At 37.7% G+C, this 126081-nt stretch overlaps 2 protein-coding genes across 2 annotated transcripts; one reads left to right on the plus strand and one right to left on the minus strand.

Moving 5' to 3' along the window:
* The first annotated feature begins 12558 nt into the window (after positions 1 to 12558).
* Positions 12559 to 25766, plus strand: Eif3m (eukaryotic translation initiation factor 3 subunit M). Its single transcript, XM_051184046.1, has 11 exons — positions 12559 to 12714; positions 14504 to 14636; positions 15473 to 15611; positions 16058 to 16181; positions 16423 to 16517; positions 18403 to 18486; positions 19214 to 19313; positions 19945 to 20026; positions 23953 to 24096; positions 25080 to 25140; positions 25570 to 25766. Exons 1-11 carry the CDS (start codon positions 12673 to 12675, stop codon positions 25688 to 25690), a joined length of 1125 nt encoding a protein of 374 aa, XP_051040003.1. The 5' UTR covers positions 12559 to 12672; the 3' UTR covers positions 25691 to 25766.
* A 315-nt stretch (positions 25767 to 26081) lies between these two features.
* Ccdc73 (coiled-coil domain containing 73) lies at positions 26082 to 118991 on the minus strand. Its single transcript, XM_051184057.1, has 17 exons — positions 118854 to 118991; positions 108519 to 108590; positions 98512 to 98583; positions 96892 to 96927; positions 95683 to 95757; positions 79183 to 79221; positions 76061 to 76196; positions 75747 to 75826; positions 53987 to 54115; positions 53548 to 53607; positions 52179 to 52283; positions 40901 to 41011; positions 38512 to 38646; positions 32933 to 33122; positions 30362 to 31756; positions 28103 to 28239; positions 26082 to 26328 (listed from the first exon to the last, which is right to left on the minus strand). The coding sequence occupies exons 1-17, from the start codon at positions 118989 to 118991 to the stop codon at positions 26107 to 26109; spliced, it is 3132 nt and encodes a 1043-aa protein (XP_051040014.1). The 3' UTR covers positions 26082 to 26106.
* Positions 118992 to 126081: the final 7090 nt, after the last annotated feature.

Genomic DNA, 126081 nt, shown 5'->3' on the forward strand with positions numbered 1-126081 from the left:
ACAGGAAAATCATCAAGCGTTTTCAGGAAGCTAGCCTGGCATTCACAGCAGTGTTGTAGAACATTATTTTAAGGTGTGTTACTTTTGTTTATGCTATGGAACATTTGCTTAATGCTGCAAAGATGTGTTTGATTAAATAAATTCCACCTGAGGTCAGGAGGCTGGGTCAGGAAATTGTAGGGAGGAACCAGATGGAGAAGGGTTTATAAGGAAGGAGGATCAAGACCTAGCTCAAGGACTTCTTGGGAGACAGAGAGGGAGTGAGCTGCTTGCTGTTAGTCTCTCTGGGAAGCAATATTCTACCTCAACCTTTGAATCTTGATTTCTTTTGGTTTTTCAAGACAGGATTTTCTCTGTATCTTTGGAGCCTACCCTGAAACTTGTTCTGTAGACCAGGCTAGCCTCAAACTCGTATAGATCTGCCTGCCTCTGCCTCCCAGGAGCTGGGATTAAAGGCATGTGCCAGAATGAATCTTGAGTTCTTTGTCAGGACAGAGATTTAAATAAGTTTTCTTAGTAGCTTTGAAAGATTCGGTGCCTGAGGAAACAGCTTTGGTAGCTTCAGAGTGGTAGTTGCTCAGTAGGATAGCAGTAGCTTAAAATGCAACAACAATTAAAAAGAAAAACAACAGCAGTAAGCAGGAGGAGGAAACTGGTTTTCAAACAGGATAGAAGGCATGGATCTACACCTAAGATCATTCTCTGACTTCTGAATCCGAGACAGTGTACATACACACCTACACTCAACATACACATGCATACACACACATTTGCAAAAACAAATTCAGTAGAACACTTGCTTTATTAAATATTATAATAAAAGTTATATACATCCTTTATAAAAACATAAAGTAAAAGGATAATTAGTTAAATATGAAATTATATAATAAGTTAAATGCTTTTAAAGGCTCCCAATAAGCTATTCATTATGTCATCCTCTCAATAGTTTTCACCACTGAGGGTCCTACTTCTTTTACAGAAATGTATATTTTATTGTCTACAATAATTGTCTACAAAGAAATATACAAATGGACATATATAATTTACACAGTCTAGGGCCTGGGAAGATGACTCAGCAGTTAAGAGCACACACTCCTCTTGTAGAGGACCTATTTGGTTCTCAGCAGCCATGTCTAAAGGTTCACCAGCCTGTAATTTCAGCCCCAGGGGATCCAAAACCCTCTTCTGGCCTCCTCAGGCAACTGTAATCACATGCACATACCCATACAGAGACACACAAGCTACACGCAACTCACTATAAAATAATACTTCCAAACTCTATTTATGAAAGGACTTGAGACAGCAAGAGAGGAAATGGTATTATTTAAACTAAGTGAAAGAAATTTAAACTTGTTCGCTAAAAAGAGCATAAGGAAATATTCAGTCTACCTGGGATACATTGCCCAAGTATCAACTCAGGAAAAATGCTTAGCAGAATGACCCAAGGTACAAGATACTGTAAGACTTAACTCATTTTTCTTACCAAGGAAGTCATGCAAAATATGGTCATTTGTTTATAGAACATTACTTTTGGGAGGATGACTTGCACAATGCAACTAACTCTGAAATTAGTTTCTCTGCTTTTTCCTCTCCTCTTCTAGAGCAATAGGGGTGTTCTTTGGCCAAGTGAATTATTATGATGAATTAAATATTTTTCTATCTTTTTCTTTCTAATTATGGGGAGGGAAGGTTGTGCATGTGTGTGCAGGTGTCTGAAGAGGCTAAAGACATTAGATCCCCTGGAGTTGGAGTTAAAGGTTGTCATAAACTGCCTGTCGCGGATATTGGGAACTGAACTCAGGTCCTCTGAAAGAGCACTACCTGCTCTTAACCACTGAGCCATCTCTCCAGACAGTCTTTATTCTCTTATAGGGACTCTCAACTGCTCCCATATCCACTCCTTCTCAAACCTTACTTTTGTGTTATATTTTTACAACTTGGCTTTTTCCTGGGTTGAGAGTTTTTTATTTTTAATTTTATTTTTAGAGGGGTGAGGGTTATTTTCAGACAAGGTCTCAATGTATAGCACTGACTGTTCTGGGACTCAGTATGTAGACCAGGCTGGCCTGGAACTCACAGAGACCTACCTGCTCCCTGACCCGCAACACCACCAGTGCTGGGATCAAAGGCATGCACCACCACACCCACCACCACACCCAGCAGTGGGTACTCAGTTTTGTTACTTGCACGGATGATGCCCCTCCAGTTAGACCATAGCTGTCCATGGGCTGCTTCCCTCCGTACTCTGTAAGAACCCTTTAGCTCTTTGTGCTGCAGAGTGCCAAGATAGGGGTTCAATAAATTAAAGGGTTATTTGGTTTTCTTTTCTGAGAGAGACAGGACTAGGGCCTCTCCTCAGCGTCTCTCCTTGACTCTCCAGACCCCGCTTAAACCACATTCCCACACACAGCCCAGCTGAAATAACAACACAGCTGGCTTGCACTTTTATAGAACCATATACATTCAAAAGTGTTTTCACATCTCTTATCTCATTTCTTCCTCACCAGAAAGAATCCTATGAGGTAAGGAGAGCAGATACACTTGGTCTTACTTGATAGATGGTGAAACAGAGGAAGAGTGAGGTTAAGTGACTTGCCCAGTCTCTCACCACTCCACTACATCTGCCAGAGTTATCTTCCTCAAAATAAATATAAACATGTCATTCCCCTGCATAAAATCATCAACAGGACTCCGGCTGTCTACGGGGTAAAGTGCAAACTCCTTAGCAGGGCACGGTCCCTTCACATCCTGGTCCAGTTTTTTGCTTCTTCACTCCCCCAGCTCCCCGGAATCCCGCCAGTCCCCAGCCTCGTCTGCTTTCAAGACTGCAGGCCTCCAGACACATTGCTTCCTCTGCCTGGAATGTCCTTTGGATTTGAGATTCTTGCTGCTGCCTCCAAGCTAAGCAGATCTAGTGCCCCTGGCCTCCTCGGGCAACTGCACACACATGCATAATCTTTTCTTGGAGGAACATCCATCTTGTACTGCTCCACAGAGGTCAAATAAAACCTCTACCACCTCCCACCTGGCTCTCCATATGCAGGGTAAGTCATTCACTATTCATCCATTTTCTAGAGAATCTCGCTGTTACCTAGGCCTTGCCTCACACCCTTGCTTCTACAGCCTCAGCCTCCCAAGTGCTGGGATTACAGGGGCACACAACCATGTTAGGCAAGTCAGTCACATACTGGATACAACTTGCTTTATTTATATCGATGTTCCCTCTTTATTCCGCTCTAATTCTTCCCCCTTTCCCTTATTATTGCCTTCATATCACCTGCAGATGGCATTAGTCTCTGAGTCTGCCTCTGCTAGAATGGGAGACCCATAAGGGCAGGGACTTTGGCTGGGTTGGCATGTTGAACAGGGTCTGGCATGCAAATGTGAAGAGGCCTCCAAAGCATCCATTAGTGGGTGGCATTGTGATTCAGAGGCAGAACCCTTGTCTAGCAAATGGCTGGTCCTGGGTTAATGTTCGACTTCAAACTGACTGACTAAGGAATTTGTTTTAGTTACGGTTTCCATTACCACGTCTTAGTCAGTGTTCTATTGCTGTGAAGAGATGCCATGACCACGGCAGCCCTTATAAAGGGCTTGCTTACAGTTCAGAGGTTTAGTTCATTGTCAACATGGCAGCATGCAGGCAGACATGGTGCTAGAGAATAGTTGAGAGTTCTGTTTCTGAAGTCACAGGAGGGAGGAAGAGGGAGAGGAAGAGACTAGGACTGGCTTGAGCATTTGAAACACCAAAGCCCACCCCCAGTGACACACATACTTCCTCCAACCAGACCACACCTCTTAATCCCTGGCCAGCAGTGCCACTCCCTAATGACCAAGCAAACCTAACCCCCTATGGGGCCATTCTTATTCAAGCCACCAGTGTTTACTTCATGTACACTTGAATGTGTAGTCCATCACTGAAGGGAGTCAGGCCAGGACCTCAAACAGAGGAAGAACCTAGAGGCAGGAGCTGATGCAGAGGCCTTGGAGTGGTGCTGCTTACTGGCTTGTGCCTCGTGGCTTGCTCAGCCTGCCTTCTTATAGAACCCAGGACCACAAGTCTTCATCCACAATGAACTGCCCAAGCATCAATTACCAATTAAGAGAACACCCCACGGGCTTGCCGACAATCTAATCTTACCGAGGCATTTTCTCAATTGAGGTGCCCTCCTCTCAGATGACTCTAGCTCATGCCATGTTACATGAAACTGGCCAGGGCAGCATCAGTTAAGCCTCTTCTGTTCTAGAGTTATGGTTACCCACATAAAACACAGTCTCTATGGCATAAGACAGGAGAGAATGGATGGAACAATCACAACACAGAGTAGTTAGTGTAATGATGATGCTAGAGGTGGGCACTGTGTGAGCTGACGACACAGATGGGGGCAGCCAAGAAGACAGGAGCCAGGGGCAAGACGGGGAGCAAGGCAGCAGACAGGAAGGTTGAGAGTCCACACAGAGATCCACTGGAAGGAGCCTTGGCCATCACATACAAGTCAAACATGTTCAGAGGAATGTTAGGGGGTGGATCTTTGCATTTGGGAAGTTACAAGTGACAATTTCATAGTCTGTTTAGGATGAATGGGGTAGAGTAGAAACTCATAGGAGTCTGTTTATATCTTCACAGAAAAGCAAGCACAGGTTGGGATATCTTTACCTTGAAAACCTTCCCAGCTGCCTCTCTTTGTAATGAAAGCTGTTGGAAATGCTGACGCTGTTGTTGTGGTCTAGCAGGGACAGTCTGGAGTCAGTCCTGGGAAAGGTCAGCAGGAGACCCCCAGGGTACACATCCTGATATGTTAAACCTGCTTCATCCTGGAGCTTCTAGACCAGCAGAAATTTGAGACAACTTCTTTTATAAAAGCAAACACACACACACACACACACACACACACACACACACACACACACACTCACACAATTTTAACCCAACCTCTCCATTCAGTTTTTAGTTTGATTTTCCTAACTAGAGATAAATGAATTGTAGTGTTTGACTTAATTTTCAGAAACTTTTATTTTTAATTTATTTACATGTGTGAATGTTTTGCTTGGATGTGTGTATATTTATCATGCGCATGCCTGTTGCCCACAGTTGTTAGAAAGCATTAGATACCTTGATATTGGGGTTTTGAGTGATTCTTAGTCATCGTGTAGTAGTTCTGTGCACAGTCCTAAGCCCCTGTGCTTACCAAGTTAAGGTGTGTAATATAAGCCACTGGAGTAGGCAGTAGGAGTCATAACACAGAGCACTGTGAGAACTGTGTTAAACCAGAATCTAAATGTGACCCAGTACTATTCCTATTATCATATTCACTTTTCCAAAATGAATGGGTGGTGTCTGTACAACAAACAGCCTAGGAGGATGGGGACAACGTTTTCACACCAAGCCAAGTGCAGCCATGTTTACTGTGCGTTATAAATTAAGGTATCCTAAGCTTCAGCTCTGTTTCCGTAAAGTCACCTACAGCCCCCATGGGAAGGAGGGGTAAGAGACTGCTCATGCCACAAACCCTGGCTGTGCTGAGGTGGGGTAATTTTTAGGAGGTGGGACACAACACAAATTGTGTAATTAGGTTGTGAGGTCATAGGTCTTGGATAGGACTAAAGCTGGCGTCTCCAGCAGTTGAGTTGTTACACATCCTTGGCCTCTTCTGCTTGCCATCAGTTTCTTTTCTGTTTCTCCTCCATGGTAGGACACAGTAAGTTGAGAGTTCACGGGGAAAATAGTTCCCGGATCTTGGACCTCTGGAACTATTAGCTAAACCTCTTTTCTCATAAAACACAGCACCTCGGGCATTTTGTTGCATCAATGCACAGTGGAGTTAGATAGTGGTGCGCTCAACCTTACTTTCTTATCTGTCATCTCTACTTACAAAGTGACCAGCTCTAATTTGGATTTACCCCATCCTTTGGGACTTTGCTGACAGGAGCAAGAAGTAACCAGGCTCTGACAACATAAATTAAAATCTACTCTTTCCCCAACAACGACATAAAACATCATGGTTTATGTCCCAAGAAACAAAAGGAGACAGTTTTCCATGGGGAATGTTTTTACACTGTGTAACAAGAGTCCTCTGCACTTTGCAGCTTGCACAGCCGGATCCTCATTACCAAGGCTTTACCTCTCACTCACTAAGCCAAGGTGATTTTAGGGCCTGTTACTTGAAGCCCTCCAATTTTCACACATGTTTTCAGTAAGGCTGGCCGAAAGTAACAAAAGTAAATGGATATATTGTGGCTTGCACAGATAAGTGGTGTGTTCTTGGAAAATTCCTCCCCCCACCCCCCAAATAAGGCAGTTCCCCAAGGATCCAGGGCTGGGTGCTTTTTAGCTTTGGAGTGCTGTCCTTTGCCTTACAGAATCCATCCTCCATTTGTTACCTTGGGGTTGCAAAATGGATGCCTCACCTCCAGTTCCCATTTACACCCAATGTAAGAAGGAGATGGGGGGATGGTAAGGGTCCTGAAAATAAATCTGCTCCCATTTAATGAACTTTCTAGAGAGCTCCACATAGCAATTTTCCTGTCCATTTATTAACCAGATGTTATATCTACACCCTAGCTGCAAAAACAAAAATAAAAAGGCCAGGAAATGGCATCCTTCTGCTGGATCCATAGTTTGGCTCCTAAATGATGTCCACTCAAGGCCCACATATTCAGCATACTATCACCAAGGTTCATATCTGTTGTAGCACATATGTCATTTTTTTATTGATGAATAATATTCCATTGTGTAAATACATTGCATTTATGTGTCTACCAAATGATGGACATTGGCTACTATGAACACTTTGTCATTTTTTATGAACAATGCAGCTATAAATATGCATGAACATGCATGCCTGAACTTTGGGGTTTTTTATTCTAGTAACTGCACTCAGGGCTTTCTCTCTACCACAAGCTGCCACCTTAGCTGTCATGTTCCAGCTTTTGTGTGAATATATTCTTTTTAGTTCTTTTGGATATATGCCTTCGGGCAGAATCACCATTTCACTTTTTAAAAACTGCCAAACTGTTTTCCAAAACAGCATTCTGCATTTTATAGACTTATCATCAGTGTAGACACCATAGTGTGAGTTACACAGCTTGTGTGCTTTTCTGACCATACATTATACTTCAATACAATGATTTAGAAGTGCATGTTCTGTAACAGGTGAAGGGTTCACACATTCCTATTTTTATTATTATTATTATTATTGTTGTTATTATTATTATTATTATATATTTTGAGATAGGGTTTCTCTGCATAGCTTTGGCTGTCCTGGAACGTGATCTGTAGATCGGGCTGGCCTTGAACTAGCAGAGATTTGCCCACCTGCCTCTGCATTCTGATTAAAGGCATGATGCTGGGATTAAAGGTGTTTGGTGTGGCCCTGTCTAGTAGGCCTCAGGCTCAGATGAGTCAACAGAAGAAGTTGGATTCTGTGTGAGTGCTGGCCCCAGCTCAGGCCACAGCTACCTTAGCATTTATACAGATCTACTCAGCTCCCAGGTCTCCAGTCTGCACCCTTCACCCACCTTCCTCCGAAGTTTTCAGCTTCTTAGACTAAACAGTTCCTGGTTTTCTGAGTTCTCCAACCCGCAGACAGTCACCAGGAGCCTCCCCAGCCTCTGATGGTGCAGGCAGGTCTAATAAATCACCTCCTATAATGACACACGTTTCTTGGTGCTGTTCTGGAGAACCCTGACTAATACCAAGGTTATGGTTGGTGTGGCTCGTATAGGGGCTCAGAATAATAAGGGGTTTTCCTCAAAAAATTAAAAATGACTAGTGTATAAATCTCCTCTTATATTTGCACCATGTACTGCCACTAAGGCTCTTGACAAACAGTGAAGTCGTCCCACTGGGCTATGCATGCCTTTCTAAAATCACTTTAAAAACACAAATGATAAATATGTCTTCTTCAACAGACCCAACAGATTCATAAATGTTTCCAAAGCTGGCTGTGCCACATGAAGTGAACTTGAGGCATCTCCCCCTTGTACTGAGGCTGTTTGGGAGACTGTGCTTTCTGTGGTCAGTGGGTCTGAGATGTCAAGCTCTGAACCCATTCTGTTGTAGCTCACGAGTAATCTGTTTCAGGAAGTCGCCCATCAGCTGAACTCAACACCAGTTGTTTCCCTATAAAGTCGCTGTAATCATATGCTGCCTCACTAGTATAAAACTTAATTATTAGCTGTAAAACTCTGAGATCCCAAAAGGATAGTAGTGTTCTGAATTCAGCATTACATCACAACAGCCAGGGGAGTCCAAGATTCCCACCATAAATGCGCACAATAAAAACCAGCAACATGCACTTACATAAATAAGCCTTTCATTTACAAAATGATGACTTCAGACTTCAAACTTTCCCGAGTCGGTCAAAATTATGTTCCTTTGTGTAAGGCGGAGCCCATGTAATAGCACATGAAAACAAGGTGGAGGTTTATTTCCTCTTACATTCAAACATTACCAGAGAATGGCAGCTGTGGTTGGCACTACATCTTCCTGGTATCGGGACATGAGCTCCATTCCATCTCTCCCTGCTACTGTGACTTTTATCTTCAAGGCCACAGCTAGGTTTTAGTTTTAGTTGGATTGCTGCAGTTCCCACCATCAAATGTTTTATACATCAAAATAGGAAGAAAGACAAAAGCAAAAGAGTCAGCTCTAAAATGTAATATTAAAGATCCCTGGGCCTTCGAGATGACTCAGTGGGCACTGTGCAAGCCATTAAGGACCTGAGTTCAAGCTGTGCCCTAAACTCCACATCCACATGTGCCCACCACCCCCAGGCCCTCACCTAAACACAGACACATCCTCCAAACAGATGGAAGCAGATAGGCCAAAGCCAAGTTTTCCAGAATTTTTAATTAGAATTAAACACGGAAGTAGAGCTAGGGAGATGGTTCAGTGGACAAGAGCAATTTTTCTGCCATGATGAGTACCTGACTTACAGTCCCCAGCATTCGCATAAGCAGTATGCTTGTAATTCAGGAAGTAGAAACGAGAGTTCAGTTTTCAAGGTCAGTTGCAGCTACACAATGAATTTGAGGCCATCCTAGGCTACATGAGACACCCCCCACCTCCAACTCAAAAGCAGACCAACACCCATATTAGCTAGAGAAATGGCTTTGCCTTCCGGAATATTTAAGGTTTTGCTCAACATTCTGTTCCTTCTATTTCAGAGATATGTTTGAGAAAGTCTCAAGGATATGATATAGTAGTGACAGATTGTCATTGTAGTAGCAAATGGTAACTCTTTACTGTTTTGACACACCAGCGACCTCCATTTTATGTCAGGTATTGACTTGGAACCAGCTAATTCCAGTTTCAATGGCCTCTAAACTTTTTCTGAGACATTCAGAATGTCTCCTGCCATATAGTAGATAGCATTTCTTGCACCATTTGTCTAAGTTAAGGGAGATTTTTTTTTGGGGGGGAATCCCTACATGATCAGAAACATTAACTAAATTTCACTCAGTTAAAAACTAAATTTGATAAAAAGTATCATCAAAAATTGTAGAGGATTGAGCTGGCTAGTTTTAAGTCAACTTGACACAAATTAGAGAGAATCTGAGAGAAGGTATGTCGAGGGAATCAAGATTCAATGGACCCAGTATAAGTTAAGTGAGGTTTATTGAGGGAGAATTCACTTACACATGAAACAGATGACCACTATGGATTCCTGTTCCAGGGATGCCAAACTGCCACCCGGATGCTCTCTGAAACCCCACCAGGAAGCAAGAGAGCGAGCTGCGGTCTAGTATCCCAGACCTAGCCTCCCTCCCCTCATCACTTCTGTACTTGTGACTACACCCAAACGGGCATGGTCAGTGCTACAGGTTTGGGTGGGGTGGATATCTCACTACAAGGGAATCCTGATTATGAAAATGCCTCCAAGCCGGGTGTTGGTGGTGTACACCGTTAGTCCCAGCACGAGGGAGGCAGAGGCAGGCAGATCTCTGTGAGTTTGAGGACAGCCTGATCTACAGTGCTAGTTCTAGGACAGGATAGGCTCCAAAGCAATACAGAGAAACCCTGTCTCAAAAAAAAAAAAAAAAGAAAAAAAGAAAAAGAAAAGAAAAGAAAAGAAAAAAGTGCTTCCATAAGATCAGGCTGTTGGCAAGCCTGTGTAAAGCATTTTCTTAATTAGTGATTGATTTGGAAGAGCTCAACTCTGGTGTCACCCTGGGGCTAGTGGTCCTGGGTTCTATAAAAAGCAGGTTGTGCAAGCCAGTAAGCCACAACCCCTCCATGCCCTGTCTATCAGCTTCTGCCTCCAGGTCCCAGCCCTATATGAGCTCCTGTCCTGATTTCCTCCAATGATGGACTATGATCTAGAAGAATAAGCCAAATAAACCCTTTTCTCCCCAACTTACTTTTTTGGTCATGGTGTTTTGTCATAGCAACAGTGGCCCTGACAAGGCAAGGACTCAGTTTATTGATTGGTAAAAGAGCTTGCCTAACATAAATAAAGTCATGGGTTTGACTTCTTCACAGCAAGCATAAACAATAAATAAATTGCATACCTTAGTTTTGTTCTCTCTGGCAGCTCAAACACCTGCAATAGTGCCTGGGACCTAATTATGTTAGAGAGATCAAACATTTTTTAACAAACAAGTAGATATCTAAAGCCTCAAATAATTTTGTCTCTATTCTTTCACTATCTCGCTCTTGAGAAACCCCTGAAGTCACATCCTTTTACTTCCTAAAGTCACAGAATAAAGGTTAGTGGGGGAAAAAAAAGGGGGGGAGGGGAGTAAATTAAAAAGGGGGATTGTTAATACTAAAATATTCAATATGTATGTATTTTTAAAGAAAGATTTTTTTTGGTGAGTTAAAATGAAATATTGAAGAAAAAGGTGGCAACAGTAAAGTTGAAAACAATTAAATCAACAAATTTTCATCAAGAAAAGGGAAAGAAACTGCAAGTAGGATTGAAAAGTATCTCAACTGGCGTGGTAGCACAACCTTTAATCCCAGTACTCGGGAGGCAGAAGCAGGCAGATCTCTGTGAGTTCCAGGACAGTCAGAGCAGTTACACAGAGAAGCCCTGTCTTCAAAAAAAAAAAAAAAAAAAAAAAAAAAAAAAAAGAAAAAGAAAAGAAAGAAAGAAAAAGTATTAATCTCAGAGAAAACGTTACTTTCAAAATACAAAGCAAAGGCTATTGTGATGATGAGCATGAGCAAGGAATGTACTCCAGCTTCCATACCCTGTCTTTGAATTTAACTATTAACTGGTATATCAATATTTTTTACTGGACTGTTGGGAATCTCCCATCTACAATTTTGAGTATTCTAACATCCCGCCCCCACTTCCAACCTCCAACCTCTTCCTCTCCTTTTTCTTCTTCCCCTTCCCTCCCCCTCAGAAATCTGCTCCCCTTTCAACTAGCCTCCCTCCTTTTCTTCCTTGAGAAAGTATCTCCTGCTCATTCTACTTTGCAACCAAGTATTCCAGGAAGATTGCCTTAGTTTCCTTTTCATTGCTATGATAATGCATTGGCCAAAAACAACTTGGGAGAAGGTTTATTTCATCTTACAACTCTCAGGTCATGCCTCATCATTGAGGGAAGTCAGGACAGGAACCCAAGGAAAGGGGCCTGGAGGTAGGGACTAAAGGGGAGGTTTGCTTACTGACTTGTTCCTCATGGCTAGCTCAGTTTGCAGGGCCAGCTCCCCAGGGTGGCACCACCCATAGAAAGCTGGGCCCTCCCACATCAATCATTAATTAAGAAAATATCTGACCAGGCCATTTGATGGGGCATTTTCTCAACTGAGAATATCATGTGCATATTCTCTGATGAGGTCTGTTTTCACTTTTTCAGCCCATTTTTTAATTGCATTTCCCCCTCATTGCTGCATTTTCAACGTTCTTTATATAACTGGCCCTCCATAGCTCCAAGTTCTGCACCCAGATTCAATTAACTGCATAAAATATTCTAGGAAAATATTTGCACTAGTTTCGCAGACTTTCTTATCATTCCCTAGAAAGCACAGTACATAGAGCTTACATTGTATTAGATATTTTTAGTATTCTAGAGATTAACTATACAGAAGGAGATGCAGGGGGAATATTACACGCACTAAGCCATTTTTACATAAGGAGCTTGAGCACCCATAGATTTTGGCATCTTTGGAGGGGAGATCCTGGAGTAAATCTCTAACAGATACCTAATAGGTACTGTAATATTGTGTATTCTGGGAATTCTTATTTGTTAAGTTGGAGCATTCTTTGAAAACTAGTCACCCTCAAGTAACAAGAAACATTGCTTAGCAACTGGATCAGCAAACTGGGTTGAAGCATAAAACAGAGAAAAACAAAAGTTCCAAGGCTTTAAGGATAGGGGCCATCTGGAAGGTTGTCAGAATCAGCTAGAGTTGACTAGGTGTAGCCTCTGGGGCAGAGTTTGACCCGCAGCGGGCGGTCTGGGGACAAATTAGCTCAACCCACCTAAGTTTCCGGGGGTGGGGTGGGGAGGAGGATTTAGGGAGGAGTCCGATCTGAGGTGAGAAAGAGCGCAGAACCCAGAGGTCCGCGGGGAGGAAGTAACGCTACGGGCCCCGCCCACGAGACCGGCCCTATCTGGCTAACCCGGAAGTGGTTTGAGTAACACCGCGCGGCCCCTCTTCCTTTTCCGGTCGGCGTGGTTCTCGAGCGGAGAGCCTTCCGCAGCCGTGCCTTCACCATGAGTGTCCCGGCTTTCATCGACATCAGTGAAGAAGATCAGGTGCGAGCACGCTGCGGGGCCCCGGGGACGGCGCGTGTGGGGGAACCTTCGGGACCGAGGCCGTAAAGCGGGGCGCGCTCTCCTAGCCCGGGTCTCGGTCTCCGCGCGGCCAGTGAGCAGGACGCAGGCCTGGTGAGCGTCTGTACTCGGTCGAAATCCCGGATGGAGACCCAGACCTTGCCGCGCGCGTACTGGGAGCGGTGTCTGTGAAGTTCGCGGGTGGTCGGCAGAAGCAGCCCGCGAAAAGCGACTTTGAGCTTGCGTCTAAAGGCGTGTCTTAAGCGGCCTGTTTTTTATGCGTTGATCGTGTTTCCTGTTCCCACACTCCCAGTTGTCAGCCTCACTCAGTCTGTGCTGTGAGGTGTGTGCACCTGGCGTGCCATCCTGACACTTGAAGTTTACTAGTTGAGGACTACATTTTAGTGTACAGGACAGATTCTGCTCGTAACAGAAGTTTAGTTTCTCAGATGACATTCTTTTGGGTAACCTAAACTATTTTCTGAAGACGTTTGTCGTATTTGTGTTGCGATACCCACTGACACAAACTCGAGGTTTTATATATGAAATTTGAGAACTGAGAGGAAGTTATGCACACAGGGAAAGATGCAGAAGAAATAGGGTTTGATAGCCGTGGGAGTGTGTTACCAATAATTGGCTAATGTTCACTGAAAAGGGTACATACCCTAGGGTGTGAATATTGTCATTTTGTCGTTGGTCATATCTTTTCTTTCTTTTCTTTTTTTTCTTTTTTGGTTTTTTATTTACTTATTGGTTTTCGAGACAGGTTTCCTTTGTGTAGCTTTGGAGCTTTTCCTAGTCCTAGCTCTGTAGTTCTGGCTGTGCTTGAACTCACCGAGTTCCCCATGCCTCTGCCTCCTGAGTGTTGGGGATTAAGGCGGGAGCCACCACGACCAGCAACAATGCCATTTCTTAAGTTATTGATTGGTAATGCATGAATTTCACACTAGTCATTTCTTCCTGGCACACAGTTTGACTGCTTCACCATTATGTCTGATAAAATTCCGTTTGACTGGAAGTGTCTGTCTTTGTTTTCCTTAATTTCTATCCCATAATCCCATAACCACTTGTGGTCAGCAAGAATGATATTAAAAAACAAAACAAACTTGAGCCAGGCAGTGGTGTCTATGCCTTTAATCCCTGTACTTGGGGGACAGAGGCGGGAGGATCTCCCGAGTTCGAGGTCAGCCTGGTCTACAGAGCTAGTTCCAGGACAGGTGGGGCTGTTAACACAGAGAAGGGTTTCACTATGCAGCCTTGGCTGGCCTGGAACTGATGGAGATCCCCCTGCCTCAGTTGCTGACACCACAGTTCTGCTCCTTACCATCTGTGCATTTTTTTTAGTGAAATTCTTATCTCTGCTGCTTCAGTTTTTATTTTATTAGAGTTTTAAAAATCACTAGCAATCATATTTAAAGATCATAATTAGGGAGTAAACCAGAAATTATTTACTTTAGTAATTAGTTGTTTTGATAGGACCAAAAGCTCTGATGACCCTAATCAGATTGATTTCTCTGCAGTCCCTGTCCTTTTTGGTGGAAACCCCTTGGGTTATATAAGAAAGCTTTTGCTTTGAGCAAGATGCAGGTGACAGGAAACTGAAGGTTAATCTTTGTGAAGTGTGTCTGCATGGACTCTGTAGGGGAAGTGAGGGAACCAACACAACCTGAGGTGATTGATTAGCAGGCAGATGGGTTTGATATTTTGTGTTTTGCCCTGAGTCAGTTTTACAAATGAACATAGAGACTTAGCAACCCTATTTGATTCACAGGCAGCTGAACTTCGTGCTTATTTGAAATCAAAAGGAGCTGAGATCTCAGAAGAGAACTCAGAAGGTGGACTTCATGTAGATTTAGCTCAAATTATTGAAGCCTGTGATGTTTGCCTGAAGGAAGATGATAAAGGTTTGTTTTAAGTCTTTCTACAAAATATTTCTTACTAATCATAAGAACTTCTCTATCTTAAGATTTTTCTTGTCAGTTGTATGCTTTGGTTTGAGGTTTTTTAAGATTTCTAAGCAGTTTAAAGGGGAAGGATACAATGTAATCTTTTTTTATATAATTCAGTTTTTTCTGTTAGAACTGTAAATTATGCCATTTTGGGGACACCTTTTAAATATTTGTGTTTCTACAAACACTAGATATTAATGGTTTTAAAATGAACTGAAGAGGTTGGATAGACATCAGTCAAAGAAGGCATTTCAAATAATATATAATTGTTAGGCTGCTCCCCATTTATTGATATACAGCTAGAATTTCTATACTGTTGAGTTCTGAACTCCTTGTTAAAGTTGAGAGAGTAAACTTTGTGTGAAATTAGTATCTATATATAATACTTGAAAATGAATTAGCCAGTTAGAATTTAACAGACTTACATTTCTAAGTACTTCTCTACATAAGCTACAAAGTTTTCTTCAGTTGAGATATGCTGGCCTAAAATCCACCTGGTAATTTCAAGGTGACTGGATATTATGCCAGTCATAAAAATCATAAAATAAATGAACATGTAAATGATCACATACTTTCTGAATGTTGGCTTTGTAATGGTGTTGGTGCAGTGTGAAGTCATGGATGCTATATGCTTACTGTTCTCCCTGAAATCAAGTGTCTTCTTAAACTTTCACAGTACCCAAACTATGTATTTTTAGATTATCTTTGTAATTAAAACACTAGAAATTCGTACTGCACTAGATATCCTGAATGTTGTGTCTCTGCTGATTATGTTCTTGTTGCCTGTGTAGATGTTGAAAGTGTGATGAACAGTGTGGTATCCCTCCTCTTGATCCTGGAACCAGACAAGCAAGAAGCATTGATTGAAAGTCTTTGTGAAAAGTTGGTCAAGTTTCGGGAAGGTGAACGCCCGTCTCTGAGACTACAATTGTAAGTTTAAGAATGGAAGCTGGAGAGGTGGCTCTACAGAGGACCTGAGTTTGGTTCTTTCTCTCATGTCAGGCCGTTCAACTTCCAATAACTCCAACTCTTGGAGATCCAGCACTTCTGACCTCTGCTAGTATGTGTGTGGGCATGTATGCACATGTAAGTGCACATACACACTTTAGAGTAGTAAAAACAAATCTTTTAGAAATAAAACACTCAAAGGGCTGCTTGTATGGCATAAATTGTGATTGTTAAAAGTGGGAATTTTGACTGTCAGCAGCTTTTGTTAGCTTTGTCTTGGGCAGTTTCTTAACTTTACTGTGTCCCAATTCCCTCTTTTGTACTATGAAGTAGTCATTAGGGCCTTCTCAGGTTTGTTGTGAGAGCAGATAACCTCTTTTAATACTTTCCTTGCTTACTTCAGACATTGTTACTTGTTTGTTAACCAGGCTCAGCAACCTTTTCCATGGAATGGATAAGAACACTCCTGTAAGATACACAGTGTACTGCAGCCTCATCAAGGTGGCAGCTTCATGTGGGGCCATCCAGTACATCCCAACTGAGCTGGATCAAGTGAGTGTCTTGTGGAGTGCCTGTTCTGTTGGTAGGAAAATGGAGCTCACTTAGGTTGTAGCTTGTGGCTATAGTTCTTTTGGGACAGGATCTTTGTGTCCTAGGCTGGCCTCAGACTTGCTGTGTAGTTGTGGATGAGCTTGAAATCCTCTTGCCCACTCTGCCTTCTAAGGGTTTTAAACTGAACATGTGCTGCTCAGCTGTGTGAGTAAGTTCTTTCCTTTCCTAAATCTTGTTGTAGGTAAGAAAGTGGATTTCTGACTGGAAGCTCACCACTGAAAAGAAACACACCCTCCTGAGACTACTTTATGAGGCACTCGTGGATTGTAAGAAAAGGTATTCAGAAGTTCTATACTGGTCATCTCCCCAGTTGTTTACGTAGGTGGGGACATTTCTTCAAGACAAGCTGAACCAGTAGTTTTCCTTTGTTCTCCACAGTTATCAGCATTCTATTTCTTAAATTTTAGCTACTAAGTTAAAAGATAATTGCAAAGACTAACTGGGCCAGGGGCTGGAGATAATAGAGCATAATTAGTAAGTGTGTGCATGAGTGAAGCCCTGACTTGCATACCCAGAAATACTTTAAACTAGATGTGGTGGTGTGGGCCTGATCCTGGCAGCGGGTAGTACTCCATGCTGGCCTGCTTGTGACAACATTCTTTCCAGTTGTCAGTAAAGGGGTGAAAGAATGTATTTACTTCCAAGGCCATTTCAGATGGAGTGCCTGCAGACTTTAAGAGGACAGGTATGTATTTTAGTGATCAGGCTGTGGAGTCAGGCCTCTGGAGTTCAGATGTTGAATAGAATAGACTGCTTATTATATCTGTAGCACTTCAAAGTACAAACAGTATTACCACTCCTTACCTCAGATCATTAAGGACATTGCAGATGGGGTTTTAAAGGCTTCATTACTAAGCAAACACTGGTTAGTGTTGAATATGACTATCCTTTCCTGTTATACTTTTCATTTTTAAGTTCTCCTTTAGGAATTGAGTTGATTTTTTTTTTTTTTTTTTCCCCCAACACAGTGGTTTTAGGTGATGGGTGTTTGATTGGCTGTGAGTGTCAGATGCTTGCTGGGGTTGTTAATTCTTCCCTGGAGAATTTCTGTTCATCATTGCTTATTTGACTCTTAGTCTGTTATGCATAGAAAGGAAATAATTGAATTCCAGCACTTTTCTCAGAGAAATCCAGGTAGGTCAGTAACATCTTCTAGGGTTACTGAACATTTCCTGGTCTTAGCCACTGCTGAATACTTTCTCTTTTTAAAAAAAACAAACAAAAAAACCTATGTGTGTGTGTTTTATGTGTAGGAATGTTTTGCCTGCATGTATGTCTGTGTACCATATTCGTGTCTACATTTTAAAGACTGATCCTAGTTAGCTAAACTTTTATGTCCTGTCATTATGTGCATTTTAAATGGAATATTTGATTTTTAATAAAAAGACTTGTTTGGTTGAGTGCTAGATTAAGGTATACTCTAGTTGCTAAAGTTGAAAGAAGTGGCATGCCTGGGATGGAGAATAAGATAATTAACTATGAATAGTCATGGGGTTTCTTAATGCTTTCCTTTGGATTTTTATAATTAGAGCACTGTGTTTAAGATGTTAAGTGCCGCATAACTATGTCTATATTTATCTTTGCACTTAAGGCAAACATAGTTTCTACTGTGCTGCTTAGATTGAATGCAGATAGGAAGGAGGGGGAAATTCTAGAAAGAGAAAGAGGGGAAACCTAGTTTTTCTCTGCTTAACAATAATTTCTGAACTGGCTGAAGATTGACAAATGAAGTAAGAGAGGGCAAAGGTAAATGCTGGATTTGTTTGCTTGATTTTTGGAGGTTCTTGGGTATTCTACCACTGAGCCACATCCCCATTTTATAATAGTAAAAATCGACCATCCACATACTTTTAAGGAAATTTTAAATTGGAAAGCTATTTTAAGCAGTGATTTAAGTACCTGGTGTTGACTTAACAGCCATACTGTCCTAACAACTTACCTTGAGCCTTTATACTTACCTCTTTGCCTGGCAAGTCATCTTGCCCTGCCTTCCACATTAACTTCTTTCACAGTAAAGGGAAATTTTCTATTTTGGGATCTCCACTTACCTGTCATACCTTGAGCAGCCATCTTGGTCACTGTTTTATATATGCATAAGTAAGTATTTGTAGAGGATGAGTGACTAACAAAATTCAAACTATTGAAATGATGCTTTTTATAGTGATGCTGCATCAAAGGTCATGGTGGAATTGCTGGGGAGTTACACAGAAGACAATGCTTCCCAGGCTCGAGTTGATGCCCACAGGTAACTTTGATCTATAGAATTCAGTTCAGCAACTGACAAAGCAGGCCAGAGCTAGTCAGTAGCACATTGAGGAATGATAATGCATGCGAAATAGCCACTTGGTGTGTATTTATTATACAGGCTCATGCTGCTTGTGACTAATAAGCACAGCCAAATAATTAGAACTCATTCTGAGGTCAGTTTCTCTTAATAAAGTATGTAGACAGGGAAAACTTTGGTTACTTGTCAAAATTTAGCCAGTTGCTATGAGGATTTTCATAGCCCTAGATTTAACATAAGAGTGAGGCTGGAATTAAGATTTTTATGAAATTTCCATGTAGGGTCATTACTGTCCATGGACACAGCATGGGTTGGCACACAGATAATGGTGGTAAAGGTCCCTGCTTTGGAGTTAGATTGTCAGTATTTAAACTTTCACCCCAGACCTTAATTTGTATTTCAAGCTGAGTTCCTTGTTTTTCTGAGTATCTTTCATGATCTTTTACATGGTCATGAGAACAGTCTGTGAGGGTGAATGAGACATGACACTGGTGAGCTCTTGCTAACAAAGCAATCCTCAGTAAAAAGATACTGATCTGTTTTAATCCAAATTTGTATCCTCTGTCGTCATATATTGAATTCTTAGTTTACTGAATTAAAATATATCTTTTGATCTGTACAGTAATGAGAGATGAGCTAGGATTTCAAGGTCCAGCTTTCTTTTTTTTTTTTTTGTTCTCTTATCAAGGTGTATTGTTCGGGCACTGAAGGATCCAAATGCCTTTCTTTTTGACCATCTTCTTACGCTAAAGCCAGTCAAATTTTTGGAAGGCGAGCTTATCCATGATGTAAGTCATTTGTCCTTTGTTATGAATAGTGTTCTCTCTGGAGTATTAAATATTAAGGCAGCAGTCCCCTTTGTTTGGATTTCATACAGGATGTTACTGGAGAGATCTTACCCTCTGTTTCGAACAGACTGGTATTAGGATTAGGACTAGATTTATCTATCTACTGAACACTGTTCCTTTACCTTCTTTCTTAGTCTGGACATTTTGAACTCACTAATATACATTTCTTTTTATTACTTAATATTACTTTACTAACCCAAATTAAGATAAAATACATTAATAGCCAGTCTTGGTCCCAACATTTGGGAGGCTAGAGTAAGAGAACCAAAAGTTTAAGACTAGCATGAACTATATATAGCAAGGCATTCTCTTAGAAACAAAAGAGTCTATGTTTGTAGTTGTAAAGATAATTTTTTTGTATTGTTTTCCATTTGTGCTAGGTAGCTTAGAACTCAGTGTACTTCCTGATTGTTTTTGTTTTTTAATGATCTAGATGGGTGGTTGGGCAGTAACCTGGTAAAGGCTTCCACACTAAACATGGAGAATTATTGTTAGAAGTCAGTGCCATAAAGATCTCCTGTATGTATATCCAGCTTCTGTCTTGATACTATTTTGTCTCTTATCTCTATAGCTATTAACCATTTTTGTGAGTGCTAAATTGGCATCATATGTCAAGTTCTATCAGAATAATAAAGACTTCATTGATTCACTTGGTAAGTGTCGGGTTTTGATTGGGTTAGTTTTTGTTTGTTTTGAGGGAAATGAGCACGAGCCATTACATCTGGCATAGAACTACTTTAAAAGCTAGTAAGATTTGATGATGAAAGGCTAATGGTTAAGATTGGTTTTTCTTTTTTAAACAGTATTGTTTGGAATACACGGTGGTGTATAAAAAATAATGTAGTTGCAGAATTATATCAGGTTTCTTTACCCCTTTAATAAATAATATTCCATATATGATTGACTCTACTGCCAAAATGGATGTGTAGTGATATTTGCACACTAATAAAAGCTCAACTATATTTTTAAGACAATATAAGAAATCTGGTTTTATCTCTGGTGCTTTTGTTTTGTTTTGTGTTTTTTAATTAAAATTTTAGTTTCTAATGTATGTGTGCATATCCATAACATGTATAATGTCAGAAGATAACTTTAGGAGTCCATTGTCCTACTGTGTGGGTCCTGGGTGTCAAACTTGGGTTGTTAGCCAAGCCAGCCTTTGAACAGGTTTTAAATGTTCTAAAACTCACAGGTTTTGTTTTTGCTTAAATACTTAAGTTGGCTGAAATAAAGGAACTTTATTTTCCTGGTAGGTTGATTTGTGTTTAATATTAAAAATCAAATGGTTAACCTTATTGGCTATGTGAGATGTAGGTACTGAAGATGACTGTGGAATTTACTTGACTAAACTTATTATGTAGTTTTCTTAACCTTAATTCCAGTCACCTGTACATTCTGTACAGCTATTGGTTTGGGGGAAAGTTGACTTTATTTGAACATAAGGTGTTTGAAAGACACCAAGATTAAATAAATCTATGCGTGTCTGTGTAGAATGGTTTTCCAGGTGCACTAGACCCAGAAAACCACATTCTGTCCCAGTTAATTTGCTTTGTGGCATGAAGCCGTGTGATGGAATGTTAATGTCAGCAACCTCTTTATTTACACACTAAGGCAAAAGGAGTAGTAATTAACACTTTGACACTCCCCCATCGATGTGTAATTGACTGTTTCAAAGGAGCACTGGTTCATAAGCTATTGCATGCATTAAAACTGCGTTTTCTATATTGCAGCATTTTAAGACAAGGGTCAGTGACAATGCAGAAATTGCTCAATGATGCACATTTTTTTATTACTGCATTAAGGTTTTGACATATTAGTAATGAATAAATGTTTCCATAAAATTAGTTTTTTTATAACTTTAAAAATGAAATAAAATGGAGAGTCCTGAGCCTTCCTCTAGGAAGGGAGCCCAGTTCATAAGCCAAAGCACTGCTGCCTTCAGATCTGTAACTCAAGCTTCACTTGCATAATAGTTTACCTTTTCAGAACAGGAGTTCTAAAGGCTGTACGTTTGGTTCCTTGTTTAAAAGTAAGCTATTTAGACAGAAATGCAATTCGTTACAGGAATAATCTTTATTCCTTTGATATATTTGTTTTCATTTACAGTAGGGGCCCTGAACAAGAGCAGCAGTAAACTATTTAAAGGGTATATTTAGAAGCTAGAGAGATGTCTCAGTGAGTAAAGGTATGTGGTGTGCCAGCATGAGAAATAGGGTCAGATCCCAGTACCCATGTCAATGCTGGGTGAAGCATTCTGTCTTACCCCAGTGTTGATCATGCTCAGACAGGCAGATCTCAAAGTCTGCAGATGAGGCAGTCTAGCAGAATGGTCAGATCCAGGTTCAGTGAGAACCTTTTGTCAAAAAAGAAGATGGAGAAGGTATAGTGGAAGACACAGCTTCATTAGCCTGTTCCATAAGCACAGGTACAGGCATCTGTGCATGTAGTTTTCAATCAGACCTTCAGAATTTGAAGTTTTACTATTTTTTCATATTCAGAGGCCTGTGTTTATACACATAGAACTGAGAATATGAAGGGATTTTTGAGAATTTTCTAATACTTATTCTTTGATAGGAACAAATTCCTAACTGCTAATTTATTGTGCCAACTAGAAAACAAATTCCCTAATTTGCCTTTTGTTTTTGAACATCTTCAACTAAAAATTGGCTTTTTTAAAAAACAGATACTTAGGAGTAATGTTATTACATGTTTATGTTGGAAGTTTTATTTATATTATTAGGTATTTATTACAGTGAAAATCAAGTTATAAGTATTCATTCCACAGGTGGCATTAAATTGCCAAAACATTTTTTTTTTTTTTAGATTAACACTGACAACTTGGGCCAATCGTATCATTATCATGTGTCACCCAAATTGCCCTAACATGTCCACATGTAATCTGGTGTTGCCCAGTTGCTACCTTCTTGCTTCAGAAAATTAATCACCATCTTATTTGCATTTGTTAATTAGGGTTAATGTGCACTAATTAATTTTTTGATGCTTGTAGATTACCATTAAACTCAGCAATACTTACTTGTGTACCTCATTCATTTGAGTTATGATGATCATGTTTTTTTGTTGAATCTGTGCCAAATCAGAAGCCTGTATCGCAATTACAGCTAATTAACAGATGATCATGCCCTGTATTAACGAGCTTCCCTAGTCTTCCACTAAGACATGGATGTTTTAACTGACATTTTATCTGTGCGTGCTTAAATAACTTTAACAATAAACTTGAGATAGTTCTATTTTTAAAACTTGTTTTGATAATTCAGTACTGTCAAAACAAGTACATAACACTCTGCTATAGTTCGGCTCAGGACCCGGTTAAAGATTCAAAGAGCTAGCCAGGTGTAGTGGCACACACCTTTATTCTTAGCACTTGGGAGGCAGAGTCAGGCAGAACTCTGAGTTTGAGGCTAGCCTGCTCTGCATAGTGAGTTCCAAGACAGTTAGGGCTGTGTAGAGAGATCTTGTCTCTAAGGGGGCGGGAGTGAGGGGAATCCAAAGAGCTTTACAATTTGTAGATTATTTTGTATTTTTACACTGTTTTATAAATGGGCTGAAATTCTCTGCCTACAATTTTTACTTTGTAACTGTAAATCAGTTATTTGCTCTCTTTTGTTTTTAAAGGAAAAGGAGAAGATAATTCCTTACATTTACTTCTACTTCTTACAATTCTTTGTGATCTGAATAATTAATAGTGTGTATCATTAGAGATTATAGTGCAAATAAATTAATTGTATAATTTTATTCTTTGGCCTTAATAAACATTCGTGTCTGCTAGCGTTACAATTTTAATATTGAGTATATAGGTCTGTAAATGTCAAATGACAAACAAACCTTGATAGTACTGATTTGCAAATAATTAAATCCAGAGGGAAATGGCATATGAAAATATAACCTAATAAGACAGGCATGGTGGCATACACCTTTAATCTCAGCACTCAGGAGGCAGAGGCAGGCAGACCGTTGAGTTCAAGGCCAGCCTGGACTACAAAGTGAGTTCCAGGACAGCCAGGGCTACACAGAGAAACCCTGTCTGGAAAAAAAGGAAGGAAGGAAGAAAATATAAAATGTTTAAGAGTTGTATATGTGTGCACAGTACTCAATACCAAACTCAGTGCCTTATAGTTGTTAGGCAAGCACTACACCATCAAATATACAAAACATGCTCATTAATAGCTCTTTGTTTTAAATAACAGGATTCTTTACTTACTTTCTAGTACTAGTGATGCAGAACCTATTTAAATGAAGAGCTCTTGGTGTACATCAGCTTTAGGTATTTAACTATGAAATGTGCTATATATATATTTTCATCTCCTAAAAATTATAAAAATAAAACTTTTAGAGCCTAAAAAAAGTAGCCCATGCTTAACTTTAGACGTAATTACCTGTATTCTATTATTCATTACTATAAGATAATATAGTTTAGAAAAAAATCAGTACTCTAATGCCAAATATAACTTGTCAGATTTGCTCTCTGTGAGTGCTCACACATAGTGACAACTACATCTTAAGTATGATCATGCAAACCTTTGTGTGGGCACTCAACGGGGTTCACTGTTCTGTTATTCAGGCCTGTTACATGAGCAAAATATGGCAAAAATGAGGCTCCTTACTTTCATGGGAATGGCAGTGGAAAATAAAGAGATTTCTTTCGATACAATGCAACAAGAGCTACAGATTGGAGCTGATGATGTCGAAGCATTTGTTATTGATGGTAAGGCAATAGAACATTCTCATTGCTTTCTAGAATATCTAGATATGGTTCCTAAGATTTTTATCTTGAAAATGAGCATTATGCTAGCAAGGCTGTGTTGTTTGGTGGTAGATATGTTTGTTTAGCAGGTAAGAAATTTATTTGTAGAATGAAAACTCAGTGAATATATAAATTCTGTGGGTTTGGGCTCTTGTTCTGTTATTCAAAATCTCACAGTGTGCTTTGTATGGTGGTTAGAAGCAGGCATGTTTCCTTGGGGATGCTGATGATGCATACTTATAATCCTCTTTGGAGGCTGATGCAGAAGGACAACCACAAGTCAACCAGGGCTATATATAGCTAGACTGTCTCAATGAAAGAACAGAAATTTTAGCCCACACCTTCCTGTAGGACAGGTCTGTGCAAGTTATTTGTAATCATAAGGATTAAACATATTAATGCAATAGAATGACATAATTATTAACGAGGAATATTTTTCCAAGCTTTTTAATTTTGAAAGTTAGAAAGATTGTACAGTTAGTAAAATGTATACAACTGTTGGTTTGGTTTCTGATAATTAAGTTTCAAGTAGTCATCTAAAGAAGTGATATCTTATTTGAAGGCTAATCCTTCCTATAAGTAATTTGCAGAAGAAGAGAATTCTTTGTTTTGACAGGTCAAAACTGGCCCCAGCCGGCCTTAAACTCAAGACAAATTTCCTGTCTCAGCCTTCCAAGGGCTGAGATTATAAGTGTGAGCCACTGTACCTGCTTTTGAACTAGAGTTCCCAATGAAAAATTGTAACACTGTATAGTTTGCTTCAGCCATTTATCAGATATCATAACCTTCTTCCTGATTACATTTTTTGTATTAGATTCAAAGAGCTGATCTTTTAAAATAATGTTCTCTACAAATACATAGTTTTATTCTGGCCAGTTGGTCATACTTTAGCTGTTTTTCCTTAGAAATTGTTTGTATTACCAACATGTAAAAATCTCTTTCAGCTGTAAGAACTAAAATGGTCTACTGCAAAATCGATCAGACCCAGAGAAAGGTAGTTGTCAGGTAAGAACTGTAATTGTTTGCTTCTTTCTGTAGGACAATTTAGTTTGTTCTGATTATTTCACTTAAATGTTTAGAGAACCAAGGTAGTGTCCTTACCAGTTGGCTGTAGTTAAACAGTGGCTGTTTATCATAATTTTTATTAAGTTTCAGACCGAATGTGATTAGCTTATTTAATGAAAGAGTCCTATTTTCCAGCACATTTCATTTAATGGCTAAGCACTGGCTAGAATACTAATGACTGTGTCTGCTTTATAGTTGTTAAAGAGATCAGTATGGTAAAAGAGTGTCTAAAAATAAAATATCTAATTCTAAATTCTTTAACTCTAAAGTGATATTTAAGTTTGATTTGAGGAAGATTCAACTGTGTAATATTTTGAAAGAATACTCAACATTTAAAAGGTTGACTAATACTTTGTTCTTAATTTTTAGTCACAGCACACATCGGACATTTGGAAAACAGCAGTGGCAGCAGCTGTACGACACGCTAAATGCCTGGAAACAAAACTTGAACAAAGTGAAAAATAGCCTTTTGAGTCTTTCAGATACCTGAATTTTTAATGCAGATAATTTTGTTCTTTCCTTGAGGGAAAAAAGTTCTAAGTCAAAGTAAAATGTTATCAACTAAATCTGACTAGTCTGGCCATTTATTTTCTCAGTTTTAAGGAATTTCACAAACACTAGAAAACAAAGTAATGTTTAAGAAGGGCCAGTTTCTCTTATATTTTTGGTTGTGAGCCTAGCCTTTAGTGGCTGAGCCATCTCTCCAACCCTAAAAATAAGGGCCAGTTTGTCTTAATCATAATACTTGAGTTCTGTAAAGAAAAGAACTAACAATGTTTGAAGGAAATACACCAAGGGTTTTTCATCATACTAGAAAAAGGTGACGTGAATCAGCTAGCTGTGAAGCTTACGTGAACAGTTTTCACCGGAGTACGTCAGTTTCACTACTGAAAGATGTATCAACATTTAGTCCATTAGTTTTTCCAGCATTTCTTCTGCTTTTCTTTTTTGGGGCTGGTTGTCATTTTCTAAGCTTAGTAACCTTTCAATTTCAGTTAGTTGGTTTATCATAAGGCTCTGCCAGTCATTGTTACCAGGAGAAAAGGCGAGTAGATCAGGATTGTCTGTTACTTCCTTTACCTGGGAGTGGCTTTGTTGCACAGTTGGAATCAAAGGCTCTGCTTTCACCTAGGAAAGACCACGTTTATTTTACCACCAAAATTGTCATACAAATGACAGTAAGGAAAATCCAAAACACCAAACCAACAACTAGGAGTGTAGAATAAGCTATTTCATGGCAGATGAGTTACTGTAGTAGTTTGGTAGCAGCGGTCCCTAATGTGGATAGAAGGCTTATTATGTAGTATCCTCCAAGCACTTGTGCGTCTCAGGGATACCATAAATGTTTTCTGATAGGTCTTGTGCTTATGATGAAATAAATTTAAAAATGCAGATAACTGTTAGTGTCTTCCATACCCTCCCTTCCCAAAAATGTCTGTTTGGTAACTTCTGTCAAAGTGGGGGAAGATTAGAAATTCAAACATAAACCTACAGAGAAAAGGTCTTTTCTATCAGGCTTCTGACACTGTTGAGAAGGGAAGGAGCACTGAGGCAGAAGAGGCATACTTCCAAACACGATGCTAATGCAAATGCTGTATTCAAAAACACTCATTTTAAGAGATCTCCACACTAATCCAAATGTTGTATTCAAAGACACTGGGCGTTGGTGGCAAACGCCTTTAATCCCAGCACTTGGGAGGCAGAGGCAGGCACATCTCTGTGAGTTTGAGGCCAGCCTGGTCTACAGAGCTAGTTCCAGGACAGGCTCCAAAGCCACAGACAAACCCTACCTCAAAAAACTATAAAAGAAAAAGAGAATTGATTTTTTTTTTTTAATGAAATAGTAGAAGAATATGAAAAAACTAAATATTGTTTTTATAAACTTACCCAGGAAGACATGCCAACTGCTAGTCTTCTTTTTTAGGTGTTATTGATTATTCTATAGAATCTTTCTGGCCTTTTTCTGTGAGCACTTTCCTGGGTCTTGAGATTTTTTTTCATAAACAGTTGTGTAAAGGAGCTTCAAAAATGGTACCTTTTATGAATGTGTAATGTAACTATCATGAGTTAAATATTTTGTTTCCAATTTATCCCTATCAGATATATTTGAAGTGGTTTCATGAGGAAAAAAATTGGTTTTCAGATAAGATTTTAAATTTTTTTTTTTAAGAGAAAATGAGCTTTATAGTAGTGGTTACTGTGTTTGGTATTAGGGACTTAAATATGTATTTTATAAATACAAAATTTATATTAAAACCCTAAGATCCCAACCTAGTAGTGGAAACAGTTATTTCCTTCTGGCACATACCTTTAATCCCAGCAATCAGGAAGCAGAGGCAAATAGATCAGTGAGTTGGAGGCCAGCATGGTCTATAGAGAGAGTTCCAGGATAGCCAGGGCTACACAGAGAAATCCTGTCTTGAAAAACAACAATACAAAAAAAAGCATCATATTCCATACCCCATAGAGTAAGTCACTGAAATTGTAAGGAACTGACCATTTGTCACAGAAAGTGTAATGCATGTATCCTATCATTGCATTATGGAGATTTAATCCTTTCATACGCTTCCAAAATAATACAAATTAATTAGTCTGATAGCTTATTAATAAAAAGTTTTGGATGTTCAAATCAACTATTTCTAAGCTGAGGTGACAGAAAGGAGTACATGAACGATGCCTCAGTCCCATAAACAGGCTGGATTGTATCTACTTGATTTATACTCTGTGACTTTTTCCTGCTGTTTTCTATCAGCCTTAATTGTGAAAAATGGTGCCATGTTGCCCTCCTGATATTATTCTGGAGATCAGTTAGGGCTTATAGTATCCAGATGCATACAGTGCAACACATATCTGGAGAATTAGCTCACCGAGGTCTGCTCAGCAATATTTTTAATTGACTTACATGTTCTGTGGGAAAAGGAGAGTCATAAAACGTCTTTTCAGTTGTATTCCTCTCTTCACTGGTCGACTGTCCCTTGGGATCTGAATGGATACCCCAGTAACTCACAGTGTCAGCAACTCTGCTAATGCTGGAAGTATCTGATTGACAAACAGGAAATGACAACAACTGAACTGTATCCTTTAGACACATCTTAATGACTGAACTTTCTGATCTTATGTTTTCGTGTTTAAAAATCAACAATTTCCATGTCACTTAGGTATTACCAATTCTCAGAAAACAATACTGTATTATTGTTGTTCCTAAATTGTTAAGGAAGTTAAGATGGTATAAATACCTTCTTAAACACACACGTACAAAATGTTATCATTTCCTGGTTACCACCACATTACCCACACATATATTTACATAATGACCATTTTACAAATACAGATTAGTGGGGAGGAATGAACAAAATAAACATCAGAAAATGCCACAAAGAGCTATGTCAGAAGGGATTGTTGGGCTTAATAACAAAAATTACTTAAAACAGAGCTGGTTAACTCTGAAAAGACATGCTTAGGAAGAATAGCAACTTCAGTTTTTGAATTTTAGATATCTCTTATGCCAATTAAATGTGTTGAGAAAATGGTGAATGTTAGGTCAGTCCTTAAAGCTATGCTTAAAATTGCAGTTTGGGAAATGAGGGTATACAGCATTTTGATGATCTTTTTCCCCCTACATTAATGGTGTTAGTAAACAAGGTATATTTACTTTGTTTTTAAGCCCCCAGTGTTCTTTTTTAATTTTTTTTTTCAATTTTCTATTTGAACAAAGCCTATTAAGTCTGTGGACTATATAAAACATTCCTTGTAACTTACATTTCTTCAATGTGTTAAATCCACAAAGTTCCCTTAAAATCTAGTTAGCAAAGCATGGTGATACACATCTAATCTACTTGGATTCCAGGACTAGAGAGGCCAAAGCTGGAAGATGACCAGTTAAGTGACAGTAAAACTGTCCAAGAAATCTTAAGAATGCCTTTAACCTCAACAATGTTGACTGTGAGAATACTATTAGCAGAGTAAACATACTTTCTTCATTTCCATCACAAACTTTGATATATTTAACATAGCTAATCATATGGAGTTTTTTGCATGATGGTACATTTGTGTATGCATGTTTGCATGTGTGTACACATGTGTGGCAGAGGCAGACATCAAATGACCTCATTTACTCCACCTTGTATATAGATGTAGGGGTGCTCATTTGAACACAAAACTGGCTCTATTCAGCTAATCTGGCTAGCCAGCTGCCTCCAAGAATCCCAGGACTCTGCCACACCCACCAGCATTCAGGTGTTGAAGATCAAACACTGGTTCTTACTTTCATATGGCCAAGTTGCCTTTACCAGCTACCTCCAGAGCCCAATATGTAGTACATTTTTAAATATCTGTAATAAAAGTTAAACAAAAGCAGGGAGTATGAATTTCAAAGTATTGCCCCCAAACATCCACATCTCTACCAAATCCTGTATTTCACCAAGTTATTACATTTCCTGGAACTCCAGGAATTAAAAGTTAATTCTTTCATTCACGCGTTACTTCAAGAAGAAAATGGACCCTCTAATCTCTAAAGTAATGTGAATATAACATAGGCACATAATTGTTAAATGATTAAAGTGCTTCAAGCAAAAACAACAAAATCTAATGGTGTGAAATAAATTCCTTCTACTTTTGCCAATAAAATGAAGAACAAGTGGGATTTGTGATGCTAGTGAAGGAACACATATAAAAGGAAAAACAGAAAGAAAAGACTAATTTACCTAGAGAGAGACTAATTCACTAGGTAGTTAACCCTAATTTCAACTCCATGACCTAGACGTGGTGGTGGTGCCATACTTTGACAATGAAAAAGAACACTTCCAAATGTGATTGGTGAGCAGGGCGTTGGTGCATGCCTTTAGTCCCAGCACTCAGCAGGCAGAGGCTGGCAGATCTCTGTGAGTTTGAGACCAGCCTTGTCTACAATAGCTAATTCCAGGACAGCCTCCAAAAAAGTGGGTGGGTGGGGGGGAATGGGGATATACTGATACTACTGTTTAGATTAGATTAAAAATAACTCATCTTAAGAAAACCATTCTGTTTCTGTATACACTGTATTATGTATAGGTGAACTTACATATACAAACATAAATGTATTCTTTTTCACTTTAAACAAATCTGGAGTATCCAGAACAGTAAATCAATAGAGAAAATAAAATGTGTGGCCATGTTTTCTTACCTGGCTCAGTATTTTTCCTGGTGTCATCCAGACCAACTGTTTTACAGAAAGTCACTTGAGTAATCACTTTGCTTTTTGGACCTACTGGTTTCTCCTTCAGCAATAGAGCAAACTTGGAAGATGAAGTGCCCACTGTTTTAATTTGATTTATTTTTGACCAAGGACTAGTGGCTACAAACTTCATATATTCTGGAGTTTTCTTGAGTTTTTTATCCGGAGTGGGAAGATCAAAGGCCGACCTTGCTCTTGTGTTTACTGAGTCTGCAGACGGTGTTAAATGAGACAAACATGATTCTCCCTGACCTTCACCAAATGTTCCTTCTGACAGGATGTCATTTAATGCCTCTGTTTTCTGTCTATCATTTAGAAGCATGCACTGTCTTTCCTTAACTTCCACCAAGGAAAAGAGGCCATTTTTTGTAGCTTTGGTTATCTGATTCTCACTGGAAAGCTGTTCTTCTGTCATGGGAACTACAGGTTTGAAATCTTTGGCTTGTGAAACGTGACTGTCCCCTTGGTTAACCTGAAAGTCTGAGATGTTGTTCACACTGCTTTCTGAAGATCCTAAATGGTTCTTAAATGGACTGTTTTGTATGTTATTTATATTTTTCCTTATAGTTCTTTCTGCAGGACTTGAGGTGGGTTTTACCAGTGTCGGCATAGTATTAATACTGTTTTCTGAATTGTTAAGTACTTTCAAATTATCAGAGACAGCAGATGGGCAGGGTGGGCTGATCACCGTAGCAGAGACAACAGTTGCTTCAGGTGTCTGGACAGCTTTACATGAAAAAGATGCTCTGCTGCACTCACTCTCTTCATGTGAGGTTTGTTTTATTTTTTGGTACTTATCATCTAACATTAATTTGATATCTAGAAATGAATCTAATCCTGCTATGGTTTGGTCATGGTTTGTAATTTCCTTCTCTGTAGCATTTTCCAGATCTGCTGGAAGCAATTTGAATTGCTGTTTGAATGTCTTGCTTTCAGAAACATCTGTGTTATAGTTTCTTTTGTTGGTCATCTCATTTGAAATGCCATTAAAAGGTGCTTTGTTACTTCGAGTCTCCAGAGGTACATCTACACCACTGTGGAAAAGACCTAATCCTTCCACTCCTTCTAAGCATACCTTCTCTGTTTCTAGTGATTCATTTACCACTAAGAAATTGTTCCATGACTTAAGTTCTGAAAATTCACTCTCTTTTTCCAAGCTCACCGTGTCTTTTACTTCTACAGTGACTGATTTTCTACAGTCGGTAACATCCAGGGCTTGCTCATGATTACTTTCTTCGTTATCTAGGCAAAGGGCTTTGCTTGGGGACATTCCACTTTGATGTCTGTCCTGAAATACTACAGCATTAATTTCGCTTTTGGCACTTATTTCAAAAGGCTGTAAATCTGTCATGAAGAGGATACAATAAAATGTTATCATCTCAGTAAAGCTTGTTTATAACGTGTCACCTATGTTTTGTGAAGACATATTTAGCCTTAAATAGTCTATTAGACATTAAACATACAAACATGACATCAATTTTATTTAAATTTTGAGTTCCTATACTAAAGAAAGTATGTGGATGCTAAAATTTTGGCTCTGTCCTGAAACTTTTTAGTTCACAACAGCAAAACACTTTGGTTTAAAGGGGGTAAGCAGCATGAGGTATTACCCAAAGGGGCAAGCAGCATGAAATATTTACACAATGACCTTCATTTTTCCTATAGTTTCTTTTGGGGCACAAAGTACAATCCTATATGAACACATAATGATAAAAAATTAATGTATATAGTAACCTCCATTACAACCCAGATCTAACAACATTCAGAAGTTGATAGTTAGCTTTTCTATGTTTGACAATCTTCTTTTTTATTTGTTTGTTTATTACTCTATAAGTATTTTAAAATTCTGGAATAATTTTGGGCCCATTCACAGAATATCTACTTACCCAAGGAAATTTATTCATCTTTGCTTTAACTATAGATACCATGTAATAAATATAATTAAAATAACTCAGAAAATAAATTTCAGGTCTTCCAGGGCTGTCTGTGTTGGTTCAATCATTCTTTCTCCAACATCTCCACCAAGTGGCTGTTCACCCTCAGCTGAACACTTCAGTCAGCGCCACTTTCAGCATTCTGCATAATGGAGAACCTAGAAATCATCTCAGTGCTGACTGGGCATCTAAACCAAGGTGCCCTGCTCACCAGAGGTATGCCAGTGACCCAGAGGATGCTCTCTGCAGACTCTGTTAAGGACTCACTTGCAGAATGCTTGTTTACACACACATGGAAGGTGTTTCCCAACTGTCCTGGAAGACTCCAAAGCAAAGCTGTAACTGACAGCCCCCTAAATGGCAGGGGAAGGCCAAGGAGCTTTATCAATGTACTTTTTTTTTTTTTTTTTTTTTTTTTTTTTTTAAGACAGGGTTTCTCTGTGATTTTCAAGGCTGTCCTGGAACTAGTTCTGTAGACCAGGCTGGTCTTGAACTCAGAGATCTGCCTACCTCTGCCTCCTGAGTGCTAGAATTAAAGGCATGTGCCGCCACCACCACCCAGCTATCAATGTACTTTTAAGATTACCTTCTGCAATTTCTTCTACAGGTAGGTCTGTCATTTTTTCTTTTTCTCTGTAGTAATCAGTATCTGAATAAAAACTCTTCATATTTTTTCCCCATATTTCTTGACCAGAATTGTATTTTTGTGTGTTGGTGTTTTCTGGTTTTTTACTGGATAGTTCATCGCTATTTTCATTATTTAGTTCTGGAATATTCTAGTACAAAATAGAAAAGATTGTTTAAGTGTGCTAAATATTTGAGCAAACTTTGCTGATAAAAGTGGATTTTAGTTCAGCTACTCAGCAATTTCTATTTGAAAATCGAATGACTTTTGAACGTCCTTGTATACAGTCCTACATTTAAACAAACCGGAGAGCTCAATATGCTTTCAAACATGTCTGTCACATTATTATACACACAGGCAGGCAAATTAGGGGTAGGATTTACTTCGGTCAGGCAAATTGTTCAAGTAGCATTTTATATACCTATAAGACAGCAAACAAACCAGGAATGGTGGCACATACCTACACTCTAGCACTCAGGAGGCTGAAGCAACAGGGTCATCAGGAGTTTGGAGCCAGCCTGGATTTTAGTGTTCCAGGTCAGTTTAGACTACAATGTGAGCTCTGTCTCAAAAACAAAATCCTAAAAACACCAGTATATATCTCTCTTTGCATGTTTTCATCATTTTCAACAGTGTGTCACAATAGACTATGGCAAGTGAATGTTCACCAAATAAGTTACAGACAAAAGAATGAAGGAATCTGTGAACAAGCACACATGTTAGTTATACCAGTTTTATGAAAAGATTAGACACAGCAAAACAAGATTTCTCATTTGGGAAGAACTAACTTCAAAGTGCTTTCAAATAATATACATTTCTAGACCATTTACTGTTATTTCTAGCCATCCTAAAGTAACTTGTCTTTGAACTTGCCTATTCAAAGTAAATTATTAGATGAGTAGATTAAATATATGAGATAAGATCACTCAGACAAAGGACTACAGTGAAAATTGTTCTTTCAGGGAAAAATTGCTATAGTTACCCAAGCTCTTCCTGTGGGAATGAAGAATGACAGAAATGGTCAGCATGGGAGTCTATGGATGACACTTTATCTAAGTGTTATTTCTTTGTCAGGTAATTACTTAAAGTCTTTTCTCTCTTTTTCCTTTTTTTTTTTTTCTTTAATTTTTTTTTTCTTTTTCTTTCTTTCTTTCTTTCTTTTTTTTTTTTTTTTTTTTTTTTTTTTGAGACAGGGTTTCTCTGTAGCTTTGGAGACTATCCTGGAACTCACTCTGTAGACCAGGCTGGCCCTGAACTCACAGAGATCCTCCTGCCTCTGCCTCTGCCTCCCAAGTGCTGGGATTAAAGGTTTGCACCACCACCACCCAGCACTTAAGTAATTTTTAAAGCAAAATGGTAAACATTATACAGTAAGGTTCATAAATTAGGCAGAAGCAAAGTGTATAGTAACAATAACACAAAGGGCAGGAAGGAGAACAATGACAACATGGCTGTAGAGTCTTCTTCCCGTAAAAAGCTCTGGTATATTATCTGAAAATATATTATGACAAACTCTGGAGCAGGGAGGTCAGCAAGACACCTCTTGTGGATCAAATCCAGGCCCATGCCTGTTCTTGTACATATGATTTTATTGGTGTCGAACAATATGCATTGTAAATGTACTTAACAGTATTAAGCTGTGTGTGTATAAAATGTTAAAATAGCAAACTTTATGATATATATACATATATAAATATATATTACCATAATAATAAAATGTAAGTAATGTACTCTAGGAATAAATAAGTAAAAGGCATTCCTCCTACTATTTTTTTTATCATAACAGAAGGAAACAGGGATCCTGATATGGAGGTGCATGCTGGGAATCCAAATACTCAGGGAGACAGAGGCTGGAAGATCATAAGTTCAAATTCATCCTTGGCTACTCAATGAGTTCAAGGTAGCCTGGGCTACATAAGACCCTGTCTAAAAAACAACAGCACAAAAAAAAAAAAAAAAAAAAAAAAAAAAAAAAAAAAGGTAAGGGAGGAAACAGAAAAGATAGAAAATACATATGTCTATTAAAGTAACAAAATAAAGTTATAAGCACTGAACACTTGTTTTTGACATCTTTTGTCTTACTGATTTTTTAAAAGTTTGTTTTGATTGTCAATTTTTTTTGTGATTGTCTTTCCTTTTTTGAAACAGAGAAAGAACATGAAGTTGAGTAGACAGGGAAATGTGGAGGAGCTTGGAGGAGTTGGAGGAAAAGAAAACATGGTCAAAATACATTGTATAAATACATTTTCACTGGGCATTGATGGTGCATGCCTTTAGTCCCAGCACTCAGGAGGCAGAGGCTGACAGATCTCATTTGAGGCCAGCCTAGTCTACAAAGCTAATTCCAGGACAGGCTCCAAAGCAATACAGAGAAACCCTGTCTCAAAAAACAAAACAAAACAACAAAACCATTTTAAAATAAAACTTTTAAAACATTCATAATAAAAATGGAGTTGATGTATTAAGTATCAAAGACTACACCTAGGACAACAATGAAATAAAACAGAATAATGATATAAAGGCCAATTAATCTGGAAGGTATAACAATCATAAATGTGCCATAACACTCATAAATCAAATGCCTACCGAGTTTAAAATACATGAAGCAATACTGACCAGAACTGAAAAGAAAGAAACTCCCAGTGGAAGGCCAAGAGCACAAAGATCTCAGGTAGTAGAGGCTTGAACAGTACTGGCAGCTGCCTCACCTTGGTGGACACTTATCCACCATTCACCAGAGAAGCTACAGAATCATCCCTAACCCCCACCATCTACAACATTAGAAAGAGTAGGCCCTGCATCTCAGCAGGGCAGCACAATTCAGCCAACACTGTTTCACAGGTGTGGGAGAGCCAGTCTCAAAACTGTGACCATGGGAGAGCTGACCCCATTTCCCATCTAGAGGACCAATCCTACAGCTGTTCAGGTCCAAACTCAGGGTTTTGACTTGGCCTGCCCCAACATCCATCCTCTATGATCTATTGGATCAAGTGAAGGGACCTGACCTGCAGACCCAAAGCTGTAAGATCTCCACAACACAGGGGGCCGTGGGATGTCCAGGAAGAGTTCTAGTGGGGATCCAGCATTGAACAGAACTAATGACTCTTTGCAATGAAAACTTGCAAGCAGAGATGTATGCACAAAGGGGTATATGACACGACTTGTTGGATTACACTGCAGCTTCCATTATGAGATTTTTAATTCCTTCCCTTTTTTATTTTTCTCATTTTATTTTCTCTCAAATTTTGTTTTATTGGGGGGGGGATGAAGGGGCACAGGCCAGATGTGAAGGAACAGGGAATTAATGGGATGAAGATACATGATATGAAAAACACACAAAATAAATTTTAAAAATTCAAAGAAAGAGCTGGGCGTTGCTGGCGCACACCTTTAGTCCCAGCACTCGAGGCAGAGGCAGGCAGATCTCTGTGAGTTTAAGGCCAGGATGGTTTATAGTGCTAGTTCCAGGACAGCCTCCAAAGCAATACAGAGAAAGCCTGTTTCAAAACAAAACAAAACAAAAAAAACAAAAAAAATTCAAAAACAACAAAAAAAGAATGTTCCAGCATACACAACCAAGAAACATATCCAGCAAACAGAGCCAAGGATAAAATCATAGGGTCATTTAAATAGAGAAAAGGTTTTTAGGAAAAATTAACATCCTTCCTAAAAGCCCTGAAGAAGCTAAGCACAGAAGGACTGCACCAGAACATAATAAAAAGACTGCATAGCCAGCATGACACTCAATGAGTGGAAACACTGGAAACATGTCCCCTAATAATGTAACAAGGCAGGGAGGGGGGATACAAATAGGAAAGGAAGAAGTTAAACTATCCCTGATTGTAGATGATATGAGCCTATACTGAGAAAAACACTAAAGTCTCTCCCTAAAAACTCTTAGATATGAGAAACAAATCCAGCAAAGTAGGGAAAATTCAACACAGAAAATCGACCAGCTTTTCTATTTACCAATGAACTCACTAACAAAAAAAAAATCAGGGACACATCCCATGACAACTTTGAGTCTTAAGAAAAAACACTCAGTGTCCTCTTTTGCATCTCTGCTGCTATGATAAAACATTGACCAACTTAGAGGAAAAAATGCTTATTTACATGCAAATACCAGGTCACGGTCCATTTTGAGAGAAGTCAAGGCAGAAACTCAGGAAGGAACCTGGAGACAGGAACTGAAGTAGAGACCTATGAGTAATGCGTACTGGCTTGTGTTGTGGGATATTTGTACACTGTGTGAAGATATATTGCTGTGACTGTTGTAATAAAAAGCTGAGCAGCCAATAACTAGGCAGCAAGTATAGACATGATTTCTGGGGAGAGAAAGGAAGAGGAGGAATCTAGACATGGAGGAGAAACCAAAAGACATGGAGATGAAACAGGAGATGCAAGATGGAAAAGAGAGGTAATGCCATATAATAGAACATAGGTTAATATACATGGGTTAATTTAAGTTAGAGAGCCAGTTAGGAATAAGCCTAAGCTATAGGCTAAGCTCCCATGATTAATCAGAAGTCTCTGTGTCATCATTGGGAGCTGGCTGGAAGGACAGAAAGACTCATTACAGGCTTGCTTCCTCAGCTGCCTTTCTTATAAAACCCAGGACTACATGCTTGGCCAAGGGTAGCACTGCCAAAATGAACTGTCCCCTTTCTCAGTCATTAATCAAGACATGACCACAGGTTTCCAATAGAGTCAATTCTTGAATTGAGGGTTCTTCTTCCCAGGTGATTCTAGTTTGCATCAAATTGAGAGAAACTAATACAATCTCAATGGAAATAGAGGCGAATTCTCTTGCAGAAATTGATAAATTTTAAAAGTGAAATGGAACTGTAAGAAATCTACAACAGCAAAAAGTAACTGAAAAATAAAACAACAAAACTGAAGAACTTCTACTTATGTGAAGATGTGTTTAAGAGCTGCACTAATATAGGCACTGTGCTATTGGCATCAATTTATGAGTCTAATAAATAACGATGAACACTATAGAGTCTAGAAATAGACCCACTTATTTCAGAGGAAGTTTCAAGTTACAGTGGGAGGAAGAACAGCAGTTTGCTTTATTTCTTCCTCCTCCTCCGTCTCCTCCTTCTCCTCTTCTTCTTCTCTCTGTGTGTATGTGTGTGTGAGAGAGACAGAGAGATAGAAACAGAGACAGAGGCAGGTTCTTTCAATACAGTCCTGGCTATTTTGAAACTTAGTATGTAGACCAGGCTGACCTTGAATTCACAGAGATTCACCTGCCTCTGCTTCCTGAGTGCTAGGATTAAAGGTGTGAACCACTATACTGGACAAGAACAGGGTTTTCAACAAATGTGGCCCCAAGATAATCAAAAATCTAAACCTAAGGGACTCTTGTACCTTCTGTTACACTCCACACCAAAGCCAAATAAAACTGTATGACAAACAACATAGTTAAAATTAACGTGTTAAAAGCTGAGCGACCTAAAATATAACTTGGAAAAAAAAACCCACCAGTGATGGCCCTAATTTAACAGTTAATACCCTAAAACATACTTTGACTTTACCTGAAACTTCTTGCATTCCTCATGTTTTTTCTGATCATATAATTTGTTGTAATGTTCTTTCAACTTAGCATGAGTTTCCTTAAGTAATGACAACTCACTTTTAATCTCATTCATTTCTCTACTAATTTCTTCAACCTAGGATAAAATTATGTCAAAATAAGAAGTGCATATATTTTACCTGAAAATTAGTTTTATAAAATAATTATTTATAAAAAAAGTAACAAAATTAACTACTTGAATTAAGAAATAACATTGTAATAGCGACATGTATTTAACAAACATGATTGTATATTCATACTCTTTGAGAAATGTGAGACTTAAGATTAAGTCAGTGCAGACAGAAAGTACCAGTCAAATTGCAATCCAAAATTGAACCTAGGGTCTGTGCCCATAAATACTTTCTTATAAATTTTTTTTTACCTTCATCATAAAATCCTACAAAAGTTCCATGTGTATGATTTTAATCTTCATTGTTGCACACTCATGTGTTTAGCTGAGCTATCTAGAGGTGCAGAACACTAGGTGTTACAGCAGACACTGGCACCTGAGCCTCGTGTTTCCATCTGGAAATTGAGCTTCACTGCATGTGCAGCTCACAACTGCGTTCTTGCAGGGCTGGGGAATGCTCTTCCATAGAAACTTCACACGTGACTACAAGCACATAGACACACAGACTATATAGATCTGCTCTCCAGTTTAAAATATTCTTACAAAACCAAAGTGGCTTTTTCTTATTCTGCTTAGTTTATTATAGCTTTGATATATGATTATAATTACGATAGTTTATGATATGTGGTTTATGATAGTTTGTGGTTGCATAATCTACAAATCTTATGATAAGCCATTTTATTTAAGCTTACAAATTATAGCCTTATCAATAAAGTTGCCTTTCCTTTTTTAAAAAATGTGTTATTTAGGTATTTGAAATGTACTTGTGCACATGTTTGTGTCCATGGAGGTCAGAATTGGGCATCAGAAACCCTGGTTGCTAATCTTCCAGTATGGGTGCTGGGAGCTAAACCTGCAAGAGGATTCTCAACAGTCCCATTTCCTCTATTCTTAATCATTCATTTGCCCTTGGAAGACGGCCACTGTTGTATTCTCAGAAGAGAAAATGAATGTTACTATGCTTTGATTAACTGCACAGGCTGTGGAAGCTCAGTTTCCAGATACAAATGTTATATTTAATTGTTTAATTTGCAGCTCCTTTCTGCTTCCAAGCTTTCCCTATCCTCACAGCACCACTTTCACAGCCTTTTAAAGAGTATATGAGAAGGGAGGTACTGGAGTGCAAAGCAGAATAACTGATGTTACTGTACTTGTTCCTTGATGATATATTTTCCTGGTGGATATTATTAGCCAATGTTTAGTGTTGTGATGTAAGTATGAAATAATTTTCTTAGATTTGAACAAAGCATATCAAAACCAACAATGGCCAAGTTGATCACTTCAAACTCTGAATTAGGAAAACTTATTAACTACAAATAAATTGGGTTTTCTATATCAGAAATCAAATAAAATAATCTACAGAGAATGTCATAAAACTTATATTCAGATATACATTAGTATAATAAAATGGTATAATTAATACAGTCATCTGAAATAGAATCATATATGCCTAAAGTATAGTTCCATAAACGCAGGGACTTTCTACTGTGTTAATTCTGTTTTTAAAGAGTGATTAAAGCCATGTTTTCCATACATTATAGCCGGAGACAATTATCTCAATTCCTTTCTAAGGAATTGAAAAGGCAATGAAAATTGGTACTAAGATTAAAAAAAAAAAAAAAATCCAATTTTGTGATCCATCAGTTTTTGAAGTAAAATTTTGCTTTGCAATTTGAACTTCCATCATTTTCTACATTTGTTTCATATATTTTATCAAAATAAACATTTAGTGTAAAAGAGAAAATGACTTCAAGGAAGCAACTGTTTACAACATATAATCTCATTATAAAGTATTAGTACAACAGAACTCAACTACTGCAAACATGTTCTAACATGGCTCTGACACATCTCAACAAAACTACCTAGGAAAGCAACCTTGCCCAGACACCAATAGTTTACATATGGTTCTAACTCGCTAAGATACACGGACTTATTTTATTTAAATAGACATTATTTGCCACATATTAACAGCTATTCTAGATAGTCACATATGCTTTATATACAAACACAAACACATATAGTCTTCCATTCATGGAAACACTAAAGGGAATTTTATTAAATTTAGTTTTTAAAAATACTCTCACTTTGGTGGAAATATGAGTACAAGAAGAAAATGTGTTTGACTTATCAGTTTTTAAATATTTTCTTAGCATTCAATAGTTATTTTAAATATCTATAGCTATTTTAAATACTTTAATATTTTACAATTTAATAAACCTACACGTCTCTTCCAAGTTCCTAGTGCTTTCTCATGCTCATTCTGAAGATTAAGGAACTTTTCTTCATTTTCTTTTACCTTCTCCCTTTGCAGCTCATTATCTCTTTCAAGGGTCTGCAATAAAATTAATTATCCAAAAAATAATCAATACCACATTAATGAATTTTGATGTGTTTTATGTTGCTCAGACCTTTGCGTGGAACATGCTGAAAGTACCATACAGATCAGTGATAATGTGCTACCTCAACAATAATTTTCATAAATTAACAGAAAGGTGCTTAGAGTTTCCTAACAGGAAATAGGGGGAGGCTATGATGAAGAAACGGCTATAAAAGGGTATAAAAACATTGCCATTATTCAGTTTCACTGCATAAGTTTTAATGTACTGAAAAAGTAATATAAAGTACAGCATTGAAAAGCATGAAATGTAGCATAATCCAACCTAACCTACTAAAAATTTTAACTACCATAAGACGTTTTTACCTGTTTATTTTAGAAATTAACTGGCTAAGAACCCTTAAAAAACAATTCTAATTTCAAATTAATACTTTTTAGCCTAACTTATTTAACACATCACTTAGCTACTTCATTGAACTAATTTAATAGAATCACCCTATCTCTCAAAAAAAAATATATACACATATATATACATTATATATACATATATTATGTATATATGAATATATATATGATGTGAAAGCCACAAAGAATAAAAACTTTTTTAAAAATTTAAAAATAATAAAAAACAAAAATATCATCAAGTGTTTTCTAAGACTAAAATTTAGGAACTGTGAATTCCAATCACTAATATTATTAGGTCTCTTTACTATCTGTAATTTATGCAAACTGAAAAATGGTATCTATATATCTAATGCATCTAGAATTTTAAATTCATTTGTTTATCATTTATAAAGCTACATACACTTGGTAAAAATTTCCAGCTACACAAAACAATATAAAAGGAAAAGATGGAAGTGGTCTCTCCAAGTTCCCCTCCCTAAAGTCAGCACTTAAGTTTCTGTAATCAGAGGTTCTCACCACAGGAAAAGCAGACAAAATGTCTTTACATACAGCTGAGGCCTTTATCACACATACCTATTGCTCTGCAATGTGCTTTTATAAAAGGCAAAACTATCTCCTGTTTACCTTCCATATTACTAAATACAAATTCATTTCATTTAAAAGTCTTCAGAATATTCTATTTAAAGAGTTCTCAGTAACATCTAGAATATCAGTGTGTAAATATGTCTGTGAAATTATGACAACACATCTAATACAAAGCATTTCACAATTTGTGAAAAAAACACTCTCCTCTGTCCCACTAGAAGCACTGCACTTTGAAATATCTAAACCGAACACCTATTTTGATTGCTCTATTTCAGGACAATATGAACATTTTCACATAATACATATTTCCTTAATCCATGGTTACACATAATAATAGGGTAGTTTTAAAATATTTACTGTTGTATAATTAATAGGTGCTTAGTATTTTAGTATTTTGTAACAATTATTTTTTAGAGTATCTATTTATATGGACAGCATATTCTGTTTTAGAAAGTAGATCAATGTTTAGGAAAGAGATGAGAGAACATACCATAATCTCTATTTTAAGAACAATAAATGACCAATAGCATCATGTTCTTAAAACAGTATATATTAGGTGTGTCAATTATTCTTGGTTCATATCCTATCTTAAAAAATACCACCTCCTTCAGGTATGTGGCTGCACTTCTGTTTTTTGAGACAGGGTTTTTCTGTGTCGCTTTGGAGTCTATCCTGGCACTCACTCTGTAGCCCAGGCTGGCCTCAAACTCACAAAGATCTGCCTGCCTCTGCCCCCTGAGTGCTGAGACTAAAGGCGTGCGCCACCACCACCTGGTGTGACTTCATTTCTTTGGAGCCCTTCCATCCTTGCATTACAACTTACTTTCTCAGTTGACTGTACCAGCCAAGTTATCAGAGAGGATCCCCTCCTCTCCTGCAGTCTCCTGTTTCCTAGATCCCACAGTCCCCTTTATTTCCTTACTGGGTACAGTAAACCATTGTCATGATATAGCAGAAGTGGATGGTAATTGTTTCTGGGATCCTTCTTATTTACTGAGATACTGGATTGGCTGAATGCAGAACAACTCTGCTTTGGAGATTTCTTCCTAACTTCTACAGACACAACTACATTTTTCCCTACAGTCCAGTTTTGCCAATGAGAAAGCTTAGGCAAATGTGTTATTCTCATTCCTGATTCTTTACATTTCATACTTTTCTGCAGTTTCAGAATCATCTTTTTATGTGTAATCTATATTTTACAGTGATACACACTGATATTAGGCAAAATGAACTCATACCCTTCAGGCCTGTGAAACTTTTTGTATTGTTTCTCCTTCTATTTTCTTGGTCCACTCTTTTTATGAAACATACCAGACTCTTTAGACTGATTCCCAAACTCTTTTTCTCTCTTTTATATCCTCTCACCTTGTTTGCACATGTGTGTATGCTCAGGGAGAGAGATTCACTTAAGGTGTTATCATTCCTCAGAAGCTTTTCTGAAACAACATCTCTCATTAACCTGAGCACCAACCAGGCAGAGTGACCTGGCTCACCAGCCATTAAGCCCAGGGACCTGCCTATCTGCCTCTCAGCCATGGGAAGCCCACACCACCATTATTGCAGTTAAATAAGGATCAGGATAAGCAAATAGGCCGAATAGATGTTTATTCAGGGAGAAATAACTTACAACCTAGACAGATTAACACCAGCAGGTTCCACCAGATGCTCTCCTCACCGCGACCCACCAGCAAGAGAGTGTTCCCCGGCTCCCCCTCAGACCTCCTTCCACAGGTCACTTCTGCCCCTGGATCCACCCCCAAATGGGTGTGTGTGGTCAGTGCCACAGAAGGAGACAAAGTGAATATCCCTCTACAATTCCCCTTTTAGTCTAAAGAAAAGATTTAGGCTTGATACAAAACTATACACAAAACAGTGAATAACAAGTGTGCTCTAAGAAAAGAAAAATCAAGAATAAAATGACCTACCTATCTAGTCCTAGGGTGAAGGCATAACGGAGTTTACAATAGAGTTGTCCTAAGCTGGAAAACATAAGTCTAGTACCTAATATATCTAACTAGGAAGAGAGGATAATAGTTGTGATAGTTTAATCTTCAACCTCATCAAGACCTGAGAAGGAAAATAATGATACTAAGGTAGACAGGAAGTGCAGATGGGCAACTTCCAAAAGTTGCAGCGAGGACAGAAACAGCAAGCTACCTGGACAGTCACCCAAGGTCTCACAGAAAAATTGGTACACCCAGTTTTGGCTAAGGCCAAGAGTACTTGACAGACCACAACAACAGCAGGGAAGTAGAAAGGCTGTCTTACCCTGACTTGGCAAGGTCCAGCAGTCTTCTATTTTTGTCTCCTGCAAGCACATAGGACTGCATGTCCAAATCAGTGGTCAAGGCAGGGGCAGTTCTTTGCCCAAGAGGCCATTAGCTGAGGCAAGAATGAACTCCAGCAGGAGCAATATGTGTCCAACATATTTTCGGGAAAGTGCACGGTGCTGTCAGTAGCAACAGTGTCTCATGTCAACAGAGTACTAATATTAAAACATTTAAATGCCATGTTCTGCATGTCTATGAAGTGATTGAAGATTAAGCATCTATGTCTGACTAATCTCATAGGTAAAGGAAACATGAGTGAAGATAATCTGTAATACTCAAGAACTTAGCTAAAAAACTGATTGAAACTTCCCTGAGTAAAGCAGGAACAAATACCTAAACATTATAACTATGTACATATACATACATATAAATCCCTAAAATAGAGGTAGAGTAGAAATGTCAAGACAAGAGGTAGAACTATAAAGGGCAGCATGATAAATATCCCAAATTGTATCAATATACAAAATGTCTTGAATACAAGAAAAGTATACATACATAGAATATGGTAAGAATAATGTGCATAAAACATCATAAGTGGAAAAATTTCATACAATATAACAAAATATAAACTTAATTTTACATAGCTTACCACAAATAAGAATATATAACAATGTAAGCTGTAAAATACTATTATCTCACTCTTACTCAATAATTCACAAGAAAATAGGCTAATCTACCTATATCCCATCTAAACCATACCTTTCCCAACCATACCCTATTCCTGTCTAAAAGATAAACCCGAGTGCAAGCATCACTTTCCATACCCGACCCTAAATAACTAAAACCAACCCAAAGAAGGTGACTATTATCCCCAAATTCCAAGGGTAGGGAAAGAGGGTGTCATTATCTTAAGGTTACTTTCTGCTGAAATGGGACGATGATTGTTCCATGGGATCCTGTAGGAAGAAAATTTTTAGCAACCAAATTTTCTCAACAGAACTGGCTGTGACAAGATACTGCTCTTGTCTGGACTGTTTGACTTTATGCTGTATAAACTGGACATGCAGGACTCACAGGAAAGTGACTGCTGATACAAGATGGACATTGCTACAGAATTCCTGCTTCATGGAAGAGTCTGCTAGACACACCATGGCCTATGGGCTGAAGATGGAAGATTACAGAAGAACAGGTGACTGACAAGGCAAGTTGTCTCTGTCATTTCTAGAGTTTATATACTATCCTTCTATAGTCTTTGAAGAAGTTGAAGACAGATAGTTATGGTTATAGTTTTCCTTAGTTAGGCTTAAAGATAAGTTACATATAGGACTTTAGACTCACAAATATAGGATAGATGATAGAATAGTTTCTTTTAATCTTGCTAAATGTTAATGGACTAAATATTGTTTACTGTGATTCTTACTTGATAACTGTTGTGTTATATATTTTGCTATGTTAAGGTCAAAACCCTTCTTTTTATTTAGACAGAAAAGAGAAGATGATGGAAGATGTCATTCTGTAAATGTTTCTCATACTGGTTAATGAATAAAGCACTGTTGGCCAATAGGAAAGGAAGATAGGAGGGACTAGGAGACAAGGAGGATTCAAGGAAGTAGTAAGGAGGAGTCAAGATGGAGAGACTGGGAAGACAAGACGTTGGCCCCTTACGACCACGTAAGACCACATGGAAATACATAGAAATGGGTTATTAAGACAGAGCTAGCTGATAAGAAACTAATACCTGGCCAACAGCATTATATCTAATACAGAGTCTCTGTGTGTTAATTGGGGCTGGCGCGGTGGCGGGACAAGACCAGCAGCGGGCAGAAAAACCCTACTCCTTACACCACCATGGCTAGATTTTTTGTTTGTTTTGGTTTTGTTTTTTAAGACATGGTTTCTCTGTGTAGATCTGGCTGTCCTGGAACTCATTCTGTAGACCAGGCTGGCCTCAAACTCACAGAGATCCACCTGCCTCTGCATGTACCACCACCACTGCCCGGCTCAGAGCTGCTGGACTTCTGGTGGGTGCTGGGGACTTAACTCAGGTCACTTGAGCTACTCCCCATTTTTGTTTGCTTCTTAAGATTTATTTATTTATTTATTTATTTATTTATTTATTTATTATATAGTATTCTGCCTGCATGTATGTCTGCAGACCAGAAGGCAGCATCAGATTTCATTATAGATGGTTGTAAACCACCATGTAGTTGCTGGGAATTGAACTCAGGAGTTCTGGAAGAAGAGGCAGTGTTCTTAATCCCTGAGCCATCTTTCCAGCCTGATACTTCCCAGTTTTATCCATATGTCTATTGATTCTATTTTCTAAACAACTATTTCAACATAATCTAGCAACCTTTCCATTGCATTTATATTTTAAGTAGGGTTTCTCTTATTCTGTGATTATGAATTTCTAATTCTTGTCCTATGGATTAGTATTTTTCCTTTAAGCGGTTTTAGCTTTACATGTGTTTTAGACTATTTTTTGTCTGCATGTCACATGAGAGACTTTCTTCAAGTAATCCTTAATCTATTTACACTTAAGAATGAGGTATTTAAGAAGGAGGGACGGAGAGGGAACTGGGATAAATATGTAAAATAAGAAAAAAAAAGAATGAGGTATTTAAAAGATTGTCAAAAGTTTATCAAACACTGGATTTCACTGTAGGGAGTTTGGCTGAACTTTGGGAACATGTAAGTAAAGTAACTATGGTCTTCCCTTTTGGCCAGGTTAGTTTCCCCCCAAAAAAGAATCTCCCATTCTCATCTCCAATAACTGGGAGAACTACACTGACAAGCTGAACTATTAACCTTATTTTCACTATAATATTTCCAACAATGTACTGACAGAGAAAGGAAAGGGGAGTAGAGATGAAGAAAAGGAGGGGGAGAAAAGGAGGGAAAGGAAAGAAAGGGAAAGAAAAGGGAAGAGAGCGAGAGGACAGAAAATAGAGGGAAAGGAGATGTAGGGGAGGAGAGTGAGGGGACAGAGAGAAGAATAAATTTGCAAGAGTTGCCTTTTCTGCTAGTGATATAGTCAATTTCAGGCCACTACTATTTTGACAACCAATTTCCCAACTATAAGGGAGCCCCAGCATACCACTAGATTCCTTTCCACCTCAGCTCTCTCTCTAACTTTAAGCATATACCTCCAAGCCTATACCAAAGAGGGGAGTACCAGTACCTGTGGGGTGGAAAGGGGAAAGGGGGATTGCAATGGAGTCTTACACAAGTGTTCTCATCTGGATCTTTCAACTATACATCCCATTTCAAAGGACTCGGGATACTACAATTCCTGGCCATTTCTGGATTTAGTTTTGTTTAGTGGCGTAGAGATACAATCCAGTGTCTCACTGTCTTAGGCTTTCTATTCCTGTGAGAAAACACCATGACCAAAACTAACTTGGGAAGGAAATGGTTTATTTTAGCATCAAGTTCCATACTAAGACCCGTCTGTCATCAAGAGAAATCAGGACAGGAACCTGGATGCAGGAGCTGATGCTGAGGCTATGGAGGAGTGCTGCTTACTTGCTTGCTCCCCATGGCTTGTGAAGCCTGCTTTCCTTTTTTGTTTTTTGTTTGCTTGCTTGTTTGTTTTGTTTTGTTTTGTTTTCAAGACAAGGTTTCTCTGTGTAGTTTTGGAGCACTGCCCAGTGAAGCCTGCTTTCTTATAGCACCCAGAACCACCATTCCATGGAGCAGCACTTCCCACAGTGATCTGGGCCCTTCCACATTAATCAATTAAGAAAACACACTACAGGCTTACCCATGGGGCAGTCTAGAGGAGGCATTTTCTCAGTTGAGGTTCCCTGGTCCAAAATGATTCTAGTTTATATCAGGCTGACATAAAACTCATAGTGCTAGGCAAGGACCCTACCACTCAACTATGTCCCAGACCTCATTTCCATGACTTTGAATTAGTTTTCTATTTTCTACTATTTTCTATTTTCTACTAACTGTAAATCTAGTTCACTTTTAAAACTTAGCCTTTTATGTTTCTTCCATCATCTCCATGTCCTTGTGGATTTATTGCCATTTTATAACAGTTAACAAGGAGGCAGAATGTAGGTTTAATTAATCATCTTAAGCTGGAAGCCCTAACCAGGTAGTTTCTGACTTGGGAAGAGCCCAGTTTATTCATGGTACAGGACTGATTCATTAGCACTTAACAAGGTCCCACTGCATGCCTGATACTATCTCATGCTCTTAATGAACATTCAGTTACAGTACTGCTGTCTTCAGAGAGTTTATACACTATCATGAATATAAACTTGTACATATTATAAAACACATGAAATCTGTTATTATTTCCAACTGAATTAACAAATCTGAAAAACATCTGTGAAAAAAGGATATGGTCAGAGGTCAAACTGAAATCATTTGTTAAGTGCTTTAATCTTCAAAAAATAGTAAATTGCCCTAGTTAATGTAGTAATAATACAATAACTACAGGAGTAAAATACAAAAATTACTTTTAATATTATGACGATAGAAGTATAACTAAACTTATAACTGGAATTTAGATATCTATAATCTTTCTAAGTTTACTTCTAAGAACATAAGACAGATGGCAGTAAAACTGCAGAGCACTGACAAGCAGTCAGCCATTATTAAGAGCAACGATCCCTTTAGTACAGGTGGAATTAGAATGTTCAAGAAAACACTACCGTATCTAAGCAATGTAATCCTTAGCAACAGCTCAGCATTAATATTTTGTTATGCTATATATCAGTGGTTCTTAGACATCAGTCTGCAGCTAAGCACTGATCCATGACAAACTTCTCTCGTCCATGGCCAAATGTGATTACATGATTTTCTTATAATGATCTGTCCTTTATCCTGAGATTATCTTTAAAATACATATATTTTTAAATGTTCTGTTTTATAAAATGATGGTGATGGTAGGTGATAATGTTTGCATTCTTAGAGAGCTACTTGACAATATTCTGAAATGTGCTATGATATTATACAGCTTTCTATATATCAAGAGACAAGTAAAAATTAAAGAGAAAGGCATTTGAATATTTAACATATTGGTAAACATAGTTAAAAGTTCCTAGGGACATATTTACAGACTTGGTTATTAGCTTAAAGCAATGACCACTATAAATACCACAAGATTTTAGTACAATTTTTGTACAACTGATTTAACAAAATGTCTTAGTTTATTTTATATCACTGTGAAAAATACCATGACCAAAGGTAACTTAAGGAGGTAAGGGTTTATTTGGCTTACAAGTAGAATATACATCACCAAGGGAAGTCAGGGCAGGAATTTGGAGGCAAGAACTGAAGCCAGGAACTGCAGCAGAAACCATGAAGGGACACTGCTAGCTCTCCGTTCTGCATGGCTTGCTCAGTTGATTTTCTAATACAACTCTAACCCTAACCCTTGGAAAATCTACTCATAATGAATTTGAGTCAGACATGGTGGTACATGCCTGTAAATCTAGCATTCTGTAGGCTATGGTAAACCTGGGCTACAAAGTGATACCATATATCCACAAAATAAATCATATGCTCTTGAGAGAAGGTGTGAAGAGGCTCTTGCTTGTAAAAGTTGTTCTCTACTAGTCTTTTATAATGATAGGTGAAAAGGTCAAGGGATGAATAACTTGATTCTAGCAGTCCACTTCTCTCCCTCTGTATATTTGACATTTTAATTCCTATATAACGGAAGACAGGCAGAACCCTTTATATGATTAAGTGATAAGGCATCAATGGCGAGGAGATTACTTGCTTTGCTTAAGTTTAGTTCTATTCACTATGATGGACTAAAAAATTTGTGTGGCCTGGTACAAAACAAAAAGGCAGAGGAAACATGCTATCAGAGGTATTACAATATGCAAATTTTCCTTTATCTCTCTCTCTGTCTCTCTCTCTCTCTGTCTATCTCCCCCCCCCACTCTCTCTGCCATAGGACATTTCATTTTCTATTTAATAGCATGGTTCTCTGGGCAAGAAAAAAAATCACAGCATAAATGAAATACCTCACAGTTGCCTAAAAACTTCATGACAACGCAGCATGAGGAAGAGCCACTAGCTTCTGGACCCCATTTCTTCTTGCCACCTGTTTCACCCATGTATCACATATAGCCAGAAAAGGAAGCAATCTTTCCTTCCCGTTGGACCTCTATATAAACCCATGGCAGAGGGTAACTGCTGCACGATCAGAGTGCTAGACAGGAATTCATTCAGCACTAGACTGGGTACTCTCTCTGCCCATGCCAAGGTGCTGCCAACCTGAAGCAGGAAGAGCTGCTGCAAGGAACATGTGCCCACATCACACCCTCCTACTGCACCTAGGCATTCACTGAAAAGTAAGGCTTTCCAAAACCCAGGAAAAGAAACAGGGAATGGGTAGTTAGGCAAGGGACAAGGGCACCAGAAGACAGAAGAACCAGCAGCCAAGAACCAAGACTGAGAGATAACAGAAACAAGAAAATGCCTGTTGAGGCTCCCTCCGAGCCTCCAACACATACTTCCATGTACCATGAGGTTTAATTTACAAAACCTAAGTTCAAAAGATAAAAATTCATGTAAACTTCAAGACACTGAGTTCAAAAGTAAACAGAAGTGAGACACTTCCAAATGCAAGTCCCTATGTAACCATTCAATTAGGGCTCACTCATGAAGTTAGTGAGATAGATAGATAGATAGATAGATAGATAGATAGATAGATAGATAGATAGATAGATAGATAGATATATGAATGATAACTGTCCCTACTGAGGAGATGGCTATAGTTGTCATGAGAAATGTTCCAATTTACTGTTCCCTTTGCTGCTAAGAGAGCCCCCTCAAAAGCGCATAAATATCTTGTATTGGCCACCCCATCTGAATATGCCCCAGCTCCTTGTGAGATAACGGAATGGTCATCTCATCACGGCACAGTTAAACCCAGGCATGTTCCTGTCCCTTCACTCACCCACATGTTCCTTCCTGTGAGCACAGAATCAACAAAGTTCTCTTGTTCACCTTTCCAAGGCCACATTCTACTGGAACACAATACATGTCAAGCCTCTCAGACACAGATTACTCCCAAACCTTGAAAGTCTTTTAAATTTCTAGATCAGACTTGGGCATCACTTTTGTTCTTGGTAAATTTCCACATGAACTGACTTCGCTTTACTCTACTGGCAACAGTGGAGGAACTCCCCATTATCTATGGTACCTCAAGCACCCAGTCAAGGAATAAGATAGCAGCCCCCCTTTTTTTGGTCTCACAGTGAATCTTCCCTGTAGAAATCTTATTTAACTGGACCCTCCCTTCAAGAGGGAGGCAAAAGAGAAACCTCTTCTTTTGGAGTGTGAAGTCCAAAATATTAGTGACCTTATGTCTTTCCCAGCCAATCATTCTCTACCTACTGTAAAGATGATGTTGGAATGACTGTAGTAGCAATGATAGCTTGATCATATTCTGATGAAGATAGGCCTCCAAATTCTGAGACTTAGTTCTTTTAAATCGTGACTGATACTTTTTCCTTTCAATCTTCAATTCTGACCTTGGCCACAATTTTAAAACAAAGAAAATTTCCACTTATCCCATTACAAAATGAAGTTTTATACTAGTTGGGCATGGTGGCACACACTTTTAATCCAAGCACTAAAAACAGAGGCAGGTGGATCTCTGTGATTGTGAGGCCAGTCTGTTTTATGGTGAGTTCCAAGGCAGCCAGGACCATATTAAAGACTCTATCTCAAAAAAATTCAAGTCAAATGTTTGATAAAATTTAACATTTAACTAATTACTCAAATGTTTAAAATATATTTATTACTTTAGACATTGATACAGAAAACTGATGAAGGAATCTAGCATCTTATCTTTTAAAATCAAATCAGAAAACAAGATACTTAATTGCAACTAAACAGGGGATAGAAATATATTTAAACAATATATACATAACCTGAGTATTTTCTCTTAGCACCTTCAATTCTGCATTGACTTCAGTATTAGCTTGAGTTTGTTGCTGAAGTAATTGCTGCATATGTTGAAAAGAAATGATGATATCCTTCAAAAACATAAAAATAGAACATGTTTCTAAGTTCATTATCCAGATACATTTCTAGTTTGTTTGTTTGAGATTTTTGTTTTGTTTTGAAACAGGGTTTCTCTGTGTAACAGAGCACTGGTTGTCCTGGAACTCACTTTGTAGACCAGCCTGGCCTCAAACTCACAAAGATCTACCTGCCTCTGCCTCTTAAGTGCTAGGGTTAAAGGTGTGAGCTACCACAGCCTGGCACATTTCTAGTTTTCAAAAAAATAATTTATTTAAATTCATTTTATGTGCATTGGTGTGAAGTGTCAGATCCCTGGAACTGGGAGTTACAGACAGTTGTGAGCTGCCATGTGGCTGCTGGGAATTGAAACTGGGTCCTCTGGAAGGGCAGCCAGTGCTCTTAACTGCTAAGCCATCTTTCCAGCACCCCCCCATTTCTAGTTTTTAAGGTACTATTGTTATAGCTTAATTTTGGTACTTTATTATTAAACTAAAAGCATGACTATAATTTACTATCTAAAATAATTACTGTTACACAAATTCTATAAAGTATCATTTCTAAAAGTCCCTTAACTTGTAAAGAAAGTTTTTGAAATGGACCACAGATTCTAAGACATTGCTGAACAAAGTAAAGAATTAACAAATGAAATAACCTTGTTGCCTTGCTCACCTAAAGATACAGGAATATATCTCTAGTGAAATTTCACATAAACTATAATATTATAAAATGATTCTGCAGCTTAGGGTGTCACCAATAAAATGAAGGTAAAGTGGGGAAAAGAAAAGACAAAACAGAAGAAGAGGGGCTGGAGAGAAAGCACAGCAGTTTAGAACACTAAACTGTTGCTTTTGCATAAGACCCAGGTTCAATTTCTAGCACCCACATGGTGGCTCACAACCAACTGTGTCTCCAGTTCCAGGGTATACAATGCCCTGTTCTGTCCTCTGTAGGCACTGGGAACACACATGGTGCATTTATGTATATGCAGGCAAAACATTCATACATATAAGATAAATCTAAAAAAATAAAATAACTAGTTTTCCCAAACTACTTTAAAAACATAAGAATAGATTGAAATAAGAGGAAATTATTCTAAAATCACACATGGTATGTAAGTACATTTTCAGTAATTATTAAAATGATATAAACATGTCCAGTCAGTACATGTTAGCTAAATGCCTACTCCACACCTAGGCAAGTATCTCACATCCACGTTCCATCTTGCTACAGGTTTTTGAAATACATATACTACCAAAATATGTGAGGATTGCTTACCTGTTTTTCTTCTCGAATATGGGCAATCTCTTCATTAATTTTCTTATTTAATTCCAATTCCTTCAAAGTTGAAGAATTTTAAAGTTATGATGTAAAATTCAGTAAATTGTTTATTCAATACAATATCCACGTTTGTGTTGAGACATTGGCTCCAGTGAATTAAGAAGCCCAATATAGGCTAGTATAAGCATAAACATTAAAACTATAAAATTTCTCATCTTAAAAGCGACTTAGAGATACCACTGTGCCATAAAATTACCTGATCCTATATTTGAGTGGGATTAAAATTATTATAGCCAAAATTTTTCTAAGATTTGCTAATGACAAAAAGTCTACTAATTTAACTTTACAAAGAAAAACTATTTTGTTCAATTAATTCTGTAGTTCTCATATGGTTGGTAAGATTAAATTTTATAAATGAGGAAATTTAATCAAATACCATGTCCAGTCTTTCTTGAAGCTCTTCACATTTTTGTTCTTTAATTACCATATCTATACTTTCTTCTTCCATCTTATGCTGACATTTGACCTTGGACTTAATCAACTCTGAAGCTACTTTCTTTAGTTCCTTAACACAAGAAACAAAAAGGAAATTCAGTATACATATTTTATCAAAGCAAGTTGTTTTCATGAGTTTCCAAATCTTCAAAAATTATACTTCATATAAGTTTTTACCTATAACTTTTATTAAAGTTCTTTTTGGAAATGTCATAGATGTATATGGGATATATTCTGGTTACTCTCTCATATACCCCATCTCTTATCTTCCAACACTGTCAAACCCCTCCTCTTTAACATCCCTTCTTCACATTCAATGTCTGTCTCATCTCTTGACACACCAACTTTTAACTTGTCAGTCTGTGTGTTCATGGGCTTGGAACTATCTAGTGGAACCTGGTGGGCTCATTTTTGGGCACACAAATGAAGATATTGACTGCCTCTCTCCCAGACTCCACCAGCAGCCAATACTTTAGACGGATAGGGTATGATCACATCTTCCTGATCCAAGATGGAAGGCAACAGCTTAGTCTTTCACAAGCCCAGTACAGGCAACTATGGCTGCTAAGATCATGATTGCAATGGCTATGTCACGCCCAGCAGATCATATTTTACTCTTACATTATTTCCACCTCCTCATCCACAATGTTTTCTGAGCCTTAAAGGAAACAGTGTAAATGTCTTACTTAGAGCTAAGCCCTCAACCATCACTTATTCTCAGCATCCAGAGCAGTGTGGGTCTGTATATTTAACGGCAGTTCACTGCTAAGTGACACTTCTCTGAAGCCTGGCCATAGCGTTTGTTGGGTCTAGTCCATAGATTGAGTACTTCCATGGTGGAGTGTTCAACATAATTTTACTGATCCATCGAAGTCCTTTATGGGAAGAAGTGATTGAAAGGCAGAAGCTGACAAATGAATGTGTCCCAAGGAACCCTAACATTCATATATGAACTAAGAGGCCAACAGAGAAGGTTGAAAAGTACAGGCAAATGAGGTAAGAGGAAGCCCAAGATTGTGGCATACAGGAAAATCAAACAGATGCAGACAATTATGCCCATCCAAAACCATGAGATTTTGTCTCAGTTCACACATCACTTTTGGGTATGCATATTGCATAAAAGAATGTGAAAATAACCATATGGATCAAGCAGTAGGCCTTTCCTTAGAAAAGCATGTAGGCAGATTACTGTCAGGCAAAATAATAACTCTCATCTTAAAGTAATTAAACAGAGCTGAAGAGATAGCTCAGCTGTGAATAGCACTTGCTGCTCATGCAGAGGACTGAGGTTAGTTCCCAGCACTCTCCTGGCAGCTCACAAACATCCCTTACTCCAATTCTAGGGGAGCTAACAACTTCTTCTGACCTCTTTAGGCAACAGGCATGCACATGGGACACCTACATACCTGCAGGTAAAACATTTGTACACATAAAATAAAAATAGATTAAAAATAAATAAAACAGAAAAACAAATTTAAACAACAGAAGTAAGACTTGAATTGGGGAAATGTGTGAAATGAATGCTTACCCTCCATTTGACCATCCTTACTCATTTTCCATGTTCTCCGCACACTGCTCTCTGCCCTATATTACTGTCTCTATGAGAACAAGAAACCCTGTGTCCTCTGGAGCCCAGTAGGGTTAGATCTGTGGGAGATACCTATGTAGTAGCTTCCTCTCTCCAGACCACAATCTAGTAACAGCCCTACATCTTCAGGAATTCACAGCTCAACCTGCTGCCTTGTAGCCCACTGCCCCACTCCCTGTCCTTTCAGGTGTGACTGTGGTTGTCATTTCCCCTCTATCTTTATCTGTAGGTTGCTTCACCACCCCTTGTTTGTTCTCTTAACTCTGTCAGCAATTACACAAACATCCTCCCCATTAAATTCTTCCATTAACAACTCCAATGTGTCATCTGTTTCTTGCTCCAAATCCATGTAATACAAGTAAAATTCTACAAGAACATTTAAGGATGGGAGAGGTATGAAAAACAAGACCAAGACACAGAGAAAACTAGGAAATAATATTAAATATATAGATAGGTGGAAGAGAGGGGAGGAATCATGGTGTCATAGCCTAAGATTGGATTTGGCAGGCAAAGGAGAAGTACTGAGTTAAACATTCCTTCTACATCTACCAGCTACTTACTATATGTCAAGTGCCAATGGGTGCTATCTTAAGCTTGTATCTTAGTAAATTAGTTTGTTTAAAAGAGTGAAAGAACTCTAGGAAAAAGAACAATGGCTAACTGATTATTAACCTCACCTTGAGATTGAGTGTGAGGCAGGTTAGAAATGCAGGGAAATTATAGGACTAAAGGAACAGAAAGAAACCCCTCATCTAGGATTCTCACAAGCTTCCTGTCAGTTGAAATCAAGAATTCCAACATGATTAATATTTGCTTATGGCTTTTTTTTCCTTTCCCAGATATAAGCTTCCAGGCATCTCAATAGAAACTCCATTTATAGTAAAAGCCATGTACTAAGCTTTTGTGCAACCTTAGGAGCTTCCAGTTTTTCTTTACTAGATATAATCCATCCAAGTCATCTCTGGAGTCACCCTATACTCTTATTTGTCAAAAAAGAAAGACAAGATATATAAGCAACTGCTGATGGCCATGGCAAAGAAGCAGCAGGTGGCAATTGAGGTTTAAGATGTCAGCCCACCAGGAGGAAACTCTCTGATGGGTGAATCTCATTTAGGCAAGGCCACGGGACTACAGACCCCAAATTTTTTTTGCTTCTGCTGTGCCTTTACATGCTTGTTACTGCAATATTCCTCTGGTGTCTAGCATGGTGTGAGTGAATGTGGGGAGATCTCCACTGCCTGCAACAGTAGTGTTTATCTCTTGGAAACATCCTGTTCTACTGAGCATTTTTATCTGTGGATTTTCAAGAAGATGACCTCTCCCAATTTACTGTTTAAATTGATAATGAAAGCATATACAGAGTTTTGATGAATAAAAATAAATAAAAGGATACGTTTCATAGCAAGGGCCTGTGAGTTTCACCAAAATAGCTTCATAGATTGTAGCTCAAGTTAGTTATTAAGAAAAAAACAACCCAGTCCCAGTAGCCCAGCTAGTTTAAATTATTTTAACTTCAATGATGGGAGATGTGTTCACAAGTTTCAGAGCACATCACAGCTGAGACAAAGCTTTGAAAATAACAAAGTAAGACTAAGATGTTTTTGTTAATGGCTTTGAAGTGAAAAAAATCCCAAGAAGATAATCTAAAGTTTTAGAAAGGAACACAGTTGAATGTGGAACTGGTTAAGGTCAGGGAACAAGAACAAAGCAGCTCAATTATCATCATTGCCTGGTATACCATTTTTGCTAGAATTGGTTGATGACCAGAGGTGCTTCTTGCTTGCCAAAACTGGATCACATGCTCATGCTTGAAGCTCACACTAGCATGCAGAATGAGTGATAGTGACTGGTTTAAACTGATCATGTGCAGTACAATGGCTGCTGACATCACCAAATCCATGACCAGAGCTTGTTAACACTGTAATGGTTACAGTTTAGGATATTACAAACATGCATAATAAAGTGAGGGCAAGGAGAGAATATTTTGTAAATTGTTTGATACTGAATAATCAACCCTTCTTTTGGGTTTCAGTTCCTCTCTCTGCAAAAACTTCTTAGATACAATTACAGCTTTCAAACTGTTCTGACAAGCCTCAGCAATGCTATGCTTATGAAAACTGGAACTAACAGGTACGGCTCAAGAGTTCTTTCAACTCTCCCTTAAGGTCTACCAGCCTTAGATTTATTTGTTTCAATTCTGAGCTCCCACATCATAAAACATTCCACATCTTAAAAAAAAAAAAAAAAGATGAAAACCAGCAGATTAGATGATCCTGTGGTTCTGTGAGATTTAGACGATCTGCACAAGATCATTTGCAGACTTAGACATTGTAGAAAGCATGAAGGAAGGCCAAACAATGATGAGTCTAATGAAATTTCAGACTTCCCTTCTGGGAAAACATTTAGAAATAAATGATGCTGCTTAGCCATTGTGTAGGCCTATACAGATGAATGTTCCACCTGGAGTTACGATGCAGAAAAGCTAAGCCCATCAGACTATCTTAATCTTCCTCTCATATCATTTGTAAATTACAGTGCTTCCATGAAGTTCTATAGCATATTAAATCATCTGAGGGGATTGTTTGTATACTTCATTATTTTATATTTATTATAGACATGAAAACAGGAATAGCATATATTCTGATACTACAAAAGAGAACAAGATGGGGAGAGAAAGCAACACCAATGTGCATCAAGTCACACATCTCTTTAACATGACTGTAATAATAGTAATAATAATAGTAATAATAATAATAAAGCTTATTTTTGAAGAAAAGGAGAATAAAAGAAGTAAGTATGGGATATGAGCATGTAATAGTTTTACTGACAGAAAGTGATCCTCTGAGCCAGCCATGGTGGTACACACCTTAATAGCAGCACTCAGGGGACAGAAACAGGCAGATCTCTGTGAGTTCAATGCCAGCCTGTTCTACATAGCAAGTTCCAGGACAGCCCTTCTTTGTCTTGGCTAAGGTTTCTATTGCTGTAAAGAGACACCATGACCACAGCAGCTCTTATAAAGGAAAACATTCAGTTGGAACTAGCTTACAGTTCAGTTCATTATCATCATGGTGGGAAACATGGCAGCATGCAGGCAGACATGGTACTACAGAAGGAGCCAAAAGTTCCACGTCTTGATCAGCAGAAGAAGGAGACTGTGTGTACTGGGCTTAGGTTGAGTATATATAAGACCTCAAAGCTTGACTCTACAGTGACACACTTCCTCTGAGACCACACCTATTCCAACAAGACCATACCTCCTCATAGTGCCATTCCCTTGAGCCAAGAATTCAAACACATGAGTCTATGGGGGCCCTGCCTATTCAAACCACCATAGTCTTTAAAACCAATTTGTGATAGGAATTTGAAAATATTTGGGCTACAGCCTTAGAATGTTGAAGCAGTTTAATGAATGATTCCTATAGGAACTTAGAAGACCATAAAATTGATGAAAATATAGAGGGTAAAGATAACACTCATGAAGTTTCAGATGGGAACAGGACTGCATTCAAAACCAGACTAGAGGCCATCTATCTGCTTTGGTTAGAGTCCTTTAGAAAGAGGGAATTTCAGCTAAGAAAATGCCTCCATAAGACTGGCCTATAATCAAGTCTATGGAGTCTTGTCTTGATTAATAATTGATGTGGGAGTGCCCAGACTACTGGCAGTGGTGCATGGTCCTGAGTTGTTTAAGAAGGCTAAGCAAGCCAGTAAGCAGCATTTCTTCATGGCCTCTGCTTCCGTTCCTGCCTTGACTTCCCTCAGTGATGGAGTGTGAACTGTAAGCTGAAATAAACCCTTTCCTTCCCAAGTGTCCTTCGGCCGTAGTGTTTATTACAGCAACAAAAAATGCCAAGATGTCTGTGTTATGACAAAGAATCTATCTGCAATTTTTTCATGCCCCTAAGGCTTTATGAGAGGTTGACATTAATTCATTAATTGTGACTCTAATTTCTATAATTTCTGAGAGAAATTATTATTTTTAATATTTATTTATTTGTGTGTGTGTGTGTGGTGTGTAAGTCAGAGGACAATATGGGTGAGTCCATTCTCCTTCCAATGTGTGGCTATGAGTTTGATCCAGAAATTAAACTCATGTTGTCAGGCTTAGTGGAAAACCCCTTTATCTACTCAGCCAACTCACCAGTCCTGTTCTGGGTTTTTCATCTTGCATTATGAGATGAGCATGAACACTTTGGAAGGCAAGGTGGAATGCTCCTCGCAGGCCCATGTACCGGAGGCTTGGCTGTCAGCTTACAAACTTTAGCAAAATATTACGATCATGAGTACTATGCTTTCATGATTCAAATTCTGAATAGACTCTTAGGAGATGGTGGAACTATGGAAGAGGAGTCTAGTTGGAAGAAATTGATCACTGGAGGGGGGTGGTCCAATGGGAAGGGACTACATCTTGCCTTGGACCCTTCCTGTTATTACTCTCTCTACTTTCTGTCCACCATGAGGAAAGTAAATTTGCCGTAGGATCTCTCTATATGTTCTTCCTCACTGCAGGCCCAGAATCAATGGAGCCAAGGAATACAGAGTGAAACCTATGAAACTGTGAGTTAAAACAATCTTTCTCTATGTTCTCATCAGGTATCTAGTCACAACAAATAAAAGTTGAACACAATCCCATTTTGATAAATATATGATCTCTTGTAGCTAATGCAGGAAGTTGTGTGGACAAACAATATACTGCTTTAATTATTTGTGGAATGGTAAAATCACAGGTACTAGGCCAAAATTTATTGGCATTCCAATTATGGTTCTATTTTCATTGTCTAAATTTAAGTAAATCACTTAATCCACTTTACTTCCAATGTTTACTTCCAATCTATATAATGTAGATTAAAAAAAACTTGTATTTGCTGAGCAACTTCTTTGTGTTAGATGCTGTTACCTCTTCCTACTCTGTTGGATAAGGGAATCTGTGACTGCCACAGATGCAGTACAATGCACAATTGTTTCCTACTTGTAAAGTACTTTGACATCTTAATACAGGTCATGAACAATTAGGGATTGCTTTTTCTTATTTAAAGAATTAAGATTCATTCTCTCTAGTAATGGCAATAAATTCCCCTCTATAATAGTGGTTTTCAACTTGTGGGTCATGACCCCTTGGGGGTATCAATGACTCACAGAAGTCATATATCAGATATCCTACATATCAGATATTTACATTACAATTCCTAACAGTAGCAAAATTACAGTTATCAAGTAGCAACAAAAATAATGTTATAGTTAGAGGTGATCACAATATAAGGAACTGTATTAAAGAGTTGCAGCATTAGAAAGGTTGAGAACCACTGCTCTATAAGCTTCTTGAGAAAAGGTATCTTGTTTCACAACTTATATTCTATCATACCTGAATATTTTCAGGAATTTAAGAAGAACTAAAAGATGTAATAAGTAAACTTAGTAAAGAATGATAAATGTGAAAGAGATATGACTTAACTTTGTTTAAAATAAAATTTGATCAAGTTTGATTTATTTAGTATAAAGTAAATGGCAATAAAAACATTTGATGAAGGCACTTAAAGTCAGTCAAATAGATTATTGTTAATGGCACAACAGTTTACAGTCAATTTGCAAGGCTGCTTAGGAAGTACAGTGCTGATAGTTTATGACTAATCAGTCAGCTTTCCTCATTCCAGGACCAACACAGAACTTCAGATCCAGTCACGGACAAGTCTCCTGGTGTTAGTATGATGAGCAGATCAGGGAAGTTTTATTAGCAAACTGGAAAAACGAAGCTTAGCAGATGGGAGTTACCAGCATTGTGTTAATTTTTTTAAAAAGCACTGTATTTTGAGACTGGAAAATAATCTTGACTATTATACCATACACTGTGAGTTTAAAATAGAATAATTCTGCAGTTTAAGTCCAGATTCAAGTAAATTCTGGTCAACAAACACTATAATGAACTAATCTTTATTTTAGTCTGCTATAGGCTAAATGTTCTTTAACTGAATTTATTAAACAATTTTTTTAACCATTTCCAACTTTGGTAAATATAAAAAATGGTGTGCCAGTTAAAATGACTATGGAGAATAACAGGAGGAAAGATAAATTTAGCTTCGATAATATAAGATTTTAAAATATATAAAATTAATGCAAAGAAAAAGTATTTGCTAAAGGACACTAAAGTTTTACTCTCAACTCTGACTTATTGAATATTTGGCTGATATTCATATTATATATTATTTAATCTAATAATATCTCTTATATTCATCTGGTTGAAGAAGAATATCTTTCCTTTCATTTTTAATTATGTATATAAGTATGGGAGTGTGGGTGCCTACTGGGTCCCCTGGAGCTTGAGTTACAGGTAGTTGTCAAACATCCAACAAAGGTGCTAGAAATCAAACCTAGGTTCTCTGGAAGAGCTGTTAACCACTGAGCCATCTCTCTAGCCCCAATTGATTCTATTTTTTAAAGATGCCAATGAGACTGTCTTAAATATAATGTGTATCTTTCCTTACATAATTAATAGTCTTTCTAAAAATTGTTTCAGGTTGCTTTCTTATACAAAGATAATTTTCAAAGGAAAACTGAAAAATGGGTTTTGAATATTTAGTTTTTTTAACATTAGCTTTTCCTACACCAAAGTACAATTGAATTAAGTAAATTTCAAACAAATTAGAAATTAAATGGACTTGTTTCACAATAGTAATGTGTTCAAGGGCCATTCCTAAGCTTCAGTGGCCTATTAATAAGAGGTATATAGCTAAGCATAAAGCTACTTACATATTATAACTCTCTAAATAAAATGAGAATTGGTGCTCTAAAGGTTTTTTTTCATGGCAACAAAATACAATTAATTTCTTTTCTCTATTTTTCCTTGTTAAATTATGTTCATTTATTTACTTGTGTGTGTGTATGTATTTATTCATGGTATATGAAGCGCAGGCATAGAAGACAACCTGTGGGAGTCAGTTCTTTCCTCCACCACGTGGGCTTCAGGGATTGAACTCAGGGGATATGTGCTGTTACCTGTTAGGCCATCTTGTCAGTCCTTTTCCTGTATTTTACAATAAAATGAAAAGTGGAGCTGCTGGAATTAGTTGCCTTTAGGAGATACTCTAAAATGTATCAACTCCCATTAAAATAATTGTTATGAAATAGCAGAGAATTTAGAAGAAAATAGGTATAGAATACTAATAGATGGCTGAAAAAGTAAAAACGAATTATTTCATGTCTTCTCTTTCTCATATATATTAATTAATCTTAAGTGCATAATAAATAGAAATCAAAGACCTCCATGGACTAATTTTCCACTGAAAATTTTACAGCCTTTATAAGCTTTAAAATATCCTGAACTTTTAGTACATTGTCTGTTTTCTAACCATTTTATTCAAAGCCGTTAGTGTAACAGATAAACAGTGCATGCTTTGATCTCATGAAATTACAGCTTATAGTTCCTGCAGTCATAAATACCATGCTGTTTTTTCCCCACCCCTCCCCTTCCAGCACAAGAGAGTCTGCTTAATATCACAATCTCCTGGAGAGTCTGACATTTACTCAGACAAACAGCAGAGGTCATGAATGCTGTCCATAGATAATATCAGGATTCTTCATGATTGCCACAACAGTGGAGGTAGCATAGAGCTGCAATACCCAGTTTATCTACCAGCTAAGTTTGATCTGTTTCATTTTGCTTCACACAAAAAAAGGAATTCTACCTTATCACAAACCAATAATTTAACTGTTCTGGACAAAATCACACAACAGTATAAAAGAAACAAAATTATCTCCTAGAAAATTAATGATTAGAAGTTTTAAGTGAGTGATATGACCAATATGATTAGTTGGCTAGCTTCTGAATTTCCAAATAGAAGGCTTTTTAAAGATTAAAAATAAAGACTATGTAAAATTTTATAAAACATAAAATAATATACCTAGAATGTCTAAACACTCTGAAATTTTACAACCAAAGGATTCAAAGAAATACTCAACTGGAGAAAAGACAGCAACTTCAACAAATAGTACAGGGAAAGCAAAATGTCCACATGCCTAAGAATGAAACTAGATGCGTAAATATTACCCACTTGAAAATCAACTGCAAATGGATCAAAGACCTCAATGTGAAATCCAAAATATTGAAATTACTAAGAGAAAACAGGCAGCACAATACAAGATAAAGATGTAGAGAAGGACTTCCTATATAGGAGTCTAAGTTTTCATGAACTAAGGCCAACAACTGACAAATGGATTCTCATAAAACTAAAAAGCTTCAGTACAACACAGGAAACATCAACCAAGTGAAGAGAAAGCCCATAGAGTGAGAGAGACTCTTTGCCAGCTACACATATGATAAGAGTTAATAACTAGAATATACAAAGAATGCAAAATAGTAATAAACAAACAAACAAACAACCCAATTAAAAAATGGTGATGGATCAGAACAGTGTTCTCAAAAGAAGAAACAAAAGTAGCTAAGAAACATCTCAGAAAGTGTTCCACATCCTTAGCAATGAGGGAAATGGAAATTAAAATCACTTTGATATTTCCCCTTACCCTAGTCAGAATGACTAAGATCAAGAGAATAACAGACAACAAATGTTGACAGGGATGTGGGTAGAGGAGACAGCTCATTCAAAGTTGGTGGGATGGCTATTGGTCTAGTCACTCTGGAAGTTATTGTGTAAAATTGCCAAAAAAATCTACCACATGATCCAGCTATACAATTCCTTGGTATATGCCCAAATGACTGACATACTATCCCACAGATACTTACTCATCCATGTTTATTACTACTCTTTTTATGATAGCTAGGAAAAAAACATCCTTCAACTGATGAATAGATAATGAAGAAGTGGTACACATACACTATAGAATACTATTTAGCTATAAAGAAAAATGAATCATTAAATTTTCAGGTAAATATGTGGACCTAGAGAAGATTATATTGAGTAATATAACCTAGACCCAGGAGGACAATTGTGGTATTTTCATATGTGAGTATAGAACCTGGAGTAATGGCAGAAACTAGGAAAGGGAAAAAGGACAATGGGGAAGGAATCCTAGACATGTCTGCACTTGTGATGCAGACTGCCCCTGTTTTCCTCTGAACCCTGAGATGGATTTGACATTGGGTTGAGACACAGACTTTGTTCAGCTATCCAGCTACAATAGGTGCCACCAACAATACTATTACCCAAACCATGGGTGCTTTTTAAATCTTACCTGGGAGACTTAATTCAACAAGGCCACAGACTTATATTTAAGTTTTCTTCAGGAATTTTCTAGTTATAACCCAGGTCTAAAGTAGCTTCAGAAATGGGGTATATTATGTGTTGATTATTTTTCTTCTTAAGCGCTATCCCCATGTTTTTCAGATTCTCAAATAAGAGGCCAGAATGGATAAGGAATTAGGACCAAGTGAAGTAGGTCTCTGAGTCATGAGTATAAATATTGAAAGATGTCATTTTTATTCAGGAATAAGGGGAGATTCAAGTCATAGACTTTAAGGTCCTCTCACCTGGCTTTCCAGGATGCACATTTTCCTATGTAAACCAGACTCTTGGTTTCTTTAGTTTAGATCACATGTCGTTCTTCCTTCCCCTTATATTTTTGTTCATTAGTGTACTTCTTGAGCCGTTTCCATATTATTCTTTTCCTTTCCATGAAATGGTTTTGTTGTGTGCGATTTTTTGTTTTTGTTTTGTTTTTAAACTTGGGACCACCAAGTTGTAAGATGTATATCTTTAACTGACCGTCAGACCACTGGTAAATTGTCAAGTTGAGAAAGTGTATTGCTAGTTTGTATTTGTTTTTACAATTAAATTAATCCTTGATAAGAGTTGGTTTTTTAGGAGTTAGTCCTTGACCACTATAGTTTGATGCCATCTCTACTTTGGTTGACTTGTCTCACCATCAGGCCTGTTACTCTCCATGACTAACTGTATAAGTGCTTATAATGGAATAAATTGCTTTTCTATGAAAAAAAATTAGAGTGTGATGGCACACACCTTTAATCCCAGCACTTAAGAGAACGAGGTAGTCAGATCTCTGTGAGTTTGAGGCCAACCTGATCAACATAGTATGTTTCAGGCCAGCCAGGAATATATGGTGAGAGAGAGAGAGAGAGAGAGAGAGAGAGAGAGAGAGAGAGAGAGAGAGAGAGAGAGACAGAGAGAGAGAGAATGTTAAAATCATATTCCACAAGTTGGTTTAATTCCAGGGACCAAAGTTTGTTCCACATACATAAACCAGTAAGTATAATTCAGCACTCTAAAGACTTAAGGACAGAAACCATATATGATCCTTAAAATTGATACAAAGAAGGCCTTCCACAAGTTCAAAATCTCTTCATAATAAAAGCCTGAAAGAAACTAGAAGAAACATGTCTCAGCATAATTAAGGTTATACACAGTAAATCTATAGCAGTGAAAAACTGAAATCAAATTTTAAAAATCTGGATTGAGACAAGGTTGCCCATACTCTTCCCATATTTATACAGTGTTCAAAGTCTTATCTAGAACAATAATGCAAGAGAAAAAAACATACAAATAAGAAATGAAGGAGTCATGTCCTCCTTGTTTGTAGATAACATGACCATCTACTTAAACCCCCAATAGCTTTTAGATCCAAAAAACACTTTCAGGGAAGCAGCAGAACACAAATCAACATATACAGATCAGTATACCACAGCTCTTCTGTATACCAATAATGAGCTCACTGAGAAGGGAGAAAAAATCAGAAGAGGAAACACTATTGGAGTTACAATAGCTCCAAAATATTTAAATACCTAGGGATAAACTTAAGTAAGGAGTTGAAAGGATTCTACAATAAAAGGCTAAGACACTGAAAAAAAATTTTTTAAAGACATTCTCATGTTCATGGATAGACAATTAAAATTGTGAAAATGCCTCTATTACCTAAAGCAATCTACAGGCTAATGCAATCCCCATAGAAATACCAATGGCATCCCCCAGAAAACTAAAAGAAAATACTACTGAATTCATGTGGAAACAAAAGATTCAAATAGCTGATGGGTGCTTTAGCAGAATGAGTAATGCTGAAGGTATCATAATACCAGTATCAAATTAAATTACAGAGACAAAGTAGACTAAACAACTTGCTATAGATATAAAGACATGTAGATCAATGAAATAGGATAGAGAACCCTGAAATAAACTCAAGTATGGCCACCCAATTTTTTTTTATAAAAGTATCAAAACTGTATCAAAACAAGTCTCATTAACAAATGGTGCTACAGAAAATGAATTTCCACATACAGAACTCTAAAACCTGACCTTTATCTTTCACCTTGTACTAAAATCAGTTCAAAGTGGACCAAAGATCTTAATGTAAATCATGGTGAAAGCATTCCAAGATGTAGATATCTGTAAGGATTTTTTTTGGAATAGAACTCCATTAACAATGGAGTGCCAGGAACTGACAAATGTAAGGAAATAAAATTAAGAAATGTGGTAACTTGAATACAACTGAAATCAATTAAAGCCTTAGCACTCTGTGGTGGATTTTCTTGACTGGATCATTTGTAGTGGGAAGACACATCCTAAATCTAGACCACACCTTCTGGCAACAGCCCACAAAAAGGACACAGAAGAAGCTTTTGCTTTTTGCCTGCTAGGCCTCCCCTCCCTCTGTAAAGTTCATTTAGCCTGCTGCTGAGGCATTTCTTCACTGGTGTTAGAACCTACTTCTTCAGGGTTCCAATGTAGACTTTAGGAGTTCTGGTCTCATGGTTTGAACAACTACCAGATTCTTGGCTTTTCCATCAGGGGGCAGCCATTGTTGGATTAGATAGATCACAGTCCAAGCTGTGTAATATATGTTATATATATATATTATATATGTGCACACAAATACATTCTATCAGTTCTGTTCCTTTAAAGAACCTGACAAGCCTTCTACAAAACAAATAAAATAATCAACAGAGTGAAAATATAACTTTTAGAATGGGAGGGCCAGAGTTACCAATTAATATGAAGGATACATAAACAACAATAAAAATTAAACACACAAACTCCAAAATCATTCAGTCAATAAATGGAGTCCTGAACCAAATAGAGAATTCTCAAAAGAAGAAATATAAATAGCCAAGGACCCAAGTTTGAATCACTAGCACCCACATTAAAACTAGAACATCTATAATCCTAGTACTCACAGAGTATAGATAGGTAGACCCCTGGAGCGTACTGACTAGCCATTTTAACCAAATCATTGCACACCAGTTACCAGTTCAGTGAGAAACTCTGTCTCAAAAAAGAAAGGAAGGAAGGGAGGGAGGGAGGGAGGGAGGGAAAAAGAAAGAAAAATGAAGAGCAATTGAAGAAGATACGTAATGTGGACCTCTCTCTCTCTCTCTCTCTCTCTCTCTCTCTCTCTCTCTCTCTCTCTCTCTCTCTCACACACACACACACACACACACACACACACACACACACACACGGGATGGTGGGATGTCATCTTACCCCAGTTAGATTAGTTGCTAGGAAGAAAATGAATGGGCACTGGGATGTAGCTCAGTTGGTAGAGTACTTTAATCCTCATCAATACATAACCTGGGTGTGGTGTTGAGCACCTGGTCATTACTCAGGAGGATCAGAAATTCAAAGCCATCCTCAGCTATAACAAAGTTCAGAACAGCCTATGCTACATAAGACCCCCGCTGAAGGAAATGAAAGAGGGAAGGGAAAAGGAAGCAAAATGAAACTATAGTATTTTCGGGAAAATACATGCAGCTGAATATCTTTATATTAAGTAAAATAAGCCAGACTCAGAAAGACAAATACTGTATGTTTTCTTTTATATGTGAACATTTAAAATGTATGAGTGTGTTTAGGTATATGTTTGTTGGTGAATGATCTAGTAAAAGGCTCATGAGAGTGGAGAAGATATCCTTATTTTTTTAAGATTGATGTATTTATTATGTATTCAGTGTTCTGCCAGCATGTCTGCCTACACATCAGACAAGGGCACCAGATCCCATTACAGATGGTTGTAAGCCACCATGTGGTTGCTGGGAATTGAACTCAGGTCCTCTAGAAGAGCAGCCAGTGCCCTTAACCTGTGAGCCATCTCCCCAGCCCCAGAAGAAATCTTAAGGGAAATAAGAAGCAGGGCCATGGAATACACATAACAGGGAGTAATTGGAAAAAGAGTACGAGGTAAAAGAGGAAGAGGACAGAGTAGGGATAGGGAAAAATAGAATAAAGCATAATGACATATATGTATGAGCATGCCAAGATTAAACCCATTATTTTATATTATAACCAAATTAATTAGAAAATAATTTTAAAGTAAATAATTGAGGTCAGAGGCAATGTAGTTCAATGGTAGAGAACTTGACTATCATGCTTGAGGTTCCAAATTTAATTCCAGTGTTGTAAAAGCAAGACAAAATAAGTCATTCAATAATCACTAAAAATGTGCTTGTTCACAACTAATGAATAATTACTTATTTTCATTTGAAGTTTATATTGATGAAAATGAATGGTTCTTTAAAAGCTTGACTTGGGATGCCAGGTAATTTTTCATTTATACTCTTTCTTTCTTTCTTTTTTTTCTCTCTTTCTTTCTTATTCTTCCTTTCTTCCTTCCTTCTTTCTCTTCCTTCCTTTCTTTTGTTTTGCTTTTTTGAGACAGGTTTTATCTGTGTTAACAGCCTTGGCTGTTCTGAAACTTAGTTTGTAAACCAGGCGTGCCTCAAACTCACAAAGTTTGCCTGCCTCTGACCCCAAGTGCTAAAATTAAAGGCATGTACGTACCACCATGCCCAGCCCCTTTATTTCTCATATTAAAATATCTAGTCTTAAAATTCAAGTCTACAAAGCAACATTTATACATCTAAATTACACATAAGGCTTTTTTTTCTTCCAAAACTGCATCTTAGGTAACCCAAACTGCTTCTAACTCATTATGTAACTGACACTGGTTCCTTCCTCAACCTCATGAATGCTGGGATAATAGGTATGCACCATCATGCCTGACCTAGGCTTCTAAGGACTAGAAATATGATTATTCACTACTGTTCTTAGTGCTTTTACTCTCTAATCCCTCAGATACAAGAATAGAGTTCAGAGAATATAAAACTAATTTACTGGCATCAAAAGACCTAATACTTACATATTACAATAATATTGTATAATGTGACCAATATAAATGAAATGGTATTTGATCTCTGCTGTATTGTTCAAAGGTATGTCAATCTTTATCCTGAGAGGTAATGATGTTCTTTAAGCGGAGTGACAAGAAAAAAGAGCCAAATTTCAGCATGTAATGTTCGTTTGAAAGATTCCAAATTCTTCAAAACATATACTTAATAAAATACTAATTTCAGCAAAAATTATAAATACAAATAGAGGGATTTCTAGTTTCTGTAAGAGTATGTAAGGCACTTAAGTATTTTAACAAGTATAAGGCAGAGCAAATAGAAAAGTCAACAGTTCCTCTTAGACTTGTGACAGAAGGTAGATCCTGGAGAAACCGCTAGCCTAGAAATGAAGGTACCGGCAAACACAAAGAAGCTCCATCTACCAGAGAAGCAACTTCTATAAGGTCCAATGCCAGGACAGAAAAACTTTAAATGTAATTGACCAATTGCTGGAGGCTCAGTGTGAAACTCCAAGAATAAAAGTGATAGGGGCTGTGGATCTACTCCTGTTAGCTTTACCTCTAGAAGTTATACTGTGAACTCACAGTAGATACTAGTGAATATTCTGTACAGGGAAAAAAGAAAATTACCATTTCTAAATAAGCTACAGAATCTCTTCTTAGTAAGGCCTTCCTTCTGGAAACTATTTTATAAAATAGATTGTATCAGGGTCATTCTACCTAAAGGAAGTGGAAACACTAAACTCAAGCCCTCTCCAACTATCTTGTCCTACCCACAGGGGAGGGGAAAACTGAAGGAACATTGTAAAGTTCACAGTACAGTAACACAGGTTCACTAAAAGACAAAATCTAGAATGAAGACTACATAATCTTTCCCTCTCCCCTGACATCTTACCACCATATTACTAAAGGTCTACTCACCACACTTCTACCCAGTAACCATGACCAAACAAAACCTATGAGCTACACCGAAAGGTAAACAACCAAATTTGAAAGACTGAATAAGCATAAGAACCAGTCAGATATGGCAAAAGTGCTGGAATCATCAGACACGGATTTTTGTTAAAACTCTTATTAATAGAGTAAATATTTGAATTAAAAAGATAGATAACATGAAAGAAGAAACAAAGAAGTAAAATATAGAAATCCTAAGAAAGTGTCTAAAAGAAATGCAAGAGATTAATGCAACAGAAAAGCAGGATGGGGGCTCCAACTAGAGAAATGGGAAAGAAGGAGGGCAGAGAGAAGGGATAAATTATACCAATGTTGTTTAATAAAGACTCAAGGAACCATATTATCTTATGTCTTTGTTTGGGTTTTCATTGCTATGAAGAGACATCACGACCAGAGCAACTCTTATGAAGGAAAACATTTAATTGAGGCTGGTTTATAGTTTCATAGGTTTGGTCCATTGTCAATCTGGCAGGGCATGGAGGCACGCAGGTTGATATAGTGCTGAAGAAGGAGCTAAGAATTCTGCATGTTGGTCCACAGGTAGCAGAAGGAAACTCACTATGTGTCACATTGGGTGTAGCTTGAGCATATGAGACCTCAAATCCCATCTCCACAGAGACACATTTCTTCCAACAAAACCACAACTACTCCAACAAGGCCACACCTCCTAACAGTGCAGCTTCCTATGGGCCCTTCAAACACATGAGTCTATGGGAGCCATACTATATCTTATACTTAGCTAAAATTATACACAACACATATGTCATAAAAGTGTATATGTATTCTCTCTCTGTCTCTCTGCCTCTCTCTCTCTGTCTCTCTGTGTCTCTCTCTCTCTCTCTCACACACACACACACACCTTAAAGGACATGAGCTGACAAAGCTCCCTACAAGAACCACAGACTAACCCTAATACCAAGCACCAGAAACATCCTTTAGTCAGGGTAGCCCAAATGACTCCCAAAACAATATTGATGATTGCTACTGCCCTTGGTTGCCTCTTAGAGATTGAATATAAGACTTGATTGCTGAAGATACCTCACACTTAGGATACCAGACTTGGGTGATTAGAACTGGATCTAATCTGAAAGCCCCCTTCCTGCAGTCTAGTTTCCATGGTATTGGAAAATATTATACAAGCTACCAAGGGAGGGAAGCAATTAATATTTCTACCCAGTTGTAATACCTATGAACCACAATAGCCAACATGACAGCATAACTGTAAAGTTCCAATAAATAGCATTCACATATTGGTGTTAACCAACAACTACCTAGCTGGACTCAGGGCCCACTCAAAAGGAGGAAAATCATGTTTGATATTAGAAACCTACCCTACTCCCTGGGGCTAGTGAGGTCATGGATCTTAGAAAAGAATCTAGTACAGCTACTTTACCAGACCAGCACAATTCCTTAAGACATTCTAAATCTAACCCTTATACCCACAGGTAAGCATTGCTCTCTTCTCTCATCAAAGAACTTTCTCTTTACAGAAAATGGAGATCACCACAGAAAACCACAACTGAACACAATACAGAGCAACAAATTATGGGAAGCCTAGCCCCAGCAGATACATCTACATCAAGGCTCTTGCATCTATAACTCAGAAAACATCACAAAGAGGGGGTTAAAAGATTTTAAGAGCCAGAATACCAGGAAGCTTTCTGTGAATCAGTCCTTCCTAGAAATATCTGTATAAATAAGATCACACAGCAATGGCAATATCAGTGGACATGGTATCCAGGGGGAAATTTCATAGGGTAATGATTTCTGGGAGACAGAGAATTAGTCTGTCCCAGGGATGAGCCCCTAGCTGGTTATCCAATATAAAGTGGTCAATCCTAAACTACGTACACACATACAACAAAAGTAAACTCATCAGCTTGTATTTATGTATGTAACAATAATACCCAGCAAAAAGCAGGATATTAATTTGAGAGTGGGGGATAGACATGGGAAAGGCTGGACAGAGGAGACCTGGGAGGAGTCAGAAGGAGGAAAGGGAAGAGGATAAAAAATGTGATTCTATTTTATTTTTAAAATATATAAAAATAAATTTAAAATTATTTTTAAAAATGTACCCCCAGGTGGCCAAGAACCTGAAACAGGATAGGCCATAGGCCTACCAGAAAACCAAATTCTATGGTTCTGCTAAAGGAATGCAGCAAAAAAAAATTCCTAATAATATTTTGTTATACTGGCAGATCAATGTGTTGCTTGGCCATCATCAGAGAAGCTTTCTCTTATAGTAGATGGGAACAAATACAAAGGACCCTCAACTGGCCAATGTTCAAGGAGTGAAGAGACCTCATCAAGGTATTAGCAATTAGTTATCCTGACAGGTAACTCTCCTTTAATTAAGCTGACATAAAACTAGCCAGAACAATATGATCATAAGACATACAAAAATCATGCTGGAACTGGACTGAAAATTCCTCCCTTCTGGCTAACTCACAGAGCACCAAAAGATGCTTGTAGGCTTCTGGGAGAGTGTCTTAGAATTTCTATTGGTATGATAGAATACCACAATCATAAACAACCTGAGCAGAAATGGGTTTATTCCATCTTAACAGTTTGTATTCCATTATCCAAGGAATGCAGGACAGGAACCTGGAGGCAGACAGATGTAAAAGTCATAGGGTAATGCTGCTTACTGTCTTGTTCAGCCTGCCTTCTTATAATACTCAGGACCATCAGCCCAGGGGCAGCACCACCCAGTGAGCAGGGCACTCCCACATCAATCAAGAAAATGGATCATAGGTGTGCCCACAGGCCAATACAGTAGGGACATTTTCTAAGTTAAGATTCCCTCTTCTAAAAGAACTCTAGATTGTGTCAAGCTGACACAAAACCACTCAAGTGTGACCGGCATACAATATTACTAACTGGCCAGGCAAAGTGTACCCACTGTGCAATAGTGGCTAGTCTGTTTCAGAAGTAACCAACCACTGCTGATTGGATTGGAGGCTGCTCCAGAAGAGGGAATTTACAGCTGGTATTCTGAACCCATGGCTCAAAGGTCACAGGCCTTAAAGCAGCAGTTCTCAAACTCTTTGGGGGATGCATATCAGATACTTACATTACAATTCATAACAGTAGCAAAATTACAGCTATGAAATAGCAACAAAATAATTTTATGGATGGGGGGGTCACCCCAGCACAAGGAACTATATTAAAGGGTCACAGCATTAGGAAGGTTGAGAACCACTGCTGCTGTTTTACTAAATGGGCAAGCTATCTTCTAAATAACTATGTTTATGTGCATAGGTTAGTGTTTCTGTCAGCTTTGATCAGAGGAGCTTCTTTCTACAGTGGCAGCAGTAACTGCAAAAGTTTATAACTGTCCAAAGAAATGTAAATGTGTGAGAGAGTAATGCTTGGCTATAAATAGGACATGTATTTCACCCCCTCTAAGGCTCAGGGAACATCATGGAGAATGAGTAGAAAGAATTAAGAACTGGAAGAAAGGCAGGGAGTAGTGTGGAAAATGACTCCCAGACATAAGATAGCTGTTGCACTCCTGAACTTACAGAAGCTGTGATTACTTGCAGAAGATTGGGACCACTATTATCCTGTCATGGAGGAGAGGAGGAGCTCACAAGGCCCTTTCTCTACCTGAGAATTTATAGCCAGTTAATGGTTGCTGGAGGAAGAATAAACATCTTCTGTGGTATAACCATTAGTAAGGTGCCCATACTCCCTAATGAAACTCACAGACATTGGGGGATGGAGGAACAGAAGGGAGACTATTTGAGAAGAGAATTGTCAATGGTGTGGGGGAAACAAGAGAAAGTAATGAGGGCTGAATATAATCAAAACATATCATATACATGCATTATAATATTCTCATGAAACCCACTATATTGATATATTTTTAATATCTACTAATAAAAGACACAAAGAAAGACACGATAAAGCTAAATAAATGGAAAATTATCTATGTTCCAGGGCAGGAAGACAATTTTGACAAGATATCAGTTCTTCTTCCTAACTTTATCTATAGATTCAGTGCAATATCAATTAAGACAGCATGTTATTTTGTGGATATCTACATACTTATTCTGTAATTGTTAAAGAAATCAGCACTACTGAAGAAAAATCCTCCTGCTCTTCACACAATAGGAATAATGTCCTAAGGACAAAACCCCACCATCAAAATTGAAGGGGTCATGGTGTCTAGATCCCTGATTCTAGAGAGTGCTGAGGCCAGGCAGTGAATGAGCAGTGAATGACAGGGTCAGAGTCTATGCAAAGAGATCTTAAGAAGCCATGATATGTTGCTCTAGGAAAGAACCCTAAGTTGCAATGCAGATCCCAGGATCTCAATTTGATAAGAATTAAAATCATCTGGAAAATACACCTCTGGCCATGCCTTTGGGAAATTATTTTGATTAGGTTAAATGAATAGAGAAGACCTGCCCACTCTGAGTGGCATCATTCCCTTTACTATGATACTTGATTGTACAAGTGAAGAAAGGGAGCTGAGCAACAACAAACATTCTTCATGGTTTGTTTCTCATTGTAGGCATGATGTGACCAGATGCTTCAAGCTCCTACTGCCTTGACTTCCCTACTATCATTGACTGGATTGTGAGCCAAAATAAACCCTTTACCCCTTAAAGCACTTTTATCAGAGCATTTTATCACATCAATAGGTAAATAAACTAAAACATACTATAAACTTCATTAAAGCAGAAACATGTTTTATATTCTTCATAGTTATATTCAATACCACATATTATCAAGTATATAAGTTACTTAAAAAGGAAGGAAGGAAGGAAGGGAAGGAGGAAGGAAGAAAGGAAGGAAAGAAGGGTAAATAAACTAGTTTACACAGTAAATTTTCACAGGCTTTTTCTATTTCCCTAAGAATGTATACTGCTGATAATAAATTAAATATTTTGAATATTTTGCTGTAATTATGCATTATATTTGTTGTAATCATATCTAACACTTAGGAATTTAATTTTTCTAACTTCTACAAAAAACGACTCAACTGTTTTTAGTAATATTTCATAATATCCTATAAGACTAATTATTTTAGACTATAGTTTTTTGCTTGATATGTCAATCGTACCTTCTTTAAACTGTCTATTTCAGATACTTGTTTTTCATTCAAGGTAGAAAGTCTTTTGTTTAACTGTATTGCTTCTTGTACTATAACAAAAAACATGTTAGAAATGGATTATATAAATTGTACATTTCAAAGAAAGTATCACTAATTTGGATAAGAAAACAGTCCTAATGCAATGTATAATCCTAACTTAATTTAATATCCATTAACTAACATTTACTATTACTAGTATCAGATAAGTTCAATTTAATAATAATAAGGATACCTACTTAAATATTCTCTACTAAATATATAAACTTAGATAAGACAGCACTTACCATTTTGTTCTAACTTTGTGTGATTCTCTTTCACCAATCCAAACTGATTTGTTATTGTAACATAGTATTTTTCAATTTCATTCAGTTGCTTGTGATAATCTTCTTTAGCTAGATGGTGTAAATGGGCCTTTTGCTCCTATTTTTAAGAGCAATTTTAAAGTTATATATAAAATACACATATGCATACATGCATAACAATTTCTGACAGTTTTCCTCTGATTCCCATGTGCATGTACATGTATGCACAAAGACACAATGATAATATATTATTTTCAAAATAGAAAGTCAAGGAGCCAGACAGATGACTCAGTAGGCAAATGCACTTGCCACAAAGCCCAATCAACTGAGTTCAACCCCTAGGACCCACATGGTAGGAATAGAAAACCAACTCTCACAAGTTTTCCTCTGACCTCTAAGTAAGCACATGCTCCACTACCATACCCCAAATAAGAATGTAATAAAAAATGGAATGACAGGGACCAAGAACAATATTTTGCAATGACAATGTAATATCATAGGAAATTTACTAAAAACTAGAGGCATAATTGGTAAAAGTTGAATCCTACTCAGAAGGGTTAACACTACTACTACAAATTTGTAAAAACTTATATCCACTTATGTCATTATTTTCATCAATTACTAAGCAATAGAGAATAATTAACTATATTTAAATACCATTAATTCATAAGAGAATTACACTAATTCTTAGCAGATATGCAAAAATCTAACACAATATCACTGGATTCTAATGGAATATTTTCAAGTCAAGAACATTTTCACTTTAAATTGATACTTACACAGCTTTTAAGAGAACACTGTCTATTACATATTAATTTACAATTCCCAAACAGTCTCCTTAACCTTTCAGCCAAAAAGTAGTAAGCAGGCAGTCAAAATCTACAAAAGTTAATAACCCTGTTAGTGAAAAATACAACCAAGTTTAGAGATCCCTTTCACAGGCACTCCTTTTTCACAGAGTTCTCTATATATTAAACTGTAATAGTCTTATTCCCAAAATCTTTTGCTTTGTGCCAAAGTGTTAGTCAAGGAAAATGAAGCTTCATTGATTTGCATGATAGAATTCTGTTGTTTTAGATACTCCAGACTATCCACTTGTCATGATAAAGAAATACTATTAAGACTTCTAAATCCATGGGCACCTATAGCTCTCTGGGCCATATATGGCCATTTGAACTGTGGGTACATGGCATGTACACTGTGCACAGACACAAATATATACAGGTCAACAATACAAACTAAAACTTTTGTTGTTGTTGTTGTTGTTTGGTTTTTCGAGACAGGGTTTCTCTGAATAGCTTTGGAGCCTGTCCTGGAACTAGCTCTATAGATCAGCCTGGCCTTAAAGGGCATTGGACAAAGTTTTACATCATTAAGCAGACAGCAGTTAGAGTCATGATGGTCATCTGTAACTTTGACTGTGCACCATATCAGCTACTTGCTACACTATATACAATACAATTTTCCTTAGTGGCCAACTTGTTGTAATGGCTAATTTGATGTTCCAAATTTAATCTGCAATGTATTTTGTTGCAGTCTTATTGGTGATAACCATGACTTTTCCAGAAAAATATTTTGATCCATGTTGTGTTAGTGTCTGTAGGGGTATATCTCCACCTTTACAGGGAAGTTAATTTCTTGAACTCCCTGTATATTGGCATTTACTAGGATTTAAGTGCTCACTTCTATGGAGTCATGACATCTTTAAAATTTCTCAATACTATTTTTAAGTTATTTATTTTAGGACACTGATGTTCTACAAGTTCTGAACACTATTGGAATGTCTATTCTGTTTCCTGGATTGCCCGTAGTGCTAAATAGTATGAAAATAATATACTACTTTCATAAAATAAGATTAATATTGAGTAAAGAAAAGGTCATGTGAATTATATAAGAATAGAATAATAAAGAATTATAGGACAAATATATATTTATATAAGAATGTTTAGAAAAATATGGTTTTTAACTTGTACATTAAAATATTGTCCCATTCTGAATGGGCATAAAATATTAAATGTAGTCAATAAATAAGATAATTTTAATGAAAAGTGATACAATGCTTTCAACTGTCAGGAAAAAAATATGACTTATCATTCACACATTAACAAAAAACTTGCATATTTCTGTGTTTTTTTAAATTATGAGTATCTGTTCAATGAAATTTTAAACTGGAATAAAATAAAATACATTTTATGTGGCCTTTGATCCTTCACTTGTAGCCTTATCTCCCAGGCCAAAGGGCACATTATTCAATTTCTCTATATTTTGTGTAAAACCACTGTAGCGTTGAAGATGACTTTCAGCACAAATGTCACAGTACTTACAGCTCAACTGGAATCTAGTTTTTCAGCTTCTTAATTAAAATCACAGTTTAAAATAGTCTGACGATATTATCTTTATTCTCTCCAGTTGAATAGCAACAGAATTTTCACATCTTTTATTCAATCAAGCCTAACAATCTTCCTTTGAGCTCTTTTATTATTAATATCGCAAACAATTTCAAGAAGCAAAATATTTAATATGTATTCAATGTTACACCAGCGATCTTCATTTCTTATCTATGTAGTAGTCAAAGTATACTCAAAAATTAATTTTACTTGTTTTACAGTCTATTCCAAAGAATGAAGATTGGAATAGCATAAGCCCATCCAAGAAGCCTTCTGAAGATTTAAGTAGATACAGTGAAAATTCTGTTTAATTAAAACCACCAAAAAACATCTTCCTGAATCAAATATAGCTACAAGAGAGAATATTAAAAAACAAGTATTCCATGAAATGTTATTCTGTAAAATAAATACTAATTCTTATGTGCGTAGAAATAAAAAACAATAAATATTTACTTGAACAATAACAAGTACCATACCTAAATGTAGAACAATAAAGGATGCACATTGCCATATATTTTATTTATTTGTGATATTACACACTAAGAAATCTGCAAATACATTTGCAAAATTTATCTAAGCTATAATGACTTTAAAATTATGGCAATATCAACTTCCTAGCATTTTTTTCACTAAAAGCATCACATTTATATTACAGTATTACTATGTATCTTGTAATAAAGAAAAAAAAAATATATATATATATTATAACTTTCTTACCATTTCACTAACTTTCTTCTGTAAAGAATACTGAGAAACCTTGAAAAAATGCAGAAAAATCTATTAAAATTCTTTACTGTAAATTCCATACTACCAAATGTGGCATGCACCTTCTATTACAACTTTCAGTGAATTTTTTTCAAAAATTTTATAGTAACTCACTTCCTTATAACACAAGTACAATCAAGCCAGTTCAGCGTCTTGTGCTTATAATCCCAGAACTTGGAAGGAGCTAAAGTCAGCTTGGGTTACATAGCTGAGATCCTGTCTCAAAAAATACATTCATTGACTTTTTCACAGTATACTACTATCACTACATATGTTCCTGGGATACTGCATGAATAAAACAGATCCCTGGCCATAAGAGTGTATTTTCTGGTCCAGTGGTACTAGACAGACAGTAAGTGGTAAGAACTATACCATATTAAAGAAAGATTATTATTAAAAAAACATAACTACTAAAAACCTGCATTTAGTAGAGTTTGATTCTTCACATTAGCTGTTCACTGAAAGAAATATTAAATAAACATAGGAATAAAATTATTTTAAGTAAAAGAGTCTTGTGACCTTCAATGGGTACTGACTACTTTAGGACTTCTGGGCCTCAATGAACTTGCATTTTAAAGGACAGCTAGTGGAATATGACAGCAATAGATGTCCCAGTCTATAGGGCTCCTATAACTTGTAATGGTTATATACAACATAGTAGTCCAATGTTTAACTTCACCAGAGTTTACCTAATCCCTCTCATGTTTATAGGTTTACTACTTTTCAGCTTTTTAACATTGGGAATTATTCTGGAATGTGCTTATATTTGAATTTTGTAGTTAATCGTTTTAGAAGAGTAAATTTCAAAAACCAGAATTTCTAAAGTTTGTTCTTTTTAAAAAAATTACAAAGTTACTAATACTTTGGACTGGGGATGAGTCAGCTCCTCACCCCCAAGAATGGCCCAGAGGGAGAGAAGCTTCCGGATAGGGACTCACTGCAGACTCAGGGCAATGGGAATGCCATCAGTGCTGGGACCTGTGTGCACTGCAGGAAGAAACAGGTGAATGGTAGGCCTGGTGCCAGGCACACAGGCGGAGGGCACAGAACTACTGGGGTTTCATGTCTTCCCTATTTGCCTTTTTCTGCTTCTGCTGAAAGATCTCCAAATCCCTGGGGCTAGTAGATGATGGGCATTCTATTTCTCTGTTTTCAGACAGCAGCACAAGCCCTTCTTCTCTGTGCCTTCCCATAATGGAGTGTTGCTTTGCTTTTTCATAGTTTTCTGGCAGGCCAGCTCATACTGGATACATTTTTGTCTTTAAAAATTGTCACTTAGTCCTCCAGAATAGCTGACCAAGCTAAACTCTAACCAGCCATGTATGAATTCTCATTTTCTTCAATATACTTACATTTGTTAAACTTTAAGAAAAATAAAATAACTGCTTCACATTCACAAATGCCATAACCTCAACAGAATGGGTTATGTGTAAGTCACTTCTTCAGTAAATATTGAAAGGAAAGCGCATTAGTGGAGTTACTGGGGGTAACAACAATGGGCCCAGGAAAAGCCTGCCCACTTTTATTCTGAGGAAAATAAACCATAAGCAATGTAAGTAAATTAAAATACATGGCATATTCTATATTGAAAAGAGCTAAAGAAAAATAATCAGCCAAAACAATTTTTTTCCTGGTCAGTAAAGACCTTCCTGAGACAGCAACTTTTTTTTTAAAGTTGTTTCTTTATTTAGGATATAGATTTTATGATCAAAATCATTTTTTGGCAATGTAATATTGTACTTCATTTTGTGAACAAATTTGGAGACTTGGCACCACCAAAACATATGTAAATGCAGAATAATAATGTACATACATTTTTCTTAGAAGCAACAACAAATACCTTTTCTATCATTTTTTATTTATTTATTTTCTTATTTTACATATCGATCCCAGTTCCCTCTCCCTCCCTCTCTTCCACCATCCCATACGCCTCCCCCTCCATCCTATAACTCCCTACTCCACATGTAGGGTGATGCCTTCCTGGAGGAGTCATCTACATCTATAAAGTCATTTGGAGTAGGGACTAGGCCTTTCCTCCTGCCTCTAGGTTAAGGAGTATCCCTCCATGAGGAACATGCTCCCAAGGTCTTTTATGCACCAGGGATACATCTTGGTTCCACTGTCAGAGGTCCCTTAGACTGCCCAGGCCTTCTAGCTGAGACCCATGTTCAGGGGGTCTGAGTTGGTCCAATGCTGGATTCCCAGCTATCAGTCTGGGGGCCCATTAGCTCCTCCTTGTTCAGGTCAGCTGCTGAGACAGCAACATTTGAATAAAGTCTTGAGAAAGAAGAATATTTCAACAAGTTCAAAGACTTTAACATGATCAATAACCTTTCCTTTTATCTTTGTTTCAAAGGACTAGAATGTTCATGTGGAAAGAAGGAAACAAACAGGAAAAATAGACAAAGATGCCTTTGAGATGGCAGAATGCAACTCATTGTTAGCCTTGTAATTTGTGGCAGGGGTTAGAGTTTTGCAAATTCAAGAGGAAGCTTCAAGCAAATAGGCTGATTGCTTTTGTAAAGGATTACTCTGATTTAAGTTAGCTCAAGGAGTGAACAGAGATAATGCTGGGAACATATAATAACATATACATTATTGTAATCAGCCAGCCATTTATACATATAGTAGAAATATGCATTTACTTTATATGACATTATGACATGATACTGTCATCTGCAAAGATAATGCTTGAGAACTGTATAAATTACACAAAAATGCATAATGTCTAAAACTCATTATATATATTACTAAACTATCAAGGAACAAAAAAAAATTAAAAGTTTTAAAGCCATTAAAGAATAATACAGACACCCTTCCCAGGGAACTCTCTGGATTGGCCCCAGATCTTGTTGCCCCTGTGTCCTGTCCCCATCGAGAGCACTCTTGGAGCTCTGATACACACCCATCCACACCCACCTAGAGCCTGCCCTCCCCCTACCGTGTGCCCTACCCTACCCACTGTCCCACCTCTCTGGTTGAGCACTGGGACAGAGGGTGGAGCCAATGATCCTGACACCTTCTGGGAACTTCCTGGAGCTGCTCTGAGCACACTACACGCAGGACCACCTTTAATTTCTACCTGCCTGGTCTCTGACCCCCACCACTGGTCCTCTATTGGAATTCCAGACCCCTCCCAGAGATCCACCTATCCCCACAGGGCCACTCTGAGTTTCTGCAGGCTGGATCCTTGACCTCCATCGAGGGGCCTCCTCCAAAGAGGCCTCAGCTGGAGAGTGCCAGGCCCAGGCTAGATTTGCCTATTGGCATGCTGCACATCCTGAGTCCCAGCCTTCCGGATCTTTGATTCCCCCACCGCCAGTCTTCTGCTGGAGCCTGATCTTTGACCCCCATCGCCGGCCCCTGCCTGAGGAGAGACCTCCTAGAGAGCTTGGACCACCCAGAGCTACAGACATAGAACCTCTGACCCACCTAAGCCCACCTGGGGAGTACCATATAGAGAGACCCCACCTAAACCTACTGGAAGAAGCAATGGGAAGAGGGCAATACAAGAAAACACCTAACGATAGAAAGACAAGCATAACACTACCAGAATCTAGGGAATCTACACCAACTAGACCTGAACAACACAAAGCAGATGAAGCAGAAGAGAACTACTTAAAAATTATCATCATAAAAATGATAGAGGCCCTCAAAGATGATGTGAGAAAATCCCTTAAAGAAATGGAAGAAAAAACAAACAAACAATTAGAAGAAATGAACAAATTTCTTAAAGAAAGTACAGGAAGCCAAGAAAATACAATTAAACAGGTGAAGGAAACGGTTCAAGACTTGAAAACTGAAATAGAGACAATGAAGAAAACACAAATTGAAGGAATGCTGGAAATAGAAAAACTGGGCAAATGATCGGGAACTACAGACACAAGCATAACCAACAGAATTCAAGAGACAGAAGAGAGAATCTCAGGCGCAGAAGATATATTAGAGGAAATGGATTCATCGACCAAAGAAAATCATAAATCCAACTAATCCTTAACACAAAACATCCAGGAAATGTGGGACACCATGAAAAGGCCAAACCTAAGAATAATAGGCATAGAGGAAGGTGAGGAAGCCCAGCTCAAAGGTGCTGAAAACATATTCAACAAAATCATCAAGGAAAACTTTCCAAATCTGAAGAAGGACATGGCCATGAAAGTACAAGAAGCATACCAAACACCAAATATACTGGACCAAAGAAAAAAGACCCCTCGATACATAATAATCAAAACACCTAACATACAGAATAAATAAAGAATATTAAGAGCAGCGAAGGAAAAAAGGACAGGTAACATATAAAAGCAGACCTATCAAAATTACACCTGACTTCTCCATAGAAAAACTGTCAAGGTCAGAACATCCTGGATAGATGTTCTACAAGTACTAAGAGTCCACAGATGCCAGCCCAGGCTACTATACCCAGCAAAACTCTCAATCACTATAGATGGAGAAAACAAGATATTTAATGACAAAGCCAGATTTTCACAATATGTATCTACAAATCCAGCCCTACAGAAAGTTCTGGAAGGAAAACTCCAACCCAAGGAAGTTAACTACACTCATAAAGACATAGGCAACAGATAATCCCACTTCACCAGAACCCAAGGGTAAAGCAGGACAAATATATCCACTGCCAACAACAAATCTAAAACAAATAAGCATTAACAATCAATGGTCCTTACTCTCCCTCAACATTAATGGTCTTACCTATAAAAAGACACAGGCTAACAGAATGGATATGAAGACAGAATCCATCCTTCTGCTGCATACAAGAAACACATCTAAGCTTCAAAGATTGACATTACCTCAGGGTAAAGGGCTAAGAAAAGATCTTCCAATAAAATGGACCCAAGAAGCAAGCAGGTGTGGCTATCCTAATATCTAACAAGTTAGACTTCAAACCAAAATTAATCAAAACAGATGAAGACGGTCATTTCATATTCATTGCAGGAGAAACCCATCAACACAAAGTCTCAATTCTGAACATCTTCGCACCAAATACAAAGGTTCCCACATTCGTAAAAGAAATGCTACTAAACTCAAACCTCACACACTTAAAGTGGAAGACTTCAACATGCCACTCACACCACTAGACAGGACTACCAGTCAGAAACTTAACAAAGAAACAAAAGAACTAATAGAAGTTATGTTAACACTAGATTGCTAGCCAAAGAAAGCAACCCTCCTCCCCACCATCCTTGGGTTGCTAAAAGGGAGCACAGTAGGGTAAAATCCAGCTCTCTGTCCACACAAGGAGCTCAGGTACACAGAATTTTGCATCCATTCAGAGTGTGGACCCAAAAAACTCTACCAGGGAACTCCTACAGCTGATAAACACCTTCAGCAAACTATCAGGATACAAGATAAACTCAAAAAAATCAGTAGCCCTACTTTATTCAGACAGCAAAGGGGCTCAGAAAGAAATCAGAGAAACATCGCCCTTTACAAGAGCCACAAACAACATAAAGTATTTTGGGGTTACCACCTACCAAACAAGTGAAAGACCTATATAGCAAGAACTTTATGTCTTTAAAGAAAGAAATTAAAGAAGATACCAGAAAATGGAAAGATCTCCCATGTTCTTGGATAGGTAGGATAAACATAATAAAAGTGGCAATCTTGCCAAAAGCAATCTACAGATTTAATGCAATCCCCATTAAAATCCCAGCACAATTCTTCACTGACCTTGAAAGGATAATAATCAACTTTATATGGAAAAACAGAAGACCCAAGATAGGCAAAACAATCCTGTACAATAAAAGAACTTCAGGAGGCATCACCATCCCTGACTTTAAGCTCTACTACAGAGCTATAGTCCTGAGAACAGCCTGGTATTGGCACAAAAACATACAAGTAGACCAATGGAATCAAATCAAAAATCCTGATATTAACCCACACACCTAGGAACACCTGACTTTTGACAAAACAGCTACCTAAAAGTATATAATGAGGGGAGGAAAGCATCTTCAACAAATGGTGCTGGCACAGTTGGATCATGGTGTGTAGAAGACCCATGTCTATCTCCACAAAATTCAAGTCCAAATGGATCAAGGACCTGAACATAAATCCAGCCACACTGAACCTCTTAGAAGAGAAAATAGGAGCTACCCTTGAACAAATTGGTATAAGAGACCACTTCCTGAACATAACTCCATTAGCACAGACACTGAGATTGACAATTAATAAATGGGACCTCCTCAAACTCAGAAGCTTCTGTAAGGCAAAAGACACAGTTGACAAGACCAAATGGCAGCCCACAGACTGGGAAAAGATTTTCACCAATCCTACATCTAACAAAGGGCTGATCTCCAAAATATACAAAGAACTCAAGAAGCTAGTCAACAAAACACCAAATAACCCTATTAAAAAATTGGGTACAGAACTGAAGAAAGATTTCTCAATAGAGGAAATCAAAAAGGCTGAAAGACACTTAAGAATAAGTGCTCAACAACCTTAGCTTCAGGGAAATGCAAATCAAAACAACTTTGAGATAACATCTTACTTCTGCCAGAATAGCTAAAATTAGAAACACCAATGACAATTTATGCTGGAGAGGATGTGGAGAAAGGGGAACACTCCTCCACTGCTGGTGGGAGTGCAAACTTGGACAGCCAGTTTGGAGATCAGTATGGTGGTTCCTCAGGAAAATGGGAATTAGTTTACCACAGGACTCAGCAATCCCCTCTTAGGCATATACCCAAATGACCCACATCCATGCAACAAAGACATGTGCTCAACTATGTTCATAGAAGCATTATGTGTAATAGCAAGAACCTGGAAGCAACCTAGATGCCCCTCAACTGAAGAATGGATAAAGAAGATGTGGCACATCTACACAATGGAATACTACTCTGTGAAAAAAAAAAACAAAAACAAACAAACAAAAAAAAAAACCAATGGAATCTTGAAATTCGCAGGCAAGTGGATGGAACTTGAAGAAACCATCCTGAATGAGGTAACCCAGTCACAAAAAAGAGGAACATGGTATGTACTCACTCATATATGGATTTTAGACCTAGAGCAAAGGATTACCAGCCTATAATTCACACTGCCAGAGGAAGTAGGATACAAGGTGGATTCTAAGAGATTCATGTAAGGTCCCTCACAGAAGAGGGAAGGGACAAGTTCTTCAGAGCACATGGGATGTGGGGAGGCAGTGAGGGGAGAAGGAACTAGGCGAAAGAGAAGGGGAGGAGAGGAAAGCACGTGGGACTAGGAAGATCAAGTCGGGGAGGAATAGAACGTGTGTGTGTGTGTGTGTGTGAGAGAGAGAGAGAGAGAGAGAGAGAGAGAGAGAGAGAGAGAGAACATAAAAGAGGGAGCCATTATTATTTGAAGAGGAAACTGAACCTAAAGAAATGTCTAGAGACCTACAAGACTGACTCCAATTAACAATTTGAGCAACCGTGGAAAGGCTACCATAAATGCCCTTCCCTGATAATGAGATCAACAACTAACTTATCCATCATCATGGAACCCTCATCTAGTACCTGTTGGAAACAGAAGCAAACACCCACAATTAAACACTGAGTCTAACTAGAAACCAGAGGCAGAGAGAGAGGACAAGACCAGGTTGCAGAAACACATAGAGACAGCTGACCTGAACAAGGAGGAGTTAACGTGCCCCCAGACTAGTAGCTGGGAATCCACCATGGGACTGACTCAAACCCCTTAAACATGGGTCTCAGCTAGAAGGCCTGAGCAGTCTAAGAGACCTCAGACAGTGGAACCAGGATGTATTCCTGGTGCACAAAAGGACCTTGGGGCACATCCCCCATGGAGGGTACTCCCTTAACCTAGAGACAGGAGAGAAGGCCTAGTCCCTATTTCAAATGACTTGACAGACTTAGATGACCCTTCCTGGATGGCATCACCTACATGTGGGGGGGGGGGGGTCGGGGTTCATGTGAGAGGGAGAGAGAGAAAGAAGGAGGGAGGGAAGAGGGGGGAGAGAGGGAGGAAAAGAGGTAGGGAAAGGGAACTGGGATCGATATGTAAAATAAAAAATAATAAATAATAAAAAAGATAATACATATTTTAATCAAAAGTACATGTATCTGTTTCTGAATAGAGTTGAAACTCATACTAAGTATAAATAAAATAAATGCTATATAAATAAAACAAGGCACATGAAAGACTGAAAATTGCCCATGTATCTATAAAGCAGTCCACTTTCACCTACATAATTAGCACTTTTAAATCCTTAGCCCAGGCTAAAAGAATATCAGGATGCAACTGCCTAAATACAGTACCTATTAAAGCATAAAACCAGTATGTGTCTCTACTAACTGATAGATAGGACCTCATAAAACAAAAAAGCTTCTATACAGAAAAGGAAACAATTAACTGAGTTAAGATATAACCTACAGCATGAGAGGAAAATCTTTGCTAGGTATATATCTTTAAAATGATTAATATCTGGATTATACAAAGAACTAAAAAAAAAACCAGCAAAAACTCCAATAACCCACTCAGTAAATACACTAATAAAATGAACAAATAGTTCTCAAGAGACGAAGTACAAATGTTTACTCTGCTGGTTATCAGAGAACAAAGATAAATGTATACCATTCCACCCAGTCAGAATGACAGTCATTTAGAAAAGAATTACAGGCATGGTGGAGCACACCATTAACCTAAGCACTCAGAAGACAGGGGAAAACAGCTCTCTGTAAATTCAAGACCACCACCTACCTGGTCTACTTGGCAAGTTCCAACCCAGTTCCCAAGATGTACACAAATGAGAATGTTCACATACTACTGGTATGAATACCAGTTCATAGTTCAGATACTATGGAAGTATGTATCTCCCATATGACCCAACTATAGAGTTCCTGGGTATTTACCCTGAAAATTCACATTATTATGTGACAGGGATACTTGTGTATCAATATTTACTGCAGCAATTCAATATTAGCTAAGTTATTAAATGAAACCAGATATACACCAACAGAGGACTAGGAAAGAAAATGGTATATATTAAAAATGTAATTTTTAGCTATAAAGAAAAATTAAATTATGTGGTATGCAGGAAAATGGACACAACTACAGATGATCATATTAGGTAAACTAAATCAGTCTCAGAAAGACAAATAGCATAGGTTTCCTTTCATTTGTGGTTCATATGTTTTGCACAGATATATAAAATCATATATATATGTATGTATGTATATGACATGAAAGTAGATGTGAAACTAGGGGAAGAAGAATGAATAAAAGGAGGGTGGCATGGAGGAGATAGGTTAGTACATCATATATTTATATGAAAAAAATCCTTATGTAGCCCAGCTGCAAGTGCAGTAAATATAAACCAATGACAAGTTCCTAATTTCAAAGTCATTCAGTACATCAATACAAAAAAAAACCTGTTTTTTTTTCAAAATAAAAGTTATCAAAAATATCAAAAGTTTCAAAAATAAAAGTTATCCCATGAAAAACTGAAACTCTAAACTTGTAGTGTAAAGCATGTGAAGGTCCAAGTACACTCCCTGAATGTGTATACAACAAAGGATGATTACTAACATTTTGAGATTTGGGGGCAAAAGGAAGTATCATAAACAAGTTCTGCAGGAAAAGTTACATGATATAATTTCACCAGAAAATGTACTTCCTGTGAAGAGGGGCCTGCAAGTTAAAATTTATGAAACACATCAAACACAAAGACCTCCAAGGGGAAAACTCAGCAGCCAGACACTGCAAACAGGAAGACTTGACCCCCAATAATTAGAGATAAGAGATAAAAATCTCAAAGATATAAAATTATTTTATATGATTAAAGACATAAAAGACAATGTAAAAAGCATGAGAAAGTATAAGACACTATAAAAAGGCAGAGTTGAAAGTATACCAAATTGAACTTCTATAAAACAGAAATGCAGTTATAAAATAAAAAACTTAATGGATAGGTTACATGACAAATAAAACATAGTTGAAAAATTAGTGAACTAGAAGATAAGTGTAAAAAAATGGCATAAAACACAGCAAGCACACAGAAAGTACAAAGACATGTAAGCACACTGAGAAGATTCAAAATGTATCTTCTATGAAAATGGAAAGGAGAAAACATAAAGATTATTGGGGAAGGTTAGACCTGAAGTCATCACAGTTTAAATCTTTAAAAGATCAAAAATATTAATTTCACTTCACAAAAATAAATACTTTGAATTATATGAAATCGGGGGATGGTAAATATTTTGGTAATAAGAATTATTTTGATTCCACTCAGAGAGCGATAGGTCTCTTTTTCAAGATTTTAAAAATATAACATCAGTTAAACTGTGAGTAAAGTACAAATATCTCATAGATTCCTTGCTTTCACACATGAGCAACCTCCCCAACTATTAACATCCTTTCTCACCCTCCCTCCTCCTCTTCTCCTCCACTCCCATACACAAATTATGTACCTGTTACAGTTACTGAACCTACAATGACACATTATCACTCAAAGTCCACAGTTTACAGCAGGGTTCACTCTTGAACAGTCTATGGATCTGGACAAATGCATAATATGTACCCAGCACTAGAGCACCACACAAAGTGTTTCTACTATTAACATACTCCATGCCCATTTTTTACTTTTTTTCCTCTGCATTTTAACAAATGAATAATTTTGTGAGAAACAGCCAAATTGTCTCCATGTCAATGAATGTTCCTGGTGCTATCCATCCCTGCCAGCACTTCTGTGTTCCAGATTTCAGTTATTCCAATTGAAGTATAGTGCTATTTTGACACTTTGCTTTGCAATTCCTTCATGGCATATGATATAGAACATCTTTTTTTATGTGCATGTGCCATCTATCTGTGTATCTTTGGTAAGGTTTTTGTTAAGAACTATAGAATATTTTTATTTGAGATGTTTGTTTTACTCTTACTGAATTATAAGAGAAAACTTCATATAATGGATAGGAGTCTGTATCAGGAGTGCCTCCTATAAATACTTTCTTCTTATCTGTAGCTTTTCATTTCTGTGAAGACCAGCTTACCGATAACTGCATGGATCATTCCTTTGGTCTGGTACCTAGAAAGTCATTACCAAACCCACCTAGATTTTCTCCTACATTATTTTCTAGAATTGCAACAGTTTTGTATTTTACACTTCAGTCTATGATCCATTTTAAGTTATTTTTGTGATTACTGTGTATCTGTGTCCAGAACCATTTTTCACAGGAATGCCCAGTTGTTCTGGCATCATTTGTTGATGAGGTTGTTTTCCACTTTTACTTCTACCAGGACCTTTTGTGTTACATGTCTTCTGTCCTCCTGATGAATTCAGTTCTCTTTCAGGTAAGGCCTAAGGCCATTAAACTTCAATAGTAGAAAAAGAAATTATTAAATATGCCTTCAAATCTGCAAAAGTCACTAGTGTCTTATACTCTATCTTTAAAGTTATTGAGAAGATAATGAGAGAGAGAGAGTGAGAAAGCACTATAGAGGTCATCTATCTTTTTAGTCCCTATCCAGTTTTATCACATCTTCCTCATCATGCTTCTGGAGAGTCAATGAAGCCAACTCCTCTTCTTGTTCACTCCAATTACACAGAGTAGATAATGGACATACTTTATTACTCTATAGAAGTGATCTTGTATGGGAATTACTAATATGAATCAACTTCCTCATTTTACTTAAAGGAAACCAGAAGTTCAAGAAGAGCGTGTCTTGCCACATTATATAGTAAGTTTATATATGATATATAGACATCAGCAAAGTTATCTAGCCCTTTAGACACACTGTTTTGTTAATGAAAGTCTCATTTGTTAAGTAAATCCTCCCTTTAAAATCAACTAGGCACCATGCTTACACATAAAGGGAACACATGCAAATAATCTATCACAGCAAAAATAATTTCTTTTTTCTTTCTCTTTCTGGGTATATGGTTTTCAAGTTCTATTTGTTTTGGAATTCAGTGGTTAGAAGCCCTTGACTATTAGCTCTACAATGAAAGGTGCTACCCAGTTATTCTTGGTACCCAGCACCTGGTAAAGTATTACATTATGAAAGGACAAGAGAGGAAGAAAACCAAGTAACCAGGAAGCAAAGGAGGAAGAGGAGTGGTGCTTCCATTCCAGAGCGCACCATCTGGAATTCCAATCTGAGGTTACAATTAGAACTCCTGACCCCAGATTCAACTTTGCAAGTAAGGGGAAGAAATGGGGTGGGGGAAGAGAAGAGAAGAACGAGGAGGAGAAGAAAACTTAGTGTCATACATATATAAAATGGAGTCACAATGAACCCCATTATGTAAGTGGTGAGAAATGACATGGGTGGGAGGAGCAAAATATGTATCTGTACGCACACCACAAGCTGATATTCCAAAGATGATCTTTGTGAAATTAAAGTTTATGCTGCCTTTGATCTGCGCTGAGCTGACATGTCCTCTGTCTTATTGCTCCACATGGAGTCTCCTCTCCCAGTTGAACTAGTGTCTGCACAGTTCCCTTTGTGGACTGAATCCAACTACAGCCTTCTCCTCTTGTGACCTCCCTAATTCTCTCACCAAGGGCCTTTAACCTGGGGAAAAGCATCTCTCAACTCCACTGGGGAGGAGCTGGAGTGGGGAGACGTGGCTCGAGGCTCTTCTTCCATAAGCTTTCTGATTTTACCCCTGGTAGAAATGACATTGAAATCTCTTTTACTGATGGTTCTCTAAGGGAGAGTTTTCAAATCAGCACTGCTGATGTGCTAGCCTGGACAGTTCTCTGTTCTCTGTTCTCAATGGCTGCCTTGTGCTTTGCTTGGTGTGAGGTAGCACACCTGACCTCTGCCTGCTAGAAGGTAACAGCATCTACAGTCCACAGAAGTCTCTAGGCCAATGGTTCTCAACCTGTGGGTCTCAACCCCTTTGGTAATCCTTTATCTCTGTAGGAAGATAAAGCCTAAGAGACCAAGGGATGAACCAAACAGGAGTCTGCCGGAGGCCCTAGCAACAGGTGCTGTCAGAGGTTCTGATCATGCCTAGCCAATGAGGGGCAACCAAGAGACTGAACACAGCCTGGATACTGGGAGGAAGCTGTATAAGGCTCTTCCCATTGCTGAATAAATAAGTTGGCTGTTTGCCTTTTACCTGACTCCCTGTGTCTGTGCCATTGACACCACATCTTCTCACCCCTGCCCTAAGGGAGCCATTAGGACCCAACTACATTATCTCCAAAAGTACTTACATTAGGATTCATAACAAAAATATTTACAATAGGATTCATTATTTATAAATTACATTTATGAAGTAACAAAAATAATTTCATAGTTGGGGTCACCACAACATGAACTGTGTTAAAGGGTCCCAGCATTAGGAAAGTTGAGAATCACTGCTCTAGGCACTATAAGATATTCCCTAGGGAGTGAATAGTTAGTTAAGAAACCTCATCTGTGAGGGCTTCTCAATTCTTCCTAGATTTTTGGAGATAGAGATCAGATCTTTAGCATGCAGGCTCATGTGAAATCCCATCTTGTAAGCAGAACACTGTAAAGCAATAATAAACTCAGCAGCTGTGCATACTAGCACTAGATCACAGAGTCAAGCTCTCCCTGCAATAGCTATGGGGCAGAGGATGAACTCACAGAGTCCTGTCATATACTGCTAATCTGCTGACAACTGACAGATTTTAGGAGAGGAAGGGAACTATATCCAGGTAGGTAACCACTAGCGAGCCTACCAGGCTCTGATGATCAGTTCAAAACTCAGATTGACATAACCAGCTCTGATTAAATTCTGTGGGACACTAAATAAAAACAAAACAAGCAAATAGAAAAAAAGATTTATTGGAGGGTGTTGATTGGGGTATGAAGAAACTAAGCGAAAGTAGGAGAGAACAGGACCAGGATATATAAGCACATGTATGAAATCATGAAAGAACAAAATTTACTAATTAAAATGAAGAATGAACTAGAGGAAATTTTAGTTAAAAATACCAGTGATGATAAAAAAAAAATACAGGCAAGAAAAAAGTAGTTCACCGAAAAACAAAAACTAAGTCTTAAAAATATTGACTTATAATCAATAATCATGTCATATCTCACCCTTTAGTTTCTCTGAGTAATGTTTTATATTTTTCAATCATAATACTTCACCCCTAATACTTTAGGCATTTTCTAAGAACAAAGACTCTGTCCTATACAACTCCAATACCAATTACACCCATAGGAATACTAACAATAATTCTTATAGTCTAGCAAATAGTCCTACCCAAATCTCCCCAAATAAAATCTTAATTATTTGTATGGTCATATCTTTCCTTGGTACAGGATCCAATCAAGGGTCATATATGAAAGTATTCTGCCCTTACTTTTTTCAGAACAATGAAGTTTTATTTTTCTTTTTTTGATACAAGTTATATTATGTACCCCAAGATTACCTCAAACTCATAACCCTTCTGCTTTGGCCTTCTAAGAGCCAAAATTATAGGTGTGTGCTACTGTTACTTAACATTGGCTGTTTTAATATCCTAAGTCAGGTGTCTTATTGGATATCCCAAATTATGACTATCTTCTGTATTTTCTATAAGACTGAAAATAACTTAAGGGTAAAAGCCTTATATTTGCAAAAACCCCCAAATATTCAGTTAATGCTAGAATTTTGTATGTTTTTTTGAGACAGTCACTGTTTCTTCTGTGTTAGATTTACATAAGCTTGCTGTAAAAAAAAATTACACAGATACAGGTATGTGCTCCTTCTATCACAGTAACACTAAACCTAAGGAAATCATCATGCAATTTTATATTTGATCTTCTGGTTTGCTCTTTGTAATGCTACCTACATGGTAATACTTTAAATCGTGAAAACATCTTCTGCATTAATCTTTCAGTTTCTTTCAGTTTTGACTTCATTTTATTTTTTGTAGGCTCAAGGCAGAAATCTTTTATGCACTCTGCTGTATCTGTCCCACTAAGGAAAGTGTTTGACACACAGCAGACTTGCAGACTTTCTATGAGCATGTACTGAATAAATTATAAGTATGAATCTGAACAATTTAATGGCAAAGGCTATAATTTCTTAGTCTTTAAATATGTGGAAAATCAGGACTTCACATGTGTAGGGTAAAAGGGCCAACCACAGAAACACACCCTGACCCTGAAACCACAGCCAGTTGAAGAAACACATTTTAGCCCTAAAACCAGAGCCAAGGAAACACACTCTGCCCCTAACCTGAGGTTTTCTCCCTCTGCACTAAACCCAACCAATCCCTGAGCATGAAATCCAGTCACTCTTTGAGCTTGCCCAATCTCTGGGATTGAAATCCAACTAATTCTCACCCTGAAAATCTTCACCCTGGAAAAACCTCAGCTCCTAAAGAGCCCTATACAAGTCTTAATGCCTGTTCAGTGGGAGCTGCCTTTTTCCACCCTGGCAGAGAGCCACTCTCCTGGATTCCTCCCTCCCATAAATCTCTTGAATGAGTTCTGGGTGAAGACTTTCACCACCACCAACACCACTACCACCGCCACCACTATAGCCACCACCATCACCACCATCCTCTGCACTGGGACACAGCTATAGGTATAGCCTGGCTTCCTTTCCCTTCAGAGCTGTAGGTATGCCCTGGCTTCTGACAGCCAGGACACCTTTTTCTTCAGAGCTGTAACACTTACAAATATTCAGTTAATGCTAGAATATTGTTTGTTTTTGCTTTTTGAGACAGGGTCTCTCCATTATGTAGTCACAGCTGTCTTAAAACTCACTCTGTAGACTAGACTGGCCTCAAACTCAGCCTTTCTCTGTCTCCCAAGTACTAGAATATAAATTTTTAAGGACTACATATAAATTATAACATATAAATCTTACTTGTTTTCCTCATACATGAAAAGTTAAAAATTACAGCTATTTACCTATTGTGATGGTTTGAATAAGAATGGCTCCCATAGGCACACATGCTTAGTCACCAGGGAATGGCACTATTTGAGAAGCACTAGGAGGTGTGGCCTTGCTAGAGTAGGTGTGGCTTTGTTGGAGAACTTGTGTCACTGGGAGTGGGGCTTTGAGGTTTCAAAAGCCCAAGCCAGACCCAGTCTAAGTCTCTCTGCCTTTTGGTCAGGATGCAAACTCTCAGCTACCTCTCTAACACCATATCTGCTTGTGTGCTGCCATGCTGCCATGCTCTCCACCATGATGATAATGGGCTAACCTCTAAAACTGTAAACAAACCTCCAATTAAATGATTTAATTTATAAGAGCTGCCTTCATCATGGTGCCTCTTCACAGCATTAAAACATCAACTAAGACACCTATATTATAGTAACATACACCATATGTATATGTGTATTCTATTTAATACATATATATACTATTTAATATGTTATAGTATTTATCAAACAAAATTTAAATTATGATACCCAAGCAAAAGAAAGTATTATATAAAATTATAATGTAATATACATATTATTAGCTTTGCTAGTCATGTTGAATGGTGTTTTGACATAATACTAATAGAAATTTTATTTTTAAACAGTAAGCTACTTTACCTGCAATGTTTTTAGTGTTTCCTTCAATCCTTCAATTTCTTTTTCTTTGATTTCTGTAGCAAGCTTGTATTTTCCCTTTAAATAAAAAATTTCAATATTTTATTTAGTGTAAATAAAAAGGGAGAAAATAAAACTCAAGAACCAAAACCTACATTTTAAACCTAATACTTCACAGACTTTAAACACACATAACTTCTAACAGCCTTTAAACTTCAAAATACTGCAATAACCTTTATATAATTACCATAAAATAAAATATTTTAACTGTGACAACTCAATTTATAAGAACACTTCTAAGAGAACTTATAGACACTATATAATTATTACATTCTTACATTGAATATAAAATCATCTCTCAGAATTTATAAGGAACAGAGTCTAAGAGTCCCTCTATAAATACCAAAATCTAAGGATACTGAACCTATTTATATAAAATGGCATAGTGTTTGCACATAACCTGCACACATTCTCTTACATACTTCAAATTATCTCCATATTACTTATAATACTTATTATAATATAAATTCTATGTAAGTAGTTGTTGTAAAATCCTGGTTTATGAAATGATCTCATGAATTAAATCTATATATCTATCACAGAAGCAATTTTTCTTTATTAGTATTTTTAATTAGTGTGAAGTTGAACCATGCCTTCAAAACTGTGGATGTAAAACTCATCTCAAGAGTTTTACATTTAAAACAGGTGCTCACATCAAAAAGGCTCTGGAGCAGCAGTAGTCCTCAACCTTCCTAATGCAATATGCATCTCCTCATGCTGTGGTGACCCACAACCATAAAGTTATTTTTGGTGTTACTTGACAACTGTAATTTTGCTACTGTTATAAATGGTAGTATAAATAACTGATATGCAGGATCTCTGCTATGGGATCTCCTAGGAGGTCATGACCCACAGATTGAGAACCACGGCACTAGTGTGTGGGATGATGACAGCAGAAGGAATGAATGTTAATTTGAAAAAGCCTGAATTCTAGCTCCAATTTTACCATGTAAAGTCATCCTATCTGCTAGGCCTGAATATTCTCAATCAAAAAAATCCAAGGTCAAGTAACATGATGACCTCAGGTTCTTTCTGCTTGTTAAGACTTTAATCAACCAGTGTTCTCCATTATTTTATTACTGACACTCATTTCTATTATAGTGAACATTGATAATAAATTCATTTAACTATATTTTAAAAATTAATAGCTACCTTTTCTTCTTCCAAGGCATACATCTTCATTTGCAGCTGGTAAGTTTTAAAATTAAAATACAGGTAAGTAAACTAGTGATTTCTGCTGATCAGTAAGAATACCAAAACATTCTGTACTTCTATATTAAATTTAAACAATTTTAACATGTTCGCACATTCAAAAAGTATAAATATATGAAAGAAAAGGAGAGATAATCACATTTAAACACCAATAATTCCTTTGAAATTTGGTTTAACCCTCTAGAAATCTTAAATTTCTGGATATTTTACTATCTACTTCTAAGCAGAAGCATATATCATTTTCTAAAAGCATAATTTTATGAAATCATAGCATTTGTATTTACATGAGCAGTACGTATATCCTGCGGTTGCTTAAATACTTATTGATAATGAAATTAAAATGGCCTTTATTATTTTTAAATGCCACTTTAAAACAGCAACATCAAAGTAAATATGCCAAAGAGAAAATAAAATATTCTAAGCAGCATTAAGGACTTTAACAAAATAGTCAAAACTTTTCCTTTGAGACATCTCTCTTTCCCACACTCTTCATTTACATTCAATAGTTCTTTACTTAGAAATAAACACAGGGCTGTGAATGCAGCACAGTAATAAAGAGGGAATCAAAAATGAAGACAGTGGGATATAAAGAAAAACTCTAAAGGCTATTGTATCTGGGCGTGTTTTCCTAAGCTAATATTTTCTAGGAAGCAGAGATGAATCTGGGAAAGTCAAAGATGATGGAAATCAAATTAATGAAGGTATAGCTTTCGTTTTTTGTTGTTTTTGTTTTGTTTTTTCAAGACAAGGGTTTCTCTGTATTGCTTTGGAGCCTGTCCTGGAACTAGCTCTATAGACCAGGCTGGCCTCGAACTCACAGAGCTCTACCTCCTGAGTGCTGGGATTAAAGGCGTGTGCCACCAATGCCTGGATAGCTTTCATTTATTTAAGAGTTTATTTTTATTTTCTTTATTTTCAGTTACTGGTTGCTGCTATCCATGGAGGCTTCAGCAGAGAGCAAATGAGGATCACCTCTCCTTTCCCTCCCGCACATCTTCCTTCTTTTGGGTTTTATATTTTTGTTATTGTTGTTGTTTGGTTTTGGGAGAGGTTTTAGTGGTGGTGGTGGTGGTGGTGGTGGTGGTGGTGGTGGTGGTTTTGAGACAAAGTCTCTCTATGTAGCCTATTCAGCTGTCCCAGGCTGGCCTTCAACTCACAGAAATCGATTTGCTTCTGCCTCCAGAGTGCTTGGATTATAGGTGTGTGCCTCCCTGCCTGGCTTTATATCTTCCTCTTAATGTTTTTAATTACTAGGGAGTTGATGCATCAACCATACATAGTTCAACAGACTGACTTCAGTAAAGAGGCAGTATGGGAAAGGTAAGATAATAGCATACTTTTACAAAAGAAAGAGGGCGAATGAACACATATCAAAATTATTTAGGACAGATACATCTACATCACCAAGAAAACATTTTTTTCCAAATTTCTCTACATTACAGTGAGTTATAAGTAAAAATTGTATTCCCTGTTTTCCATAACATTCTAACTTTTGTTGTGTGTGCAAAGAGAAAAAGTAGCAAATCCTCAATTACAGTGTTAGTCCATCATGAAAATCACCTGATTTTTAAAAACTCCCATTGCTTCTTTATGTTGCTTTATTAATGCTTCCTTTTGATTCTGAAGAGTCTCCTGTTTTGAATTGAGAAAGGAAAAGGAACATTATGAGAAGTTAAAAAAAAATAGTAGGTTTTCTGACTTTAAAACTCAGTTAGGTTTACAATTAAAATAAGCTAAGCACAAGCAGCTGGGGAGACAGTTGAGCAGTTAAGAACACTTGCTGTCCTGACAAAGGACCGGGGCTCAGCATCCACATGCAGCTCACGTCATTGGTACTCCAGATCCAGGGAACTGGATGCCTTCTTATGACTCCTGTGGGCACCAGGCACACCCATGACATATATAAACACAAAAACAAAATACTCATATATTAAATAATCAATATGAAATATTTAAAGCACATTTATTTCTATTTATTCTCTTGAAATATGACTTTGACAGATTTAATTATCTTTTGGTCATAGAATTACACATAAATTTTGCTTTCATTTGATTCTTCATAATAAAAATGCACTGCCTTTTAAATTTTTAGACTCTAGACACAGCTGGCTTCGAACTTTTCTTTAATGCCAACCAGACATAGTGAGGCACACCTGTTGTCATAGTACCTGAGAGGTGAAGATTAGGAATTCAAAGCCCACTATGGTTAAACAGACAGTTTGTGGTTAGCCTATGCTGTCAAGAAAGAAAAGAAGGAAGGAAAGAAGAGAGGAGGAAAGGAAGAAAAGAGGAAGGGAGGGAAGGATACTAACTACATTTATTAAAATTAACAACCCTAGTACACAAGAAGAATTGTAGTATTAGGATTGGAATTTCCAAATAAACCAATTTTATTATCTAAGTGTATAGGGTCAATAACATTTACTTCTTTAAGTTGACCAAATTATTTTTTGTAAAACCAAAGCACAGGAAATAATTTCACTTTTTCCTTTTATCTTTGTGTGAATTGAGAGTACAAGCCTGCATGTGCCACAAAGGCAAGTGTGAAGGTCAAAAGACAACTCAAAGACTGGTCCACCTTATTTGAGACAGGGTTTCTTGTTCACTGCTTTGTACTGGTCATCAATTTTTTGCAGGATTGTCCAGTCTCGACCTCCCAATTTCACTGTAGAAGCACTGGAATTGCAGAAATACACTACCTCATCTGGCTTTTATACAGGTTCTGAGAATCTGAACTCAGTTCCTAACGCTTCTACAGCAAGCACTTTACCCACTAGGCGATCTCCCCAGCCCCAGACATTTTTTATTGCACTTATATGATCCCATTCCTCATCCACTCCCCCATTTTTTGGGTGAAAGTCCATGTGTCCAATTCTTTAGGATCAAAAATATTTAAACTGTTTTCTATTTTATTTATTTCAAAGTTAAGAGGCTACAGAGATTGCTCAATGGTTAAGAACACTGCTGCTCTAGCCAGGCGTTGGTGGTGCATGCCTTTAGTCCCAGCACTAAGGAGGCAAAGATAGGCAGATCTCTGTAAGTTTGAGGCCATCCTGGTCTACAGAGCTAGTTCCAGAACACACACACACACACAAACACACACACACTCACACACACACATATTTTTGGTTTTGTTTAGTTTTTTATTTTTAAGACAGTCTCACTATGTAGTTCTGACTGTCCTGGAACTCACTATGCAGAGCAGGACAACCTATAAATCAAAGAGATTCATTCACCTCTGCCTCTCAAATGCTGGAATTTAAATCCTGAGCCACTATGTCCAGTCCCACATACCTTTATTTTTTTTAATTAATCATTCTAGGTTTTTTTGTTTTGTTTTGTTTTAATAGGCTTGAAGGGGAGAAAATGTTGGCCTCCTGGGAATACAGGTTAGTGGGCTCAGTGGCAGAATGCCTGCCAAGCATGCATGAGGCCTCATGTTCAATCTCAGCACTGTTAAGAACAAAGAAGCCAAAGGGTGGTGGCACATACCTTTAATCCCAGTACTCTGGAATCAGGAACAGCTATATCATATTCATTTAGCAAAACATTAGTAATAGCTTCCCTGATTTCCTATTGGTACCCATGTCCTTTCTGGCCACAAGTTTTCACCATAGCATACAGAACTAAATGTGTGCCCCTTCCTGTGAAGCAGACCTTAAATACAATCAAAATACATTTGTTTACATCCATAATGTTGTACCACTATTGTAGCAGAAGGCACATCGTGCCTGGCATGTTAATAGGGTAGCACAAAGGACTCAGAACTGTTAAAACAATTCTCTCCAGCAGTCTGCACAGAGCCTTCCAACAGATACTACAAAAGCAGGGAAGGAGCTTCCCCTCCCTACTCAGCTTTCTTTCTCCATGTTCTGCAACCAAAAAATGAAATATGTTCAGAAATAATTTACCATGTGGTTATGGCACAAAACAACAGCAGTTGCAACAGCCTGCATTGTTTGTGGGGTCTCATGGGCCTACCTGGCCAACAAAATCTTTTCTTCTCAGTAACATTTTCCACCATGCAACATACCTTCTTCATTTAAACCTCCTAGCTGATATTTTTACATCAAAAGGCATGCACTCCTGTAAGGTTTTCTCAGTCACCTGGTTGAGTTTCAATGGCATCACCCAACTGCAAGACTCCCAGGGTCTCACAGCTGTGCCCCATACCGTGTGCACACTGATTTCCCATCCTTGCTCCTTCGGCTGTACCTGCACCCACTTACGATGCTTTTCTAACTCCATAAGCCAGCCATTCAAAGAGGTTAACAATACATCATGAGACCTCTACAGAGAACAAGCCAGATCTATGAAACCCTATTCGTTTTTTTATCTGCACTCCTCTTTTGTTTTTGTTGTTGTTCTGACCCCTGTAGCGAATGAACTGTTGTTTGGGCTTAAAAGTCTTCCAAAGGTTTAAATACACTGTCTTTGTATAAATCTTGTCCCTTTTTCTGTTTTGTTTTGTTTTTTCATCCCCCTCTTGATCACTTCTGCATTTACAAAACCAATTTATATGCCAATATAAGTCATTCAGATCCACCAGACTCTTTAACTTCATACAATTCAACCATGAAGTTTAGCAAGACCACAAACACTCCCAAACACCCATACTAAAACTAACTTCCTCCTTCCCAACTATCAGGACAACAGCCCTTCCCAGTTTGGTGAGCTGTGTATCACACACCACTTCCCTTATACCTCATTCCCTTGTTTTCATCTTTACCTCAGTTTCCACTTCTTCACTGTTAAATTCTTTTCATGGGTTCCAAAATTTTAGATGCCATAGGAAGCAATTTAACACATACATATAATCAGTACTCTCTTCCTTACACCTCACCACACCCCATCTGTAAGAAATGATAAGCCATAGAGCATCCTTCTCATTGGCGTTAGCAGCTGGCATGTGCTGTCCCACTAGTGAGCCAACTCTTGTGAGGACCTCATGCAGTTACCACAACTGTTGTGATTTCAAGACAGCAAAAGCCACGTCATGCCTGGAGGACAGCTTTTCACAACACACACACACACACACACACACACACAGAGTATTCATTCTTTTATATATTATTCATTTATATTCATAAATATATATTGATATTTACTTTATATATGTATAGTATAATTAAACAGTATACTTTTAATATACAGTATAGTTAAAATATAGCATAATATATAGTATAGTTTAATAATTATAGTATAGTTTTAAATCAAAAATGATTGGTCAAGTATAGTGGTATCAACACCTTTAATCCTTGGAAGACACAAGCAAGCACATCTCTGTGAGTTCCAGGCAAGTCTGGCAAACACAGCAAGTTCCAGGCCAGCCAGGGCTACACAGGACTAAACTTTATTTTAAAGACTGTTAGTCTTTGTAACTTAAAGGAGAAATCCTGACAATCTAGTCTCTAAGCAATGACTATGATACAAACTGATTGGTTAGGCACTGTGGTAGCCTGAATGTAATTGGCCCCCATAAGCACTATTAGGAAGTGTGGCCTTGTTGCAATAGGTATGGCCTTGTTGGAGGAAGTGTGTCACTGTGGGTGGGCTTTGAGGTCTCATACATGCTCAAGCCACACCCAGTGTCCCAGACCACATCCTGTTGCCTGCAGAATCAGGATGTAGCTCCTTCTCCACCCTCAGCTCCTTCTCAGCACCATGTTTGCCTGCATGCTACCATGTCCCACCATGATGATAATGAACTAAACCTTTGAAAATGTAAGCAACCCAATTAAATGTTTTCCTTTATAAGAATTGACATGGTCCATAATGCTTGAGGTGGATCTGGACGAGTAAGCCCAGCGATCCTAGTTTTCCCCCAACCCTGGCCCCTGCCCTCCTGAGGCTTTCTCCCCCGCCTCTCCCCCACCTCCCCCCATCCCACCCCCCTATCCCACCCCTGTGCACAGAGGAGTGGGGTTCCCTTGGCAGCCGGGAGATTGGGAAGCCACTAGGCCCCGTGCTTAAGGCCTGTTTTGATGTAGAAAAGCTTGGAGTCTGCTGAATGCCTGCCTTGTAGTAGATTAGGTCTGTTCCACAATTCGGGATTCATTTATTACATTAGCAAATCCCAATATAGAAGTTATTATATTTCTGTGGAATAAATATATGCACACTTGAGCAATTTACATTTGGTGGGTAACAACCTTACATACTACTACTGTTTGAACGTTTTCAAGTTTGATAGCTGCTAATTAGTGCCAATAACTTACAGTTAAGCAAGTACCATGATCAATCACTGTATCAGAGCTTTATATATACAAATCTCATGGATGTCTCCATTTGATGCTGTGAGACAAGTACTGTTAATATTCATTGTATTAAAAAAGAAACTGACGTTCCAGTGTTTTGAGACAGGTAGCTTACACCATTGAGTCAGGAGGAAGAATGTTTGTTTTGTCTTGTGAAACTAACATTTTGCCTTGTTTTCCCTTGTGAAACCAACAGTCTAGATGGACTTGAAATGGGTGAATGACTGGTTCAAGGACACACCCATAAACTAATGGGCAAATTTGGGTCTTGAACTAGGGAATTTTGGCCACCTTGACTTGAAAACAAAAACCTGTTGCTTACACTGTTGTTTTTCCTTCTTACATTCTCATCTTTATGTATAATGAATTATCAAAAGTCAGAAGTCTTTGTGTTAGAGGTTGGGTATGTGAAGAAATGAAGTGCCTGGTGGGAATTTTGTGTCACTGTCAATTATTAAGTAAAATTTCCTGCTTTGTCAGAGCTAGGGACAAACTGTGATAGTCTATATTAGCTTATTGACTCCCTTTCTCCCTTGTTTTCTGTCTTTGTTCCCACATCTTTCCCTGCATATTAGAAAATAAGAACTTGATTTTTCAGTGTGGATGATATTTAAATAAGAGTAGTCCAAATAACCTTCAGGAGAATTTGGCTACTTTTCATTGTTACTGAATTAACTGTCAATGGATTGTAAATGTTATTGTCACATCAGTGTATCTTATTTGAGTAGATTTTTAACATATGTGTGATTACGTGTTTGGATGTATTTTACTGTGATATTGATGTACTTGAGAACAATACAGCAAAAGACCAGGAAAAAAAAAAAGAATTGATATGATCATGGTGTCTCCTCACAGCAATAGAAACCCTAAGACAGATAGTCTCCCTAAATTAATAGTCTCCCTAAATTAAATCTAGGTTTAATCTTCTTTGATAGGTAAATTTTCAAATTGATATAGGAAAAACATCAGGCATACTACGACAGTTTCCACTGACCTCTATAATATGATCCCTTAACAGAGGTAAATTAACCAAGATGACAGAGCTTATCTTACTCAACAAAGCTTGCCAATTATCAGGAGAGAGGTGAGTTAACATTATCACCAGGCATGCTTCTGGAGATAGCCATGACTTCAGAATGCTGTAGAAAAGAGGAGGGTTTAGATTTAGAACTTCAGCAGGAATCCAAGTTGTAGTCAACCATTCCAATGCTCTAATGCTTCCTAAGGACACATATCACAGAAAGGCCAAAGCAAATACCCTAGCTAATCTTCATGATAAATGATCCTGGGTTCTGTAATACCCCAAAAGCCAAATCTTCAGAGAGATTTTTAAAGGCTATTTTGGAATGCCCACAACTGTCTCCATGCTATAAAAAATAGTGTGGTTGTAAATTATACAAGGAATCTCTTTCAGGACACTTCCAGGACAAACACTTGGTGGCACCAGAGGACCTTAATGGAATTTCTTTAAAACATTTACATGAAATTACCCATCAGAATAAGGACTGACTGGAAACATGCTTGATTATAGCACTAATAGAAGTTTTACTAAGATTGCCGAGGCTATCCCTGGTGATACTTCCTGTGTCAGCAGAACCCTCCAGATTAACCTGTCATTCTTGTAAATTCTAACCTCAGCTCCTAAAATTAACCCTACAGTGGGCTCTGTGTTCTCATTATTGCCTGATTCTTCCCAGGATGCAATGAAACTTCTTCCATGGAGTAAAAGAGAGTAAAAAGAATTTCTTGATGTTGTGTTTCTAAACAGACACTCTATTGACAGGGTACTCATTTTATCAGCATTTTTATTAGAAAACCTTGTAAAGCCTTGTCATTGATTCACAAACTCACTGTCTACATCATCTTCAGTCTTAAGAAAAAACAGAGTCAATAGTATGTCACACTGTCCCACTGCCTCAACCACTGTGATGTCCACATAATCTACAGTAGTCCTTGCCTTTCACCACATAAATGTGTTAGATGTTACCCTAAAAACTGGCTATTTCTCTTTGATGTGAGACATTTCCTAACTTCAGACAAACCTAGTACTCAAAGGGATATATAAAATGTATTTCAAAATTATATCAACACTGAATGTTAGCACATTTCTTCTACTTGACTTAAAACTCAAAGATGTCTTCTGGAAATGACTCCAAAGAAAATGAAATACTTAGAAGCCATGTTTGAAAATTTTTTATCAGTTTAGCACAATATCTAAGTCCAGGGCATGGATCTTCAGATCTCCTAAATAAACAGATATTGTTTTTCATTCCCCAATACCTAGATTTCTATAATACCAAGAGATTTACATAGAAAATGCTAAGAAAATTTTGAAACAGACTGTCATGTGCCCTCCCCCAAAAAACCCAGTTCCCAATCAAAAAAATAAATGGATTAGTAAGTCAAATATATAATAGAGATGGCCTTTATTCCTGGGCCTACAGAATTAAATCGAGATCAAGAGTCAAGAAACTAGAATGTGCCTTCCATAGTGGTATATGTCTTTAATCCCAGCACCCAGGAAGCAGAGGTAGATGAATCTCTGTGAGTTCCAGGCCAATCTGATCTACAAAGTGAGACCTGGTCTTAAAAAAAATAAAGACAGAAAGAAGAAAATAGGAACTGCAAGTCAGCTTTGATCAACACCTGTTTTGTATGACATGTAAGCTAAGAATTGTTTTCACATTTTTAAACAGTTGCAAAGAAAGCCCCCAAAAAGGAATATCATACTTACTCATCTAAGGACTGCCCATGGCTCTTAGGTAGCTATAATGGAAGACTACTTGATTTGCAAAGTCTGAAATAGTTACCATATGGCTCTATACATAAAAAGCATGTCGACTCCTAGTCTAGATCACCAGAGCCACCTACTGCAGTGCTTCATGAGGTTTTAATTCTTCATGCATGCCTAAATATTTTATTTCCTCTTTGTTGACAATCCAGAACCTCAAATGAGTGAATGTATATTCTTTCTTAAATGATATCTCCAATCATTAGCCTCAATATTGCTTTCTGAATTCTTGGCCAACAATGGACTGAAATTGTGACTTAGAGATGATTTCTGTTCTCTTGGTTTAAATTGATACTCTTAGCTACTTATTTAGGAGTAGTCTACAGTTCAGCAATCACTTTTCCTTGGCATTTTTCCATGCTATCATGTCCAAATACAAGACTGTTTTATAGATACTGTCCTATCTAATGAACCAATATCAAAAAACACTGTGTGTGTGTGTTGCTAGGATGCTACCAAGACTTCATAAAACACTGTAGATTTTATTTATTACATTAAATAATAATGGTCTCCTCTCCAGGTCAGGATGAAGAAGGGAAAGAGAACTGAGAAAAAAGAACAGAACATTCAGAATTAAGAGGCTCTGAGAACACCAGCATCTACACTATTTTGTTTGTGTCAGGAAACCTGTGCCTAGTAGTTTTTCATAAGAATATTTAAAAAAAAATACTTGTTTTTAAATCAATGCTTCATTCTCAAAACTAGCTTCAAAATCCTCATGTTATTACCCTGACCTATCTTAAAATATCACATCACAGATTTTTCAATCCTAATTAACCTCCCCAACTTAAAATTATCTACCTAAAGGCATTTGAGCCTAAACCCAGAAATCCTCTTCATATTCTCATTCTGATATGCCTCTTTTGAAACATAACTATTTTATCTTTTTAATTCTTTATTTATGTGTGTGTGTGTGTGTGTGTGTGTATGGTGTGTGTTTGTGTGTATGTATACATGTGTGGAGGTCACAGGCTCAAGAGTGGGAGGATTGAACTCAAGCATCAGACTTGGCAGTGGGTGCCTTTACCAGCTGAGCAATCTCACTAGCCCTATTTTAATTATTTTATAGTTTTATTATATATATGATGATCTAAATGCCACTACATCATTCTCCTTTTTTCCCCTAACACTTTTCAGGCTATTCCTCTATGTTTATACAAGCCTTAGAATCAGCTTAAGTACTCCCAAGCATGCTCTTAGTAATTTTAAAAAGAATTACATTAAATTTTTTGATTGACTGAACTAATACATTTTAATTTTTTATGCTTGAGTTTTTGCCTGCATGTATGTTTGTGCACCACTTGGCATGCCTAGTACCTGTGGAGGCCAGAAGAACTAGAGTTACAAAGAGTTGTAAGCTACCATGTAGGCAGTGGGAACCAAACCTGGGTCCTCTAGAAGAGCAGTCAGTACTGTTAACCACTGAACCATCTTTCCAGCCCCTCCTGTTCTGCATTTAATATTGTTGATTCTCCCTGTCTAAAAAAAGATATATGACCAGATGCATCTGAAAATACCTGTAGTTCCAGCTACTCGGAAAGCCGAGGTAAAAAGATCCCTTGAGCCCAGACATTTAAGACCAGACTGGACACAGCAAGACTAAGTCTCAAACAAGCTCAGAAACCAGCCATGACTTACATTTAAAAATATACTCATAGTTCAATTTGCACTTAGTATTCAGCTGTTTTCTCTCTCTATGCTCTATGGACAGGACTGTAGATCTGTTCCTCCCATAATCCTGCCCTTCTGGTTCCCATATTCTGTACCACAACATGGGCCAGCCTTACCTTAAAATTTCCCATAATTTCTAGTCAGATTTAAACTCTGTCATTTGAATTATTAATCTGAGCTATTACCCCTAAGAAGAGGAGCCATCAACTTAATCCTTGCTCTTTAGGTGTTAACTTTATTTGATGGAAAGGCATAAGAAGTGTTATCACGAATGCTTTAAAGAAGATAAGATTACAGACAAGCTTATACTTTTTCTATTTGGTTATATGATACACCACACTAGGGAAACATAACCTTAGCCCTGACCTTTTAAAAACATTCATTCCCTATAACTTTTGTTAGAAGCAGACAGAAGTTTTCAGTGGAATTGTCCTCTGTGATATATCACAAAGCTTAAAAATTCTAAAGCCACAAATACCATTAACTTTGGTGGGAACTGTCATGAGCCCATGTTTTAAATGCTACACTACCTCCAAATATATGTAACAAATTTAAAAATTTTGTAGTAAATATTAGAATATAAGATTTACTTTATGTGTATAAATGTTTTGCCTACATATATGTATATAAACCATGTCAATGTCTGGAAGCTTCAGAGGCCAGAGAGGGTATCAGATGCCCGGAAACTAAAGTTATGGGTGATTATGAGCTCCATCTGGATGCTGGGGAAAGAACTCAGGTCCTCTGCAAGAGCAGCAAGTGGTCTGAACCACTGAGCCATCTCTCTAGCCCCTGGAATGTGTTTTAAATAGATGTAAAAGATGGTAATCTGGGAGGGGAGTACTTACCTTTTGCCATTTCAGTTCTTGTGTCTCTGTAATAATTTTAGCAATCTGCTCTTCATATTTTGTCTCTGCTTCCTAAATTGAAAAAAAAAAGAATGCTATGAAAATTAAAACTTTAGGCATTTAGTTCCAGCTCTTTCTAGTGAGACAGAAATGGCACGCCTTCACACATGGATAAACCTGGCATTCTGCAAATTAAATTTATAAAACCAACAGAGGACTCTGGCCCCCAATCAATCAATTAATCTAAAATCTGGATAGGGGTTCACACACTTAAGGAGGCAAAGGCAGGAGAGTCTCTTAGAACCTGACAGTCTTAGGTCATTCAGTCCCTAGAATCCACGTAAAGGTAGAAGGAAATTACCTACTTCACAAAGGTTTTCTCTGACCATCACACATATGCTGTGGCATGAGTACATATACATCATAGTAATAAATAGAAATTTCTTTAAAGAAAAAATACAGTCTTAATAAAAAGACAAACTTTCCCAGAAGCTTCCTAGCATGCATGTCCTATTATCTCATTGCAATAATGAGGTTACATGCACTCTCTAAATTCAGTCAGTGGCAGGGAAGAGTACTTCATGAATAACTGCTATCAATGAGGATTTCTCTGACTCACACTGGAAAGAAGGAATCCTAAGACATAACCAGGGTTTTTCTAAAATTGAAATAAGAAAGTAAATGCATGCCAACAAATACCAACATTATATGCTACACAAAAAGTGAAGGTAACATTAGAATCTCTTGAAGTAATTAAAACTGACTGGCCAGAGATGGTAGTACATGCCTGTAAACTCCTCTACTCAAGAGGGAGACAGACAGATTTCAAGTTCAAGACCGGGTTGCATAATATTGAGACTTATCTAAAAATAAATAAATACATATATGTGCATTATACACAATGTACATACATTTCTTCCAAAAACAATTGTGTTAAAATGTAGAAGAGGACTGGCGAAATAGCTCAACAGTTAAGACCTAGGTTTGGTTCCAAGCACCTACGTGGCAGCTCACAACTAACTCCAATTCCACGGGATCAGATAGCTTCTTCTGGACTTCAAGAACACCAGGCAAAACGCTCAGACACATACAATAAATAAATCCTTAAAAACCTTTTATTTTTTTTGTGTGTAGAAGATACTGATTTCACCATGTCGTGTGGTTACACTATTTTTAGTGGGTACATTGTAAGATTTTTATCATGATATTAGTTCTATGTATATATTGATTGATCCAGGAGACAAACTGCAAAAGCAGTTTCTTGATGTCCTAGTTTGCTATCTGATGCTGCAATAAATACCATGACCAAAGCAACTTGGGAGAGGAGAGGGTTTATTTCAGTTCACAGTTCATAGTCCAGCATCAAGGGAAGCCAAGGAAGCAACTCAAGGCAGGAACCTGGAGACAGGGACTGAAGCAGAGACTGTGGAGGAGTGCTGCTCACTGGCTTGCTTAGCTTGTTTTCCTACTCCAAGACCACCTTCCCAGGGTGACAGCACCTATATTGGGTTTGACACTCCCAAATCAATCACCAAGAAAATGTCCCACAGATTTGTTCACAGGCCATCTGATATGGGAAACTCCTCTTCCCAGTCAACCTAGTTTGTGTCAAGTTACAAAATACTGACCACAGGGAGAAAGGGGCTTATTTGCCTTACAGGTTATAGTCTATCATCAAGGAAAGTCAGGGTAGGAGCTCCCGGCAAAAACTGAAACAGAGATCATGGAGGAATGCTGCTCACTCATTTGCTCACTACCGTTCTTATTCAGCTCAGGCCCACAAACCCAAGAACGGTACTGCCCACAGTAGAACAATCAAGGAAATGTCTCACAGACATGATCACAGGCCAATCTGACCAGTCTGGACAATTTATTGAGGTTCCCTCTTCCCAGGTGACTCTGGGCTTTTGTCAGGTTGACAGCTGAAGCTAGCCATGACACTCAACATTACAAAACAAGTCCACTGTGAGCCAGTGTTTTGTCTGCTTGTTTTATAGTTGAGGTAAGATCTTGCTATACTGCCCAGGTTGGTCTAGAACTCCTGGCTCAGCCACCCTAGCAACTGAGATTACAGACATTCATAACTTTAGAGCTTGTACATGACCCCAAATTGTCTATCTCCAAAGTCTCTTAAATACTGAATTATGTTATCTTAAAGAGCTTGTAGATATGGTAACACCCTGGGATTGTTATGATACACTGCTTCAAAAACTCTTCATATCCTTTATAGCCCACACAAATCAGAAACCCCTTTACCAGAGCCAGTGAGATGGCTCAGTGGGTAAAGGCACTTTCAAGAACAAGTGTGGTGACCTGAGTTTAATCCCCATGGTAGAAGGGGAGATCAACCTACCAAAAGTTGATTTTTTTTTTTTTTTTTTGGTTTCCTGAGACAGCTACCCAGCTGATCTCTGACTTCATGACACATGTTTCTCACACACACACGCACACACACACACACACACACACGCACATACACATTTTAAAGACCTTTTGCCTATGTGTAAGTACATTCTGATTTTGACAGAACACTTTTAAATAAAATTTAGAAATAGTTGCTGTATGAAAAAACATAAAAATTAAGAACTGATTGAGGACTGAAAGATGGCACAATGGTTAAGAGGATATGAGTTCCAATTCCCAGCACCCACATCAAGCAGCTCACAACCGCCTGTAGCTCCATCTCCAGGGCATCCAATGCCTCTGGCATCCAATGGTGTCTGCGCTCACGAGCACATATTCAGAAAGAGACACACACATATGCACATAATTAAAAGCAACAATAAATATTTTAAACAACTAATAGGACTATCTTAATAGTTTCCAAATCAGAAACTTGCCTAATTAATCCAAAACAGCCTCTTTAATACTATTTAAAAATGAACTTTTGGGTCATTTCATCAATATTAGGGATATTTATCTTGAGCAACTTTTGGCTAATTAGACTAAGAAAATATACAGAAAAGTGCATAGTATTTTATGAAATAACATGGAGTAACTGAATTGAGCAATTTTAGAAAGGCAGATTATAAATTTGAAAGGAGAGTAAAAGTAGCTAGTTACAGTTTGCTTTCCCTGAACACATGCCTGCTGTACGTGCTAGGTCCCTAAATCTGTTCAGGGTCAAGAATTGAAAGGGTCTGGCCAACACACAGCCCATCTTGTAAAACTACAGCCTGAAGCAAGCACTTTAAAAAAAGCCCCTACACTTTCTAAAGGTTATAAAGAGTAAATAAACCATCAAATTACTCCTCCTTTATTGTTTTTATAAAAACACTTAAATCCTTGTAGTCCTAAGGCAGCTAATAAAAAATAAGCACTTTTAGGATTCTATATTCTCGGATACTTTATTGAACTTGGAGATAGGATTTTTCTGACTAAATTTATTTTCTTTCACTGACAATCTCATAGGAATTTTTATTAAAACTTTTTAAAGTTGCTTGATGGAGTGAAGAAAAGCATAAAAGCTAAATAATAAAGATTAAAAATAAGTTTAATAGAAAACTTGAAGCTAAAATGCCAAGAAAGTATAAGTATATAACAATGCTACTTTCAGCAGTGTGGCTAATATCCCCTTATCAGATTCCATGGAAAATAAGGGTAGGTACTCTACAGATTGTAATGATTCAATCAATAGTAATGCACTGATTTTTTTTAGGCACCAAGAGGTGATGTAAAATTATTTGCTACAGATTACAATACTATGTGATCAGTTTTCTCTCAGTTTCCTTAGCAAATCATTGTTACTTCACTGAATTATGTTACTGTTTACATAGAACCCAAGGACTTAATACTATTTGGATACTTAACAGATTTTTAAAGTAATTTTATTTATAATTTTATCATAATGCATACTATGTGGTAACACAGTTGTTAACTGGCACGACATGTTATACCTACAAAACTTGAATCTTCTTAAATTACAGAACCAGAAGTGGTTTATAAAAGGACATCAAGTAAATGTATATTTTAATGTTTTAAAAGCTTCATAGTAAAGGTTTCATCCTCCTTATACAACTGATTTGAATAACAAATACTTCTTTTAAAAAATTTTCAACCCTTTATAATTTTTAGAATCCATAGATTTCATATTGAAATAGGAATTTCTATGTTGTTTTCAATACAACATAGGCTCTCAAGTTAAACATAATTCCTACTCTACTCAAGTCATATGCCAACCACCCAAATCCTGTATTTGACCCCTGTGCTATTATTGATCATCTCTACTCCTTATCAGTAATCCCATGGATCTGTCTGACTGGTTATTTATCAAAATCAAATCCAGGACTTGGCAGGGGTTGACAGAAAGCTTGCCTAGCATAAATGAAGCCTTCTGAGTTCAATCCCCAGCATGGACTGGTGCATATCCAGAGTCTAGCACTTCAGAGATAGAGGCAGGAGGATCAGGAATTCAAGGCCATCCTTGCCTTTACCAGTTCAAGACAAGCCTTGAGCATGGGAGACTGCCTCAAAATTAATAAATAAGGAGTCAAAATTCTAAAATGCACACAGTATAGATTCATATGAGATATTTTGTTGATTTAGATTGTTAAATTTGTACATCTTTATTTAAAGCATCCCATTGTTTTCAAATTTCACCATTACCAACATAGACCAACATAGTAGTGCACTTTTAATCACAGCACTGGGGAAACACAGGCAAGTGGATCCCTTCAAGGTTGAGGCCAGCCTGGTCTACACAACAAGTTCTAGGCCATTCAGGGTACATAGTGAGACTAGTCTCTTAAAACTGAAAAATAAATTACCTGGGTGTTAGCTTTGAATTTTTAAGTATGTGTGTTTCTTTCTATCCTCAAGACTCAGAGATCCATGTGGAAGAGGTTAATGGGAGATGTCATTCTGTAAATATGTTTCTCTTATTGGTTAATGAATAAAGCCCTGTTGGCCAATAGGAAAGCAAGATAGGCAGGACTGGGAGACAAGGGGGATTCTGGAAGAGGTAGAGAGATTCAACATGAAGGACTAAGAGAGCAGAGTTCCCAACCCTCTCTCTGGTAAGCCAAGACCATGTGGAGATACTTAGATGAATAGAAATGGGTTAATATTTAAGACGGAGCTAGCCAATAAGTAATACTAGTAACAGCCAACATATATATCTAATACAGTGTCTCTGTGCGTTATTTGGGGCTTACATGGCTGTGGGACCAAGCTGGTGGGAAAACTACTAGTAACAAGAGGCTGAAAAAATTGTGAGGGTCAGAGATAATAGATTCAGTAAACAATGTTTTCCAGATACAACAAGGCTGGCATACATATGAAATCAGAGACTATGACAGACAGCACAGAATCTGCACAAGTTCAACCCAGAAAAAATCCTAACATGCACAAAGTCTCACCCTAACCAAGAAGCTATCTGCAATTGATAGCTTCTGGGAGAGGGAAAAATCAGTTTTCTTCAAAGAAAAGATACCAACTATAATCAACCATACCCCAAGGTAAACCACATGCTCAGAAATAGTTGGCCATCACAAAATGGATTTCACATTTTTCTTTTTCTTTCTTTTTTTTCCTAAGGGGTGTGTCTTGTCTGTGTGTGTGTGTGTCTGATTTTGTGTTTGTTTTTGAAAGAGAAATAATATGAAGTTGGGTCTGTAGAGAATAAAAGGATTTGGCAGGATTTGGGGGAAGGGAAAGAATATAACCAAAATGTATTGTATAAAATATTTAAAAATAAAGGCCTAAAGCACTACCTGTGACAAGAAAAATAAATAAATTCATATGTTTCATTCAAAATATCCACAGAGGTCAGAAAATTTGATGTTCCAGGGAAAGGAAGAAAGAATAACAGTGAGATAAAGGGGGAAATGGAATAACAGAGCAGGAAGGGTTAAACAGGTTGGGGGACCGGAAAACAGGGTAGAGAGTAGGGAATTTGGGGGGGAGATAACTAAGACTAAAGACTTCTGAAAAGTTATATGAAAACTAATCCTTCCCCCCAAAAAAAAACTTTCTAAAATATAAACATCTATATATGTAAAATAGTTTATTTTACCCTACAGCAGGGCAACAATGTCTCAACTAGAAATCACAGGCCAACAAAAATTCAATTGTCTGAAATGGATTACTTCTATTATAGTTGTTTGCCAGTGAAGTTCCATAGACTCCACCAAATATTGCAGTTTGCTCTCAGTTACCCTCCAGTACTTGGTGGCAAGACCCTGTTGCTGAAGATGCCACATACTTGAGTCACAGAACATGAAGAAATCAAACTGCTATTGACCTGAAAGCTTCACCTCACATCTAGATCATGGCAAGCTTTCATAGTGTTGGAAAGTGCTAAAAATACTACCAGAAGGGAAAAGTAAGCATCAATTTTACCCAGCTTTGTAACTTATGAGCTACAATAATGACCAACCTGACAAAGCATGCCCACCAGTATAATAGTGGTATGAATGTCATGGGTGTAACCAGTTCCATTCTAGGGTTTTAGGCCAGTTCCCAAGATGGAACCCATACCTGGCACCATTACTGAGGCCAAGAACACATGGCTAGAAAGGTCATATGTCATAGGGGACAACCTACTGCTATTAATCTGCAAATGGAACATATTAGTAAACATACTCCTAATGATTTATTGTTATACCCATAGATTAGTGCATCTCTCAAATGTCATTAGTGAGGATTCTTTTTTGTATTAGATGGCAATTAACATGAGACCCACAGTTGGCAAGGTACAGAGAATAAAAGACCACAGTGTGGAATATTCCTTACAGTAGGAATATAAGTTGCTGTGTTTTGTTTAATAAAGAAGCTAACTGGCCAATAGCTGGACATGATGAGGTTGGGGGAGAGCCAAATAGAGAATGCGGGGAAGAAGAGCAGAGTCAGAGGAGTAGGGGCAGATGCAGAGAGAAGCAGATGGACATGCTGCACTGAGAAATATGGGTGTGGGTGTCAGCAAAGAAGACTGGGCAGTCTATGGGGGTCTCTGGTGTGGAACCAGGATGTATCCCTAGTGCACAAACAGACTTCAGGAGCCTATTCCTTATGGAGGGATACTCTTTTAGCCTAGATACAAGGGGGGAAGGCCTAGGCCCTACCAAATAACTTGACAGATTTTGATGAACCCTCAAGGCTGTCCTCACGCTCCCTGGAGAGTGAATAAAGGATAGGATGGGGGGGGTTAGTGGGGAGCATGGAAGGGTGGGAGGGAGATCAAACTGTGATTGATATGTAAATAAAAGATTTATAATAAAATATTTTTAAAAAAAGAAAATGTAAGAGTTAGCTAGTAACAAGCCTGAGCTACTGACAAAGCACTTATAATTAAGTCTCTATGTCATTACTTGGAAGTGGCTTGCAGGACAGAAACTTCAACCTACACTGCAGATTACTCAGACCTAAATGGGACATCTATAATAGGAAACAGAAAGACTATAAGAGCCAGAAGGTTACTATTTTCCAGACATAACAAGGTAGTTGCACAAAAGAATTCACAGTGGTAGTGAAATCATATATAAGGCCTATGCTAGCTCAAGCTTGACAAAAGCCCAACATATAAAGGGTAGTATTCATGAAATCCCACCCCTAGATGAGGAGCTATAGCTTCCAGGAGAGGGAAAGTTTTCTTTAGTGGTATGGATTCTCATATATAGGACACACTCCAGTTGATGGCCATACATACAATCATATACAGAGGGACTAGAGAAATGGCTCAGCAGTTAAGAGCACTGATTACTCTTCCAAAGGACCTAGGTTCAATTCCCAGAACCCATATGGTTGATCACAGCTGACCGTCACTTCAGTTCCAGGGATCTGATTCCTTCTTTGCTGTGGACACCAGACATACAGACAGGTATACACATACTTACAGGCAAACATTCATACATGTAAAAATAAAATAACAAACGTGAAATTCCTAAATAATGAAAATATACATTAAAACTGGGCATGGTGGCTCACATTTTTAATCTCACCACTTAGGAGGCAGGCAATCTCTATGAACCACCTCAAAAAAAATATGTTTATCCACATATACTTTTCAAAAAAATTAAATTTGAACACTGGCCCCTACACACACACACACACACACACACACACACACACACACACACACACACACACCAAATAAATACATGCACTATTATTTTGCTATCCTTAAATATAGCAATTTTTTGTTTGTTTGAGACAGGATCTTATGCAAACCATGCTAGCCTCAAACTCACTATGTAGCCAAGGATGACCCTAAACTTCTTACCTCTTGTCTCTATGTCTCTGCAATTAACTGCTTTAGCTACCACATGTGCTGTTAATGGGTGTTGAAAATCAAACCCAATACTCTCAGCCCCTCCCTCAGAAGACATTTAAAGAGTCATGAATTTCAAGCTGGAAATAGCAAACAAAGTATAATGTTTGAAACATAAAACATAAAGTTTTAGTGTCTTGAAGTTGTTTACTTGACAAAGGTAACAATTTAAGCTTATCAATGTATTTCTGTATAGAGCTTACTTACCCAAGCCTTTTCCATGTTTTCTTCTTTAAACACATTTTTGTTACAGTAATAGAAAACCTTTATATACAGTTTGTTTATATAAAATATTACACTAATAGGTAACTTACTTGGCATGAAATTTATGATAGTAAATTTCTATAATTTTTTAAAAGATTTATTTATTTATTGTGTATTCAGTGTTCTGCTTGCATGTCCACCTCTAGGCCAGAATAGGGCACCAAATCTCTTTACAGATGGTTGTGAGCCACCATGTGGTTGCTGGGAATTGAACTCAAGGACCACCTTTAGAAGAGCAGGCAGTGCTTTTAACCACTGAGCCATCTCTCTAGCCCTCAATAATTTTAAAACTTAGAGTAACATTTATAATGTTTCTCACTTACAGTTTATTTTCAGAACAAGAATGCTGTCTTTCTTGTCTAGAATATGAGATTTTGCAAATGTTAAAGAAATACTATCCAGAAGACAGCGCCCCTTACCAGCAGGAAGTAGTTTGGAAAGAACGACGCCCAAATTCCCAAATATTGTGTATAAATGTTTGTTTTCATTTAATTGGACTTTGTTATATAAAATTAAATAAAAAATACTCTATATGCAAAAAAAAAAAAAAAAAAAAAAAAAAAAAAAAAAAGACTAAAAAAAAAAAAAAAAAAAAAAGAAATACTATCCAGGTGGCAGCGGCACACATCTTTAATCCCAGCACTCAGGAGGCAGAAGTAGGCAGATCTCTGTGAGTTTGAAGCCACCCTGGTCTACAAAGCCAGTTCCAAGATAGCTAGGACTATTACACAGAGAAACACTATCTCGAAAGAAAAAAAAAAAAAAAAAAAAAAAAACAATACTTATTGGGGGCTGGAGATATTGCTCAGCCATTAAGAGTACTGGTTACTCTTTCAAAGGCTCTGAGTTCAGTCTGCATTATTATAGAACCCAGGGTCATCAGCCCAGAGATAGCACCACCCACAATAGGCTGGGCTTTCCTACATCAATCACTAATTAAGAAACTGTCCTACAGGCTTGCTTGCCTACAGCTGGATGCTATGAAGACATTTTCTCAACTGAGGTTCCCTCTTCTCAAATGACTCTAGCTTGTGTCAATCTGACATAAACTTAGCTGGCACAAATACCATGACCAAAAGCAACTTTAGTAAAGAGTTTATTTAATCTTATACCCTGTAGTCCAGGGAAGTCAAGGCAGGATATGATGGCAGGAACCTGGAAACAGGAACTAAGGCAAAGGCCATGAAGGACAGCTGCTTACTAGCTGGCTCTCTCTAGCTTGCTCAGATTATTATACCATCCAGAACTATCTGCTCAGGGGTAACATTCCCCAGGGTGAGCTGGGCCTCCCACATCTATCAAGAAAATGCCATATAGAGCTGCCTACAGGCCAATCTCAATGAAGATGCCTTATTCTCAGATGACCTTAGTGGTGTCAAGAGAATATTAAAAACTAGCCAACACACCTTTTATAATTTTTAGGCTCACCTCTCCCCCTCTCTCTCATCTCTTTCTCTCCTACCTCCCCCTTTCTCTCCCCTCTTTCTCTCCCCTCTCTCCTGTCTCTCCTCTCTTCTGGCTCTCCCTCCCCTCTCTCATCCTTCTCTCTCACCCCTCTCTTTCCCCTCTGTCTTTCCTCTCTTCTCCTCTCTCTCCTTCTTCCCATCTCTCTCCTCTCCCTCTCCCCTCCTTGCTGGGCTTTGGAAATTGATCCCCAGAACCCAAATAGAAGAGAAAGAAGAGGACCAACTCTACAAAGCTATATTTTTTCTTTATAAATAAGAGGTATTTTAGGTTTCTCAAAAACAAAAAAAATTAACTGGAAAAAATCAAGACTTTCTATTTAAAAGTTTAAGAGGGCTAACCCTTCTCATGCGCAGCTCTTCTAGTGCTTCAAGTAAACTTGTTCTGAAATCCAGAAGCTGAATAGAAGCCATTGTCTCTGAAGAACTCTGAAGAGTGAAGGCAGATGATGATGACTTGGTGTCGAAACTATCCTCCATATTAATATTTATTTCATTTCCTGCAATTCAAAAAGTGTTTTAACTTAAAAAATATTACTCATCTATGGTTTTCTAGAAAAACCACAGTTACCATAAAAACATTACCCCATAATTCTTCAGGTTCAACACTAAATAACAATCTGTCACAGTCCAATATTTATAGAAATACACTCGGCAACAATAGCTGTATTCTACTTCTCATGGTTTGAGAGGTTTTCTGGTACCCTTTAAGACTGCACTTTCTGCACCTACATACCAAACTTGTGAAGGCTGAGTCCCTAAAAATTCAGATAAGGCTTCACCCTTCACCAGAAGCTTGATGCCACATATTGTCTTTCTAAACTCTGCTTTCACATGCTGCTACTTTTCAGAGACAGTGTTCACATTAATTAGAAAACTTTTGACTCAATAAAATTAGAAGAGGTCTTTGGCCTTTTATTAAAAGGCCAGGTACTTAAACAACTCAACTGATAAAGTGTATGAGTCAGGCTATAAGAAATTTTCTTTTTCAATTTTCCAATCTGAAATAACTATAAGTTCAAAAGCAATTGCAAAAATAAATACAGGGAAGTCATCTCCAGTATTACCATCTGGTATAACAGTATATCTGATATTGGTACAATCCATACAGTTTAATAGAAAATTTACCAGTAATACATGTATGTATGTATGTATGTATGTATGTATATACATACATGTATATATACATGCAAACACATTCTTTTGTGCATATTTATTGTTACTATGGTCATAATCAAAATGCAGAATCCTACCGTTATCATAGGCCCCTCTGTCGTCACATTCGCTTTTCCCAGTCTCCAGCAAACCCTTATCTTAATCTTAACTTCAGATACATTTGTTAAGTGAAAGAAACCTCAAACTTTTAATACATTTTTAAATGTTTTCACATTGGTGATGTCCTAAAGAACCTTGAAGAAGCAAATAAAGTTTCTCCTATTGTCCTGGGTACTCAAGGAATCTTCACCCTTTTAGGCTGGGAAGCAGTGAGGTAAGGTGTGGCTGGGGCTTGCTCCTTCATCTCTCTGATCTTCAGGCAAGCTTTATTTGTTAGAGTATAAACACGATGTCACTACAACTCCTCCTGCCACCATCATTCCTGCTGCCACCACTGCTCCTACAGTCACAACTACCACCATTACCCATGCTGCCTTTGCCATAGTTACTGATCGTCTGCTTCTGTTTCCTTGTTACCAACTCAGCCTACTCTACGAATTATAATGTTCAAAAGGAAACAAGACCACTTGAGAAAATCTTTACAATGGAGCTATTATACACCACCAGGAAGTCAGAATCTGTTTATGTAACCAGTAAGGGGGTGTGTGGTAGGAGAGTTTTGCACCAGACACTCCACACACACCCCTTCATGCAAATAGAGGATTGTGTTTGCCCCATTATAGGTCTTTTGCTGGGTCACCATGAAAAGCTAAAAGTGTACTGAGGTTGGCAATGGCAAAAGGCCTGGCCCAAGCTGTTTGAACAATGGTAGTGCCTTCTGGAGATACATACTGGGTAGCTTACTAAGCACATCCAAAGAGTGTTCAAAGCAGCTGCCATGAGGTAGGTTTGAGCAGCTGTTAAAAAGGAGCTGCTGAACATCTTCCAATCAAGGCAGAGAGGCACCATACCAAAGAATGGTCCAACAACTGTCAACTAGGTAGTCAAAATCAGCCCTCAACATCTGTGCTTTTTAATGAAAAAAGGGGGGCATTAAAATGAGTATTGATTAACATTAATAGTACCATAACAGTATGGATGTTGCTCTGCTCTTATTCAAATGCCCACAGAGAGAACTGGATCATTTCATCACATTACTATCAAAAAGAATGTTAGCAACAAATGAGGTATCATAAATAAATGAGACAGCTTCTCAAAGCAAATAAACTTCCCAACTGACACAAGACAAAAATATACATAAACCTTTCAAGAGAGTAAGGAGACAGGTTTAGTGATCAGAAAATTTCTCACAAAATAAAAAGCTCAGAACTAGATTGTTCACTGGTAAATTTTACCAAAAATTTAAAGAATAAATATACAAAACTTTTCAGAGAACAACAGAGTTGAAGACACACTACTAATTCATTTTACAAAGGCAATATTATCTTCATGTTCAAAAAAGGCAAGTAAAACCACAAATCAACACTCCTTAGGAATAAGAACATGTAAATACTCAATAAAATTCTACCAAATACACAAGAAGAATTGTACATCATAAACAAGAAGGGTTTATCTTAGGAATGTAAGGTTGATATGATAAAAAAATCATTCAATGTAATAATAAATTATATTGATGAGATGAAGGAAAAAACAATAGGATCATGTTAATGAATGCAAGAAAAGTGTTTGATAAAGTCCAATACCTTCTCATGATAAAATTCTCAACAAACTAAGGATAAGCAGGAATCTCAGCCTTAGAGGGCTGAGAAATTCACCACTGAAGACCATGCTGGGAAAACCCACAGAAACAGCTGACCTGAGCAAGTGGGAGCTCATGAACTCCAGTCTGATAGCTGGGGAACCAACATAGAACCAAACCTGGCCCCCTGAACGTGAATGTCAGCTAAGAGAACTGGGCAGCCTCTGGCAGTGAAACCAGGATGTATACCTAGTGAATGAACCGATGTATCCCCATGGAGGGTTACTCCCTTAGCCTAAATACACAGGGGAGGGCCTAGACCCTACCCCAAATGATTTGACAGATTTTGATGATCCCCTATAGAAGGCCTCACCCTCCCTGAGGAGTGGGTGGGGGATGGATTAGGGAGTCAATGAAGGTCATGGGAGGATGGGAGGGAGAGGGGACTGGGATTGATATGTAAAATAAGATTGTTTCTAATTTAAATAAAATTTATAAAAAAAAACAGAAAGAGAAAATAAATATTTTTTAAAATTCACCACTGATACTATGTGTTTATGATTTAAAAGTGAATTGTTACCCACAAGCTCTTGTGTTGGAATGTTTAGTCCCCAGCTGTGATGAATTTGTGGAAATGTTAGGAGGTAGAGCCTAGCTGAAGGACAAGGGCCATTGTGGGATGGTCTTGATCACAGCCCAGCTCTGCTTTCTGGCCAATGCCATGTAAAAATGAACACATGCTACAAGGTCCTGCCACCACGTATGGAGCCTAGCTGTCTCCATATGAGAGACCTTTCCCACCATGATGTACAGATCTTCTCAAACCAAAGACAAAAACAAATCCTTCCTTCATAAAGTAGTTACTTGTCAGCTATTTTAGTCACAGAAATAATGAAAGTAATTAATAAAGTACTGAATTGCAAAAGGCTTAGAATTTTCCCTCTAAGAAAATGAACAAGAACAACATAAGGATATCTGGTTTTGTAGCCTGGATTCATCAAAATTTAAAATGTTTGTACTTTAAAGAACATAACAAAATAAAGACAATCTCCAAAGTTAGAATAATACTTGCAAAGCATATAGTTGACCAAAAAAATTTTACCTTGAATATATAATAACTTCCTATGATCAAACAATAAAAGTGCAAAGGACCCCTTTAGAAGACAGACCCCAGCCTACTTATGCTCTCTTCTCTTTTCCAGACCTCTCTTTCTGCTCTCTTCTCTTTGCCTGTTCCTCTCTTTTCCTGCCCCTCTTTCCAGCTTCTCCCCACCCCAATTCTCTCCTTCCCACTGCTTCCCGGGGACATACAGGACTTTTCCTGTCTCCCCTCTCCTCTCCTGTCCTCTCTCTCTCTCCCCCAACCTCTCTCTCTCTCTGTATGGTGTGTGTGTGTGTGTGTGTGTGTGTGTGTGTGTGTGTGTGTGTGTCTTTACCTCTTTTCTCTTTCATTCTCTCCCCTTTTTAATAAAACTTCTAACTTAAGCTCTGTCTGCCTGGCATGTTTGTCCCTCCACCTTAGTCACCCTTGCCTGCCATGGAATCCACCAAGGTCCCCCACAAAAGGTCCCCTTTGAGCTTTATCATAAAACCTGCTGCTCTTGCAAAGGACCCAGGTTCAGTTTTCAGCATCCACATGGCAGTTCACAACCATCTGTAACTCCAGTTCCAGGGGGTCCAACACTCTCCTGCTTCTGCCAGCACCAGGCACACTCACTATGCAGATAGTGAAGGCAATACACTCATATACACAAAATAAAACATTTTTAAATGAATGGGGAAAAAAAAGGAAATTCTAAAAGGCCTTTTTTTTAAAGACAGGGTCTCACTATTTGGCCCTGGTCAGCCTAGAATTCCTAGGATATACTTGCCTCTGCCTCCCAAATGCTGTGATTAAAGGTGTGCACCACCACCGTATCTAGCTAAATAAGACATTTTCAAGAGAAAAATACACATTTTTTCCATAGAAAATGAAATAGAAAATTTGACAGAACTTCACAACAGAATTTTAAAAGAATGAAACTAATCTGAGATGAAAATTTGAAACATTAGATAAGAATAATAAAAATGATGGCAAATATCTCAGTAAACTTCCCTGTGATTTATAAAATGATGATAGTGTCCTGTGGGGGTGAAATAAGCAGAAATAAAGTGTGCAACAGAAGCTTAAAAATCTGAAGAGAAATAAATTAATAAAAATACAATATTATACAGAAAAGAACACAGTTTGATTAACTTCAGTAGAGATATACATTATAGGAATATAATCAATAGAGATATATTTTGTTCCATTTACATGAAATGTCCAGAATAGGTAAACTCACAGACACAGAATCTATCAATGGTTGCTTACGGCAAGGTGGGAGGGGGATTATAGTGGATTCAGGACTAACTACCAATGGCCACAGGGTTTCTTTGAGGTCATGTTCTAAAACTGATGGTGGTGATAGTTGTACAACTGTGAATACACTAAAACAACCAGATTGCACACTCCAATAAAGCCGGGGTTATTTTTCTTCTTCTCCCCCTCCTTTTTTAATGGAAGCATGCAGTAAAAATATCAATGGAAATGCTAATTGACTGACAGGCTTCACTACTGGCTGATCAGGCAACAAACATAGAATTCCCTAGGGGTTTCTCCCTCCAATGTTAATATGTAAACAAGTTTTCTTTCCAGCTTTTCATCTTCTCCAGAAAATTCTCCATTCTCTTAAAGTGAAAGAGAGGGTAAAGGACAGTGTACATTCTGACAGACACATGAAAGCTAAGATGTAAGTATTTCCAAAGTTCAGCGAGATTTCTACTCAGTTTTCATTTTCAGCCCCATGACAAATCATCTGTCATAGATGGTATACCACTCTCACTGTTGCCACAATTCAATTTTTTTCAGAGCATCAACTTCCATCTCCTTGGGACAGAAAACCTGGGAAGATTCACATAATACACACAGATTTTCAACAAAACTGCCTTATTATGAACAAACTTTATCCATGCCTTTCAGAATACTTGGTGTTTCCAAGGATCATGCCTACTTGGGGCTAGAGAGATGGCTCAGTGGATAAGAGCACTGGCTGCTCTTCCAGAGGACCTAAGTTCAATACCCAGCTTTGGCAGCTCACAACTGTCTGTAACTCCAGTTTCAGGGGATCTAACACCTTCACACCAATGTACATAAAATAAATTTGTTTTTTAAAAAGCTTAAATATTGGTCAGACATTAAATGGATTTACCTCACTTACCTAGACACTAAGGTTATTAAATCAATGGTCCACTACTATTTAAAAAGCAACAAATTAGGAATTAGTGGATATTAACCAATCTGTTAATAGGTAGTAATGTGACTACAGACAAACTAGCAGTTCTGTAATACTATACCACTAAATTTACTTCAAACTTCTAAGTTCTACTACATATCTACCTAGATATGAGTGATTCCCAATGCATCTTCAGCAATCACCAAAGGATTCAGGAGCATTTTTTTCAGTCTAGGTTTAGTGGAACACAATCTGTGGTTTGTCTTCCTTCTCAAATCTTTCTAAATTAATTTCTTTCAGAGGTGTCACGTATTTTATTTAAATCCCCAGTGAACACAGCTTTGCTATTTGCTTTTTATTCTCTCCCTCTGCTCTTTTGGCCTTGTTGTCCATTTCTTTACACACATTCAATCACAGTCCCTTGTATTCTCACTTTCCCCTTCATCTCATAAATCTAAAGTCATTGGGCTTTCCTTCAGATTGGCCCTCAGTTCATTCTGCATCACTATTCCCCATTAATAACCTAGTTTGTTAAATCTCATCGCCTCATACTTTTTCTAGTTATTTCTTTAATTTTTCTTCCATGTCAATCTGTCCAACAAATTTTCTTCATTGTTATTTTACAGACACCACTCATCAATCGCCAAACTTAAAAGGGCTCTTTTTTTTTTTTTTTTTTTTTTTTTTTTTTTTTTTGCAATGCAATTGGGCTCAAGTGTACTTGCCTGAGTTTAAGGGTCTTCATTTTCTAGTTTTTTTTTTTTTTTCCAACTCATCCTTCAATATACAAATGATTCCCTCTATTATAGTTTCTTAACTGTAATCTATGCTCATTCCCACCTCTCTACCTCAAATAAGTTTTCAATCTCTCCCAACACAAGAGAAGAGGGAGGGAGGGAGAGAATGGGGCGGGGGAGCTAAAGCTATCATGCCCAGCTCAAGGCTCATTTTTCTCCAGGAATCTTACCCTTGAACACATTAAATCAAACCAACCTCTCCATTTTCTAAATTCTTCCATGTGCTTAAATGAACAAGTACAGGTTAAAGATTCACCAGGTGTTTTATGGACAATCAACTACTGAGGCGTTTCTTAAAGACAAGCACTCACTATGTTCCTCTTTCATTCACTCTTTCACATAATGGTTATAGGTTGTCTTAGTTAGGGTTTCTATTACTGTGAAGAGACACCATGACCCTGATAGCTCTTATAAAAGAAAACAGTTAATTGAGGTGGCTTGCAGTCTCAGAGGTTTAGTCCATTATCATCACGGTGCAGCACAGTGGTGTGCACACAGACATGATGCTGGAGAAGAAGCTGATAGTTCTACATCTTGACCTGCATGCCAACAAGAAATGGTCTGAGTCACTGGGTGTGACTTGAGCATATATAAGACCTCAAAGTCCACTCCCACAGTGACACACTTCCTCTAACAAGGCCACACTCCTAACAAAGCCACACCTC

Source organism: Phodopus roborovskii, unplaced genomic scaffold (genome assembly GCF_943737965.1).
Source record: "Phodopus roborovskii unplaced genomic scaffold, PHOROB, whole genome shotgun sequence".
NCBI lineage: Eukaryota > Metazoa > Chordata > Mammalia > Rodentia > Cricetidae > Phodopus > Phodopus roborovskii.

What these genes read in the sequence shown, in the direction of transcription:
- Eif3m (XM_051184046.1), top strand. Translation starts at nt 12,673, where the DNA reads ATGAGTGTCCCGGCTTTCATCGACATCAGTGAAGAAGATCAG. An exon ending in CTCGTGGATTGTAAGAAAAG is followed by an intron (nt 16,518 to 18,402) that starts GTATTCAGAAGT and finishes TGCTTTTTATAG; the next exon opens with TGATGCTGCATCAAAGGTCA. An exon ending in CGAAGCATTTGTTATTGATG is followed by an intron (nt 24,097 to 25,079) that starts GTAAGGCAATAG and finishes AATCTCTTTCAG; the next exon opens with CTGTAAGAACTAAAATGGTC.
- Ccdc73 (XM_051184057.1), bottom strand. Translation starts at nt 118,991, where the DNA reads ATGGAGGATAGTTTCGACACCAAGTCATCATCATCTGCCTTCACTCTT. An exon ending in ATATTCGAGAAGAAAAACAG is followed by an intron (nt 52,284 to 53,547) that starts GTAAGCAATCCT and finishes ATGTTTTTGAAG; the next exon opens with GATATCATCATTTCTTTTCA. An exon ending in TAGGAACTTGGAAGAGACGT is followed by an intron (nt 38,647 to 40,900) that starts GTAGGTTTATTA and finishes ATTTTATCCTAG; the next exon opens with GTTGAAGAAATTAGTAGAGA.